Genomic DNA, 105,000 nt, shown 5'->3' with positions numbered 1-105,000 from the left:
TTAGACAGAATTAATGTTTTATTGTTTTCGGATATAGACATATATATTACTAGTAAATATTGCCACTAATGAAAACTACTATAATCACACCCAAAAAGGATTAAACTCTATAATAAAAGTTCATGCTGTGACATTCAATGCATTCAACCACTCTAAAACCTGTCAATGCACTTCAGTGTTGCTTGTTTAATGTTACTCAGATTAATACTGCTGCTTTACAGCAATAATAACCCAGAGATATGGTCAGATTTGAACATTTATGCATTTTACAGACACTTTTATCCAGAGTGACTCGTTCTGATCTGAAATATCCTTATCCAGCCAGAGGAAATGGGATATATTTAATATCAACTCCACTTTTTATCTACTCTTTCACCAGGACTGCAATGTAATCCAGTTAGAGGACAAATGGAGATATTTGCCTTCTCTGATTAAAAAAAGATCACAGTAATTCCCCGTGTTCGTCTTCTAGAGTTTCATAAAAGATCTAAATGTGATTTTAGAATATATAACAGCCTCAAATCCACTGAAGCGTTTCCATTAAAAGCGTCATCGTGCAGCCTCTGTGGGAGTTTTTGTCAACTGTAAGACTCTATTCCAGATGTTGGGAAACTCCTACCTTGGTTTTGTCGCTTGGATTAGCCCCGAGCTCCAGTAACCTGTCGAGGACTGACAGACGGCTCTCCCGCACCGCCAGCATCAGCAGACTCAGACCCGACTCCTGAGAGAAAACAGCAGCATTACTCACTGCAGACATGTGTGGTTTACTACAGTACTCACAGCAGGAGCGCAACACTTCTGCATTACACATGAGGACAGTCACAATGTCCAGCAGATGCAGATGCAAAGAAACAACTAAAAGCTTAAGTGCATATTTTTAATTAATTAATTTCCCTGGTGAAAAATCCATCTTAAACCAGCCTAAGCTGGTTGGCTGGTTTTAGCTGGTTGACCAGGCTGGTTTTAGAGGGGTTTTGGCCACTTCCAGGCTGGTTTCCAGCCATTTTCAGCCTGGTCTTAGCTGTTCAGGCTGGGAGATGACCAGCTAAAACCAGCTTGACCAGCCTAGCCAAGCTGGAAGTCCAGCCAAAACCAGCTATATCCAGCTTAAACCAGGCTGGTTAAGCTGGTTTTAGCTTTATTTGGCTGGTCATTTTCCAGCCTGACCAGCTAAGACCAGGCTGGAAATGGCTGAAAACCAGCCTGGAAGTGGGCAAAACCCCTCTAAAACCAGCCTGGTCGACCAGCTAAAACCAGCCAACCAGCCTAGGCTGGTTTAAGCTGGATTTTTCAGCAGGGTTATTTTATTTTCAGCTTAGTGCCTTTAATAATGTGCGGTTGCCACAGCGGAATGAACTGCCAACTTATCCAGCACATGTTTTTACGCAGCAGATGCCCTACCAGCCGCAAATCATCACTGGAAAACATCCATACACGCTTATTCACACACATACACTACATTAATTTTAACATAATCAATTCACCTGTAACACATGGGTTTGGACTTATGGGGGCAACCAGAACACCCTGAGGAAACCCAAACGAACAACGTGCTACCCACTGCGCCACCACGTCGCCAGTTTTTAATTTAGATAAAGCATTTTAAACATTGCAAAAGCCTAATTATACCGCATTCAATAACAAATATGTCAATATTTTTAATTTTAAATACTAATTTCTACTAAGATCCATTATGATGGTGACAAGTTTACGATCAGAAGTGTTGCACAACCACAGCACAAGTCAGACACTTTATCTTTATTAGCCTAATACTATAAACAATAAATATTAATTCATAATTATGAAGAACAAAAACCCAGACTTATTCTGAATTAATTAGTATTTAATTAATGCATTTTTAAATACATTAATCCAGATCCAATATGTTGATTATAAGTTCATTAAAAATGCATTTTATCCTTTACTAAATTATTTATAATTGGGGCATTTTGATGCATTAGCGCTCCATTTTATAATAATAAACACCAATAATCATCAACATACAGATGTTTTACATTAGATTAATAAATAAAATTAAATTAAATAGTAAAAAGTAGGGGGGGGGGCACTAGCATAGATCGAAGTGCACCAAATAATACACTAAAATCTCATCTAATCTAAAATTACAACATGAAAATGCATTAATGCATTAGGTAACTTATATTAAAATGCAGTAATAAGTTGCTATAACAAATATGCCTCCTGTACAAATACATTATAAAATGTTTATAGTTGATTACTTCATTTATATTCATGATAGTGATGTTTATTTACATTTTAAAAAATATATTTATGTACAATTCATTTGTAATGTTCGTTCATCAAACTACACTCAATATACACTTAAAATACTGGGTGGTTTTAATCCAGTGTCCTTTCAAATATGCACAAACCCAAGGTTGGGTTATTTTTTATTAGGTTTAAATAAAAAATGTTGTACTCAGCTGTTGAGTTTGTCCATATCTGACCCACATTATCAGCATTTGACCCAGCCTTGGATTCAATCAAACAACTCTATATTTGCCAGTGTTTGACCCTGCATTGGATTAAGACAACTCTATATATGGCAGTATTTGACCCAGAGTTAGATTAAAACAAACAACATTTGCCAGTGTTTGAACCAGAGTTGAATTAAAACAGCCCTACATTTGCCAGTATTTGACTCAGAGATGAATTAAAACAAACAACACTATATTTGCCAGTTTTTGACCCAGAGATGAATTAAAACAACCCTATATATGGCAGTATTTGACACAGTGTTTAATTATAACAACCCTATTTTTGCCAGTATTTGATCCAGCATTGAATTAAAACAAAAAACCCTATATTTGCCAGCATTTAACCTAGCGTAGAATTAAAACAACCCTATATTTGCCAGTACTTGAGCCAGTGTTAAATTAAAACAAACAACCCTATATTTGCCAGTATTTGACCCAACATTAAATTAAATCAACCCTATTTTTGCCAGCATTTAACCTAGCGTAGAATTAAAACAACCCTATATTTGCTAGTACTTGAGCCAGTGTTAAATTAAAACAAACAACCCTTTATTTGCCAGCATTTGACCCAGCATTAAATTAAAACAACCCTATATTTGCCAGCATTTGACCCAGCATTAAATTAAAACAACCCTATATTTGCCATGACCCAGCATTAAATTAAAACAACCCTATATTTGCCAGCATTTGACCCAGCATTAAATTAAAACAACCCTATATTTGCCATGACCCAGCATTAAATTAAAACAACCCTATATTTGCCAGCATTTGACCCAGCATTAAATTAAAACAACCCTATATTTGCCATGACCCAGCATTAAATTAAAACAACCCTATATTTGCCAGCATTTGACCCAGCATTAAATTAAAACAACCCTATATTTGCCAGCATTTGACCCAGCATTAAATTAAAACAACCCTATATTTGCCATGACCCAGCATTAAATTAAAACAACCCTATATTTGCCAGCATTTGACCCAGCATTAAATTAAAACAACCCTATATTTGCCATGACCCAGCATTAAATTAAAACAACCCTATATTTGCCAGCATTTGACCCAGCATTAAATTAAAACAACCCTATATTTGCCATGACCCAGCATTAAATTAAAACAACCCTATATTTGCCAGCATTTGACCCAGCATTAAATTAAAACAACCCTATATTTGCCATGACCCAGCATTAAATTAAAACAACCCTATATTTGCCAGCATTTGACCCAGCATTAAATTAAAACAACCCTATATTTGCCATGACCCAGCATTAAATTAAAACAACCCTATATTTGCCAGCATTTGACCCAGCATTAAATTAAAACAACCCTATATTTGCCAGCATTTGACCCAGCATTAAATTAAAACAACCCTATATTTGCCATGACCCAGCATTAAATTAAAACAACCCTATATTTGCCAGCATTTGACCCAGCATTAAATTAAAACAACCCTATATTTGCCATGACCCAGCATTAAATTAAAACAACCCTATATTTGCCAGCATTTGACCCAGCATTAAATTAAAACAACCCTATATTTGCCAGCATTTGACCCAGCATTAAATTAAAACAACCCTATATTTGCCAGCATTTGACCCAACATTAAATTAAAACAACCCTATATTTGCCATGACCCAGCATTAAATTAAAACAACCCTATATTTGCCAGCATTTGACCCAGCATTAAATTAAAACAACCCTATATTTGCCAGCATTTGACCCAACATTAAATTAAAACAACCCTATATTTGCCATGACCCAGCATTAAATTAAAACAACCCTATATTTGCCATGACCCAGCATTAAATTAAAACAACCCTATATTTGCCAGCATTTGACCCAGCATTAAATTAAAACAACCCTATTATTGCCATGACCCAGCATTAAATTAAAACAACCCTATATTTGCCAGCATTTGACCCAGCATTAAATTAAAACAACCCTATTATTGCCATGACCCAGCATTAAATTAAAACAACCCTATATTTGCCAGCATTTGACCCAGCATTAAATTAAAACAACCCTATTATTGCCATGACCCAGCATTAAATTAAAACAACCCTATATTTGCCAGCATTTGACCCAGCATTAAATTAAAACAACCCTATATTTGCCAGCATTTGACCCAGCATTAAATTAAAACAACCCTATATTTGCCAGCATTTGACCCAGCATTAAATTAAAACAACCCTATATTTGCCAGCATTTGACCCAGCATTAAATTAAAACAACCCTATATTTGCCAGCATTTGACCCAGCATTAAATTAAAACAACCCTATTATTGCCAGCATTTGACCCAGCATTAAATTAAAACAACCCTATATTTGCCAGCATTTGACCCAGCATTAAATTAAAACAACCCTATTATTGCCAGTATTTGACCCAGCGTTGGCTTGCAACAGCCCTGTGTCTTTCGCGCATCTCTCACCTCATCGCACTGAAGTATGTCCGGATCTCCTCTCTCTAAAGTCTTGATCTTCTGCTCCAGCGCCATCCACTCTCCGCGGAGCGCCAGAGGCACCAGGCGCTGCGGGGCCCCGGAGACACACGAGCTCTCAGACATCACCGCGGAAAGACTAAACACAAACTAAACACACGCGGATCTGCGAGCACAGGGACATAAGCGCGTGCATGTGAAGTGGAGATGAGTGTCTGCTGCAGGTGCTGCTCCGCGGGTCCTCCCCAGACTATGGTCCTCCCTCCTGCTGGTAGGAGGTACAGGATAACAAATAAAGCGGACATTCCTGCAACTCTGCGGTGGGTTAAAGTTTGCAGACTCCGCCTTCAGTTCCTCCTGTTTTCCTGGATTGTACCAAAAGACTAGACACGAGTGCACGGCGAAAAAGTCCGAGTAGGAGGAAAGTAATACAGCACTGTGTAAAAAGTGTGTTTTTAAGTTAAATCAAAGTTTGTTTGGACCTAAAAGCAGAAGTAAATGACACATCATCCCTTCCATCATTATTCTTTTGCTCATGCAATACAATAACTTAAATGTAGAAACTGTGTACAATTACACATTAAAGTTGTAATGATTTGATTTGCCTGATACTGAATATAAGCACAGTTCTCTTTTGCTTTAACAATCATCACACACACACACACATATATATATATATATAGTTGCAAAATGTTTACAAGTCCATTAACAACTTTTCAGACTGGAGTCCCCGCCTGTTTTGCATTTAACTAGAGGAGACCTGGGGCCTGTTTCAGTAAGGAGGTTCAAACAACTCAGAGTTTAGCGCGCGCACCGTGACTATAAAAAGGCATTATCAATAGAGCGTAGACATTACGAGTGACTATGGCAACATCTTATAAAAGAGATCAGCATTTCTTTCTCCAGCTGAACTTGATGTTCTCATGCAACGTTATAGCAAATATGAGTGTATATATTTGAAAAGAAGCAGCCATCAACCAGTTAGCGTGGGAAAACAGCTGCTCAAGATAATGCCTAATTTAACTTTTTAAGTAGGCCTATTTAAATATTTAAGTATAATAAAATAAGTAATGTAATTTGTGACGTTAATATATTTTTTTTCTAAACTTTCTTTTATACATTTATTAGTTTTAAATGATTTAACGGTGCACTTGTGTGTCTGCCTTTTTTATTGATCAAGTGATAGAGGTTAATATAACATTTAAAAGGTAAGCAGTACTAAAAATAATTTTTAGAAAGAATAATAATCCCATTAATCTAGTTACATGCATGTCGAAGGTGAATTTAATTTAATTATTTATTAAAAAAGCATAAGCCATTCTAGTACAGTTCTTCTGTGTGTGACTAAAATGTAGGCAATAGCTATGTTTCCATCCAAATATATTACATAAATTTATGTGCAAAACTGGAATATTGCATAAAAGATGCGAATAAAATTCCATCCAACGAGTGAAAGAGAAAAAAATTGTCACTTCCTGATTTAACTGGCACCAAATATCAACAGTAAAAACAGAATTTACTGTGGTAGAAGAAGCTGCGTCAATTAATTCTTTATTTAGCCTAATTAATGTACTTGCGCCTCGATGTCAGAAGACTGAAACACAATGAACACGTGGGGGCGTCTGAAGCCATGAGACGCGGAGACTCTTGACACGCACCAGAGGCTCGGAGGTAATTAATAATATACACTAATACTGAAACAGTTAAGGCACTTTAGAATGACTAAAACAATATTTAAGACGTGTTACAGTGTGTTCAGCCTCCATTTACACACATTTTCATTATCATATGATCATGATCTTTTTTTAATGTACTGTAATTTGTTCAGTAAAAGTGTTTCCATCGTAGTTTATGCGCACATTTTCTATCGAATAAAAGTTTATCCTACTCAGTTATGCGCGTTTTTTATGCATATTTTAAAACGTTATGTGCATCATGACGTTTCTATCAATCGTTTTTATGCACGTATCCAAAATGAGCATTAAAATAGGTGTGTGGAAACGTAAGGCTAAGGCGAGAAATACCGCTTCATCTTAAAAAAGGGGAGGAGACCGACAGAAACTCTGAGTTTAGAGAATAAAACCTGCTTCTGACCAGGTTAGATTCACAGAGTAAGTTACCACAGTAACTGACTCTGAGTTAAAGTTACCTCTCTTTCAGAAACAGGCTTGACTTACCCTGATTTCTGGAGTTTAACAAACCTGCCATTTTGAAACGGAAAACCCAGAGTTTCTCTCATTTCAGGGTTAAAATACTCTGAGTTTTCACTTAACCTCCTTTCTGAAACAGGCCCCAGGTTTTTAGATATTGTTGCTTGTCTTAATGCTTGTTTATCCTTTTTACGTGGTGTCTATCTATCCGTATGCATTTGTTACTTTCTTTCCTTACATCTTTATTTGTTCTTTTGCATTTTTAATGTATTAGCTTGTATTTGCTTTTAAGCCTAGACTCATTGAAAATCAAGCTCAGTGAATCGGAGCATCAGTTTTACTTGTTGAGCCATTATGACACAAACATGAGGACCACTTTCAAAAATGTCTTTATAGAAACTGTCTTTATTTCAGCGCTTTATTTACAAGTGTTTTTGTGTATTTACTACACATGCATTCAGTTTTCGTTTCAGATGAGAACAGTGTAAAATTACCTCAATATGTCTAAAACCAGTGCTGAATTTGACACTGTGTGGCATCCACCTGTATGGATCCCAGCGCTTTCCAGAAAGCCACATAGTTACAGTAGTCATCTCAACTGTGTTATTTACACTGACTGTTTTACAAAGCTTAATTTAATAAAAGATGAAGACAGACAGGCTATGTGGCTTATCACAGTCTCAACATGGAGCATCTCCCCTTAAAACAAAGGTCTCAAACTCAATTCCTGGAGGATCGCAGTTCTGCACAGCTTTGCTTCAACCCTATTCTAACACAGCTGATCCAAATAATCAAGGCGTTTAAAGCTGTGGTCACATTGGACTTTTCTCCCCATAGACTTCCATAAATACGCATGTGAATGCGGCAAATTGGAAACTCGTGCGACAAGTTTTCGCAGTTCGCTGCATTGCAAATTTCAAGCTTGGTGAACTCTGACCTGCGAAATCGCATCACATGATTGCGTGAGACTAATCGAGGATTAAAACATGGGCTGTTTTTTTAAATCCAAAAAAAGCAGAGAATAGACTTGCATTCTTGTGGAGATCGGTTTTGCCAGGTCACCTCAGAAGAACAAACTCAGGAGACCATGAGAACAATCTCTATGAGTGCAACAAGTGATGTTTGTGTAAATATGCAGGGTATTAATATTAGACAATTTCTATCCAAAGTTAATGACTTAAATTATTTGCGCTCCATAGTAAATTGGGTATACGCACAGCTAGTGTTTCTTCCCATACTGATAACCTTCTGGTAAACGGTTAATGTGACTTTTTTCAATTTCACAAGGTTGTTTTTACAGCATGGATGTTGTAAAGTAGTTAAAATACAATCAGTTAAATAAACTTCCAGGTTCATTTAGTTGTTCAAGCGTAAAACGAGACAAAAAGATGTTTACTTGCACATGCCCACCAGGATCGGCAGGCTAGTGCAGAAGCTCCAATGTCATTTAATGCAGAAAATGTCATTTAATGCAGTGCTTTTTGTACAAACTGAGATCCACTTTATATTGGATATCAATCAGGCAGTGAAGATCGCTGATTATTAAAGAAACAGATCTTAAACGTGCTCATTTTGCAATGGCATACAGTTTACCAGTGAAAAAATGTTTTAAAGTCCTTCCACATACTTCCACACATACCCAATAGGTTAAGTATAATGCCAGCTATCCTAAAATGCATGTGAATACCAGTGGATGTTAAACACAGTAACATTAGTGATGGTCGACCTCCATACCACCAAGGTTGATCATTTTTGACCACTTCATATGTTTTTGTTGGAAATATCCCTTTATTTGAAATGAATTACATTAGTCATAACTTATATCTTAATGTTTATGTATTTTTGTTGCTCAGTTATCTTTAAAATAAATTAAAAAAACAAACATTTGAGGTGACATGCGTGAGTGCATTCAAGAAAAAGCCATGCTTCCGCGGCCAAATCAAAAACCAGAACACAAAACCGTTTTGTTAAATAAAAGTGAAATGTTCACAGTTTGTCATATTCTGTGTGACCAAAAATAAATAAGTATTGTAAACTAGTTTATCACGCAATGTACTGGTATGTTGTAGTTTCACTTTGATTCATTTATTTTGACCAAAATGAGGCAAAACATTATGGACATTTTTAAAGGTGAAAGCTTCTTTCACAAGCCCTAAAGAGACCCTATTAGGGTTTTTGAAAATGAGCTTCCATGCAGTGTGTAACAAAGTGTGTAAAAGTGCACCATGATTAAAACGATTGATTCTTAAATGAAAGAGTCGACTTGTCGTCCGTTTGCTATTAGAGGAGCAGCAGAGACTATTATGTATTAGACTTTGACCTGGACTTTGTAACTGTTACAGTTCATATGGACCAGTTTCTTCTTCCTTCGGATCAGAACATATAAGTGTCATTAAAAGTGTTGCCTCATTTTGTGTAGTTTGCAAAATATGTGTTTATTTGTGTGTTTTAAGTTGTAATCCCCCCGCGAGGCTTGTAATCCTGTATTTATTATAGCTCAGTGCTTGCACTGTATCTCTCAGACGCCCAAAACCAAAGTATGACCTTTTATAATGCAAAATAGGGGCTCTTTAAATGTTAAGCTTCGCTACATTCTCATTTGTAAAAAAAAAACTTCATTCCCGACTCAGGCCTAATTTGGGGGTTTGAGTTCAATGACTAATCAACAGGTGTGATAATCAACGGAGCTGAATTTTTACCACATGGATTAGGGCCTGGACTAAAAAACGGATAGAGGGTGTCATGAAAAGACTCACCAGTAAAAGAATAAATATGACAGCTGGTCTCCACTTCATAAAAGCACACCAAACCTTCCTCATGATCCACAAACACACCGACCCGCTGCGGAGTCACTCTCAGAGACAGAGAGACTGGAGGATCATTGCAGGCACGATAATCATTTCCATTAATCAGAGCCACAGTCCAGCATCCAGTTCGGGGACTCACTGTAATCTCTTTATTCCTGTCAGTGGATTCTCTGGCCACTCCTAAAGTCCAGTCCGTCTTTTCCTTCACCAGCACCTCAAAATAAAATCTCCCCGAGGAGAATCCCTCCCTTCCCAAAACAAATAAATTTCTGTCAAATCTCTGTGGTTTGGATGAATAATTCGGCAAAATGTCTCTAAATCGTACTTGTTTTCCATCATCAGAAAGTTTGAGGTCACTATGACCTTTATCAGGATCCAGAGTCACATCCACTGAGAAAACACACAACATGAAACATTACTTCAACATACTGAGATATTGTGATGATTATGTTTAAAGCTTAAATCCTGGTTTTAATCATATATTTTATACAGCAGTAATGAGAATATATGAATGTAAACACTGTACCTGCATACTGCTGCATCCACTTCAGCTCTTCAGAGGCTAATAATGACAAGAAAACATGCCTTAAAGTTTTAATCAAAAATATAACTTGTTACTTGATTTCACTTAGATCCAGCAACCTTCTTGCAATAAGGCAATAGTGCTAACTAGGGTTGTAACGGTATGAATTTTTTACGGTATGATAATCGTCTAAAACAATACCACGGTTTAACGGTTTCGCGGTATACGGTATGTTACAAATGTTACAAAATAATAGAACAGTGAAGCAAATTTGACTTTTTCCAAATAATATATTTTCAGTTACTATAAACAACACCACTTACAATGAACAAATAAAAAAATAAGAAAATAATAAATAATGTGTCAAAGTCCAAATAAAGTCCAAATAAACATGGTGCAAATCCTCAGTAAAAAAATAGATATAAATATTTACTATACTATAAATAGTTACATAACGAAACTAGATTCAATATGGAACATCCTTAGGTTTTATGTGCCAGCATGGATATGGTTGTCTGCAATGCAGACAAACAGCTGCATCTTCATTTGCGTCTTTTGAAAACAGCAAGAGCAGCAGTTCGTCTTTGCTGTGTCACTGTTTTGTCATGTTTCTGTGCTGCTGTGCATGCAAAAGTACTTAGTATGAGAATTATTTCATGCAAAACTTTTTTTTTTGCGTTTTATTTAGCCACGCATAAATGTATGCCTATCTCTCATTCTGTGTTGTTCAAAAAGCTCATGTTGGTCCACAAACAAAAGTGAAACCTATGCTTATTGGTTGTGATATAGCGAGTTTGAACCAATCTGGGCATGGAGGAGGGACAATGCATCAATGTATCATGTCTGGTTTGTCCGGAGACACAGTGACGAGCGTTTCTTTGTCAAATCAGCGTTGTCAAATTTTGATGACGTAACCGCACTGATTCCGGAGCCGCGAATGTTATGTGATACAGCACTAGAAAGCTGAGATTCTCTTCTTTATGCCAATCTTTGAATTGTATGAATCGGATCAGCGGATCAAAAGTTATTAAACATTTAAAAGCAATACTTATTTTTAGCCGCGGGCGGCTGTCTCGGTCTTTAAGGGTTAAAACCGTTGATATGCAATTGTTCATGGTATGATAATCGTGCACGTTCAAATCGTGGTAGACCGTCATACCGGTATATTGTTACAACCCTAGTGCTAACCACTGCCAATTCATAGCCAATCTAATAAATGTTGAAGACATACTCAATACATAAATGCAGTAAATCACACTTCAGCAGTGTTTATTTGAGAGCGCACAAGAATATCTGTGCTTGAGCAGCGTATATTTGAAGGCGTGCAAGAGGTTTTGTGCACGTACAGAGGAAATCGGTGCGATAGCAAAGAGACTTGCATGCTTGTATTCAGGGACGTGCACACATAGGGCTCAACCTGTGCCCTTTTTAGTCTTGGATAGAAAGTGCCCTTCCAAAATGATCAAAAGTGCCCCCGTGATCCAACACAACCACCTCCCCCCCACTCTTCAAATATTTCATCCTGCACGTGCCCCTTGAACAGTCTCTGCACGGGCATGCTTGTATTACATAAATGCGATCTCGACATGTAAAACTGTGCTCACAACACTTGTCAATGAAATAATAGCATAGGTCGGGGGTGGCCAACCCTGTTCCTGGAGAGCCACCTTCCTGCAGATTTCAGTTGCAACCCATATCAAACACACCTGCCTGTAATTATCACACAGTGTTCAGGTCCTAATTAATTGGTTCAGGTGTGTTTGATATGGGTAGCAACTGAAATCTGCAGAAAGGTGGCTCTCCATGAACAGGGTTGGCCATCCCTGGCATAGATAGTTGGTAGATCTGTGTAAAAGGCCCAACAGAATCTGCAGCCACAGCTGGAAAAAATCCTGGAGGAAACACTGAAGAATCATGCAATCATGTAGTGATGATGAGACACAAACACATGATCACGTTTCAGATTAATCACTCTTTACTTCATCACTAGTGTTAAAAGATGACATTTGATATTGACGCACCAGTTTGCTCGAGTTTCTCATCTATGGACTCCTTCAGTTTAATCAGAGCTCTCTTTAGAGTCTCGTGAGTCTTCCAGCTGATCTCAGACCTGCTCCTGGTGTTTCTGAAGCTGCTGAGTGAAGAGTGAATCTGCAGAGAGAGGATAGATGTGTGTTATAGTGTGATTGCGCATGATCGTGATGCTCAGAGATGTGTGGAGTGACCTGTATGAGGTGTAGATGATCTTCAGTGTGTGAGAGCTGCTCCAGCTCAGTGTTTCTGCTCTCCAGCTCAGAGATCTCCTGCTCCAGCGCTGACATCCGCTCTGAATCCTGTTCCTCCATCAACTCCAGCACTTCAGTGGAAGCTCTCTGAGAAAAGAATCAGCATTACTGCTGGCTATACATCCATAGTTTACAGGGTTTTCAAACATATTAAACGTCTTCCTGGAACATTTGTGCTGAACGATTCCTCAAATCAAGTGTCTTGTTTTGAAAAGCAGTGCTTTTACTTCACAAAGGGATGAAGAAAGTGACATGGTTCGCCTCAATCATGTCCATAGCTCCCAAGTAGGGTTGTAACGGTATGAATTTTTTACGGTATGATAATCGTCTAAAACAATACCACGGTTTGACGGTTTCGCGGTATACGGTATGTTACAAATGTTACAAAATAATAGAACAGTGAAGCAAATTTGACTTTTTCCAAAAAATATATTTTTAGTTACTATAAACAACACCACTTACAATGAACAAATAAAAATAAGAAAATAATAAATAATGTGTCAAAGTCCAAATAAAGTCCAAATAAACATGGTGCAAATCCTCAGTAAAAAAATAGATATAAATATTTACTATACTATAAATAGTTACATAACGAAGCTAGATTCAATATGGAACATCCTTAGGTTTTATGTGCCAGCATGGATATGGTTGTCTGTGGATATGGATTTGGATGTGGTTGTCTGCAATGCAGACAAACAGCTGAACCTTCATTTGTGTCTTTTGAAAACAGCAAGAGCAGCAGTTCGTCTTTGCTGTGTCACTGTTTTGTCATGTTTCTGTGCTGCTGTGCATGCAAAAGTACTTAGTATGAGAATTATTTCATGCAAAACTTTTTTTTTGCGTTTTATTTAGCCACGCATAAATGTATGCCTATCTCTCATTCTGTGTTGTTCAAAAAGCTCATGTTGGTCCACAAACAAAAGTGAAACCTATGCTTATTGGTTGTGATATAGCGAGTTTGAACCAATCTGGGCATGGAGGAGGGACAATGCATCAATGTATCATGTCTGGTTTGTCCGGAGACACAGTGACGAGTGTTTCTTTGTCAAATCAGCGTTGTCAAATTTTGATGACGTAACCGCACTGATTCCGGAGCCTCTGAAAGTCCGCGAATGGCCTCTCGTAAATTTTGGAATGATGTTAGTGACGTGTTATTTGGGCAAAGAAATGTTAATTACAGGCTATCTTTAAAGGATGTGATTTGCACTTTTTCACACACAAAAAGAACATTCGAGTATGTTGTTAACGTCTACATTTTACAAGGTAAATATTTTATACATAAACAGAAATTTGCGAAATGTGTACCAAAATGTAATATTTCTTTATTAGAAATGGAAAATCTGAAAAAGTCTCTAATGCAAATTAAGAACAAAAAGAATGATTTAATGTTAGTTTTCGTGAAAGAATTTTTTTCTAGTTCTGATCCCCCGCTGTAGTCGCTGAGTGTATCCTAAGTTATTATTTTAGTTTATATGTATAGAAGTATTTTGTAATATTTTTTTTTATCTTATTTATTAATTTTTTATTTATTTATTTTTTCTTTTGCAACTTTTTATACATTTTTTTTTCTCCTGTTATATATTACTTCATTACTTTTGATTCTTGTAACTATAGTAATGTTTATGGATATAATATATATCTCAATTGTTGTGTTTTTACTTTATGTAATGTTTCAAAATTATAATAAAAAAAAAAAGAAAGTCCGCGAATGTTATGTGATACAGCACTGGAAAGCTGAGATTCTCTTCATTATGCCAATCTTTGAATTGTATGAATCGGATCAGCGGATCAAAAGTTATTAAACATTTAAGAGCAATACTTATTTTTAGCCGCGGGCGGCTGTCTCGGTCTTTAAGGGTTAAAACCGTTGATATGCAATTGTTCATGGTATGATAATCGTGCACGTTCAAATCGTGGTAGACCCTCATACCGGTATATTGTTTCAACCCTACTCCCAAGGTTGGGAATCAGTAAATCCTTTATATGAATTTGGACGTTAAGGAGAGTACACTACACACTGAGCATGGCATGAAAATATTCTAATCGTACAACATTAAAATCAGAATTTATGACAGCAGAACTGATATTATTCACATGTTAATTTTATAAAATCTTTTGTCACCACCTATTGGCATAACAATGTAATGCACAGACCAACTGTAAAAGACTGCAAATAATTGATGAATAATAAACATGTTAACTCACTCTTCTGGCTTCTGCTGAGTGTTTGATGTCCTCAATCTCTTTGTTTATATCTTGGATCATCTTCTGCATGTCTCTCTGTGTCTTCATCAGCTGAGCCTATAGATAAAGAACAACAGACTTACCATGTGACCTCTTTTATTTTTACTCTACTCAACAAAACATATAAAATAAATAATAAAAGTTTATGATACAGTTTATTAGTATATTATAGTTTATAATAAACTATAAAAGACTATTTTGATTACTTTCTTTTCTTTGCTCTCCATTTCTAGAGGAACAGTGTTGTGTGTTTTATGGTCTGTCACAACACACTCTAGACACACACACGTCTGATCATCTCTGCAGAAGAGCTCCAGCGGTCTCTGGTGTGTCTGACAGATATAGTCCTCCAGATTACTCACAGGATCCATCAGCATGTGCTTCTTCAAAGCTGCTTCTTTTAAATGAGGCTGCAGGTGAGTTTCACAGTAAGAGCTCTGACACACCAGACATGACTTCACTGCTGTTCTGTCCTCACACAGATCACACGCCACTACAGCTCCTCCATCAGGACTCTTCTGTTTATAGCGATCTGAGATCTCTCTCAGTGTGGTGTTGATCTTCAGATCAGGTCTTTGGTTGAGTGTTTCTTTACAGTATGGACAGCTGCAGGTCTCGCTGTCATTCCAGCATTTATTCAGGCAGGTTTTGCAGAAGTTGTGTCCACATGGAGTGGTGACCGGATCAGTGAACACCTCCAGACAAACAGAACACTGGAGCTCCTCACTAAGTGGACCCCCAGAGGAAGACATATCTGAAAAGAGAAATAATGAACAAAAATCACTTACTGTAAACTATTTTTAAAAATGTTCAGACACAATAGCTCCCATTTAAATGATCAAAGTTATTTTATTATATTAGTATATGGTAACAGTCAGCTGGTCATTTTGTAAAGTGAACTAATTCAAGGTGAGCAATATAAGTTTACAAAAATAGAGGAGTGTTGTCAAATCTACCGTGGTGCAACGTGTATTAAATCTAGCACTAGTTTGGGTTACACAGAATCAAAATCTTTGCATTTTTATGTTATTACTGATTCTTCATTTAATTTACTAACCTATTAAAAAATCTATTATTACTTCCAAAAAAAATCATTAAGGCACAATTTGTTTTTTTTCCTGAGTAATTGGCATACCTGGAGGAAAGTCCAAACTCTTTCTCCTGATTTGTCTTCCTTTCTGTGATGATTCTGCCATTATTCTTCCCCTCCTCAAGCCTCTGCATGGACAAAAAAACAATATCAATTATAGGCAATCAACTCTGTAGTTGCAATAGTATAGTCTAAATTAGTGAGAGAGTAACATGAATGTTTTTAAAAATCAAAATTAAATTGACTTATTAGGGCAAATCACATGATGTGAGGGGAGCATAAACAATTACAATTTAACACATTGATGCAGTGTACTGTATGTAATATGCAGAGGTGGATTTAGTGATTTGGGGGCCCTAAGCAACTCTAGGCAAAGGGCCCAGGTCCTGAAATGCACTCTTTCAACTTTTATTTAATTTTATTTATTTTGTTGTTTTTTTATGTCACACAATCTTCTTTTCTATGTTTTATCTTAATGCATAATACATTATAAATGCTATACATTTATACAATACGATACATTTATACAATATACAAAACAAATGCTATACATTTTAAATTATTAGTTTTCTTAAAACGAATTTACTATATATATATATATATATATATATATATATATATATATATATATATATATATATTTATATATATATATATATTTTTTTTTGATTGCTGGACTCCTCCAGTGGTGGATGTATTATTTTAATTATAATTCATTTATATTATAATTACATAACATTACATTATTATAATATTGTTTTATTGTATAATAAATAATACTTGATGTAAAAATTGCACTTGTTAGACTTTCATATACAAAATATGATAGAAAACGATGTTATATTTATTTTGTAGGTATAATTCAAACTTCTAGATATTTACTGGGGATGTCCTGGGGAAATCAGATGTCCTGGGGCCCTAAGCGGTCACTTACTTAATGGTTGAATTCACCCCTGGTAATATGCTTGAGTGCTACTTTCCTGCAGCTTTAGAATTACTGAGACTCTGCAGGACCTCTTTGATAATTTAATTTAATAACTTTGTCATATGCAAGTGTGATATGTGGATTTACCTAATAATGATTTATTCGTAGTACCCAAATTTGAGAAGATGTGAACAACTGGATGTACCATAAGAATATGCCTCACTTAACTCGATTTCAGCTACGCCTCCTAAACCCTACGAAATAAGACTATATTTAAGCATTTAGTAACCACTTTTATCCAAAGCGATTCACACACACACACACACAAACACAGGGCCGGAGTGGGACTCTTTTTCAGCCCTGGAATTTCAAGCCTCAGACCGGCCCACCGCAGTTCACCACTGACTAAGTTATATTAAAATAAGGTCATTTCCAATTCAGTTTCAAATTACACTATCATGTCTTTCTTTGAGAAAACAGCTGCTTTAGAACTTCAAATATTCATGAACCCTTACAATATTATATGTCTTAACAATAAAAATGAAAAAAATGACACTCAGACGAGGACCGAACGCGGGTTAGCGGCGTCATAACTTTACGTTCTAACCACTGGACCACAACAGCTGTCCTTTGAATGGTGACTTATCTAGTTATATCATCATTAACCTGCAGGCTGCATCTTGCTTACGAGGCTACGAGAAAATAGATAAAAAGAGCAGAGCTGCGGCAAAATAATGAATAAGAAGACTGTGGTCATATAAATAAATAAATTATTTTTAAAAAGTGTGACTGCTGAGAGCGACAGATTCTGGAGCTAGGGACACCGGCCCTCGCCGCCAAAAGACGGACCGGCCCACCGGGAATTCTCCCGGTCCTCCCGATTAGCCAATCCGGGCCTGCACACACACACACACACACACACACACACACACACACACACACACACACACACACACACACACACACACACACACACACACACACACAAACAAAAGAACAGATCTGGGTTTCCATTGGGACTCAACGGACTCACCTTAGTTATATTGACCATGGAGGCGTCAAGTAATTCGGCGGGACATGAAACTGCATTTAACGTTCAAATGCTATGGCCGCGGCATTTCATTAATGATGGTAATTTTCTATAACCTAACGTTTTCTGTCTGCATAAGAACGGTTTAAATGTTATGTTGTTAAATAGAATGATCACTGGCATCCATGTTGAACAGATGTTTCACTTTCTTTGAACAAGGTGTAGAGCTCCGCCCAGAACCGCCGCTCAGATTACGCGGGCTGCGTAGGGCCTCACAAGTAGGTTGGGTTTAAGTGGTGTAGGTGGAGTCGTAGACATTAAACACATCAGGTTACCTTGAGGTTGGGTTTAGGGTTGGGTTTAGGTGTACACGTTAATAAAACACAACAGGTTACTGTGAGGTTGGGTTTAGGGTTAGGTGTAGACATTCTTAAAACACAATATTGAACTCTAAATACGACTAAAGAAAAGAAAATAAATAAAAACTCACAGACCACATGGAGCTCGAAGGCCCACCCACTTGGAGCTTAAGTCCCACCCACTTGGAGCCAAGTAAACCCGTCTGCAGCCCGCATTAATCATATGTAGTACAGTACATAGATTATGTAAATTTAGATATGTATGCCTATATAATTTATAGTGAACTGGATTACAGAATTATTCCAAACATCCAAAATTAAAGGAATGAACAAAGGAACAAAAAAGAAAAATATAGAAATAAGACTACATACCTAAAAAAACAAAAAAAAATTTATATATATATATATATATATATATATATATATATATACATATTTACAGTTAAAGTCAGAATTATTCGCCCCCCTGTTATTTTGTTCTCCAATTTCTGTTTCTCAACACATTTCTAATCATAATAGTGTTAATAACTCATCTCTAATAACTGATTTACTTTATCTCTGCCATGATGACAGTAAATAACATTAGACTAGATATTCTTTAAGACACTTCTATACAGCTTAAAGTGACATTTAAAGGCTTAACTAGGTTAATTAGGGGTTAATTAGGTGAACTAGGCAGGTTAGGGTAATTAGGTAAGTTATTGTATAATGATGGTTTGTTCTGTAGACTATTGAAAAAAAATCTAGCTTAAAGAGGATGATCATTTTGTTCTTAAAATGGTGTTTAAAAAATTTAATTTTATTCTGTTCAACACAAATAAGGTATTTTAAAGAAAGCTGGTAAGCGCTGATTCTGTCAGATTTAAGATAGCACAGGCAAGATAATGCATATACAGTTAAAAAGTGTTTATTATATCCAGCAAAACAGAGCATAGCAGACAAGGGGAGAAACTAGCGAAACAACTGAAGCACACATTCATCAATCAACAATAACTGAAACAAGGGAATTAGATACACTATAAGTATCAGGGTAGGCGGAGAACGTCACTGGAACAATCAACAAGGACAAAATGGGGACAAACTAAATATGCATGTAGCATGAGTAAAACACATGCACAAATGGCAACCCAAAACCCTTACAAATATGACACATTATTTTTGTTTTATGCATTGTTATTTTAAATTAAGAAGAAATGTCATCAGTAGTTGAATAAAATCAAGAATAATTCAAATAAAAAAGATAAAATATTCATTATTTTACTAAAACAAAAAAAAACTATATTGTCATTTAGAGCTTTTCTGGAGAAAAATGACAATGTTTTTTTATTTGAAATGTTTAAAGAAATGTAACCAGACCAATATAGAATAAAACAAAGGAACTTTTTGGTTAATCTGTGAATATTCAAGTGTATTAATAATTATTATTTAATTAAACCCTAATCGCCCAACACAACCATCTTTATTGAGATGTTGCAATTACTGTAAACAGAGCAGACATTATTCAGATTCAGTGAAAGTTACCCAATAAATGCCTGAAACAAATACCTGAACATTCAAAAACAGGGCTTATATTCAGTGATTGTAACTGAGATGAGTGATGATCAGTGGGGTTGAGTTTTTACCTTCAAAATTAAACCCTGGACTAAAACATGGATGGAGTTTTTCACTGAAACACTGATCAGTGTAGGAGTAGATATGAGAGCTGGACTCCACATCATAAAAGCAGACCAAACCTTCCTCATAATCCACAAACACACCGACCCGCTGCGGACTCACTCTCAGAGACAGAAGGACTGGAGGATCAGCACGAGCGCTCAGTTCATTCCCATTAATCAGAGCCACAGTCCAGCTTCCAGTTTCAGGACTCACTCTGATGTCTCCTTTTCTGTCAACCGATTCTCTGGCCACCCCTAAAGTCCAGTCCGTCTTTCCTTTCACCAGCACCTCAAAATAAAACCTCCCCGAGGAGAATCCCTCCCTTCCCAGAACAGATAGATATCTATTGAATCTCTCTAGTTTGTTGGGTAGTTTCTGCCAGATATCTCCACAGCTCACTTGCTTTCCATCATCAGACAGGATGAGTTCAGGATGAGCTGTATGAGGATCCAGAGTCACGTCCACTGGGAAAACACATCGATTTTTAAGTCTGTGTTTAATCAGTAGTAATGAGACTATATGAATGTTAACTAGAGACACGCTGTACCTGCATACTGCTGCATCCACTTCAGATCGGCAGAGACTAATAATGACAAGAAAACATCAGGAAATGTGTGGATATATAGCTTATTTTTATTAAACAGCGCACAATTAATTCAGTTTCCACTGTCTGAAGTTGTGAGTGGTACCAAAATCAACCATGAACTAACCATACCATGTTTTTTGGGACCCTAAGCATTCTCAGCACAATAGCACAGTTAGCAAAACTTGGCTGAGGACTTTTGATATTGAACTTTAGTTGATATTGACGCACCAGTTTGCTCCAGTTTCTCATCTATGGACTCCTTCAGTTTAATCAGAGCTCTCTTCAGAGTCTCGCGAGTCTTCCTGCTGATCTCAGACCTGCTCCTGGTGTTTCTGAAGCTGCTGAGTGAAGAGTGAATCTGCAGAGAGAGGATAGATGTGTGTTATAGTGTGATTGTGCATGATGGTGATGCTCAGAGATGTGTGGAGTGACCTGTATGAGGTGTAGATGATCTTCAGTGTGTGAGAGCTGCTCCAGCTCAGTGTTTCTGCTCTCCAGCTCAGAGATCTCCTGCTCCAGCGCTGACATCCGCTCTGAATCCTGTTCCTCTGCTGCTCTCTGCTGATCCTCCATCAGTTTCAGCAGGTCAGTGTAAACTCTCTGAGATGAGAATCAGTGTAACTATAACTCATCCAGCACTGTTTTAGAGAGCTTTGCACTTAATGAATCCACAAATCATGTGTCTTACTGATTGAAATATCGTTTTTTACTGTGATTGTTAATTAATTATAGCTGATATTTAATATTTAGACTAACCGTGCTGTAGAAACTGCAATAATCACTTTCATACAGCAATTCCTGTAATTTAACAATCATCACAGCACTCCCTACTGAAAAAATCAGCTTAAACCAGCCTAGGCTGGTTGGCTGGTTTTGACTGGTCGACCAGGCTGGTTTAAAAGGGGTTTTAGCCATTTCCAGCCTGGTTTAGCTGGTCAGGCTGGGAGATGACCAGCTAAATCCAGCTTGACCAGCCAAGCCAGGCTGGGAGCCCAGCCAAAACCAGCTATGTCCAGCTTAAACCAGGCTGGTCAAGCTGGTTTTAGCTGGATTTAGCTAGTCATTTTCCAGCCTGACCAGCTAAGACCAGGCTGGAAATGGCTGGAAACCAGCCTGGAAGTGGCCAAAACCCCTCTAAAACCAGCCTGGTCGACCAGCTAAAACCAGCCAACCAGCCTAAGCTGGTTTAAGCGGGATTTTTCAGCAGGAACTAACATAACAAACATATGGAGAATCGTTCCAGAATTAATCAATGGGTCATTTAAAGGGATTGTTCACCTAAATTAAAATTATGTGATCATTTATTCATCCTTTACTCTTTTAAAAAGAAAACTTTTAGAAAACATGATGAAAACCTGTAACCATTGACTTCCATAGCATTTGTTTTTCCTACCATGGAAGTCAGTGGTTACAGGTTTTCAGCATTCTTCAAAATATCTTCTTTTGTGTTCAACTGAACAAAGACTCTCATAAAGGTCTGAAAATACTTAAAGGAGAGTAAATAATGAGTAAAAGGTATTTTTTTGGCTGAATAATCCTTTAAGCCAGTGGTGTCCTGGAGGGTCGGTGTCCTGGAGAGTTTAGCTCCAACCCTAATTAAACACACTTGAACCAGCTAATCAAGCTCTTACTAGGTACTAGAAACTTATAGGCAGGTGTGTTGAAGCAAGTTGGAGCTGAACTCAGCAGGACACGCATTTGGACCCCCCTGCTTTAAACTTTATGGGCTCTATTTTGACGGTCCATGCGCAGAGCACAAAATGCAGGGCGCAAACGCTTTCAGGGCGTGTCAGGACTCATTTTTGCTAATTTAAGGTTATAGGTGTGTTTTGAGAATAAACCTATTAGAGTCTCATCTCCCATTCCCTTTAAGAGTCACTTGCGTCGCGCCATAAGCGTATTCGCTATTTAAAGGACGCAAAGTAAGACTAAGTGGAAAAAATTAGCATTTCACTAGCAAACAGTTAACAGTTGACAGTTTTTTAACAGAGAACTGTTAAACAGAGCATCTACTGCGTGACAATGAGAGATAATGGATCACTTTCACTTTCACTCTTGGATAGGGAAACCTTTACGCACAGACATCAATTAGCCTATAAATAATTAATTTCGTTTGTTAAGCCCAAATATTCGTTTCAAAACTATTTCTAAATTCAGTTCTAATTTCCAGCAAACGAATAAATGAACAATAATAACAAAGTGTGGTCAAAGTACTGAGTTATATCCTTAAACACATGCTGTGCCCTATATGCTCTAAAACCTGCAGGTGGACAAATCTAAGCTTGTTTTTAATAAAACAAATATAAATATGGATATAATAAATAATACAGCTAATAGTAATAATTATACAATTATACAAAAGCAAGTTGTTATGAATGAACTGAAAAAGCCTCCCGAGATGAAGAAGACATAACAGCAGTGATTTTTCATATTTATGTAGGCTAGAAAATAATATGTTTTGTAATATTTTAATCCTTTATATTTATATCCTATATCTATTCTTATTATATCCTATATATATATCCTTAATATTTACATTTTTTCATATGTAAAGATATTTGCCTGTTGCTCTCTTGTGTGTATTAAGCAGTGTGCTGGAGTTTAGACCGGGTTAGTTTTGGTCTAATGAAAAATCTATTATAGTTTCTTAAAATAGCAACGCGCCAGCGGTCCGCCTCAGAACGCCTTCCTTTATAGACCAGAACGCCTATGGGCGCACATATGAGCGCTAATGCATTTGCTATTTAAACAGCGACTCTTGCGCCAAGCTGAAACTACCAAACAAGTATTGCGCCTTGCGCCACATTGCGCCGGGTGCATGATAGGGCCCTAAGAGTGACTCGCCACCTACTGGTAATACAATGTAATGCACAGGTCAACTCTACAATACACTGTAAAAAATATCCATAAATCAGTAGTTTTCCATATTTGTTCCCCATTTATTCATGCTTTTGAGTTGCATTGTGAAACCTTGACCTTTTCCCCAAAGTTTCCTTTTAAAAAAGAGACTTTTATAGACATTTGTAATAGTTTGAAGTGATAAACTGTTTGTACTGGTGTTGTAAATTACAGTGCAAAATGCTGTATTGTAATAAGCTGCCAGTGCTTTCTCAATTGTTGATTTTACTGACTCATTTTATAGGTCTACATATTATTTCTTATATCATATATTGATTCACAGTGGCTCAGTGGTTAGCACTGTGGCCTCACAGTAAGAAAGTCTCTGGTTCAAGTCCCGGCTGGGTCAGTTGGCATTTCTGTGTGGAGTTTGCATGTTCTCTCCAAGTTGGTGCGGGGTTCCTCAGTGTGCTCCGGTTTCCCTCACAGAAACACATGCGCTATAGGGGAATCGATGAACTGAATTGGCCGTAGTGTATAGGTGTGTGTGAATGAGTGTGTATGGGTGTTTCCCAGTACAGGGTTGCAGCTGGGAGTGCATCAGGGCGGCAACCAAATGAAAAACAAACATGTTAAACTCACTCTTCTGGCTTCTGCTGATTGTTCGATATCCTGAATCTCCTTAAATCTGTCTTGGATCCTCTTCTGCAGATCTCTCTGTGTCTCCATCAGCTGAGCCTATAGACAGAGAACAGCAGACTTGTTATGCGAGCTCTTTTATTTCACACTGTCATGGACAACTGATTCCACTTTATATGAACTATTTAAAAGCAGATATGATTACCTTCATCTTTTGATTCTCATCCTCCAGGAGAACAGTGTTGTGGGTTTTATGGTCTGTCACAGCACAATGGAGACACACAGACATGTGATCATCTCTGCAGAAGAGCTCCAGCGGTCTCTGGTGTGTCTGGCAGATGTAGTCCTCCAGATTACTCACAGGATGCATCAGCTTGTGTTTCTTTAATCCCGTCACCTTTAAATGAGGCTGCAGGTGAGTTTCACAGTAAGAGCTCTGACACACCAGACATGACTTCACTGCTGTTCTGTCCTCACACAGATCACACACAACTACAGCTCCCTCATCAGGACTCTTCAGTTTATAGTGATCTGAGATCTCTCTCAGTGTGGTGTTGATCTTCAGATCAGGTCTTTGGTTGAGTGTTTCTTTAGTGTATTGACAGATCTGGCTGTTTTTGGAAAGGTTGTGTCCACATGGAGTGCTGACCGGATCAGTGAACACATCCAGACACACTGAGAGCTCCACTGAGAGCGGACCACCGGAGGAAGACATATCTGTTAAGAGAAATCAAAATATATGCATAAATGGAGTGACATGGTGGTTAGCACTGTGCCCTCACAGCAAGAAGGTCGCTGGTTCGAATCAGTTGGCATTTCTGTGTGGAGTTTGCATGTTCTCCCCGTGTTGGTGTGGGTTTCCTCGGGGTGCTCTGGATTCCACCACATTCCAAACACATGCGCTATAGAAAGAATTCAGTGTGAATGAGTGTTTATGGGTGTTTCCCAGTACTGGGTTGCAGCTGGAAGGGCATCCGCTGTGTAAAACGTATGTTGGAATAGTTGGTGGTTCATTCCGCTGTGGCAACCCCTGACGAATAAAGGGAGTAAGCCGAAGGAAAATGATTTAAATAAATGAACGCATGCATAAATACATTAGTGCTGCACAATATATTGTTTTAGCATTGTGTGATCATTCGCAATAGACACATCACAGGATTTGCAACGTTGAATCTGGATTATAGTTTATTATTTGCATGTGTTTTCGAGGTTACTTTGGTTTCATGAGGATTTTTATCAGACATTATACAGTTTTTAACTTTAATAGAATGTTATTTTATTGAATTATTATTACAGCAAAGACTCTTCAGTGTTATTTTACATTTAATTATTTAATTACTGCATACCTGAATGCTGTTAGATTCCTCGAAGGACCATAAAACACTGTTTATTTCATTTGTATTTTTGCTTTAATGCATTTAGCTGTGCTTGTAAACTGTTTATTGCATTTTATACAGATGCATCACCCTACAGAATCACCCAATATATTTAAAATTATTTATTATTTCCAGACTCTATTCCACATATTTCAGATGTTTAAGTCATCTGGCGAAATTGTATTGATATCGCAAAATATTAAATTTTCTTTCGGCAGAAATAAATAAATTAATTAAATGATGCACACACCATAAAAATAAACAAATAAATAAATAAACAACAGAAGAATTTCAAGAAAAACAGGGGAAATGTTTAAAGAAAAAGATTTACTATAAACTGGACGTTGTTTGACAGAAAACTGCTTCGATTAAATAAGTTCTGTAAGATTAATTAAACAGATTAAAATGCAACATTTTCGAATACTTTCATATTGTTAACAAATAAATTATGATTAATAATAATTATATTATTATTACTATTATTATTAGGCTATTACATTTAAATGTTCACTCATTCATTCATTCATTTTCCTTCGGCTTAGTCCTTTTATTCATCAGGGCTCACCACAGTGGAATGAACCATCAACTTATCCAGCATATGCTTTACACAGCGGATGCCCTTCCAGCCGCAACAAAGTACTGGGAAACACCCATACACACATTTACTCACACACACATACACTACGGCCTTTGTTTGGACTGTGGAAAATGCAAACTCCACAAAGAAATGCCAACTGACACATCCGGACTCGAACCAGCAACCTTTTTCCTGTGAGGCCACAATGCTAACCACTGAGCCACCGCGTTGCCCCAATATTGCATTATATATATATATATATATATATATATATATATATATATATATATATATATATATATATATATATATATATATATATATATATATATATATACACACACACACATACATACATAAACACACATAAAAACATATATTCACGCATACATGCACACATTAATACATACACACATGAATGAATAAATCACATTCTGTTACATATTGTACTGTCACTTACCTGTCAGTATCAGGTGTGTGTTTAAACGGCTATTTTTGTACAGATCGATCGTTTTAGACGTGTTTTGTCCTGCTCATCATGTTAGTTTCACTTCCTCTGAACTGATGTCAGTAAAGGTTATTGCCGTAAACTAAAACTGAAACTAAAACTACAAGAACATCACATTCAGCAAAAATTAAAATTACTAAATTAACTAAAATTCACTGTGTATAAAATTTGAAAGTGTTAATTAAAAAACTAACCGAACAAAATAACAATTTGCCCCAAATAAATAAATGAATTAAAATAAGCACATGTAGCGGAAGATCTGGGAAATACCACAGAGTGATGGAGCTTATTTGACAGTCTGAAAATACACCGCCGCCAATCAGCAGTAAGGGGTGTGTCTAGAGGAGATTTCAAAAAGAGGCGAGGTTGTAGTGTTGGGTTATTATTGGTTATTAAAAATAATAGGGCAACTTTAACTAACATTGAGCAAGCATTAAACTTTGCTTTGGTTTACGCCAAAAATGATATGCTACGTCTGAGAAATTGACTTAAACTTCAACTAAATATTTAAAAACTACATAAAAATGCTCGTAAATTAAAAACCAAACTAAAAGTTACAAAATCATCACTACAACAAGATAAAAACTAAATAATTAAAAAGCATGTCAGAGCTTGTGTTGGTCATTTTCGCTTCAGTTTGTGTTTGAGGGCATTTGCGATAAGTATAAATCTTAACATAAGATCGGAAACGTTTTCTGGTGGTTATTTTAGCTTGGAAAAATAAAACCTAAACTTAGTTTGTTTTAGACACTTTTAGCACGAAGTGTAGAGACTTTTATTATAGAAACTACCATAAACCGGAAGTTAGTCTGTCTCTCTTCTGTGTATCTGACTGGTTGGTCTGTTTACTTTAGCCACTGCTGGAGCCATGAATAACAGTACGTATTTTGATGACCTGTTGTAAATGAAGCATGTGGACTTGTTAAGTAGATATAACGTTACGTTAACTATTATAACTATTATTACGTTAACTGTTATATTCAGCGCACAGTAGCGTTACTAATCAAATTGAGCTTAATAATGTGAAATCATTGAAGGTTATTATTAATTTTATTTAAAGTTTGTTGTAAAATAAAATATTAGAATAATATATATATATATATATATATATATATATATATATATATATATATATATATATATATTTCAGTATAATATAAGTTATAGTTTTTTGTAATATATGTGGGTAGTTGACATTTTTAGTGACAATGTGAGACAACAGACAATGTGTGACATGCTTACAGCATAATATTCATATTAAATTCATTTAAAAAGCATCTACTCATAACTTATTTATTCATTTAGATTGATGTAAAGTTGGTTTTATATTCACAAACTTGTTAAAATTTATTTTTAATTATTTTTCTTGTGACACTGTCTCTATACCCTGTTGAAAAATCCAGCTTAAACCAGCCTAGGCTGGTTGGCTGGTTTTAGCTTGTCGACCAGGCTGGTTTTAGAGGGGTTTTGGCCACTTCCAGGCTGGTTTCCAGCCATTTCCAGCCTGGTCTTAGCTGGTCAGGCTGGGAGATTACCAGCTAAAACCAGCTTGGCCAGCCTAGCCAATCTGGGAATCCAGCCAAAACCAGCTATATCCAGCTTAAACCAGGCTGATCAAGCTGGATTTGGCTGGTCATTTTTTAGCCTGACCAGCTAAGACCAGGGTGGAAATGGCCAAAACCCCTCTAAAACCAGGCTGGTCGACCAGCTAAAACCAGCCAACCAGCCTAAGCTGGTTAAAGCGGGATTTTTCAGCAGGGTATTGTTTAGTGTTTCCCACGCTACTTTGAATATTGCCTCTAAATGTAAAAACAGCAATGTGAAGTGAACAATGTTGTACTTTGATAGTCATTGGGTGATAATATGATTTTCCTACTTTGCAAATGAGACTTTTCTGAAATTATAATGTTAAGGATAAAGTCAGATTTGATGTGTTAATATAAAACCAACTTTACCTCAATGGGTATAAGTGTGACCACATAGAATGTCCCCTCAGAAATCTGCAGACTTCCACAGATTTTAAGCACATCACTAAATATATTGATGCAATTGTGTCTCGATATATATTGAATCAGTTTAATTTTTATTTTTCAGTAATATTATTGAACTTTAGTTGTCTATTATATGAGGGTACTGCTTTAGCTTTGTTTATTAAACAAGAGATTCATTCATTCATTCATTCATTTTCCTTCGGCTGAGTCCTTTTATTTATCAGGAGTCGCCACAGTGCAATGAACTGCCAATTGTTCTAGCATATGTTTTACGCAGCGGATGCCCTTCCAGCAGCAACCCATCTCTGGGAAACATCCACACACACAACGGACAATTTAGCCTACCCAATTCACCTGTACCGCATGTCTTTGGACTGTGGGGGAAACCGGAGCACTGGAGGAAACCCACGCGAAGGCAGGGAGAACATGCAAACTCCACACAAACGCCAACTGAGCCGAGGTTCGAAGTAGTGACTCAGCGACCTTCTTGCTGTGAGGTGACAACACTACCTACTGCGCCACTGCCTCGCCATTTTTCAGTAATATTATTGAATTTTCTGCATTTTAGTTGTCTAATTTATTATATGAGGGTACTGCTTTAGCTTTGTTTATTAAACAAGAGATTCATTCATTCATTTTCCTTTGGCTGAGTCCTTTTATTTATCAGGAGTTGCCACAGTGGAATGAACTGCCAACTGTTCTAGCATATGTTTTACACAGTAGATGCCCTTCCAGCCGCAACCCAGTACTCGCAAACACTCATACACACTCAATCACACACACACACACACACACACACACACACACACACACACACACACACACACACACACACACATTCATTCATTCATTTTCTTTTCGGCTTAGTCCCTTTATTAATCTGGGGTCGCCACAGCGGAATGAACCGCCAACTTATCCTGTGGGGGACACCTCCACACTGAAATGCCAACTGGCCCAGCTGAGGCTCGAACCAGTGACCTTCTTACTTTGAGGTGACAGTGCTACCCACTGAGCCACTGTGTTGCCCCCAAACATGTATGTATCAGGTTTTCTCCAAGACTCCCACAATCATTCTAAATAAATCCACAGATTAAAAAAAAGTCTTAAAAGTCTGCAGATTCTGTCTGGCCCTGGATATAAGCAAGATCAAATTGGGGTTTAAATCGACAAATTATCATGCAACTTTATTAATATGACGCATTAATTTGATCTTCTTGTTCTTGCAGTGAATATCTGATGTAGCCTCAGCATTCGTTCCTCACGATGTCTCTGAGATGCTTTCAGAAGAGCCATTTTCTATCCCTCTCCTCCATATCTCAATCCAACATCATCAAGGTCTGCTCAGCAAGAAAACACTCCAGTCCCAGACGTGTGGTGATCACCGGCATCGGCCTCGTGTGTCCCCTCGGGACAGGAAGTGCTCTTCCATGGCAGCGTCTGATCGGTGGAGAAAGCGGACTGGTTGCTTTAAACGGCGAGGAGTATAAAAGCGTCCCGTGTAAAGTAGCAGCTCGCGTCCCGAGAGGAGAAAAGCCTGGAGATTTCACCCAAGAATCATTTGCATCCAAAGCGGAAATCAACAGCATGTCCCAGGCTACAGTGATGGCTATCGGAGCTGCTAATCTGGCTCTAAATGACTGCGGGTGGTATCCCAGAAGCCCTGAGGAGCAAGAAAGCACCGGGGTTGCAGTCGGGATGGGTATGGTCCCCCTGGAGGAGATTTATAACACCGCCTCCGCTTTTCAGACTCGCGGATACAGCAAAGTCAGCCCGTTTTTTGTGCCGCGCATACTGGTGAACATGGCAGCAGGACACATCAGCATCAAACACAAACTGAAGGGGCCCAATCATGCCGTGTCCACCGCCTGCACCACAGGAGCTCATGCTGTCGGTGATGCTGCACGGTTTATTTCTCACGGTGATGCTGAGGTGATGCTCGCCGGCGGGACGGAGGCCTGTATTGGTCCACTCTCCATCGCTGGGTTTGCTCGTGCTCGGGCTTTAAGCACTAGGCAAGTATAATTAGGGGTGCAACGATACTGATTTAGGTCATGATTTTGGTATGTTCAGTAAAAAAGCACTGTCTAGTAGTGTTGTCACCATACTGGAATTTTGGTCATTTAAAAAACGTAATTTCTGCATAAATAAAACAATAAATAAATAAACAAATACGCAAATAAATAAATGAGTAAATAAATCTATAAATTTCTACATAAATATAACAATAAATAAATAAATACGCAAATAAACAAATAAATGAGTAAATGAATGCACAAGTTTCTGCATATATATAATAATAAATAAATACATAAATGAATAAATAAATGCATAATTTCATTAATTTCTTCATAAATTTAACAAACAAATAAATAAACAAATATGCAAATGAATAAATGAGTAAATAAATGCATAAGTTCCAGCATAAATATAATGATAAATAAATAAATAGGCAAATAAATGAGTAAATAAATGCATACATTTCTGCATGAATGCAACAATAAATGAATAAATAAATACGCAAATAAATAAATAAATGAGTAAATAAATGAATAAGTTCCTGCATAAATATAACAATAAATAAATAAATACGCAAATAAATAAATGCATAAATTCATGCAAAAATATAACAATAAATAAATAAATAAATAAATGCATAAATTCATGCAAAAATGTAACAATAAATAAATAAATGTACAAATAAATAAATGTGTAAATCGATGCATACATTCCTGCATAAATATAACTAGAAATAAATTAATATGCAAATAAATAAATGAGTAAATAAATAAATAATATTTTGCATAAAATTAACAATAAATAAATACGCAAATAAATAAACAACTATTTTTATGTGTTATTTTAAAATTTTTGTGTGTCAGGTTTTTAGCTCCTACACTATCAAAATCATTCCACATAATATCTTTGTTTTATTTTTTTGTTTTATTTTTTTTACAAAATTCTATGCAGAAATAGCAAAAGAAAAAAAGTCTGCAGATTGTGTCTGGCCCTGGGCATATGTTCGTCACCTCATACTCAAATCTTTTGACCAATCAAATGCTTTCTAGTGTCTGACAAGCCCCGCCCGCTTCAAGTTGCTTCAGCTCAACCACTCCTAAAACAAAACGCTGGACCTTTGCAAAAATTCTTGCATAAATATAACAATAAATAAATACATCAATATTTAAATAAGTAAATAAATGCATACATTTCTGCATAAATGAAACAATAAATAAATAGATAAATAAATATAAAAAATAAATAAATGAGTAACTAAATTAATTTCTGCAGAAATATAACAATAAATAAATAAACAAATACGCAAATAAATAAATGAGTAAATAAATGTATACATTTATACATAAATATAACTATAGACAAATAAATACGCAAATAAACAAATAAATGAGTAAATGAATGCACAAGTTTCTGCATAAATATAATAATAAATACATAAATGAATAAATGAATAAATAAATGCGTAATTTCCTTCATTAATTTAACAATAAATAAATAAACAAATACGCAATTGAATAAATGAGTAAATAAATGCATAAATTCCTGCATAATTATAATGATAAATAAATAAATAGGCAAATAAATAAACAAATGAGTAAATAAATGCATAAATTCCTGCATAAATATAACAATAAATAAATAAATACGCAAATAAATAAATGCATAAATTCATGCATAAATGTAACAATAAATGAAGAAATGCGCAAATAAATAAATGTGTAAATCAATGCATAAATTCCTGCATAAATATAACTACTAATAAATAAATATGCAAATAAATAAATGAGTAAATAAATAAATAATATTTAGCATAAAAATAACAATAAATAAATAAATATGCAAATAAATAAACTATTTTTATGTGTTATTTTAAAATTTTTGTGTGTTAGGTTTTTAGGTTTTTAGCTGATCATAATCATTCTGCATCATATCTTTGTTTTATTTTTTGTTTTTTTTAAACAAAATTCTATGCAGAAATAGCAAAAGAAAAAAAGTCTGCAGATTGTGTCTGGCCCTGGGCAGATGTTCGACACCTCATACTCAAATCTTTTGACCAATCAAATGCTTTCTAGTTTCTGACAAGCCCCGCCCCCTACAAGACGCTTTTCGTTTGATGTGCTTCAGCTCAACCACTCCTAAAACAAAACGCTATTGGCTGTTTTTTTTTTAAAGAATAGGAGCTACACTATAACCCACCCTCTCTTCATGTTTCAGTTTGGATTACGTCGAATAAACATCGAATAAAAATGCACATTTCAAAGCACTACACTGGACCTTTACTTACTAAAATGTTTGCGGGAAATTTACGTTTTTAAAACTTAGTTCCGATTGGTTCTTAAATTCTAGTAGCATGACAAAACTACTGTCTAATGAAAAAAAAAAAAGTGGCACATCCAGATGTTAATTTGATGAATGCATTGGCTCTAGCTGGAACCATGAGCCCAGGCTGTCCTCGAGACCGTTTCACCCGGACAGAGAAGGGTTTGTGATGGGAGAAGGAGCAGCGGTGCTGGTTCTGGAGGAGTTCAGTCGTGCGCAGCGGAGAGGAGCGCGGGTCTACGCTGAGATCATGGGTTACGGTCTCTCTGGAGATGCCAGCCACATTACTGCACCCACTGCGGATGGAGACGGTGCATTTCGGTAACCGCTTTAACAAATTAAAATATTATTTGTAGCGTCTAGTTTTCTACGGCCACAACAGTTTCCTCCAGTGTTGATGTTAAATCCTGCTGATCATCTTCTGTGTTTTCAGGTGTATGTCTGCCGCTCTCCGCAACGCAGGATTAAGCCCTTCAGACGTGTCGTACATCAACGCTCACGCCACTTCCACACCACTAGGAGACGCTGCAGAGAACGCCGCCATCAAGAGGCTGTTTGAGCCCAGTGTGCTTTCTCTGGCTGTGTCGTCCACTAAAGGAGCAACTGGTCATCTGCTGGGGGCGGCAGGCGCGCTGGAGACTGCATTCACCGCCCTCGCCTGCCATCATGCCATTCTGCCGCCGACGCTCAATCTGGACCGCACAGAACCAGAGTTTAACCTCAATTACGTGCCCTGTGCGGCGCAGGAGTGGAGAACCAGCGGACGGAGAATCGCCCTCACAAACTCATTCGGCTTCGGTGGAACTAATGCTTCTCTCTGTCTTGCAAGTGTGTGATTCCATTTACATATTAAAACTCCGCATGAAATAAAAGTTGTGATTATTATTGTGGGCGGAGCTTGATTTTGTCTGTTGATTGGATGGTTGCTATTGGTGGCTCCTCCCCTTTAAAAAACAGCCAATAGCATTTTTTATCGCAGCTCTGCCAGTGAGGGGTTTAGATCAAGCACATCAAAAGAAAAGCAAACAAGATGAAGGGGGCGGGGCATATCAGACACCAGAGAGCATTTGATTGGTCAGTAGATTTGATAAGAAACTAAAGAATGAAGCGACAAGAAAAAAATTGTTGATCCATTTAGTTGGGAAGTGACAAACTGCAATCTTTGAATGTTTGTATTATAAGTTGCGATGTTTTTTTTTTTTTACTGTGGGCGGGGCTTGATTTTGTCTATGTGGACTTTGCTATTGTTGGATCACGTGATTGACAGGTTGATTCCGCCCTCATGCTAGTAAGCACCAATCAGAATCTGATGGTTAATGACTTTGAAAGGCTCCTTTTTTATTCGATGTTTGACGTAATCTCAACTGAAACATGAAGAGAGGGCGGGACATAGTGTAGCTCCTCCACTTTAAAAAACAGCCAATAGCATTTGTATTACAGCTCTGCCAATGAGAGTGGTTTAGATCAAGCACTTCAAATGAAAAGAAAATGAGAAGAAGGGGGCGTGGCATGTTAGATGCTAGAGAGCATTTGATTGGTCTGTACATTTGATGAGAAACTGAAGTATGAAAAAAATTGTTGATCCATTTAGGCGGGAAGTGACCAACTGCAGTCTTTGAATGTTTGTGTTATTAGTATTATATACACTGATACTAACATTTAAAATCTTTATTTTAATGTCATGGGCCCTTTTAAACTTTTTTTCTGATGTGGGCGGGGCTTGATTTTGTCTGTGTAGTTGATTCGATGGTTGATCTCTTAATTGACAAACTGCAATCTTTGAATGTTTGTATTATAAGTTGCGATGTTTTTTTGTTTTTTTTTACTGTGGGCGGGGCTTGATTTTGTCTATGTGGACTTGATTGGATGCTTTGCTATTGTTGGATCACATGATTGACAGGTTGATTCCGCCCTCATACTAATAAGCACCAATCAGAGAAGAGATGTGTTGCGTCTTGGTAATATGAAAATTTCATGGTCATCTTCGTTATATATAGTCAGAAAGGTTATTTTAAATAAAATAAAATGCATTTTAAAGTATATTTAAGTTTGTGGTTGTATTATAATGAACCTTTTCCATGCAACATTGTATTATTTAATATCATTATTATTAGTAGTAGTAGTAGTAGTAATGACTATTTTATAAAAAAAAAAATATGTTTCTCTGATCTTTTATAATAAATAAATGGTATTTTTAGAGCAATTTGTGCATAAAATAACACAAAAAGGTGCTATGCTTTTAAACCCATCCAATATACAGTATATTATAACTACAAATTCAATATTTGATTGAATAATTCAGAATTTCAATCACAATAAATGAAAATATTTCTGATTCTGACCTAATGTACATTTCTGGGGTGGAAAAATGTTCTAAATGACAATGTTTTACTGAACTTTATAGAATAAGGACGTTAACATTTTAATTAAACCCGTACCTAATAAATCCGGTCTGAATAAACACTAACGTAAGTAATACATAGGTGATATCAATATTTAATCAGTGGATATCAGTATCTAATAATAGGAGCATCTAGTATCCAATGAATAAGTACCAATGTATTTTAAACTTGTACTAAGGTTAATCCCTAAATAATAAGCACTTAATAGCATAAATATACGACTTTTACATTTTAATAAGACGACTTGCCATGCTAACGGGGTCACTGTTTCTATAGCAACAGACGTGTCAACATTAAAGGGTCCGACGTGACAACCAGCCGACGTCACGTCTCTTAGCAACTCCCAAATAAACTCGGAAAATCCTGCTCGGTGTCGCCGCTGAGGATCCATCACATCAGACGACACATTTAACTCAATATCACGCACTTTAGTCTAACACACGACGACTGTCTGATGTGTGGATTTGTTTAGCGTTCGTCAGGCGGAACCCGAGATCTGCAGGCGAGCGATCCAGCCGGACGCGTTCAGAGCCGAGTAAACAGTACATGGTGTGATTTGATGTTAAAGCAGACGCAGGATTATGTTCAAAAATACATTCCAGAGCGGATTTCTGTCCATCCTCTACAGTATCGGCAGCAAACCCCTGCAGATATGGGACAAGAAGGTGAGCTGATGATGATGCTAGGCTGACTGAAGCAGCTCAGGTGCTGCTAATAAACAGCGAACCTGCACTAATGACAGATTTGGGTTAACGTTAACTGTATAGTCATTGTTTACCTCAGGTCTACAGTATGTCTGTCAGTGAAGTCTCAATGGCATTATAACATCACTGCTAAAAGTATTGTGGTATTACCATGGTAACTTAAGGTATTTTTGGACATTACTATATGACACTATTATGGTAAGCATGTTAATTCATAAATGTGTACCGTATTATATGAGTGCTATAATCATTCGGTGATCTAATATTAATACCTGAGGCCGTGTAGTGCTTGATATACGTCACTGTTAATGTTACATAATTAAATAATGAATTAATTAGTTAATGTTGGCTAATGAAACGTTTATGTGAAGTTTTACTGAGACCATTTTACTGCTTTATTAGTTAAAATTAAATTAGTTTATATATTTATGGTGGCTTGAAAAGCCAACATACTGTTATCTCACGTAAACTTATTATTATTAGGCTGGCTTGTGTAGCAAGCCAGACTACTGTTATCCTATTAAACTTATTATTATTAATATTATTATTCTTCTTCTGAGACTAAAAATTAAACTCTATCTCGTCCTAGGCCTTTCAAGCTATGACCATCAAACTCGGGTCAGACCTCCGAACTATTCTGACTCGAGTTGCTATATCCTTTCCGACTGATCCGACTTTCGGTTTTCCGAAAAACGTCCCGGGACCGTCGGAAAAATCCCATAGACGTAACATTGGATCAAACTTTGTGACCTCATAACTCCGCATCAGAATGTCACACAGACTTCTAACTGGGCTCATTTAACTCAGACTATCAAACTGCCAATGACTGACCACCTTTAAACTTTCTGGCCACGCCCTAGCAACCACTTTTGGACCCTAGAAACCGTCCCATAGACTTCCATTGCAAAATACTCTCATTGACTTTACATGGGATCAAACTTTGTGAGCTCATAACTCTGCATCAGACTGTCCTACAGACTAATGGCTGAGCTCATTTAACTCAGTCTAGCCAGCAGCCAATCACTGATGGCCTTTTAACTTTCTAGCCACACCCTAACAACCAGATACTGCACCCTAGCAACTGTCCCATAGACTGCCATTAAAGAGGTTCAGACTGATATTGTCATGCTGCAGTGTGATAGAGACATGGGGGTTGTTTTTAACTGTTCATACTGGCAAGAAGCTTTGATACATCATCAGTCTAAGCTGTCAATCAACTCCATAGCAACAAAACAGACTAACCTAGCAACGATATAATAGCAGCTATATCTCAGCATCAGAACAACGTAGAGAGGCGGGGGTTGGCTTGTTTGAATCAGGCTCGCACACCATCTATCTATCTATCTATCTATCTATCTATCTATCTATCTATCTATCTATCTATCTATCTATCTATCTATCTATCTATCTATCTATCTATCTACGTACCTCTATCTATCTACCTATCTATCTATCTATCTATCTATCTATCTATCTATCTATCTATCTATCTATCTATCTATCTATCTATCTATCTATCTATCTATCATCTTTCTACGTACCTCTATCTATCTACCTACCTACCTCTATCTATCTATCTATCTATCTATCTATCTATCTATCTATCTATCTATCTATCTATCTATCTATCTATCTATCTATCTATCTATCTATCTATCTATCTATCTATCTATCTATCTATCTATCTATCTACGTACCTCTATCTATCTACCTACCTACCTCTATCTATCTATCTATCTATCTATCTATCTATCTATCTATCTATCTATCTATCTATCTATCTATCTATCTATCTATCTATCTATCTATCTATCTATCTATCTATCATCTATCTACCTCTATCTATCTATCTATCTATCTATCTATCTATCTATCTATCTATCTATCTATCTATCTATCTATCTACCTCTATCTATCTATCTATCTATCTATCTATCTATCTATCTATCTATCTATCATCTATCCGTCCATCTATCCATCATGCTAACAATTTGCTAATTCATGCTAGAAACATGCTAGTTACATGCTAATTCATGCTAGAATCATGCTAGTCACATGCTAATTCATGCCAGAATCATGCTAGTCACATGCTAATTTATACTAGAATCATGCTAACAACATGCTAATTCATGCTAGAATCTTGCTAGTCACATGCTAATTCATGCTAGAATCATGCTAACAACATGCTAATTCATGCTAGAATCATGCTAGTAACATGCTAATTCATGTTAGAATCATGCTAACAACATGCTAATTCATGCTAGAATCATGCTAGTAACATGCCAATTCATGCTAAAATCATGCTAACAACATGCTAATTCATGCTAGAATCATGCTAGTAACATGCTAATTCATGCTAGAATCATGCTAGTAACATGCTAATTTATGCTAGAATCATGCTAGTAACATGCTAATTCATGCTAGAATCATGCTAACAACATGCTAATTTATGCTAGAATCATGCTAGTAACATGCTAATTCATGCTAGAATCATGCTAGTAACATGCTAATTCATGCTAGAATCATGCTAGTAACATGCTAATTCATGCTAGAATCGTGCTAGTAACATACTAATTCATGCTAGTATCCTGCTAACAACATGCTAATTCATGCTAGAATCATGCTAACAACATGCTAATTCATGCTAGAATCGTGCTATTAACATGCTAATTCATGCTAGAATCGTGCTAGTAACATGCTAATTTATGCTAGAATCGTGCTAACAACATGCTAATTCATGCTAGAAACATGCTAGTAACATGCTAATTCATGCTAGAATCATGCTAACAACATGCTAATTTATGCTAGAATCATGCTAGTAACATGCTAAATCATGCTAGAATCTTGCTAGTAACATGCTAATTCATGCTAGAATCATGCTAGTAACATGCTAATTCATGCTAGAATCGTGCTAACAACATGCTAATTCATGCTAGAATCGTGCTAACAACATGCTAATTCATGCTAGAATTGTGCTAGTAACATGCTAATTCATGCTAGAATCATGCTAGTAACATGCTAATTCATGCTAGAATTGTACTAGTAACATGCTAATTCATGCTAGAATCATGCTAGTAACATGCTAATTCATGCTAGAATCGTGCTAGTAACATGCTAATTCATGCTAGAATCGTGCTAACAACATGCTAATTCATGCTAGAATCATGCTAACAACATGCTAATTCATGCTAGAATCGTGCTATTAACATGCTAATTCATGCTAGAATCGTGCTAGTAACATGCTAATTCATGCTAGAATCGTGCTAACAACATGCTAATTCATGCTAGAAACATGCTAGAAACATGCTAATTCATGCTAGAATCATGCTAACAACATGCTAATTTATGCTAGAATCATGCTAGTAACATGCTAATTCATGCTAGAATCGTGTTAACAACATGCTAATTTATGCTAGAATCGTGCTAGTAACATGCTAATTCATGCTAGAATCGTGCTAACAACATGCTAATTCATACTAGGATCATGCTAACAACATGCTAATTCATGCTAAAATCATGCTAACAACATGCTATTTCACGTTAAAATCATGCTAATAACATGCTAATCTATCTATCTATCTATCTATCTATCTATCTATCTATCTATCTATCTATCTATCTATCTATCTATCTAGCTTTTCATACTTTTTAAAACTGTTTAAATAAACTATCACCCTCAGGCTTTCACAAGCCAGCCTCAAAGTTTGTTCTCAAACTTTCAGAATCTAGTTCTTCTTCTTCTTCTTCTTCTTCTTCTTATTCTTCTGAGACTAATTTTAAAGTGTATCTCCTCCTAAACTTTTCAAGCTTCATACTTCAAACTTTCGTCAAACCTTCAAACTGGTCTGACTCGGGTTGCTATATCTGTTCCAACTGATCCGACTTTCGGTTTTCCGAAAAACGACCCGGAAAATTCCCAAAATTCCCATTGACTTAACATTGGGTCAAACTTTGTGACCTCATAACTCTGCATCAGACTGTCCTACAGACTTCTAACTGGGCTCATTTAACTCAGTCTAGCCAGCAGCCAATAACTGATGACCTTTAAACTTACTAGCCACTCCCTAGCAACCACTTTTGGCACCCTAGCAACTGTCCCATAGACTTCCATTGTAAAAGACTGCCATTGACTTAACATTGGGTCAACCTTTGTGAGCTCATAACTCTGCATCAGACTGTCCTACAGACTAGAGTCAGGCCCCATTCAACTCAGTCTAGTCAGCAGCCAATCACTGATGACCTTTAGACTTACTAGCCACTCCCTAGCAACCACTTATGGCACCCTAGCAACTGTCCCGTAGACTTCCATTCGAAAGACTCTCATTGACTTAACATGGGATCAAACTTTGTGAGCTCATAACTCTGCATCAGACTGTCATACAGACTAATGGCTGAGCTCATTTAACTCAGACAACCAAACTGCCAATAACTGATGAGCTTTTAACTTTCTAGCCACACCCCTAACTACCACATACTGCACCCTAGCAACTGTCCCGTACACTTCCATTACAAAAGACTCTCATTGACTTAACATGGGATCAAACTTTGTGAGCTCATAACTCTGCATCAGACTGTCATACAGACTAATGGCTGAGCTCATTTAACTCAGTCTAGCCAGCAGCCAATCACTGATGGCCTTTTAACTTTCTAGCCACACCCCTAACTACCACATACTGCACCCTAGCAACTGTTCTATAGAATGTAATTAGCTGTGCTATCAAATGCTTATAATTCTAACATGCTAATGACATGCCAATCATGCTAGCAACATGCTACTCATATGCTAATCATGCTAATGACATGCTAACTCATACTGGAAACATGCTAATGACATGCTAATTTGTACTTGAATCATGCTAGTAACATGCTAATTCATACTAGACCCATGTTAATAACTGGCCTACATGCATATCTTTGCATAGCAGTGTCCTATTGACTTGGGGGATGGCTCATCTGACTCAGACAACCAATGAGCATATCAATATGATAATAAAGCTCACAAGCCACGCCCCCAAATTGATTCCATAGACTTCCATTAAAATAAGCCAAGATGCATATCTTTGCAAAGCAGAGTCATAGAGACATGGGGGTTGGTTCATTTGACTAAGACAACCAACCACATTCAAGTTCACTCTGTAACCTCGCCCATAGCAACAAAACAGAGTACCCTAGCAACCATTCATCAACAGCTATATCTCAGCATCAGAACATCGTAGAGACTTGGAGATTGGCTCGTTTGACTCATGCTAGCAAACGGAACTTCCTATATGCTACACATGCTAGCAGTGACTAGCTACATGCTAATATTGACTAGCCAAGTACTGTAACTTGCTAGAAATGCTTACCAAGTATAAATGTTTTATCAAGCATGTATGTGAGGCTTGCCTAGTAACCAACCAGGGTACCCTAGCAACTGCCTAGCAACCACCCAAATTACCCTAGCAACCGCCTAGCAACCACCTAGCAACGGCCTAGTAATGCCTTAGTAAGGGCCTAGCGACCACTCAGGACACCCTAGCAACCGCCTAGCAACGCCTTAGCAACCACTCAGAATACCTTAGCAACCACCTAGCAACACCTTAGCAACCACCTAGCAACCACTTGGGACACCTTAGCAACCGCCTAGTAACACCTTAGCAACCACCTAGCAACCACTCAGAACACCCTAGCAACGCCTTAGCAACCACCTAGCAACCACTCAGGACACCCTAGCAACCACCTAGCAACACCTTAGCAACCACCTAGCAACCACTCAGGACACCCTAGCAACCACCTAGCAACACCTTAGCAACCACCTAGCAACCACTCAGGACACCCTAGCAACCACCTAGCAACGCCTTAGGACACCTTAGCAACCACCTAGCAACACCTTAGCAACCACCTAGCAACCACTCAGAACACCCTAGCAACCACCTAGCAACACCTTAGCAACCACCTAGCAACCGCTTAGGACACCCTAGCAACCGCCTAGCAACACCTTAGCAACCACCTAGCAACACCTTAGCAACCACCTAGCAACCACTTAGGACACCTTAGTAACCACCTAGCAACACCTTAGCAACCACCTAGCAACCACTCAGAACACCCTAGCAACCGCCTAGCAACACCTTAGCAACCACTCAGAACACCCTAGCAACCACCTAGCAACACCTTAGCAACCACCTAGCAACCACTCAGGACACCCTAGCAACCACCTAGTAAGGCCTTAGCAACCAATCAGAATACCCTAGCAACCACCTAGCAACCACTTAGGACACCTTAGCAACCACCTAGCAACACCTTAGCAACCACTCAGAACACCCTAGCAACCGCCTAGCAACACCTTAGCAACCACCTAGCAACCACTCAGAATACCCTAGCCACCACCTTGCAACACCTTAGTAACCACTTAGCAACTAGTCAGAACACCTTAGCAACTGCCTAGCACCACCCTAGCAACCACCTAGCAACCACTCAAAACACCCTAGCAACCATCTAGCAACACCTTAGCAACCACCTAGCAACTAGTCAGACCACCTTAGCAACTGCCTTGCACCACCTTAGCAACCACCTAGCAACCACTTTAAACACCCTAACAACCGCCTAGTAAAATGCTAATTCATGGTAGAATCACGCTAACAACATGCTAATTCATGCTAGAATCATGCTAGTAACATGCTAATTCATGCTAGAATCATGCTAACAGCATGCTAATTCATGTAAGAATCATGCTACTAACATGCTAATTCATGCTAGTAATATGTTAACTCAAGCTAAAATCATACTAACATGCTATTTACACTTTAAAACCACTTCAAACTTTCAGATTCGGCTTTTCAAGCCACCATAAAGTTTGTCCTCAAACTTTAATATCTAGTTATATGTAATATATATATATAATGTTACACAGTTAAAGTCAGAATTATTAACTTATCCCCCCTGAATAATTTTTTCCCCAAATTTCTGTTTAACGGAGAGCAAGTTTTTTTTCAACACATTTCTAATCATAATAGTGTTAATAACTCATCTCTAATAACTGATTTATTTTATCCTTGTCATGATGACAGTAAATAATATTAGACTAGATATTCTTCAAGACACTTCTGTACAGCTTAAAGTGACATTTAAAGGCTTCACTGGGTTAATTAAGTTAATTAGGCAAGTTATTGTATAATGATGGTTTGTTCTGTGGACTATCGAAAAAAATTATAGCTTAAAGAGGCTAATAATTGTGATCTTAAATCGGTTTTAAAAAAATTAAAAACTGCTTTTAGTTTAGCCGAAATAAAACAAATAAGACTTTTTCCAGAAGAAAAAATATTATCAGCCATAGTGTGAAAATTTCCTTCCTCTGTTAAACATTATTTGGGAAATATTTAAAAAGAAAAAAATCAAAGGGTACAAGTAAAAAAAAAAAGAAATATTTCTATAACAATTTGTTTAAAATGCTATAATTTCTGTTAGAAATATAGTGCTACAGTATGTCCATTTTTTTGTGATAAGTGATATTAAATAATCATATTAAAATAAAATTCAAATAGCATATTACAAAGGAAGTGTTTACTGACTTTTATAAAAAATAAAATGTGTTTTATACTCAGTTAAACATTTATCTAAAAATGAAAACACACTTATTCTGACATACTAATTAGAATATATCAGAACATACACATTCTGACTGAATTAGATATATAAGAATAAAAGTGATCATACTAAATTTGGTTATGTTTAAACGATTGAAATATTTCAGATTATAATGAATGAGGATTTCGGAGCCAAACTGTGATCATTCAGTATTTAAATCAGATTTTTGCTATTATAAATATTGTTGCACGAAATTACATTTTTACGTTAGTGGGAGTCTTCTGATTATGAATTAAATCACTTTTTACCTTTGATTCATGCATGGATTATACAATTTTGTATAGATTTTAATTTAATTTATTCAAACAAAAATCTAAAATTGAGATGCTCATGTTCCTGCAGGTCAGAAACGGACACATAAAGCGCATCACAGACAATGACATCCAGTCTCTGGTGCTGGAGGTGGAGGGAACCAACGTAAGGTGAGTGTGTGTCTGTCTGATCTGAACACATAGATCAAGTATCTTTATGGGGACGTCCCATAGGCATAATACTGTTTCTACTGAACAGACTTTACATTCGCTCTTTTTACCTCTAAACCAAACCCTCACAGGAAACAATCTGCATTTTTACACTTTCAAAATACTTAATTCTGTCTGATTTATGCGCCCGTTTCCTCATGCGGTCACAAAAATGTCCCCAAAAGGTCAAAAATTACTGGTATTGCTATACTTGTGGGACATGTGATCAAAAGCATAGCAACTAACCATAATGAGAACAAGGTATACACACTCAAACACACACACACACACACACACACACACACACACACACACACACACACACACACACAGAGCCTTGCTGGTGCTGACCTGTGTATCTGATCTGAACACACACACACACACACACACACAAACACACTGCCTGGCTGATGCTGACCTGTGTATCTGATCTGAACACACACACACACACACACACACACACACACACACACACACACAAACACACTGCCTGGCTGATGCTGACCTGTGTATCTGATCTGAACACACACACACACACACAAACACACACACACACACACACACTGCCTGGCTGATGCTGACCTGTGTATCTGATCTGAACACACACACACACACACATACTGACCTGTGTGTCTGATCTGAACACACACACACATACTGACCTGTGTGTCTGATCGTCCTCACAGCACCACATACATCACGTGTCCGGCAGACCCCAAGAAAACCCTCGGCATCAAGCTTCCTTTCCTCGTCATGATCATCAAAAACCTCAAGAAGTATTTCACATTCGAAGTTCAGGTGGGCAGATGTTTATGTGTGTTTCTCTTGGAGCTTTTCTAGTTTATTTTTGTCAGAACAGAAGTTGCGATGCTCTTTTCTTCACTGTTGTGATGCAAATATAAAAACTGATGTTGGGGCGGGGCTTGATCGTGTTTAGGTGGTCGTATTTTGCCATTGGTGGATTTTATATGATTGACAGGTTGATCCCGCCCTCACACCACTTAACATCAATCAAAGAGTTGACCTGATTTTGGTATAACAGTTTTATAATGCACCTGTACATTTAGAAGTGTTGGTTGTTGTTTTGTTTTTTTTTGTTTAATATATAAAATTAAATATTATAATAATATTGACCTTAAAATAGGTTTAAAAAAATTAAATCTGCTTTTATTCTAGCTGAAATAAAACAAATCAGACTTTCTCCAGAAGAAAAAATATTATAGCAAATACTGTGAAAAATTCCTGAATCTGTTCAACATCATTCGGGAAAAACAAAATTCACCGGAGGGCGAGTAATTTTGACTTCAGCTTACAGTACATGACAAACTTTTAGGACACGTCCATCGGGTCACAGTAGAAACATTACTGCTCTTCTCAGTGTGATGGATGAGCTGGTGAAGGCTTGTTTTGTGTGCTCAGGTTCTGGATGATAAGAACGTGCGGCGGCGCTTCCGAGCGAGTAACTATCAGAGCACCACGCGTGTGAAGCCCTTCATCTGCACCATGCCCATGAGGCTGGACGACGGCTGGAACCAGATCCAGTTCAACCTGTCCGACTTCACCAGGAGAGCGTACGGCACCAACTACATCGAGACGCTGCGAGTGCAGGTAAACCACAAACAGCCACAGTCCTGCGTCAGCGAATGAGGAGATTTTGATACTCTGAATTAAATAACATGTTTCAACGTATTCCCCTCATTCATTTAGACGCACTTTGATCTAGGATGAACTTTCCTGTTATTGCTGCCCTGGCATCAGAATTATAACTTGATTGCTAGTAAATACAAACTTCCCAGGACTCAACTAGCCGTACACGTGTGTGTATGTACACACTACCTTACAAAAGTCTTGTGGTCTATCCAATATTTTAGGAACAGCAAATAATAAGTTGACTTCTAGTTGATGATTTGCTATCAGAAGTGTCTTATATGAAAGGCGAAAGCCTCTAGATGAGGCTCATTTTACCTAAATTAAATCTGATCATGCCTTGATTATTAATGATTTGATGAGGACAGTGCGGTCTGACTCTGCTCAGACTAAAGTGTCATCACTGAACAGAAATAATGTCCAGTATAGAATATAAAGTCCTGCTGCAGTGGAGACGGAATGAATATTGTGTCTGACTCCATCATGAGTGGAGGACTGCATCCATACATCTCTGACATGACTCACTGATTAATAAAATCATCTGGAATGGCGAAGAAAGCTTTCTTGCAGAGCTCATCAAGAGTCTTTGTGTTCATCTTCAACGCCTCCTCCTTCATCTTACCCCAGACATGCTCAATAATGTTCATGTCTGGTGACTGGGCTGGCCAGTCCTAGAGAACCTTGACCTTTGCTTTCAGGAACTTTGATGTGAAGGCTAGCAATTTAATATAAATATTGTAAATTTTGATTTCAAGTATAGTTTAAATGTGCTTTTTGAGAGTTTTTTGTTTTTAGATTTGTATTTTAAAAATGCATATTTTTTATTTGTAAATAAATTTAAGTTAAAGAGTTGTATGTGAGTGTGTACATGTGCACAGACCTGTCATGTGGTTGCATGATAGTGAAAATACATAAAAATATGTTGAAAGTTAGCCCTCTTGTGAAATGTTTACATTTAAAAATGAAAAAAAAAAAAGATTGTCTTCAGCACATTTCTAATCATAATAGTTTTAATAACTGATTTATTTTCTTTTTGCCATGATCACAGCACATAAAATTAGACTTGATGTTCTTCAAGACACTAGTATTCAGATTAAAGTGACATTTAAAGGCTTCACTAGGGTAATTAGGGTAAAGTTAGGGTAATTAGGCAAGTGGTTTGTTCTGGAGCTGAGTTCAGCTGTTACTGCATTATAAACACTGCTATTAAGAACAGAAGTGACTCAGATTATTAACAGTGTCATGATGTTCATCTTGATGTTTGTCAGATTCACGCAAACTGTCGCATCAGGAGGGTTTATTTCTCAGACCGGCTGTACTCTGAGGACGAGCTGCCTGCTGAATTTAAACTCTATTTACCAGTACAGAACAAAGCAAAGGTGAGCATTAACATGCTTTAAAGGAGACCTATTATGAAGAAATCACTTTAGGTTTAAACACAGGTGTGTGTCAGCAGTGTGTGAAAATATCCAGCTTCTAATAGTAAACATGTATTAATTCCATTGTTTATAATCAGACTTGATTAAACAGTCTGCAGAAACACTTTGATTGACATTCTCCCTTTGTATGATGTCATCAGAGGGGGAAAGCCCCGCCCACTAGTGACCATCTCTCCCTCATTTGCATATGATGTTTTGTCTTATGTCTTGTTTTTGAATCTGCCACTATGCTGACACACAGGCATTTATAGCCCCGCCCTATTTTGAAAAATCTCATTTGAATTTTAAGTGAAAGTCGCCAAAACACCACAATTAGGAACAAAGCCTAAAAGGGTCAGTTTCAGAAAGTTAGAAAACATTATTACGCCCCATTCACACAGGGCGTCTACGTCAACGCTTCCCATTTACTTTGAATGGGTGACGTCAGGCGTTGACGAACTGTATTGTGGATCCGTCGGCGCCGCTTCAGAGGCGTTGCTCGGTGCAGAAGTTGGGACTAGCTCAACTTTTCAAGCTCCGACGGAAGCGTCAGCCAATCAGATCGCTGTATGCAAATACACCAGCTAGACAGTGGCCTATTGCTGACTGAATTTCATTGGCTGATGCTGCTATGACGATCGCGGTAGGCCCAACTTCAGACACGCCTTCAGTCAAGCGTTGACGCTGAAGCCCCGTGTGAATGGGGCGTTAGTGTGGTATTTTGAGCTGAAACTACACACACACTAGGGACATCATAGGCTTATATTACATCTTGAAAAAGCCATAGTAGGTCTCCATTAATGTTAATGTTTCCATTATATCACAGTGTATTAACCTTCTATATTCTCTCCACAGCAGTGACGGCAGGGTTTCTCCACGCTTCTCGATCTTTCTGTTGTTTTTTTCAAGTGTTGTTTCGCATCTGTGTGACTGCTTTCCTTCTGATGATTAAATATTTTATATGCACAAAGTGAACTCGGAGGGCTGTCTGATTATTATGAACATCACATTTCATACACAAGCTGTTTTAAAAAGTTTATTCGACATGAGCGGGTACAAACTGGAATAGATTCTGCTGGTTGTTTAGTTTAATCTGGTTTTGTAGAAACGCATTTAAAAATGGCATTTTCTTATTGCATTTGCAATGAAATCAAGCGAGTTTACCTCCCGCTGCTGTGATAAACATCAATCTAGACATGTTATCCAGATCCAATACAGTGAAAAGACTGATATAAAGGCTTAAAAACGTACAAATAAACAGCTGTAATGATGAACACTCACCGGCCACTTTATTAGGTACACCTTACTAGTGCCCGGTTGGACGTCTTTGTGCCTTCAGAACTGTCTGAATCCTTCATGGCAGAGATTCAACAAGCTACTGGAAATATTCCCCAGAGATTTTGCTCCATATTGACATGATAGCATCACGCAGTTGCTGCAGTCGGAGAATTCTCTGTAAACCCTAGAGATGCTTGTGTGTGAAAATCCCAGTAGATCAGCAGTTTCTGAAATACTCAGAGCAGCCCGTCTGGCACCAACAACCATGCCAAGTTCAAAGTCACTTAAATCCCCTTTCTTCCTCATTCTGATGCTCACATTGAGATCGTCTTGACCTTGTCTACATGCCTAAATACATTGAGTTGCTGCCATGTGATTGGCTGATTAACGAGCAGTTAGACAGGTGTACCTAATAAAGTGGCCGGTGAGTGTATATACACCATAAAATCACATTTAAATAATATTGCAAGTAATTAATCTTTTTGGCTTTATCATTTTCACAGATATATAAATGTTTATAAGTCTCATTTGTACATTTTCCTAATCAAAATGAACAGCAAATACTAAAATCGAGTAAAAAAAGCATGTTACATTCTTCTAGAGGCTGACAAATGTCATGCAGTCTTCAATAAAGTGCCAGAAACTCACAGATTGAATCAAACACACCACCAAAAGCACAAATCTGAAGTAAAAACATCACATGAATATAAATGACACGCACGGATGATTCAGTGTTCGCGATGACGTGCTGCTTTGGCTCGGCAGTGTTTGCGTGGGATTTAAAAACACGTCTGCTCACCTTCCAAGTGCCTTTATCAATAATAATCAGTCATTTAGATAAAAATCTGAAATCTCCCTCCTGAAAATAGACGCATTGTTTCTTTACATTCAACATTATTGCGGAAGCGGCTGCGTCACGGCGCTGCGGCCTCAGACGCGCTGCCATAATGCAACACGTAGTAGTCGTGGACGTACATGAGCACTGCGATTGGCTGGCCGATGATCAGAGACATCCACACGGCGGCGTTGCCATAGTTACCCCTCAGGTATCGGCCAACCAAAATGGCCAGCGGGACCTGGAAGAGATTTTCAGATATGCAAAAAATACACGATTATCACAACTTTTATTCGGGACAGTTTTAAGTTTTTGTCTGTGCAAATTTTAGTTTTTGCCTCAGAATATTTCAAATAGAATAAAAAATACACAAAACTACTAAAATTGTGAGACAAAAAGGTGAACTAAAAATATCTGCATTGCAATATAAAGACTGTCTTACAATTTTGACTTTATTTCTAGTCATTCTCCATTAAATTTAGTTAATTTTGAATATTTCAGCATTTAAATTGCAGCTGCTTGTGTTGTACATCAAGTACAAAATCACAATTCCTTTTTAGCTTAGTCCCTTTATTAATCTGGGGTCGCCACAGCGGAATGAACTGCCAACTTATCCAGCACATGTTTTACGCAGCGGATGCCCTTCCAGCTGCAACCCATCAATGGGAAACACCCATACCTTGTCATTCACAATCATGCACTACGGACAATTTAGCTAACCCAATTCCCTTATAGTGCATGTGTTTGGACTGTGGGGGAAACCGGAGCACCCAAAGGAAAACCCACACCAACATGGGGAGAACATGCAAACTCCACACAGAAATGCCAACTGACCCAGCCGGGGCTTGATCTAGTGACCTTCTTGCTTTGAGGTGACAGTGCTAACCACTGCGCCACCTCGTCAGGCAAAAACACAATTGTAATTGCAAAATTATAATATATATATGTGTGTGATAGCAACTTATTATTTTACAGTTTTAATTTCCTTAGTTTGTAAGTCAGATTTTTAAGCTTGTTTTTTTTTAGTTTTGCAACAAAGAAACTTACAATTGAAATGGAATTGTGAGAAATTTTTTTTTTAGCTTACTATCGCAATATTTTAAATTTCTATAGCAAATCTGATATTTAAGTTTGCAATTTGGCTAATAAATTTAAATGATTAAAATGTAATTTAAATAGTTATATTTTATGTTATACATCAAATACAAAGTCAAAAAAAAATATATATATATAGTAGCATATATATATATATATATATATATATATATATATATATATATATATATATATAAATATATATATATATATATATATATATATATAGCGCTCAGCATAAGTACACCCCTCACAACTTCATCTTTTAAGTTCATATTTTTAATATAAAGCTCTACAATAATATATGTGTGCATATAGATTATATTAGTCAGTACTTTAGCCAAATCTGGAGCTTATCTAAGAAAATAACTAATGATAACGCTTCAAAAACTAGTACAGCCACATTTATATGTTATAGCAAAATATATAAAAACAAATTTACAAAAGAGGAAAAATGAAGAGAAGCAAAAAAAATGAACAACTTAGTTGAATTTCTATAAGTTGTACTTAATTTTTGCAATATTAAGCTTGAATTTAATTGTATTTTCTTTCAATTTCTAAATAAGTTTGGAGACAAAAATATTATTTTAATAAATATATCTGTTTAATAAATCTGTTTTGTTCAAATGCACCAAAATTCACTGCCTATATTCACTGAGAAATTTTCAATTTTCAAAAGTCATTTGTAATAATTATTATATAAAATATTCATTATATATAATGTTTTTATTTATGTTCTTTCTTTATATAGTAGTAAAATTCTGACATACAAACTTAGAAATTTGAACATAAAAAGTTGAAATCTCTTAATTCAGGTTGATTTTTTTCAGAACTGTAACTTTATTTTTCCATAATCTGAATTTCAATCTCACAATTTCATTCTTTTGCACCGATAAGCTGTAACTGAAATAATTATAAATAGAAAATTGTGAATATTAAAATACAGAAAAATACTATGAAATGAACAAGATAATTGTGAGATGTCAAATCACAGCTGCAAAAAAAGTAAGTCGGAAGTGAAAAGGTCAGCAATACCTTATTATTTATTCTTTTTCCATGTAAATGTGAAATGATGTCATTTCTATCTGATGTTTATTAGCAATTATTGATGATTAAAATGACTGACCTGCAGCATCATACCCAGAAACGCCCAGAGCCGAAACATCTTGAGAGGAACACTCACTAAATACTGAACAGAACAACATCAAACCCCATCAGCACTATTAAACACGGGAAAATAATCATAAAGTGTAATGATGAAGTAGATGAGAGAAGTGAAACCTCGTGGAAAAAAGCGGAGAGGAAGAAGACGGCGATCTGAGCTGCTAATCGATTTGCTCCTCGCATCAACATGGGCTTATAAAAGTGTCTGAAAAACATCAGAAATCAGTCAAGCTTTCCATTTCAGTCAGAATAACAGGTGTTTTAGGATGACCGTCTCACCGTAGGCACCACTTGTGAACAGGAATGTTCCAGTTTGACCAGAAATAAGGAATCGTTTCAGAGTTCCTGCAAAATTAATGAATATTAATTTATTAAACACACAAAATGACACATTAGTCATCATGGTTTGCTTGTTTGAAAGCTCTGAATGATGGTAAACTCACCACCAGTCGCGGTAAAACTCGCGGTCCCCGAACTGCATGATCTCTGCTACGAAGTTCATAGAGGAGTGGAAATACCAATAGAAAAAGATGAGCCAGATAAAGTGATTGGGCACCTGCAGAGGGACAGGGAGAAAGGGGCGGGGCTTGTGCCATTAGACATTCAGAGGAGGAGGGGCCACAGACATGACGTGACCATAGCAACGACAGCCGTCAGCGTGCAAAGCTCAAGCTGCTTCATTCTGATTGGTCAATCGTGGCATTCTGCGTTCATATTTTTGTATGGAGTGCGTTAGACCCCGCCCACTTTTTGAGCAGATTGTTTTTTTATTCATGTTTTATTCAGTCAGTCAATCGATCAATCAGTCAGTGAATTAATTAATCAGTTAGTCAATCAATCAGTTAGTCAATCAGTCAAGCATTCAATCAGACGATCGATCAATCAATCAGTCAATCAATCGATCAATCAATCAGTTAGTGAATCAATCAATCAATAAATTGATTTGTCAATCAATCAGTCATTTAACCAATTAATTAATCAATCAGTCAATCACCTAATTAATCAAATCTGTCAACTAATCAGTCAGCAAATAAATTGATCAGTCAATCAATCAATTAATTAGTGCATCAAGCTGTCAATCAATCAATCAAACAGTCATTCAGTCAGTCAATCAATCATTCAATCAGTCAATTAATCAATCAATCACTTAATCAATTTGGCAACCAATCAGTCTGTCAATAAATCGATTAGTCAATCAGTCAATCAATCAATCAATCAATTAGTTAGTTAGTGAATCAATCAGTAAATCAATCAACCAATCAGTCAATCAATCAGTCAGTCAGCCAGTCATTAAATCAGTCAATTAATTAATCAATCACTTACTTAATCTGTCAACCAATCAGTCTGTCAATAAATCGATTAGTCAATCAGTCAATCAATCAATCAATCAATTAGTTAGTTAGTGAATCAATCAGTAAATCAATCAACCAATCAGTCAATCAATCAGTCAGTCAGCCAGTCATTAAATCAGTCAATTAATCAATCAATCACTTACTTAATCTGTCAACCAATCAGTCTGTCAATAAATCGATCAGTTAATCAATCAGTTAGTCAATCAATCAATCAGTTAGTGAATCGATAAGTAAATCAATCAATCTACCAATTAGTCAGTCAATCAATCAACCAATCAATCAATCAATCAATCAATCAATCAATCAATCAATCAATCAATCCATCAGTCAATCAATCAATCAATCAATCCATCAGTCAATCAATCAATTAATCAATCAGTCGGTCATTCAATCAGTCAATCAATCAATTAGTCAATCTCATTTGCAATTTTATTTGAAATACTTCAAAAGAGTGGGCGGGGCTAAATATTTGCCGCACTTTGCTCACTGCAACTCTGATTGGTGGAATGTTCGGTGGAGCATCATGGGTAATGTAGTTTTCTGCATGATTTCCGCTATTAAACATGGTTGTTTTTAAAACGTTAGTTGAATTGACGTCAACAGATGGGTTGAGAAAAACCGTTTAAAAAATGTCCGAACACATAAATAAGCAGTTTGAAAGAACAGCAAGTCATTTTGGAGAGAGAGGTTATGTTAAAAAACATAATTAATTTGCATATAGAGAAAATAAATAAATTAGTTTTTATTCATCGCACACTATAATGTTTCTAAACGACATAATTCAGCTGTAATATTAGTGAGAGTATTTTTGTGTGTGATGTTTTCACCTGATTGGCTAAAAACAACAAAGCCGTTTACAATCAGACTTCAAACAAATGTTGACAACAGCCTGAATTTCACACAGGTGCCAGAGTGAAAGCAGCAACCGTAAGCATAGCAACAGCACCTGCAAAAGCCCTAGCAACAGCATCCATGACAACCGCAGCATCTCTTCGTGACACTTACAGCGAGTTTCAGCATCCGCTCCACCATTCTGGAGAAATCCATGTCCTGTTCAGAGACAAATACATGCAAATGAAGCATTTCTGCATATCAAAACATTAAATCCATACATTTAAACACATTATAGACACAAAAACATCTGTCAGGTTTATTTCCAGAACTTTTACTTTCTCTGGTCCTCAGCGGTGGACTGATCTTCATTTAGTTCTTACATGTTTTTGCTCATTTTAGGTCAGTTTTTATCTTAAATATTTTCGTTATATTATAGAATCACATTATAAAGTATGAATCATAAAATATATTAAATGAAAATAATGAATAAATATATGAATAAAAAATACATCAAACACACATGCAAACTCTTTTTGTCTTTTATATTTGTTTTTGTCTTTTTATATTTTATTTTTAAGTTTCTATAAACTGTTACACATCAAGTAAATGTATTATTAAATAAATAATAATATGGTGTAAATAATGATTATTTTTTAGCATTGTAACTTTATTCAGGGTAAAAACATCAAACTGAAATCATACCTGAAAGGGTTTCATAGAGTTCTGAATCGTCGGAACCATCCACTAACAAAGAGAAAAATAAAGTCTTATTAAAACCTCATGCTTTATATATAAACACATCATATTTTTAAACTAATTTAAACTATTAAAGCTGAAAAACAAACTATTGATGAAATTGTGAAAATTATTTTTAATTAATGGAACATTTTCCGAAGGCAGTACGGTGGCGCAGTGGGTAGCACAATCGCCTCACAGCAAGAAGGTCGCTGGTTTGAGCCCTGGCTGGGTCAGTTGGCATTTCTGTGTGGAGTTTACATGTTCTCCCCGTGTTCATGTGGGTTTCCTTCAGGTGCTCCAAACTGTTCATTTTAAACATTATTTCTAAATAATATTGATCATGCTGTTTATTATAAAGAAATAACGCTTTTTACAGAAAGATATATATATATTTAATGTAGGAAATACTCTGTTTAACAGTACTTGAAAAAAAAAATAATAATACAAATTTCATAAGAGGACTAATAATGTTTTCTGCAGCACAGGCTCATTGTGAAAACGTACCCCTGTATACATTTCTGAAGAGCGCGAATTATGTAGCCAGAGGTATGGCTGCATTTTGTCTTTGAAACGTACGCTGCGGGACGGTATAACACCGACGACGGCTTCAGTTTCTTTTCGTGCTACCAGCTGACCGCTTACCTCCGTATTGACGGCTTTTCTACTGTTACCTGTTTGTCCAGTGGCTCACCATGTACGTTGGCAGACTTGAGACGTAGAGAGGAGTTGACCGCAATGATTGGGTTCAAGTCCAGAGAAGAACAGTTTCAGAGAGCAGGGAAGACAACAACAAAATTAAAAAAATAAAATAAGCGAGTAAATAACAGGGTGAAAACGTGGTAAGACCTGAAAATGTGGTAAAAATCAGGCGGCTGAGAGGGCTTTTCTTGTTCTGGATGGCTTTTGAAAACACTATTGATTGGGTTTGAGAAAGTGGGTGGGTTGGGGGATCAGTCAGTCAGTCAGTTGATAGCGGCCTCTGGTGGATTTATGTGAGAACAGCAGGCGTGAATGGCACTCGCGAGAGAAATTTGAAATCTGAAAAAGCGTACACAGCGGCCTCTGGTGGACTCACAAAAACAAAAACTGCAAAAAAAAAAAAATAAACGCACCTCCTGTGACTTATTTCACGCTCTCCAGAAATGTATACAGGGGTACGTATCAATAATGAGCCTGGGTTCGTTTTCTTGCATACCTGCTGTATTAATCCGACCATCAGTTGCATTAGAAACAGCTGCAGGAAACAAATACAGATTAGACTTTGTATGAAAATCAAAGAAAGGGCAAACATTAATCTCAGGTTTGATTCTGCGGATTTCTCACCATCTCCAGCAGTCGCCGCAGTAGGAAACGTTTGCGTATTCGTGGTGAGCGCGGAAAATTCAGCTCGTAACACAGAGTCGGTGCAAAAGCAAAATAATAAATGTCTGCAAAAAATGATGAAGTAAATTAAACAAATAATAATTAAACTTGTTATTAATGCAATTTTTATGAAGAAAACGAATATATATATATATATATATATATATATATATATATATATATATATATATATATATATATATATATATATATATATATATATATCAGATTTTAAAGGGCACCTATTATGCCGATTTTTACAAGATGTAAAATGCGGCTCTGATACCACACAAGTAATAGCACACAGATAACGTTTTCTAACTCTCTGAAACTGACCCTTTTAGACTTTGATCCTAATTCTGTCGTTTTGGTGACTGTCGCTTTAAATGCAAATGAGATTGTGCTCTTTTGAAAAGAAGGCGGAGCTACAAGTGCTTGCGTCTTAGCATAGTGGCAGATTCAAAAACAAGACTAACTTCATATGCTAATGAGGGAGAGATGGTCACTAGTGGGCGGGGCTTTCCCCCTCTGATGACATCATACAAAGGGAGAATGTCAATCAAAGTGTTTCTGCACACTGTTTAATCAAGTCTGATTATAAACAATGGAATTAATACATGTTTACCATTAGAAGCTGGCGATATTGACACACTGCTGACACAAACCTGTGTTTAAACCCCTTATTAAAGTGATTTCTGCATAATAGGTCCCCTTTAATGCATAAATATCTTACATATTATGTCTAATGACTGACCTCTGTGTGTGAGGTTTCCCGGATACGTCACGTGTGTGTATCCCGCTGTGCCATTTGCTTTGTGCACGGACGGACCTGCAGGAGAAAGTTACACATTAACACACTCACAATATTCATTTATTTTCCTTCGGCTTTCTTCATCAGGGGTCGCCACAGTGGAATGAACCGCCAACTATTCCAGCATATGTTTTACACAGTGGATGCCCTTCCAGCTGCAACCCAGCACTGGGAAACACCCATATACACATTCACACTTATGCACTACAGACAATTTAGCTCATCAATTCCCCTATAACCCATGCCAACACGGGGAGAACATGCAAACTCTACAATTGACCCAGCCGGGACTCGCACCAGCGACCTTCCTGCTGTGAGGTGACAGTGGTAACCACTGAGCCACCGTGTCCATAAATATACTATAAATAAATAATCTACATAGCGTTTTTTATTGTATAGTACTCTTTTACACAGTAAATTTTCAGGGGAATATTATTATGATGTGAAGTTTGTACTCACAGGAGTGAGAGCGAGACAGGGTTCGAGCTTTGGCTTGTCTCTGTTCTCGGCACCACTTATTAACATCTGTGTACGAGTAAAGCTTGAGGAAGAGAACAGTGCAGATACTCAGTGCCATCACACCGCCCACTGAAACACACACACACACACACACACACACACACACAGCAAAACTTCACAATTTACACAAGATTTAGCTATGGAATACTATAGAATCACCACAACAGATGAATTTCTATAGGGGTTGTGTTACCATAGCAACAATAGAATCATCACAACAGATCATTTACTATAGATGTTACCATAGCAACTATAGAATTACCCTCAACAGATTAATTACTATAGTTGTTGAGTTACCATAGAAACAATATAATCACCACAACAGATTAATTACTATAGTTGTTGTGTTACCATAGCAACAATATAATCACCACAACAGATTAATTACTATAGTTGTTGTGTTACCATAGCAACAATATAATCACCACAACAGATTAATTACTATAGTTGTTGTGTTACCGTAGGAATTATAGAATTACCACAACAGATTGGCTGTGTGTGACATTGCATACTTCCCTTCTATTTAGTACATTTAAAACAAGATGTGATGTTTTCTGAAAAGGTGAAAGTGCACTCTGGGTAAAGGTGTTATTTTCACCTGGTGTGACGGAGCTCAGGCTTAGCACCGTTCCTGCCGGCACAAACAACAGTGCAGACAGATTGATGCAGTGAAGGAAAGATCCGGTTCTCTCAGAGATGGTGCCCTGAAATGAGAAAAGGCCATACAAATGAATCAGCACTAAATAATACAAAAAAAAAAAAAAATTTTATTTAAATAAGTAAAAATAAAATAAACGATAAATTAATTAATTAATTAATTTATTAAATAAATAAAAGACAAAAAATAAGTAAGTTAAATTAAATTAAAATTTTATATAAAATAATAACATAAAATAATAATTAAAAATAAAATAAAATATAAAAATGAAAATAGAATTTAATAAAATAAAATAATAATAAAATAAAACATAAAATAAAAATAAAGAATAAAATAAAAGTAAAAATAGAATAAAATAGATCAAATAAAATACAAATTAAAATAAAATACAATTAAAAATAAAATTAAATAAAAAATTTAATAAAATAGAATTGAAATAAAACTAAGTTGAATAAAATAATAAAAATATGTAAAAAGATAAAAAATACATATATAAACAAAATAAAATTAAATAAATAAAAATAAAAGAAACAATTAAAAAATTAATTAATTAACTAAATAAAAAAAGAAAAAAACTAAGTTAAATTAAATTAAAATATTATATAAAATATAAAATAAAATAATAAAAAAATATAAATTAAAATAAAATAAAATATAAAAATGAAAATTAAATTAAATTAAAAAATATAAAAAATAAAGAATAAAATAAATAAATATAAGTAAAAAATAAAATAAATAAATAAAATAAAAAAGAAATAAAAAAGAATTGAAATAAAACTAAATTACATAAAATAATCAAAATCTCTAAAAAATACATTTATTATTATTATAATTTTTATTATTATTTATAAATAAAAAAAATTAAAATAACGAAAAAATATAATAATAATAATGGGAAGAAGAATTATTATTATTATGCTTTAATGTGTTGTGATTGAACATTAGGGGTTTTCCTCCAAATATTGATAACTTGTCTAAAACATGGCACCTTTATGTTATTTCATGCAAAAAAAAAAAACAAAACTTTAAATCATACATTATTGTTTTAATATAAGAAGAAATGTCATCAATAGTTTACACAAAAAAATAAATAAAAATATATGTGATTATTATTCATAACTGGGGAGACACTGAAAACTTTAAAGTGGTCTCTTTATTTGAATTCCAATTATGTACCTCAATATATGGATAGTTTCCTTTCTGAATTATTAATTAAATTATTAAAGTTTTATTGTGTTATTTTAGTGCTTCAATTAAATATGATCTGCATAACAGACATGATTATGATTGATTCAGATGTTAAATGTGCTTAATTGTTATATAAAAAAAGAAAAAAAATATGTATATATAATTTTCTCTGTTAATTCTGTTTGTGAGATGTAATAATGTTCAGTATTAATGGTAATTCAGTAATATCTGCAATCTCAAGGTTCAATCCCAGCATGCAACTCACCACAGACAGCTTTCTCTCGGTGTACAGAGCCGCCATTATGAAGACGTTAGTGACTGGAAAGCAAACAGATCAGACACGCTTTACTGAACAGAGCGTGTGCGGAATATGAAAATGTGATTGTATGATTATCATGATGTTATGAATATTAATCGCACCGATGATCAGGCACAGAGCCGGCCAGCTGCAGGGGTCCTTCACGAACAGAGAGATGATCTGGATGGGGTCCACCAAAACGCCATATCTGAAAACACAACCATAAACCAGGAAAAACACATTCATAAATGACAGAAAACACTATTGTTATCACATATATTCCATGTTTTACTGTCATTAAAAATTGCAGCCTGATTTCTAATGTTGCTAATGAGAGTATATTGAATAATTGTTTGTATTGTGTCCAATGTTTGTCCTGTATTCTGCAAATCAAGGCACAATTATGTATTTTTATCTTTTAAAATGAATGCAATATTTTTATAACCCACAATATATATTTCTAACACAAATTATAAAAATATTAAAGGTATTAAAAACAAAAAATATATATATATTTCAATAATTAAAGTAATATTTCTAAATATATAATTTAAAATGGATAATTTGTTGAAAAAATATGTTCAATAAATCATGTATTATATATTTGTACAAATATTTATTATTTATAAAAATTTATTTATTATTTTTTATAAACCTCAATGTATATTTTAACACAAATTATAAAAGTATCAAATTTATTACAAATAAATAAACATTTATTTAAATATTTTAAGAAATATTTCTCTCTTCTATGATCTATCTATCTATCTATCTATCTATCTATCTATCTATCTATCTATCTATCTATCTATCTATCTATCTATCTATCTATCTATCTATCTATCTATCTATCTATCTATCTATCTATCTATCTATCTATCTATCTATATATATATATCATATATATATATATATATATATATATATATATATATATATATATGTGTGTGTGTGTGTGTGTGTGTGTGTGTGTGTGTATAAATGTGAAATTTATTGAAAAAATATTTTTAAATTATTTTTTATATTTTTAATAAATTGTGTATTATTTATTTGTAAAAAATATTTAATATTTATAATAAATAAATGTTATTTTTTCATAATCATCTCTATATGTTTTTAACACAAATTATTAAAATATATTATATAATTATAAAATATATATTGTAAAATTTTTGGTCAACATTATAAAATTGTACAATAAATAAAATAGTTTAATGAATAATTGTAAATAAAAATAGTTTTCAATAAATTTTATATTACATATTTATAAAAATATTTAATAAATATAAAAAATACATTTAAAATTTGTATAATTCCATATATATTTTAACCCAAGTTATAAAAGTTTAAAATCTATTAAAAATAAATAAATATTTTTGATAAATCTTAGATATTTGTACAAATATATAAAATACAGTTTATTGAAAAATATATATGTATTTTCAATAAATTGTATATTGTATTTGTATAAATATTTTATATTTATAAAACATAAATGTAATATTTTTATAATCCTCTATATATATTTTAACACAAATTATAAAAATATAAAATCTATTAAAAATAAATAAACATTTATTCAAATATTTAAAGAAATATGTACAAGTATATCATATAAAATTTATTGAAAAAAATTTATATAAAAAAAAAAATATTAAATAATTAATAAAAACTTTTTAAAATAATTTTTATATCATATATTTATAAAAATATATATATAATTTTTTCATTTTATTTTATTTTTAATAACACAAATTATAAAAATATAAAATGTATTAAAATATTTATTTTTATTAATTAAATAAATATTTATAAATATATAATGTAATGATGACGCTGCAGGAGTTTGAGCATCAGTGTTTGTTGATCATTATATTCTCAGGATAAAAGTGTGTGTTAATATGTAAATGTAAATGTCATGAAATCATTTGAGAAGATTATAATAAAAGAATTGCGCAAGGAAGTTGAGCCGTACTTAGACCAGTATCAATTTGCATACAAAAGTAACCGTGGCACTACTGATGCAATTTCCACATTAACACATCTTGTTTTAAAACATCTAGAGAGCCCAGTTGCTTATGCTAGGTTACTTTTTATCGATTTTAGTTCAGCATTTAATTCAATTCAACCACATAAACTTTTGGAAAAGCTGGTAAAAATGCAAGTGAACCCTTTTGTTATTAAATGGTTTTATTCTTTTTTAACAGACAGGACCCAGCAGGTAAAATTTAATTCAGGGTTATCTGATGTAGCAACAAGTAGTACAGGGGCGCCACAAGGGTGCGTAAGTTCACCCTTTCTGTTCACCCTCTATACAAACGACTGCGTTAGGCAGCAGACAAACCAATATATTCTTAAATTTTCCGATGACACTGTACTATTGCACCTTTTCACAAAAGATGCCAGCATCATGGAATACAGAGCGGCTGTAGAATGGTTTGTCTGCTGGTGTGATGACCACAATTTGGAAATTAATGTTAAGAAAACGGAGGAGGTCATCATAGACCCCAGGTCAGTAAGTGATAGGAGCTCTATTGTGGTTTATGATAAAGACATTAAGCAGGTTGATTCATATAAATATTTAGGAGTGAACATTGATAGTGAACTTAATTGGCACTCTCAGGTGTCAAGTCTTTGTGCAAGAATTCATCAGCGATTACACTTTTTACGCAGACTAAGATTATTTGGAGTGAGTAGCAGCATAATGATGACTTTTTATAAAGCAACAATAGAGTCTATTTTAAGATATGGGATTATTGTTTGGTTTGGGAATCTGACAGTAAAAATGAAAACCCAAGTAAATAACCTGATGAGAGTGGCAGGAAAAATCATGGGAATTAAGACACTTGGTTCACTAAAAGACATCTTTGAGTTGTGCACAATCCAACAAGCCAACAAGATTTTATCTGATTCTTCACATGTGCTGTCTGTGGAATATGAGCTGATGAATTCTGGCAGAAGATATAGGGTCCCGTTGTGCAAGCATAATAGATTTAAACATTCTTTTGTTCCTTTTTCAATTAAGTTGATTAACGAGCAAGCAAGGAAGGATGGTCAAAGACTAAGATAACAGGATTGGTTTGCACAACAGAGGGCAGTGGGGCATATGGTACTTTAATTATTTTATTTTATTTTATTTTTTTTTATAAAAATTTTATTAAAATTACTGATTTTATGGAATCATATTTATATTAGGAGGTATTTTAGGATTAGATTTTAATGTGTATGTATGTTACATGTTGTCTTGTTGGTGTCGATGTACAGCAGAACCTTTTTTTCTAAAACAAATTTCTCCTACGGGAGACAATAAATTTTACCTTGACCTTGACCTTGACCTTAATAAGAGAAGCAGCTTTGATCTACTGCATTGCTGTCATTATCAGCTTCTGCTCAGAGCAGGAGAATCACAGCAACACACACAAACACGTACGCATACACGCACGCACACACACACACAACAGCTTTTGTTGATCAGATACTGACTTTATAAGGTTCTCCAGCACGAGCCGTGCGTTAGACAAAACCTGCAAACACACAAATAAAACACTTTCATCCATACGTTCAAAAATAATACATATATTTATAAATAATCAGTAATATATTAATAAATATAATGAACATAGTATTAATAAATATTAAATATGTAATTAATAATAATACAAATCACAGCATATGAACAAACTTGTAAATACAGCCAAGACTTGAACCAGCGACCTTCTTGCTGTGAGGTCACAGTGCTAACCATTGAGCCACTATGTCGCCCCAGAATTCAACGGCCAGAGCTCTCTGCAGTGATTGTGTGTGTGTGTGTGTGTGTGTGCGCGTGTGTGTGTGTGATAAAGGTGTTTTTGTTGTTGTGTGTCTACTAGAGCTCAAAGTCTACAGCAGAACCTTATAAACATGCCGAGATACAGAGTGATCATAAGCACAGCTGACCTTTGACCTGGAGACACACACACACACACACACACACAAACACATGTTGGAGACCTCAGGGACTTACATCTAGTGTAAAAGGGAGTATAATAGGACCCTTTTTAACACAAGTACTGCACTTGACTCAGTTTAAGTTGAGTCAACTTAAAAACCTCTGCAGCAAGTTGCCTTACGATTATCTCTGTAGTTTCTGATTTCTGTTTCATATTTCCTCCAGCCGAAATCTCTCAAAAACAGCCGCTTTTCTGCTTGACTTTAATAATTCTCATTAATAGATTCAAAGCACTTTCGGACACTCAGTGGGAATACGGTCGGAGAAAGCGAGGTACTGTTAAAAGCCAAATCCACAGAGAGCGAGGATACGGAAAGCGGATTAATGCTGATTTCTCATTTGCTTTCCAGGCTTTGAAGACGCGGCTGGTTTTCTCTCAGGCTGAAATACATGTTTATTTTTAGAGGACGTCTGACATTTCCAAAGCAAATCCCTGCCAGTGTTTGACTGTCGATTATACTGCTGAAGGACAGTTTGTGTTCTGACTGACACTGCATCACTTCTGTTGATCGTCCTCGGTTTAATAACAGTGTATTTGTAGAGACGCAGACGCTGTTAGTGGGTCAAAGGTCACTTCAGGACACACTCCAGTTCGCTTGAGGACAAAGATCAATCACACACTTCATAAACTACAGTCGGTTTTATACAGTTTGTGGCTACAGCTTTGGGATAAAAAATAAATAAAATAAAATAAATAAATGAAATGAAAATAAATGTAAAAATAAATAAATAAATAAATAAAATAAAATAATGTAAAAATAAAATAAAATAAAATAAAATAAAATAAAATAAAATAAAATAAAATAAAATAAAATAAAATAAAATAAAATAAAATAAGGCGCAGGCACTGTTAGTGGGTCAAAGGTCACTCAGGGACACACTCCAGTTTGCTTGAGGACAAAGATTAACCACACACTTCATTAACTTCTGTCAGTTTTATACAGTTTGTAACAGCGGCTTTGGGATAAAATAAAATAAAATAAAATAAAATAAAATAAAATAAAATAAAATAAAATAAAATAAAATAAAATAAAATAAAATAAAATAAAATAAAATAAAATAAAATAAAATAAAATAAATAAAATAAAATAAAATAAAATAAATTAAATAAAAAAATAAAGTAAAATTAAATAAAATTAAATAAAAAATAAATAAAAAATAAAATAAAATATTAAAAAATAAAATAAAATAAAATAAAATAATATAATATAAAATAAAATAAAACTATTAAAAGTCACTTTGGATTTTAAAAAAATATATTAAAATGAAAAAAATTGAACATTAATGTTTAAGCTTAAATGATAAAATAGTTGTTTTTCAGCAATTAAAATAAGGCTGACATTCAATATTAATATGACAAAAACATATAAAATATGACATAATGTAATGATAATAAAATATAATATCAACATCTAAAGCTTGTAATTGGTCGTCTCTGCGTAAATGGATCAAATATTTTATTTACATCTCCTCCTTTAGGTTCTCATCAAATCTTCTGACTAATCAAATGCTCTCTACTAACATGCCCTGCCGCCTTCAAGATTCTTCACATTTAATATGCTTCAGTTCAATCAAAACTCACTGGTAAAACGGTGATAAAACAAAATGCTATTGGCTGTTTTTTTTTTTAAAGGGGAGGAGCTCTATGTCCCTCTCTTTATGATATCGAATAAAAAGGCACATTTCCAATCCCTGCACAGGACCTTTAAAGTTAGATTTTTCAGTGCTGCTTATTCCAGCTTTCCTTCTAGACTTCAGAAGCTCATCTGAGGACAAACAGGTGGAGAGACTCAAGCAGACGGAAATAAACTGGTGGAGGCTGCAGGACAGCAGTGTGTCAGAGTTTATGATGTTCAGGTATACACACAAACACACACACACAGAATCTAAATATAGACTGATCTCACAATACACTGAGTCCAGGACAAAACTGCACTCACAGCCATTCTGCAAACTAGGTGAGGGTGATGCTGACGAAAAGCATGCAGTAGACATTTTTGTGATATCAATAGTTCAATATTTTCTGAGTGTGTTTTTGTGCTGTTTTAGGACTGTCATTGGTAAATAAACATAATACAAGTGTCATATTAATGAGTGATTCATCAGTTCATTCATTCATTCAAAGGATTCTTTCTAAATGCCTGATTCAGGGATTAGGGATTAAAAAATCTATTTCTCATTTCTTTCATTACGGTTCTAACTATTCGAATTGATTCCATAAAGTTTAAATACATTTTTAATACAAATATAACACTGTACTCTATGATAAATGTATAATCTAATATTGCTTCCCTATTACTGCAAACCCTAAAAAAAAACTAAAACTATAAAAATAAAACTGCAAGCTAATATAACGCTGACATGAAACATTGATATGACATAAACATACAAAATATGTTGGATACAATTTTTTAAAAATGAAACAAATGAAACAAATTTTTTTAATAAAATAAAATTATTAAATAAAATTAAATTAAATAAAATTTAAGTATAATACTTTTTTTAAATAAAATGTATTTCTCATTTCTCTTTCGATTCCAAAGTTAATGTTTTGGATAATAAATAATACATTTTTGTGGATAAATAAATATAACATTGAAATCGCCAGTAGGTGGAGACTAGTGCCTGTGTTAACTATTGAATCATCGAATCGAATCATCCATTCAAATGAAATGATTCATTTAGAAAACTAAAAAAACAAACAAAAACAATTAAATAAAACTGCAAGCTAAAATAAAGCTGACAAGAAATATTAATATGACATAAACATATAAAATATGTTGGATAAAAAAATTAAACAAATAAAATGAATTTTAATTTAATTTAATTTAATTTAATTTAATTTAATTTAATTTAATTTAATTTAATTTAATTTAATTTAATTTAAGCACATCGCATTTTTGCCGCCATATTTTACTGTAAAAATAACATTATTTTAATCTCTAAATTATGGACATGTATTAGCTAAAGTTGCTTCTCTATTACTGCTAACCCTAAAAAAGAGCCTGTTAAATTCTATATTCGCGTATTGACTCCAGAAGACATAGAATGAAATGCACAACTTGCATGACCTACGATTATGGTGCAGTTTTGTGAACATGAATTTGCATACGCACTCACCAGCATGACCACACACCAGTTGAGGATTCCTCTGTAGTTGCTAAAACCACTGGCCGAACTGAGCAGTGACTCCTGCAGCTTGTGACAGCTAAAAACACACACAAAAATCTGTGAAACTGATGAAAAGTGAACATATAGACACAGAAGCCCACAAGAAACCAGATCCTATAGTAATTTATAGTAAATAGAGTTTTTAAACAATTTAATTATTAACGGTTTAATTTTATAGTTGCTATGGTAACACAACAACTATAGGAAAGTATTTAAATTAATCTTTTGTTAGTGATTATACAGTTGCTATGGTAACAACACCTGTAGTAAAGTAATTGAATTAATCTGTTGTAGTAATTCTAAAGTTGCTATGGTAACAATAACTATAGTAAAGTATTTTAATTAATTCGTCATCGTGATTCTATAAAAGCTATGGTAACACAACAACTATAGTGAAGTATTTTATTTAATTGGTCGTCATGATTCTATAGTTGCTATAGTAACACAACAACCTTAGTAAAGTATTTTAATTAATTGATCGTCATGATTCTATAGTAGCTATGGTAACACAACAACTATAGTAAAGTATTTTAATTAATTGATCGTCATGATTCTATAGTAGCTATGGTAACACAACAACTATAGTAAAGTATTTTAATTAATTGATCATCATGATTCTATAGTTGCTATGCTAACACAACAACTATAGTAAAGTAATTGAATTAATCTGTTGTAGTGATTCCACAGTTACTATGGTAACATTAACTATAGTAAAGTATTTTAATTAATTGGTCATCGTGATTCTATAAAAGCTATGGTAACACAACAACTATAGTAAAGTATTTTAATTAATTGATCATCATGATTCTATAGTTGCTATGCTAACACAACAACTATAGTAAAGTAATTGAATTAATCTGTTGTAGTGATTCCACAGTTACTATGGTAACATTAACTATAGTAAAGTATTTTAATTAATTGGTCATCGTGATTCTATAGTAGCTATGGTAACACAACAACTATAGTAAAGTATTTTAATTAATCGGTTGTCATGATTCTATAGTTTCTAATGTAACATAACAATAGTAAAGTATTTTACTTAATCGGTCGTTGTGATTCTATAGTTGCTATGGCAAAACAAAAACTATAGTAAAGTGTTTGAATTAACCTGTTGTGGTGATTCTGTAGTTGCTATGGTAACACAACGACAATAATAAAGCATCTGAATTAATCTGTTGTGGTGATTCTATAGTTGCTATGGTAACACAACAACTATAGTAAATTAGTTTAATTAATCTGTTGAGGTGATTCTATAGTTGCCATGGTAACAACAACAACTATATCAATATAATAAAATGCCCAAATACTGTAGTTTGCTACACCTACTACAATACACCACAGTTTACTGCAGTAAAAACATAAAGTAAACTACAGTATTTATTACAGTTTATCTAACAGTTACAACTACAGTATATGCTGGACTGCTCATTAACAATGGGTTGTAATTAGGCTACAATAATGTACTATAATACAATTATTACTATGATGATTTAAAATCACTGCAGCATTTACTATAGTATTTTTACATAACTGCTAATAAAGGCTTCAAACTAAAATGCCTAAAATGTATTAAGACGCTGCGAATGCACTGACTACAAAGCATAACATATCAATCAAGAGTAATTTACTTTAAAGAGAAAGCATTATGAGAAAAGATGCTGCATTCCAGTGCATTTACACTAGATTTGAATGTTGCAATCTGACGCAATGACATTCAGACATTCACAAGTGAGTTTCTAAAACTCTGAGGACTGGCCGATGTTGAAATGGGTGATGAAATGGGTTTGAGCAACCGTTTGTGTCTTCAGAAAAAGAGCTGAAGGAGTGGCTGATAACGGTTATTACAGAATGATTCTGATCTTATCATTAATCAGTGATTTCTGACAGCAGCTCACTATGAGGAGAGGCTCGACCTTCACACCTTCACCTCAGAAGATCTGCTTCAACTCAAATCTGGAGCATTTAGGCTAAAAGTCAACATCCAATAAACTCCATTCTCTAAACTCTAATCTCAGTCTGTTATCAATTAAGCATTCATCATAAGGTTTAACATCTATTAACAACCTTAATTTTGACATTTATTAATAACTAATATATTTTTCCTTTTTTTAATATTTAATTAAAAAATGTAAATAAACATTTTGGAAACACTTTAGTTTAAATACCAATTGTCACTGTTAAATAGTGGCTTATTACCTGCCTATTATTAAAATATTATCTGTTAATTCTGCATCCCTAGTCATAACCAATACCTAAACCTTACTACAATCTTAACAAATACTATTAAACACAAATTAGGAGTTTGAGCTAAAAGTCAGTTAATAGCTTGCTAAAAGCGAGAATTGCACCATAAAATAAAGTGAGCAAATATTTTCTACTAACAAAAGTGAACAAAGAAAAACTGTTCATGTTATTTACTGCACTACATGAGTCTATAGTAACCCGACTGACTTTGTTTGCTCTTTTTCTTTGCAATAAATTAAAGGGATAGTTCCCACAAAATTTAAAATGCCCTTGTTTATTCTCCTGTTTTAAACCATTATGAGTTTTTTTCTTCTGCTTAACACAAAAGAAGATATTTTGAAGAATGTTGCTATACCTCTAATGCACAACGTGTGTCTAAACTGACCCCATATTAATTTCCTAATGCTATTTCCAACATGGCAGAGAGTTTGAAAGAAATTCCATTCATTTTCCTTTGGCTTAGTCCCTTTATTCATCGAGGGTCGCCACAGCGGAATGAACCGCCAACTTATCCAACATATGTTTTAAACAGCGGATGCCCTTCCAGCTGCAGCTGCAACCCAATACTGGGAAACACCCATACACACTTATTTACACACTCATACACTACGGCCAATGTAGTCATCAATTCCCATACACCGCATAGGTTTAGACTGCTGGGGTAACCGGAGGAAACCCACGCCAACATGGGGAGAACATGCAAACTCCACACAGAAATGCTAACTGACCCAGCCGGGAATTAATTAATTTATTTATATATTAATAAATAAATAAATAAATAAAATTTATAAATAAATAAATTAATTAATTATTTTAATTATTTCTTTAATTAATTAATTAATTAATTTAAATACCTATAAATATAAATTAATTTATTTATGCAGCTATCAGCTCTCATGAAAAAAAAGATTATAGTAATTTATATTACTAATTACTATGTTTTTTTAACAACACTATAGTAAAATACTTGAATTAATTTGTTGTGGTGATTCTATAGTGGTGCTATGGTAGCACAACAACCACAATAATTTAAACAAATGATACTGTAGTATTCTACAACATATATTACATCACAGTTTTCTGCAGTAAAAACGAAAGTATACTACAGTATTTATCACAGTATGCTGAAGCATTCGTTAATAATGTAAATATTATCATATATACCTAATACACTTTGTAATATAGCCTAGCGTAATATAGCCTAATACACTTTACTATAGTATGATTAAAAAAACACTAAATTAAAAAAACGTATTAACTAAAAAACACTATAGTATTTTTTTTTTTACATGGGAGTAATTTAATACAGATTCCAAATTAATTACATAATGAAAAATATCTAAACAGCAAAACAGAATTAAACCATAATATAAAGATAATATATTGTAATATAATATAATCTAATATAATACAATACAATACAATATAATATAATATAATAAATTATAATATAATATAATATAATATAATATAATATAATATAATATAATACAATATATAATATTAAAAATATAATATAATAAAATATAATATAATATAATATAATATAATACAATATAATATAATAAATATAATATATAATATTAAAAATATAATATAATATAATATAATATAATGTAATACAATACAATATAATATAATACAATATAATATAATAAATATAATATAATATAACACAATATATAATATTAAAAATATAATATAATGTAATACAATATAATATAATAAATATAATATAATATAATATGATATAATATAATATAATATAATATAATATAATATAATATAATATAATACAATATAATGTAATACAACATAATATAATAAAATATAATATAATATAATGTAATATAATATAATATAATATAATATAATATAATATAATATAATGTAATACAACATAATATAATAAAATATTATATAATATAATGTAATACAATATAATATAATATAATATAATATAATATAATATAATAAATATAATATAATATATTATAATATAATATAATATAATATAATATAATATAATATATTATAATATAATATAATATAATATAATATAATATATTATAATATAATATAATATAATATAATATAATATATTATAATATAATATAATATAATATAATATAATATAATATAATTTACAACTTTTCTGTCAACATTTTTGTATTTATGCATGTCTTTTAAACCAAATGCACTTTGAGATTTATGACATTCAGACATTTTAAATTGTGAATAAGCTGTAAATATTTAAACAGTTTCTGTAAATCCTTATATGAGGACAAAAATGAATGTACTCTGCATGCACAGGCCTTCAGCTATTCATATTCACATTGCCTAACACCATGTGTCTTATATTGTACAAGCATCTCTGTTGCCATCTATAGATTGACAGACAGATATGTGTGCTAGGACTTGATAAAGACATTGGCTGTACCTGAATGTGTCCTCTCCAGCATCGCTGTGGTTCTTCTGTCTACCGGCTGCATTCTCGTGTTTCTGCGGCTCTTTCTCCTTCACCTGCCCGCTCAGCGTCTCTGCTGCGCCGCCGCGTTTGGCTTGAGTCACCGCCGCCTCTCCGGAGATCGTAGTCCTCCGCCGGTGCTTCGCCGAGCCCTTCTCGTTTCTGTCGCCCATGTTTGCGATTATAATGACACAAAAGGACACATGTTTTCTCTCATGCTGTTTCCATATAGCCGGTATTCGCTATCATGGAAAAGGACGCCGCGCTTCAAGCCCTCCGCGCTGCGCAGACGTTGCGCAATGACACCCTGATGCACCATGACACAATTTACTCAATCATAAAAAGCTCTGATTGCACTGTGTTTACAGCCACATACAGTATTTGTCAGTACTTGCAGTATAATGGATGTCGTAAAACGTATTCTCCCTCATGGGATAATAATGTACTGTATGATCCACTGGTGACACAGTGTGAAGATATCTTCAAAATGTTTTAGTTAAACAAAGATTATCAAACATTTATTCTGGCTTTCATTGTCATTCTCTAGATAATGAAGGGAAAATGTCAAACGCATTAACAAAATTGACTCAAATGTTGTACCAACTACTTATTTAAAATGAGCTGAAACATCACAATTCTTGAGTTAAACTTAAAACTTAATAGTTCTTCTACACTGTAAAAAATTTGACCTTAAATTCACAGTAAATTACTGGCTAATAATTGCATTACTTTCACAGTAAATTACTGTATGTAAATTCACAGTAAATTATTGTGAGGTAGTTCACAGTAATTTACTGTGGTTTTGTCACATTAAATTATTGTGAAATTCCAACCATATATTGTAACTTTACAGTAGATAATAAAGCCTGTTACTGTGATTTCACAGTATTATCTTGTAGAATTAACTATATTTTACTGTGAATTTGCAAAACGATTACTGTGATTTAGCAGTAGGTTGCGGTTTAAATACCTGATTTAACTGTGAAGTTAAAGTTATATCCCGGATTACTGTAATTTAACAGTTTGGTGCTGTAAAATTTCAAAGCAATTTTAGGTCACACAAAAATGAAAATTCTATCTTGATTTACTCACCCTCAGGTTGTTCCAGCTCTGTTAAAAATGATTTTTTTTGTTAAACACAGGAATAAAAATATCAAATATTCCTCTTTGTGTCCAAACAACCTGAGGATGCGTAAATGACGACAGAATCTTCATTTTTGGGTGATCTGAGAAGACTCTAAAATCAAAATAAAAACAAACACATACATTTTACAGATTTATTTAACAGCTTAATGACATCTGTGTAAACATTTCAGAAAACTTTCAAAAGGTGAAGGTGAAGCCTCAAAAAATACTATAAGAACATATTAATAAAAAAATCTGACATCATATGTAGCATACATATAAAAAGCAGTGCTTCAGAGTGCGCGCTCTCTCTCTCTCTCATTATATATATATATATATATATATATATATATATATATATATATATATATATATATATATATATATATAAACACACATGAGAGAGAGAGAGAGAGAGAGAGAGAGAGACAAAACTTCTTGCTAAATTAGGCAGTCGTCTATTCAAGGTCAATCATTTTCCTGATAATTTTACACACTTGCTGGTTGATGTGTCTTCTCTGCTTCTTTGACTTCGTCTGTCTTCCATCTCCAAACTGGTGCCCAAAAAGCACCTATAAGCAAAAGGGCAGACAAACAGTTAGCTTCATACAACACTACTGGGACACTACTGCTGCACTACAGAGCAAAATTACTGTTAGCTCAGTTTGAACATGCAGACAATACTGTAACTCAGTCAAACTGCAATTATTTAAACAAAAACATCTGAAAAGCATTTCCATCACAAACACACAATCAAGAACAGTCCAACAACAAATAGTGATTTGAATGACCTAGGCAGAGCATTTTAAAACAGTTGATTTGATTTACATCTTCTGTTTACAGACTATAATCTAATGCTGGGTTCACACTTATTGCAAAGTAAACACATGCATCACAGTACTTGCTCTTGACTACTAGCAGGATGTTTCTTGCATCAAGCTAATTTTTCAAGATTTAAATATTAGGAAAATTTTGCAAAAAAAACTTGATTGAAGTGATATAGCACTTGTGTTGTATTCATTTCAATCAAGTTTTTTGCAAATATTCCAAATATTCTTCCACATGTTTTGAGTTTCACTTCATTTGTGCTGCCCAGTAAAAATGTCCCACTATTTATGCATTTGCAATGACTTGCATGTAATCCACTCACCTGAATAGGTAACTTCACATATGGTATAAGAGCCCCATCCTTTTAAAGACAGCTTCCCCTCTGGTCTCCAGCACAGACAAACAAATTGTGTCTGCAACACGGCCCTTTATAACAAGGGGACAAGGGGAGTCATGACTTGTGCTCCTTTACATTCCTTGTTTAACCCCCCAAAACAAGCCCTCAGTTACAATATTTATTGTAGACATTACCTTAAATTCCAGAGTGCAAAAGGCATCTTCAGCATACTTCAGTTTCAGACCAGATCCAAAGTCAGTTGTGAAATCCAGGTGAGGTCCCATGACCACTCGACCCTCCAAAGAATAAGACTAAAAGGGGGAAAGAAGGACTAAATTAGAGGTGTTTGTGAATAATTAAATTTGTTTGTAGAAACAAAGTTGACATTCCATGCTCTGCCTATTAAAAACCAAGCAAACAAACACACATGCCCAGTAAAATTGCTAATAAAAATAAAAACTATAGTTTAAAAAAAATCTTTGTCTAATATTTACTACTACTGGAGGTACTGGTGGAACTTCTGGAAGAAGAAAAAGAGTTTGTACAAGAAACTGCTCACAACAAATCTGTGAAAAACCTGACATTTAAAAATCTAATAAAAATGAGGAAGGCATCAACATTACCTTTAATAATCAAGCAAGGGTTGATTGGTAGCATCAGTGTTTCAACATCAATGGCTGCGGCTGCAAAAAAATATGAATATAAGAGTAGAATAAGACTCAACCTAACACACGCACACACATACTCTCTCTCTCTCTCTCTCTCTATATATATATATATATAGGTTTAGATCGTGATAATGAATTTAGGCTATATTTGTGTGCTCAGAATTTACACTCACCTCACACTTCAGCTATTATCAGGTACACCTGAACACCAAAAAACAAAATCTAACGTACAGTTAGTGACAATATACAATTAGTTCTCATTAGTAAATGTTAGCACTGCATTAACACCAGTGAGAAATATACAATATGTACTGTGTTAGTGTTAGTTTAAAAGAATACAACTGAATTGTATTATAAGCTTCATTTAATAAAACAGTTAAGACTTGTTTCATAATGAGTTTAGTTTATTTAAATAACTTAACGTTAACGTTACAGTGAACAAAATTAACGTACATGATGGTGTCTACCCGTAACGTTAACTTAAGTGAAGGTCAGAGCTTACCTTAACTTTAGTCATTTCACCTTTACTTCAGTCTTGTACTGAAACAGAAAAAGCAGTTAACAAGAAGTTAATTAAAGAAAATTCCCTTTCTTTTATCAGGAACTAACGTTAACGTTATGCTAATACCTCAGAAAACACTGCAATCACCATCTGGCGTCGTTAATTTCTTGTTTTAAAAAAGGCGCGCTTAAACCCTGTACGTGCGAGTACAACTAAAGTACTCGGTAAATTCCTGTTAAATGACATGCACTATACAGAAATACACATACAACACTCATTTAACGGACAAAAGTCATATTTTAACACTTACCGAGGATGAATTCGTTTGGTGAAGAGACGAGGCAGGCGTTGTCTGTGGTGATGGCGCTTGTTTGCGGTCGAGTCGAGTCAGTTCTGTTAAATGAATCGGCTCCTTTAAGTGAACAGTAAAGAGTCGAATTCGGCTCCTTTAAGTGAACAGTAAAGAGTCGAATTCGCCTGAAAACGATTCCATTTTGTATAATATTGTAAGACGCAACCATATAATTCATTAATATTTCATCATATTGCTTGGTTCGTGTACTGCTTGTACACGAATTGCTTGTTGATGACTATGAGCTCATGAACACGTCTGATAAAATATCTGAATCTGATTCAATGTCACACGAGTCCTGAATCGAAGCAGTGCAAAAGTAATATATTGATTGAAATATAAAGTTAATTATTTTCTTCGCCATTCAAAATAGTATATATCTCTGACTTTAACAATAAGAATAAAGTTCGTTTGGAGTGTATTGAGAATTATTATTTTTTCCTCCCAGGATTCAATTCGCACCAAGCTGCATCAAGCTGTAATGGTGGATGAGAAGGCACATAATATTATAAATATTGCTTTTAATATGTAATGAAATAAAGTTTTAATACTTTTTCATGCGAGAATGTAGTTCTTCAAAACTCAAATCTGTGGATTGTTAGTAAAGATTGTGTGTAATTTTAAGTGTGTTTTGCCGGTAGCGGAGATCTATGACCTCCAGGCGGTAACGGCGCTCATTACTCATGTATCCGCCGAGAGGCGCCTGTCTTCGGGCTAGACATTGGGACAATTGCCCCGTCTTCGATGGCTCTATATGCATCCGAAAATTAAGTTTTAACTGTTTTTCATGCTAGAATGTAGTTGTTTAAAACTCTAATCTGTGGTTTATTTATATAGATTAAAAAAAATAATTTATATATATATATATATATATATATATATATATATATATATATATATATATATATATATATATATATATATATATATATATATATATATATAATTCTGAGATTAGTGACCTCCAGGCGATGAAAGGTGCCCCAAACTCATGAAACCGTCTAAAGCAGACATTTACCCTGACATTGAAATAATTGTTGGCTGTTTAACAGTCTTTGGTTTCATTAATTAATTACTTTTTATTCAAGTTTATTATGTTTTGGCTAAGCACACAGTTATGTTCATTAAATATTATTTCCTATTCTATGTTAACTGTATAAAATTAAATAAAGGTGCAGTACAACCAAAAAGATGTTGGTAACCAAATCGTTTTGGGAGCTATAACATTCTGTTATTATCTGTTAAAAGTTCATTTGTATTAATTTCTACGTTGAGTTAAAAAAGGTTTGAATTTCTATAACTAACGTGCAAAAGATATAGCCCTTTTCACAGTAATTTGCTGTAATCATGCTACCTGCCGTAATTTCACAATAAAATTATGAATACAACATATTACTGTGAATTTTTCAGTTAAATACTGTGAAGAGATACTAATGTAATTTACTGTGAAAAATTACAGTAACTTGTTGTGAAAACCTGGAAATTTTTTACAGTGTACTTAAATCTGTAAAACAATTGAGCTAACTTAATTAGTGTGTGTTGAGATAACATGAATGAACATGAATGTGGAACCCAACATTTTATGACAGTGAGGGAACGTCATGCTTTATTAAGGTAGATATTAAATATTGTAACTCATTGGTTTAATAAAACACAGAGTTATTTAAATGTTCACATAAACATTAATATTTAATGTTAATTATATCTATAAAGCACATGTTAATGCAACAAATGTTGTCAATGTTTTCCATTTGACAATACAAAATAACAATGCAATTATTTATATAAAGTTATTTCAAGATATCATTAATTCATTCATTCATTCATTCATTTTCTTGTCGGCTTAGTCCCTTTTATTAATCCGGGGTCGCCACAGCGGAATGAACCACCAACTTATCCAGCACGTTTTTACGCAGCGGATGCCCTTCCAGCCGCAACCAATCTCTGGGAAACTCTTTCATTCATTTAATTATTATTTATTAAGTAATTTGTTTATTAGTCATGTTGATTAATTGTAATAAACTTCAATTTAATCAACAATAAACAATTAGTGACTGCAATTAATTTACATAATTAATTATGTATTTTTTTGTTAATTGCAGCTGGAAGGGCATCTGCTGCGTAAAACGTATGCTGAATAAGTTGCCGGTTCATTCCGCTGTGGTGACCCCTGATGAATAAAGGGACTATGCCGAGAAAAAAATGAATGAATGAATGAATATATATATATATACACACACACACACACACACACACACACACACACACACACACACACACACACATGTTTGTTTTTGTGAAAAGTGGGGACATTACATAGGTTTCCATTCATTTTATACTGTCCAAACTGTATATTGTATTGCCCTCACCCCACCCCACCCCTAAACCCAACCATCACAGGAGACTGTGTGCAGCTTTACTCTCTGATTAAACTCATTCAGTGTGATTTATAACCATTTTGAGAAATGAGGACATCACCAATGTCCTCATATTTCACCTCCTTTTTGTAATACCTGTGTCATACCCATGTCATTATACAGATTTGTGTCCTGATATGTCACAAAAACACGTACACACACACACACACACACACACACACACACACACACACACACACAATTTTGTCATATTTATTTAAGAAATGCATTTAAATGTAATAACCTTATAATAATAATAATAATAATAATAATAATAATAATAATAATAATAGTAATGATAATAATAATAATAAATAATAAATAATAATATAATAATTATTATTAGTATTGATATTATTATTATTATTATTATTGTTATTATTATTTTTATTGATATTATTATTATTATTTATATTATTATTAATATTATTAATAATTAATAATTATTTTTTTAACAATATTAAAGTTTTTTAAAAATATTATTTTAATTTGTTCAATTTATCTTACAGAACTTATTTAATCAAAGCAGTTTTCTGTCAAAAAACGTACAGTTTTATATTTTTCGTTTAATATTTCCTGTTTTTCTTGTTACTTATTCATTTTTGGTGTGTAAATCATTTAATTTGCTTTATTTTTCTTGGGAAAGTCATTAGATTATCTGTTTTATCTTTCAGTGATTACAACAGCAGAATTTCACCTTTTATAAGTGAAATACCAACTATTATGATATACAGCAGTGAAATATAGGCTATTTCAGCTGCATTCATTCAGCAGGGATTCATTACATAACTCATGTAAATACAAACACGCCGCATGTGTGTTATTATAGGCGGGTGCAGAAACACTTTTAAAAATGAGCCAATAGCGTTGAGCCTGTTGAATTTTTAAACCAATCAGGTGCGACATTGACAGCAGGCAAGGTTGAGTGACTCACCGGCGTTTCAGCCAGTGACAGTAAAGCTTGGGTGGCCAGCGCTCCTCCTCCACGTCGCGACGCTGTACTGAGGAGAATCAGATAATGCCACTTTCCTTTCGTTTTCACTGTCCGTTTTGAATTAAAACTATGTTGTTATTGTAATACAAGTATGTATTTGATATCCTCATGACTGTGAGTCGCAGTAAGAGATGAAAAAAGCGAAGAAGCGACTGCCAGCGAGCGGGTCGCGAGCGTCTGTCGGGAGACATGAAGGTAACCGGTTCCGCACATTATAAACTTAATAAATGGACGAAAGTCATCTATTATGATCTCACGGACTGTGTTAGACGTGCTTTATGATGTCACCGAGTGTGTGTGATATCCATTTAATGTGTGTATGAGAGTTTATACCACTGAACTCCATACTGACTGACTGTTGATCCATATGGAGTGATTGACAGGTTCATTGTGACGTCATAATTTAAGGTTTGACAGATTTGGTGGGTTAAAGCATCTCTGTCATCGGGCTGAATACTTCACACCTTCACACTTTCTCCTTGATATCATTTTAGAAAAGTGTAGTTTGATAATTTTAAATGAGAAAATAATATTAGCAGCCAATGACTGTTAAAGTACATTGTTTACAGTCATTTATAAAGGCCTTTTTTGGTTTTAAAGTCATAATAAAGTGAGCTTTCAGACCCAATATTCAAAGTAGCATGGTAAACAATATAGGCAGTGTGTCACAAATTGCCTCTTTGTTAAAAAAAGAAAGAATGAATGAGTATAAACAAACTATACCTCAATATCTCTGTATAGCAACACACATACATGGATATCACATAAACTATGACCATCTATGTGAAGCTGCTTTGACACAAGCTACATTGTAAAAGCGCTATACAAATAAAGCTGAATTGAATTGAATATATACATTCTTTTTTCATCAAAAAAGAAGGGAAAACAGGTCAATGAATCATCTTGGAACTGCTCTCTCTTTCAAAAAAACAAAAAACAAAAAAACATGTTTTTTAAGACAAAGTTGTGTCTGTTTCTGTATAGTAAGTGTTGACTAAAATGAGTACAATACAATATTAGTGTTTAAAAGATGTAATAAGACTCTTTGTGGTTTGTTTTGCCAATGTATGGCAAAACAAGCCACAACTGTGTCCAATAAAACAGGATGTTCGTTCTTTCACTGATTTTAGTCAGGCATTTTTCATTTGATGCCTGTTATTTGTAACCAATTGGCTGTCCATAGAGTTGGGTTTTCCAAGTAAATAAACTACCATATATTTCTTTGTCAATTAAAATTTGTGTTAAAGGCAGAATATTATGGGAATATATCAATTTTCCCCCTTAGTAAAGCTTATAGTTCTGCATCTTTGTCTTTTTGTCTGTTTTTCATTGAGGTAAAGTTTGTTTTAGGCATTTTTGCTTCAAATCAAAGTGTGCAATGTTGTGATTCTCCTCATAGTTCATGGACTAATATTCCTTAACCAAAACTTTATAATATCTTTATAATAATAATAAAACATTCTTCCATAGAGCTGCTGAAAAAGCGTCCAGGCACTAATGCACTCTATTGAATGTTATTTTGAGTGAATGTTGAGTGTTTATGATCCCATCTCACATGTTTCTTTTTTATCATATGCAGAAAATCTGCCATGGAAGAAAAAGAAGCTTCTGGACATCCATCAGGCACTAAACAGTGACCCCGTGGACATCGAGACTCTTCGGCAGGCGGCTGTGAGCGAAGGCGGTTTGCTGACAGATGATATCAGGAGAAAAGTGTGGCCCAAACTTCTCAACATCAATGTGTACAGTCTGCCTGCCAAACCATGTACGTGTGTTTGTGTGTTATTTACCACAAAATACTCATTATTTACTCACCCCTTACTTGTTTCAAACCGTTATGAGATTCTTTCTTCTATTGAACACAAAAGAAGATATTTCGAAAAATGTTGGAAACCTGTAACTATTGTAACTAGTATTTGTTTTTCCTGCTATAGAAGTCAGTGGTGACTGGTTTTCAGCATTCTTCAAAATATCTTCTTTTATGTTCCACAGAAGAAAGAAACTCATATGTGTGGAACCACTCGAGGCTGAGTAAATAGTAAATAAAGTAACATTTTTGGGTGAACTGTCCCTTTATATGATGTTTCTCATTTTTATCTTTTAAAGCTAAAGATGTTCGAGAAGACCACAAAGACTACAGACAGGTGGTGCTCGATGTCAGGAGATCAATGCGGCGCTTTCCGAAAGGTCAGTGTATGAGTGTCACTGTTGGTGTAAGATCATAACACACATTTATATGACTTTACTAAGGAGAGATTGGAGACGTGCTCCCAATCTGTGTTTATTAGTGATAAACCAGCTAAGATGATACTTTCTGGTGTCTCGTGGGCCATAGAAGTTAGTAAACTAAGTGAGAAAATATGATTTATGAACATAAGTATATAAATAAACTAAATAAGTGTCTTATATTGCATAGAAATTGATTAAAAAAATGTTATTTCACAAAAACTTTCAAAAAAATTGAATAATATGATATAATAAATAAATAAATAAATGCTTTAAATGTTAAAATCATATTTTAATGTTAAATTGCAAGGGAATAATCAGATCTATTTTTATTGTTTTATAATAAATTTAAATATGATCTGTACATCTTTATATCTATATATTTGTATAATACAACAATTTGAATGTTGATTTTTTTTTGTATTTTTGTAAAGTACATTTTGCATATAATTTAAATTTTATAAGACCCTTTATTATTTTTAAGTTACTTGCAGATCATATATTTTTACATATTACAAGTTGACTAAATATGTGTAGATTACTGAATTACTTTAATATTCACTGTATACAGTTCATTTGCATTTATTTATTTACCATCTGCTATAATCCAAAGCAAGTTAAAAATAACTAAAGTGAGAAAAATATGATTTATGAATATAAGTATGTAAATAAACAAAATACGTGTCTTATATGCTATAGAAGTTAATGAAAAAAATTGTTTTACAAAATATTCACATTATTTTATTTTTAAATATTTATTATAATATAATATAATATAATATAATATAATATAATATAATATAATATAATATAAAATTGTTTTAAAAATTAAAACAATATTTTAATATTAAGTTGCAAGGGAATAATAAGATCCATTTTGTATTATTATTTTAAATTAATTTAAATATTATCTGTGTATCTATATATTTGTATAATACAACAATTTTTGAATATAGATTTTTTTCTTGTATTTTTGGCAAGTACATTTTGCATTCAATTTTAATTCAGTGAGAGCTTTTATTATTTTTCCAAAAGTTTTTGAATGCATGCAAATCATATTTTTAATATCTCAAGTTAATTAAATATGTGTAGATTACTGAATTACTTTAATATTCACTGCATACAGTTCATTTGCATTTATTTATTTACCATCTGCCATAATCTAAGCAAGTTAAAAATAAGTAAATCAACAAACAGATTTATTTCCAAGAGGTAATAACACAAGATATTACAAACCTGGTCTATTAAAACACAGTTAGGGAAATAATTTTTTTTTTTTTTTTATGCCTTTTTAGTTTGACATGTGTTTATGAAAATAATTTAATAGATATTAAATCTATTGAAATAAATCTTTGTTTTATATAACCACCCCCTACTTCAGTGGCTTTATTAATGTTCATGTGAAATAATGCACTGATTGTGTGTTTCGCCTCTGAACAAAAAACTCAACTGTCCTGAAATCACATGAGAAGTCACAAGATTAAAAGTGACTTTAACATTCCCCATCATATCTTTAGGGAGCGTCTGATCCTGTAATAATAATGGGATAATTCATTTTCCCTTCCGTCATGCTTGTTTAAAATGTAACACGCCTGATTGGTCGTTCTGTGGTGATGATATGTTTTTCAGGCATGCGTGTGGATGAGCGAGAAGTTCTTCAGGAGCAGCTGATCGACATCATTCTGGATGTTCTGAGGAGAAATCCTCAGCTGCATTATTATCAGGGTTATCATGATATCGTGGTGACCTTCCTGCTGGTGCTGGGAGAGAGGATGACCATCGCCATCATGGAGAAACTGTCCAATCATCATCTCAGGTTATAATAATGATAACCCGGTCCCACGTTAATAATACAGTGTTATGCACCGAGTCTTTATTGAGTCTATATACTCACTCTGTTTAAAAAAACGTATACATTTATAAAAAAACATCTTTATTATATACGAATTATTAGCCCTCCTGTGTTTTCTTTTAAAATGGGTTTAAAAACAATTAAAGACTGCTTTTATTCTAGCCAAAATAAAACAAATAAAACTTTATCCAGAAGAAAAAATATTATAGGAAATACTGTGAAAAATTCCTGAATCTGTTCAACATCGTTTGGGAAATATTTGGAAAAGAAAAACTTCACAGGAGGGCGAATCATTTTAACTTCAACTGTAAAAGGTTATTATATAGTGTAAAGTTATTATATAAGTGTTGTTAACCTGCAGTTGTATAGTAAATAGGTGATGTCTATGTGTACAAGTGTATTAAGTCCCCACATGGTTGGCATCATCTCTTTAAACAAGCATTTTATTTATTAATTAATTTATTTTTTACTTTATTTATAGAATTGTTTATGAAAATATAACATTCACTAGTGTACATTATGTATATACGTTAATGAAATGTCAAGAGCATTTAGGCGTACATGGTCATTTTTCATAAATGTATATTTTAGGAATATATGAGTAGACACTAATAATCTAATAATCAAGATGCTTTAAAATGTTTTTAAAAAAAGTCTTGTTTGCTTCACAAAACAGAATTTCTTAATGAAAAGTAAATTAAAGCAGAACTATTGTTAAATATTATTTCCGTGAAAAGAATTCAGTGTAAATATATTTAAGAAATATATATATATATTTAAACTAAATAATTAGATTATACATTTAAACAGTTTCTTTATGAATCGGAATATCAATGAACAGCATTTACGTGAAATAAATAATTATTTTAATAATAATATGAAATAAATAATATTAGAAGTATTATAAATGTCTTTTGCATTTGATCAGTTTAAAGAGTCCTTGAAAAATACAATTATTAAGTCTTTATATATTTATGGATTAGTAGTTTGTCATATTTTTTGTCATATCAATGTTAAAAACAGCTCAGCTGCTTCATATTTGTAAGTATCACAAATGTCTCTTGAGCACCAAATCAGCATATTAACATGATTTCTGACGGATCATGTGAAGATTGGAGTAACAATGATAAAAATTCAGCTTTAAATCTCAGGAATAAATGACATTTTAAAAATTATTAAAAAAATTTTATTAACGTAAAATGTCACAGCAGTCCTGCTTTTATTTTTTTATGTTGAGCAAAATAGGTTTCTTTTGAAAAAAAAAAAAAAGATATATATATATATATATATTCCCAAGCATTGCAACATCAAAATGTCTCCTTTTCATAGCGATCATGTAGATTTTCTGGTTTCTTCTGTTGGGATGTTTAGGGATTTCATGGACCCCACCATGGACAGCACAAAACACATCCTGAACTACCTGATGCCTCTTCTGGAGCGAGTGGACCGAGAGCTACACGACTTCATGATAAGGTATATACATGATTTAGATTTAAGGGACCGTTCACTCAAGAATGTACTCATCATTTACTTCCACTTCAGTGATTCTAAATCTATGTAAGTTTGTGGCAATGCGAGGTTTAACAACCATATTACTGCCCGCCTTCTGAGTCCTTATAGGGAAATCCCTCAATTAAAAAAAATATATATTTAAAAATGGATCAATAGTGAAAATTTCTTTTCCTGAAAATAAAAGCAGAGAAAAAAAGCAGCCATTGACATCCATAATAACAAAAAAAAATAATATGGAAGTCAATGGCTGTTTTTCTTCTTATTATTATTATTCAGTATATCTTCATTTGTGTTCAACAGAAGAAAGAAACTCAAAGACAAGTGGATGACAAGTTAAAGATGACAGAATTAAATTTTTTGGGTGAACTACCCCATTGGTTGCTCCACACTCTTATGTGCATATTCTACATTTATACAGTTATTAATGACTAGAGATTCTGGTTATTTAAATCACCTTTAATGTAAGTAAACATTTAGGTTAAAGCTTTATTATAGGTTTATTACATTTAGGTTAAAGGTTTAATTATATATTCATCACATATGCAATTTCTTCCACAACAGTTTACATTCACAGACATGACAAATATTACTTAAACCAGTGGTTCTCAAACTGTGGTACGTGTACCACCAGTGGTACGCAGGCTTCCTTCTAGTGGTACGCGGAGGAATGAAATATGTCATGTACATGCTACACACATTTCAAAATTGATCAAAAATTATGCATTTAATATGCCATTTATGAATATAGCCTATATTTCTGAGGTAATCTGCCACGTTGTTTTAACTGTGCAGAGTTGTAGCTGCTTTACTGAGCCTACTGTATTTCAATACTGCTCATTTTTGGTGGTACTTGGAGAGACAATTTTTTTTCTGAGGTGGTACTTGATGAAAAAAGTTTGAGAACCACTGACATAAACTTTTGTGCTTTTTACAAAAACCTGTGTGTATTTGATGCAGAAAGAGCAGTGGTTTAATGCCTAAAAAGTGTACATAAGTGGTGACCTACTACTTAAATTTTAAGAAACACACACTTTTGATTAATTATATTCATTTTTTATGTTTTATTGCGGATGCTTCTCATGTCTTGCACTCAGAATGTGAGTTTACTTTATAGGTTACCAATTAAAACAGGAAAAAATAGGGTAAGAAATAGGAATCTTTCATCCCCTTACCAGTGTATCTCCTGAATTTAGCATATAATGTGGTGCTGAAAGAGTTTTAGTATTTTGTATACAGTTTTGTATTTTGTATGTGTCAGCCGTTGCACATTAGACGAATTTTCACGGAAAAATGACAAAATAAACAATCCTAATCTTAAGATTTGACATAAACAGATGATCAATGCCTGAACTCAAGGCTTCAGAATCAAGAGCAATTGCTGATAATGTGAAATACAAGCTAAGCCGCGAGATTAAATACATTCCTGTGGTATTTAGGCATGGGCCGGTATAAGATTCTGACCAGAACCTTGCATAAAAATTCACAAAATCCCGGTATTGTGATTACTGCTGTAACATATGTTCTGTTTTTAATATGTCTGGGTAAAAAACAGCAACGTTTGTCCCCATTAAACACAATATATTTTATTCTAAGAAGCATTTAAAATATTTCGGAGCAGTAAAACTAAATAATACAAACAAATCACTGACATCTGCTGTATTTATTAGTTTCAAGAATACAGATTTCTCTACATCTTGAATAGACATCATTGGAGATCTGTCTTTTCTGTGGATTTACAGTATACCCACTGCACTGCTCATACTTGGATGTTGGTATATAAGCGATATGTTTTTCAGATGCCCTGTGGTAATCAGCTTGTTTTGATCCCAGATACTTTTTCTTTGACCCACTGAGATTAATATAGAGTGTTGTCCTGAAGAGGGCAGCAGAGGGCATTTGTACAGGTCTCTGCAGACTCGTGTGAGAGAGTATCACCCCGCTAACAGGTTTATCTCTGACTATTAGACACTGTCTGAGACTATAAAAGCTACTGAAATCTGTGACACGGATCTGGGATGTCTGTGCTTTTGCTGCCGGCAGATAGCAGCAGCTCTTTACATTGAATCAGGAGAGAAACAGTGTGTACCGAGGCACAGTGGATGTACAGTTCACTTTGTCTCTGTCAGTTCAAAACTGATTTCCTTGCAAGGACACACACACACACACACACACATACACACACACACACACACACAAGCACGCTCACAAGGTTTATGAAATATCCTCATGGGAAGCTGTTTTGTGTGCAGTCCTTCATCAAAGTCACTGTCACAGAGCTCAACAGTAAGGATTTGTTCCAGTTGGAGCTACATAATCATTTTTAAAGGTATATTTAATATTTTTTTTAAGTGTCGCATTTTTTTAAAGGCTGAAATTATATTATTTATTTTACAAATCTTTTCGATTATATAATTACCAGATTAAAAACTAATTAAGTAAGTTCAATAACAGAAGATTTATTTTTAACATTTATAAATGGACCAAATATGAGGGTTTTAAACGTTATTTAGAGCTTAAATTTAGAAATTAAACATTATTCATAGAGGTTTTCGGTCACACTTTATTTTAAAGTTTCTTTGTTTACAGTATTACTATAAGGTAGTGGTAGTGAACCTATGGCTCTCGAGCCACATGTGGCTCTCCAGCTGTCTTCATATAATAACTCATTCATTTATTTTCTTGTCAGCTTAGTCCCTTTATTAATCCAAGGTCGCCACAGCGGAATGAACCGCCAACTTATCCAGAACGTTTTTATACAGCGGATGCCCTTCCATCTCTGGGAAACTTCCACACACACACACACACACACTCATACACTATGGACAATTTAGCTCACCCAATTCACCTGTACCGCATGTGTTTGAACTGTGGAGGAAACCGGAGCACCCGGAGGAAACCCACGCGAACGCAGGAAGAACATGCAAACTCCACACAGAAACGCCAACTGAGCCAAGGCTCGAATCAGCGACCTTGTTGCTGTGAGGTGACAGCACTACCTACTGCGCCACTGCTTCGCCTAATATAATAATATTTTACCGTTTAAACTAGACACTAGAAATCCTATCGATTCCTATCAAAAATACAATTACAATTCCCTCTTTATTGTAAATTTTTTACAGCAAAATGAATAAGAACTGTTAATAAAAGGACGTTCTTTCTACATTCATGCACTTGCTCAACATGTGATGCTTCATATTTATTTATTTTTTAGTTGTGCATGGACATAAATTAAGGTTTTATTTAAACCTGTATTATTTATAGTAGTAAAACAGTAGCAAATGCATTTTTAAAAGAGGCATTTTGAGATAAATATACATCCAAATGGCTCTTTAAAAAAAGGGATCTGCTAAAAAAAAATCAGAAATGGCTCTTTGTTGAAAAAAGGTTCCCGACCCCTGCTACAAGGCGGCACGGTGGCACAGTGGGCAGCACGATCACCTCACAGCGTAAAACAAATGCTGGATAAGTTGGCGGTTCATTCCGCTGTGATGACCCCTGATTAATAAAACAATAAAACACTGCTCATTTCATTTATGTCTTTTTCTTTATTGTATTTATCTATGCTTTTATTAAATATTATTTAATAATATTTTATTAAATATTAAATGCGGATGCACCCAATCTAAAACCCAAAATTTCTTTAGCAGTAGTAGTAGTAGTAAAACTTTATTGTCCTTGATAGGAGATTTGTTATGGGCGTCGCCATATTGCTGCAGACATTCACTAAAACAAGCAATAAAAAACTATACAAAATACAACAATTACAAAATTTATAATGCTAATTAAGATTGACTCTTATTAAATAAACCCACTGAAACGGGTACAAAGGATTTCTTATAGCAGTTTAACCTACACTTTGAGACTTTATACCTGCGTCCGAAAACGCATATTTCCATACTATATAGTACGGCAAAATCAGTATGTGAGCCGAGTAGTATGTCCGAATTCATAGAATTCAAAAATCAGTAGGCGAGAAGTACCCGGATGACCCGGATGAGATTCCGGAGTGCGCATCCCATGCATGCTGCGCTATCCCATGATGCCCTGCGAGCGAATTCATGAATGAAAGTAAAGCGACGCAACTGACGCAGGTAAATAAAAAAATAAAAAATAAAATAAATAAATAAAAGGTAAAATAAACAACCCGGAGGGGGAAAAACACTAATAAAACAAATAGACAAACAAACTTGACTGGGTTGGCAAGACAAGGCAGGGCTGGACACAGCAGGACAGGGAAAAATCGACGACGAACTGGTACAGGACGGCAGACATGAGGGGTTTATATGAAGGACTAAATTAACACACAAACAGATGAACATAATTAACTAATAATGGGGTAACAAGGAGGGTGGGACTAGACAATAGACGGGAGAGCGCATGACACAGAGAGACAACACAAGCCGTGCACTCTCATAAAACGAGACTAGAACACGCAGCCAGTGAGAGAACTCATTAACCGCGTGTTCTTATGACAAGACAAACAACACCGAAGCACACGACAAAAGCACGCGACCACAATGTAAACACCGAGCCACGTGCTTTTGACAGACGCAAGACACGAGCACACGATAGATAAACACCTTACCGTGCGCTCACACATATGCAACGCGCATGCTTCATCTCAGCGCCAACCAAAACTGAAACCAACTAGACGGAGGCGCCGAGAATGAAGCAGCGCGATGCCGACAGAACAAACACAAACACTAGTACAAAAGCCCGCGCGTCCGAGGAAGGCAGAGCCCGCGCGGCTGCATCAAGTGAGAGCGAGCATGCTTTGCGCACACCCACGAAGGCGCGCGCACACACATAGACACACAAAGACAGAAACAGGACAAGACAGCTAGTGCCCGGGCTCTGCCACCAAAACAACAATTTACAAGATCAGAGTGGCAGAACCCTGACACACAGAATGTCAAAATAGCACAATCAGTGCTGCATCATTGCAGCTATTTTGCCGACCCTCACCATACAAATCATGATAGAAAACTGATAGATATAAGTTATAGAAACTTCAAGTTATTTTTATGGGGACCTCCAATCGGCCGTTACCTCGCTTATTGGTTAAATCTGCCCCTGATCACAATGTTTTCAATAGCCCTACTGAAAAACCCGCTCTGTAAACAGTCATCCTTCAATCTCACAAGCTCAAATACATCCCTGTATGCCTGTGCACGAACAGGAAGCGATGTTTTATTTTAGGGCTTTTTAAAAGTTCTGCCGCTTTATTAACTTGTTTGGAAAGATTCATAAAAGCAAAAGCAACAGCACCTGAGTGAGCAACACCATTAAACCTGTGGACCAGCGCTGCGGCGAGACACGCGCATGCAATATTTATGAACAACCTCTTATTCTCTACATTTTAGATGAGCTGCCATTAAAAATAACCTGCTTTTACAAACGAGAGCCCGGAAAACCCTGCACGCAACGCCGAGCTACAGGTTTTATGTGAAGACTCGCGCGCGCACGCACTTTGGGGCATCATAAATGAATCACGTATCAACAATTTTGTTGGCAAAACGCTTCTCACATAAACATCAGGAATGCAACTTTAAGCATCAGGTTGCGAAGGACAAACAACACGAGGCTGTTAAAATCTAAGATGACACTGGGAGCGTGTGAGGAATACGCAACACTTTCATAAATAAAAATGGTCAGCCCTGGGTTTACACTTATACAGACTCATATCTGATGATCATGCGCATGCATATTTATGCAAACTTAAATATGTGGCTTTCTGAGCGGTTCAGCCATTTCTGCGCATGTAAATATGTATGATATTAAGCCTGCTGACACTAGAAGAGGATTTAGAAAAGAACTCCTTGAATGACTTTAGTCTTGGGAAACTTCAGCTGAAATGGGATGAAGCGGTCGTGTTTTGAATGAAAATAGATAGCATATTTTAAATAAGCATTAATCTTTTAATTTTATAGAATTGAATTATTAGCCCCCCTGAATGTATTTTTTCCCAATTTCTGTTTAACGGAGAAAAAAAAATGTAGTTTTAAAATATAATAGTTTTAATAGCTCATTTATAATAACTGATTTATTTTATCTTTGCCATGAAGACAGTAAATAATATTAGACTAGATATTCTTCAAGACACTAGGATTCAGCTTAAAGTGACATGTAAAGGCTTCACTAGGGTAATTAGGGTAAAGTTAGGGTAATTAGGCAAGTCATTGAATAACAGTGGTTTGTTCTGGAGACAATCCAATACTAATATTGATTAAGGGGGTTAATAATATTGACCTTAAAATGGCTTTAACACAAATAAGAACTGCTTTTATTCTAGCCGAAATAAAACAAATCTATATGGCCTAGCTCCTTCCTACCTGTCAGACCTGTTGACTGAATATCAGCCTGGTCGGTCTCTTCGGTCATCTAACCGGAGACTATTATACATTCCGAAGTCGAGGCTGAAATGCAGGGGTGACCGAGCTTTCGCAGTAGCTGGTCCTACTTTGTGGAATGCCCCTCTGCATTAGGTCTATTTCATCTCTGTCTGTTTTTAAATCTAGGTTGAAAACTTACCTTTGTGATTTGGCATTTTATCAGTGAAAATTGTTTGTTTTTAGCTGTAATAACTATTGTAGGAATTTATTGTAGGAACAAAGTTATTTATTTTTATTACTTTTGTGTCTTTATTTTTTATTAGAAAAATGGTTAGACTAACAACATATTAATCTTTTTCTGTTGTATAATAGCACATTTGACCTGACACACTTTTTTTTTTTTTTTACTGTGCTGCATACTTTTTAGAAGAACTGCTGACTAGTGGAAAAAGCAGAATAAGAACAAATTTAGGTTTGTTCCAGACTGCTGTCTGGACATGTCACAAGTCGTCATGTAGATCTTTGTAGAAGTTGTGAAATATATTAAAAATGCACGTAATTGTTCAATTCTGTATGCAGAGAAGGGTTGCAGAAAGAGGAAGTATGTCTAGGGGTTAAAAAGAGCCAAAGGAGTGCAGAATGACTGATAAATGATGTTAAACCAAAACTCCACCTGTTAAGATCAGTTGTGTATATATGCTGGAGTCAGGAAATGTATGTTAGTTGCGAACCTCTTGAATGTAATTCTTGTATTGCATTGGGGTAACGTAACACAGAGCTCTGTCATCGAATTATTCATTTGTTATAAAGTTTTATTTAATTTATTTAATAAAGTAATTTATAATAAATTACTAATATTTTTGGCATTGAAGAAAACCCTCTCCAGACCTTTTCTTATTGAACACGCATGGAATTGGCTTGATATTCCAACACTATCTGTGATATGTTTGTTTTTAGCTATATTAACTATTAGTGAGAATTGTTTGTTTTAGCTATAGTTTTATACTTGTTCTTTGTGTTTTGTATTGTTCAGCGCATTGGTCAACCTTTGGTTGTGTTTAATAGTACTATATAAATAAAATTGACATTGGCATTTTTTACTTTTAAAGAACAGTACCCTACCATTTTTAACTTTTAAAAGCACAATTTAATTTAAATGTTGATGTTTGTTTGTTTTTTTACATATAAGCACAGTACAGTCTTAACGTTTACCATTTAAAATGTTTAAAGTGGCTGACAATAATAAATATTCTTAATTATAGTAATTAATCTGCCCTGTTTTTGAACTGTGCAGAGCTGTAGTTGCTTAAATTGGTCTACTACGCTACGTATTTCAATACATGGTGGTACTTGGAGAGACAATTTTAGTTCTGAGGTGGTACTTGATAAAAAAAAGTTTGAGAACCACTGATGTAACCCATTAAAAAGTGGCTGCAATCTGATCACGATTATTAGGAAAAAGTAGTTTATACTCAAATCACAAGCACTTGCTTTATATAGTGTAATCTAGACTACATATCACCCAGCTCTGCTAGTGTTTCACCATTTCAGCATAGCAATGTTGCACATGCAAAGAGTTTTATTCTCAACTAACGTCTACTGTAACCTTGCAGCATATTTTTATCAGTCTGAGAAAAGGCCTACAGCAGTGTTAAATTGCTCGCATGGAATATGGGTGACATCGGTGTCTGTGATTAATGAATGTGTCAAGCATGTTTTGCGTGTGCTAAATGCTTCAGCGGGTTTTAAGACGAGTTTCGGTAGGATGCATGAGAAAACGGCATGTTTGAACAGCCATTTCACAGATTATAGGCTGTTTGAAAGGTCATGTTTCCATTGAGTGTGTTTACTTATGCTGGATGCACACTCTGCATGATGCTCAGTAACAATGTTTAATGCATTTCTTTTGTTCGTTGTCACAAATATTGATAGGCAGTGACGGACGAAGAACAGATAGCCTAATAAAATGTGGCAGTGTGTAGTAATAAGCTTTGCAAAGATGCTGATTTTACATCATTTTACACTGATATGTTTTATGGGGAGGATGCATTCAGTGAAAAGAACACCAAATATGGATCTGTTTACATTTAAGCTTTTCTACTGCTGGACATTTCCAACATCTTACTCCTTTACTGCAGTAATCCTAATCTAAATATAATTTTCAGTTCATGCAAATCCTTAGAGACTTTATTTTTGTGTCATTAGTTGGCTGTTTTGGACATGTGAATTCATTGAATCGTTAGCTGGACACTCAGTCTGAGTAACTCATTTGAATCAGTGAATTGTTTATTGGAGACTCACTTTTAATGGATCGTTTGAATCAATGAATTATTAACTGGAAATTTGCTCTGACAACATAATTTGAATCAAAGAATCTTTAACTGAAGACTTGCTCTGACTGGGTCAGTTGAATCAGTGAATCGTTAATTGGAGACTCACTCTGCATGGGTCATTGAAAGCATTGAATCAATTTTTAATTTGGCATTAGAGACTTTATTTTTGTGCCATAAGTTGCATGAAGTTCAGAAAAACTCCAGTTTTTGATGAATTTGTGTTTGACTTGTAAATTCATTGAGTCAGCAAATCAAGAACTAAAGATCCTCTTTGAATGGATCAGATGAATCATTGAGTCATTGATTAGAATTTGCTCTGGCTGGATCAGTTGAGCCAGTGAATCTTTTATTGGAGACTTGCTCTTACAGGATCAGTTAATTCAGTGAATTCTGCATGGATCATTTAAGTAATTAAATCATTAGCTGGAAATTTTTTGACAACATCATGTGAGTCAGTAATTCGTTAACTGAAAACTTGCATTGACTGGATGAGTTGAATCGGTGAATCTTTTATTGGAGACTTTGACTTAATCAGTTGAATGAGTAAATTGTTAATTGGAGACTCACTCTTACTGTATCAGATGAATCAGTGAATCGTTAATTAGAGACTCACTCTATATGGATCATTTAAATCAGTGTATCGTTAACTGGAAATTTGCTCTGATCAATTATATCAGTGAATAATTAACTGAACACTTGCTCAGACTGGATCAGTAAGGTTTTTTCAGAGACTCACTCTAACTGTTTTAGCAGAATCAGTGAATTATTGATTGGAAACTCACTCTGACTGAATCTACTGAATGAGTGAATCAGTAATTGGAGACTCACTCTGAATAGATTGTTTTACTCAATGAATCATTAACTGGAAATGTAATTATTTAAATGAATAAATCTTTAATTGGGACTCGTTCCGAATGGATCAGTTGAAACAATTATTGGGACTCACTCTGACTGGATTAGTTAAATCATTGAATCATTAATTGGGACTCACTCTGACTGGATCAGTTGAATCATTGATTCATTAATTTGGATTCGCTATGACTTGATCAGTTGAATCATAAATTGGGACTTGCTCTAACTGGATCAGTTGAATCTTTGAATAGTTAATTGGGTTTCGCTCTGAATGGATCAGTTGAATTAGTGAATCATTAATTAGAGACTTGCTCTGTCTGGATCAGTTGAATCATTGAATTGTTAATTAGACCTTACTTTGACTGGATCAGTTGAATCAGTGAACCATTAATTAGAGACTCACTCTGACTGTTTCAGTGGAATCATTAATTGATTCATTTGGATTCGCTATGACTTGATCAGTTGAATCATTAATTGGGTTTCGCTCTGACTGGATCAGTTAAATCATTGAATCATTAATTTGGACTCACTCTCATTGGATCAGTTGAATCTTTAAATCATTAGTAGGGTTTCGTCTGAATGGATCAGTTGAATCAGTGAATCATTATTTGGGACTCACTCTGACTGGATCAGTTGAATTAGTAATTCATTAATTGGAGACTCACTCTGACTGGATCATTTGAATCAGTGAATCATTAATTAGAGACTCGCTCTGAAAGGATCAGTTGAATCAGAGAATCATTAATTGGGACACACTCTGACTGGATCAGTTGAATCAGAGAATCATTAATTGGCACTCACTCTGACTGGATCATTTGAATCAGTGAATCATTAATTAGAGACTCACTCTGAAAGGATCAGTTGAATCAGTGCATCATTAATTGGGACTCACTCTGAATGGATCAGTTGAATCAGTGAATCATTAATTGGGACTCACTCTGACTGGATCAGTTGAATCAGTGAATCATTAATTGGAGACTCACTCTGAAAGGATCAGTTGAATCAGTGAATCATTAATTGGGACTCACTCTGACTGGATCATTTGAATCAGTGAATCATTAATTGGAGACTCACTCTGAAAGGATCAGTTGAATCAGTGAATCATTAACTGAAGACTTGCTCTGACTGGATTGCATAATAAAGAGCTGGTAATTTTTAGTGTTTGTTTTGCTTTAGTTTTTTTGTGTGCCTGATTTGTTTGCATAAAAGTCTGTGCTGATAATTGCTCATCTCTGTGCTGCAGGTCTGAGGTGGGCACGATCTTCGCTCTCAGCTGGCTGATCACATGGTACGGCTACGTCCTGTCAGATTTCCGGCATGTTCTGCGGCTCTATGATTTCTTCCTGGCGTCTCACCCACTCATGGCCATCTACTTCGCCGCTGTGGTAAGAGCGAGCGTCTCTCTACAGTCTGTACTTTCCTCTCTACATCTCCTGCTTTTCAAGGACACGGAGGCAGAGCTGCGGTTTGACCTTTTCAGTGTTCGGGAGCTGAAGAAACGCATCTTTAAAACTATTTTTAACTTGACTGGGCGTCCTAAAAATTCGCCGCTCATTTCACAAGATGCTGAAAAAGCCGCTTTCACGCATTAAATTGATCTTTGTTCACACAAGAAATGACGTTGGGATTGCATTCACAGATGCTGGGAGACTTTATGATGTCAGTCACGGGAAATGACCTTTAAACGCTGCACGATCTGCCTGAATAAGAAGTGCTGTAGTTCAATGTGACTTTCTTTTCAAAATGTGAGACTCACAAAAATGCCGTCCCGCTGCAGAATATCGCATTTTTAGAGATGCTGAAAAAGGGGCAGAGAGCAACACAGTAGTTTGCAACATCTAGAGCAGGGGTCATCAATCTCGTTCCTAGAGGTCCGGTGCCCTGCAGGGTTTAGCTCCAACTTGCTTCAGCACACCTGCCTGGGTGTTTCAAGTATACCTAGTAAGAGCTTGATTAGCTTGTTCAGGTGTGTTTGATTAGGGTTGGAGCTAAAATAAAACAAGTTTGGTGCTCCCTGATCTATCATATACAGTCATGCCAGAAATTATTCATACCCCTGGGCAATACTGATTTAAAGTCACTTTTATTTAAACAACAAGCTTTTTTTGCACACAACAGGCTTCTGCCAAAAGATAATAAGACGATGTACTAGAGGCATCATTTTGCAAAAAGAAAATTCCCAGCTTTTGATTACACCTAAATAAAAACTTTAGGTCCCACTTTATTTTGATGGTCCGTTTGTTGAAGTTATTTTACATTGGCATCCACATGCATAATAGATTATAAGTAGACTGTTTGGTTGGGGTTAGTGTAAGTTGACATGCACTTGTAAAGTTTTTTTATATTCAGTTAAATGTCTGTTGAAGGAGCAGTATCAGCAGATATTAAGCAGACAGTCTACTACTCAAATGGACCATCAGAATAAAATGTTACCAAACTTTAAATCAGACTGTGCCTGGGTTGTGAATTTGGGGCTTGACTGTATATGCATTATTATTATTATTATTATTATTATTATTATTATTATTAATAATAATAATAATAATAATAATAATAATAATAATAATAATAATATTATTATTATTATTAATATTATTATTATTATTATTAAATGTTATTATTATAACAATTTATTATAAAATTTTACTATTATTTTCAGCTTTTTTATTATTATCATTATTATTATTATTATTAAATGTTATTCTTATTATTACAATTTATTATAAAATTTTATAATTTTTTTCAGCTTTTATTATTGTTGTTGTTGTTATTGTTGTTATTATTATTAAATGTTATTATTATTACAATTTATTATTAAATATCATTATTATTTGCAGCTTTTATTATTATTATTATTATTATTATTATTAAATGTTGTTATTATTATTATTACAATTTATTATGAAATTGTATTATTATTTTCAGCTTTTATTATTATTATTATTATTAAATCTTATTATTATTACAATTTATTATGAAATAGTATTATTTTTAGCTTTAATTATTATTATTAATATTTTATTTTTTTATTAAACTCAATATTGTCTTAAATACTCAAAACACCAACACTGAATTAATAATATTCATTCATTCATTCTTTTTTTTTTTTGTCGGTTTAATCCCTTTATTTATCCAGCATATGTTTTACACAGCGGATGCCCTTCCAGCTGCAACCCATCACTGGGACACACCCATACACCCCCATTCACACACACTCTACGGACAACTTTAGCCGACCCAATTCACCTATAGCGCATTTTGAGGGATGTAAACAAAAACAATGGTCCCAACACATTTCCTGTTTTACATTTTTAATTTCTATAGGCACCAAGAATCCAAAAGAGCCACAAATTTATAAATAATGTTAATAACAAGCAGGGAACATTTATGGACCAATGACCACATTGAAATGGCGTATGTCTTTAAACATGTGGGGGAGACCGAAGTTATAAAATAAATGAAAGCTAATAAACAGAAATGTTTTTGGAGTTCTGGTTAAAAGTAAAATATTGCTCTTCACTAAATATATTGCAGCTTCTCATTTGGGGAAATTGTCAGATTTGATTTGCCAGTTTTTCTTTAGAAGTTCCTGTTTACACACAATCTCTGCCTGCATCCCCGGTAATGGTGCTGTTTTGCTAATAATAGAGCTAATACTCTTCCTATCATTAAAATCCAGGCGCTCTTGCGTGTCATTTCACCCCTCACAATACAACACAACGCTTTTGTAATCCAAAAAGAGGATGTTGTTTACCATGTTTTGGCTAATTCACTTATTTAGGCGATGGCTAATTCATCAGCACAATAACAACAGCAACAAACATCGAGGCAAAGAATCTCATCTTTTTTTTCCCACTCCTTCCTCATCTAATACGAGAATTGAGGACACTTTGTTGTAGCGGATCCGTTAATTAAACAACTCTAATGAATTCACCAGAGGTTTTGTGTGTGTGTTTGTGCTGGAAAGCTTTAAACGCGGCTCTTTCTTCTGCCTCCACGAGACGCTCCCCTGCTGGAGACAACGAGAAGCTAACGGGGCCAGGGGCCGTTTGAAGTCGGGATGAGGAAGCCAGCAGGAAATGTAGTTCATCCTGCTGCTTAGGTAGTGTGTGTGTGCTGTGATTTGACACACTCTCGACGCTCTGAACTGCAGAATCCAGGGCCCGGTTGCATGAAAGTCCTTAAAGGGGTAGTTCACACACATTTTCTGTTAGTTTGCTCACCATCCAGGTGACTCTCTTTCTTCAGCTCAAGGGAGTCAGTCAGATGAAGTGGTCATGTTTGCGTGCAGGTTGTGTGTGTATAACTCTCTGTCCTTCTGTCCTCAGATTGTGCTGTACAGACAGAAGGAGGTGAAGAGCAGTGAGTGTGATATGGCCAGTGTTCATCACCTGCTGTCTCGCATGCCTCAGGACCTGCCGTACGAGGATCTGATTGGTCGAGCTCAGAGTCTCTTCAGCAGCTGCCCGCCCTCTCAGATGAGCCGGTCTGCAGCGCTGCAGTCACGCAACATGTGAGAATCACACACATACATGTAAACACACACATACAAACATGCACACACACATGCATATGCACACAAATGCACGCACGCACACACTCACACGCAGATACGCACACACATGCACAAACACATACACATGCATATACACACATTCGTGCACATGCATATGCACACACACTTGCATGCACATACAAACATACACACACACACACACATACACACAGATGCATGCACGCATATACACACATGCACAAACACACACATGCACACACACACATGCATGCACATACAAACATACACACACATGCATATACACGCATATGCATACACACAAATGAAAACACACATATGCCCACAAACACACACATGCATATACACACATGCATGAGCATACAAACATGAACACTCACACACACATGCACATACACCCACACCCATGTAAACACACATGCACATACAAACATACACACATTCATATACACACATGCATGCACATACAAATGTACACACTCCCATACACATATACACAGACATGCACACACACATGCATCCACATACCCATTTAAACACTTATGCATACACACACACATGCACGCACACATGCACATACATCCACATACCCATTTAAACACTCATGCATACACACACACATGCACATACATCTACATACGCATGTAAACACACATGCATAGACACATATGCATATGCACACACACACACGCACACACATGTATATACACACACATGAATACACACACATGCATATGCACACACATGCATATGCACAAACACACACACACACACATGCATATACACACATCCATGCACATACAAACATACACACTCACATGCACATACACCCACGCACATACACCCACATACGCATGTAAACACACACATGCACAAAAACACATGCATACACGCACATGCATAAACATACAAACATACACACGCACATCCATATACACGCACGCATACAAGCATATACACATATACATATACACACACTCAAATGCATACACGCATGCACAAACAAACATACACTCCTGCATACACACACACACACACATGCCTACACATACATACACACACATGCACATACAGATGCACACACATGCATATACACACACACACTCACATGCATACACACACATGCACATACAGATGCACACACATGCATATACACACACACACTCACATGCGTGCATAAACTTACATGCATACACACACACACACACACACACATACATACAGATGCACACTCGCACACAGAGAGACACAGGCACACACACACACACACACACTTACAAATGAACTTACACCCACACACACAGCATTAAGCACTTTACTAATCATACTATTATTAGGCCAAACCGACTCTCCAGAATAAAACTGACTCCTGTGAGCACAGTGAGTTTGGGGCACTTATGACCTGCGTTTGGTATAATAATGCGCTCAAACTGTTTATAATGGGAAGTTAGAAACCTGTTGCCATAAACAAAACGCTTTAAGACTGCCAGCTTATTGTTTATTACATTTAATAAACGTAAGTACATTAAACCGGAAGATGTATTCAATATAATCACAATGTTTATCAGAATAATCACTATTTTTAAGTCATATTAATGTTAAACTGTATTGATTCAGAGTATACACGCACACACACACACATCTTTACCCCCGAGGGGTGTTTGTTTCCCCTTGTGTCCATCAGGTGGCGATATTGAGTATGATATCATTCCCTATGCACGCAGTGAGGCTGTTGCGCCCTGTTGTGACGTGAAGGACGCTCAGCCGGAGCTGTCTGCGTTTTTGCCCCCGTGTGTCTAAACACTCGCTGTCAGGCTGCAGATTGCATTTGCAGATGCAGGTGAAGCCACTTTAATGATTTATCTCTGACGGCAGCGGGAAACGATTCCTCCGGCATTCAGCGGGAACCGAATTCAAGTCCCTCAGCGCTGAAAAAGCCATCAGAGGAGAGATCTGTCTTGTTTAAGATCTCCCCGCGTCTGCTGTCGCCTATGAAGATTAAGAGAGAGCAGGAGACAGGAATGAGAAAGAGGAAGTGACAGAAATGAGAGCGAGAGATGAAAATGTGAGCGGAACAACGGGCGAGAGAGGTGCACTGACACTGGAGTGAGAGAAGGAGAACATGCAACAGCACTGATCTGTTATTGTGAGTGCAGCTTTAAAGCTTACAGTATGAGCTTTATATACAGCTCAAGTCAAAGCTATGTGAGTTTTCTGTTACGGAAATTCCCCAAATGATGTTGAACAGACTCAGGAATTTTTCACAGTATTTCCTCTGATATTTTTTCCTCTGAAGAAAGTCTTATTTGGGTTATTTTGCTAGATTAATAGCAGTTTTTAATTTTTTAAAACTCATTTGAAGGTCAATATTATTAGCCCCTTTAAGCAATATTGTCTAAGAGTTAATCTGGGTTATTGCCGTGCCATGTGTCCACTATGAAGGTTAACAGAGACGAGGGATAGAAATGGGTAGACAAACACTACAATGGGTCAAGAAGTGCACCGAAAATGCACAAAAATCAGCAAGAAAGACGTGTGTTATCCTCTGCCTCATGCAAATCAGTCAACAAGGAAGCTCCGCCTCTGTAGGTTATTAAGGCTCTACCCTGATTTGCATAACCCCTCCCCCAGCAGCATCTGTGTCCTCTGAAAAGCGAAGAACGTGTGTCTGTGTGTGTGTGTCAGTGAAATGAGCAGCTCCTCTTGAGGCCGTGACCCTTGACCTTGATCTCCATTGTTCTCTTTGACCCCGTGGAGTGCTGTAATGAGGAGTGGCACGTCCTCCCTAATGGCTTTGACCCCCAAATGTTCTTCGTTAATACCCCCTGCACACACACACACACACCCACCCACCCTCAGGCTCACACCCTGCCCTCGGCTCACATCTGACTTCATCAACTCGGTACAATTACATTAAATCGCTCTGAACGCATTGTTCGGTGTTAGTTAGCGATGCCTGTTGCCGGTTGTATTAGATCAGTGTTTCTCAACTGGTGGGTCGCGGGAACATTTTCAGTGGGTCGCGGAGTGTGTGATCAAAAAAAAAACTACAAAAGTTTAATATTTAACTTATTTTGCTTATATTGGACTTTTATTTTGAAATGCGCGTGCCGAAGCATGCTAATGGGGCTTTTAATTTGCCAGGAACCTGGGTTAAGCGCTTTTAGCGAACTGCAATGCAAAAACCGGCGCGTTTAAGGTTTGTTTTCTTTAAAAGTCAGCGATCTCCACTGGCTGAGTGATATCCGATATAAAGTGGGTCCCAGATTGTACAAGAAGCACTGCATTAAATTACATTTCCCCCTGCCATGTCTTTATAATATGAGCATTTATTTTACCCCAGTATATTTAATGGAGCTTCTGCGCTAGCCTGCTGACGGGCACGTGCGAGTAAACGGCTTTTTTTTTCTAGTTTTACGCTTGAGCAACTAAATGAATGTATTTTAATGACATTACAACATCGATGCTGTAAAAGGAAGCGTATAAAATGGGAAAAAAAAGTTCACAACAGGTCACCGGAAGTTTATCAGTATGGGAACAACACTAATGTTAGCTCGGCGTATACCCTTTTGACATGTGAAATTCCAGTGCAAGTACGACCCCGAATATGTAAAGTGTGGATTTACATGTTTTGACGACAAAAAGGCTTAAAACCTCAGTGTGTCATATCTAGTGAAATGAAACCTAAATTAGAACAACATTTAGAAACCAAACATCCCAGTTCCAAGGAAAAACCTGTGGACTATTTTCAAAGACGTCTCTAATAGCTGAGGGCATCACAAAAGTGCCTTACATATTCATGTACAAATAAAGTACAAGTACATCTTACTGTGCTCACCGTGTAGCAAAGGCCAAGAAAGCCCACACAAAAGCAGAACAGCAAATAACTGCTGATTATTATAAAATGGTTATAATTGTTTTAATAATTTTACTTCAGTTTGCTGGTTTCTGTTCAGTTCAACCAGATCAGTGTTAATGTTTTATTACAGTTCAGTTTAGTTAATAGTAACTTAACTTTTCCTTACCCTAACCACTGTTTACAGTATTTGACATTTTTACTCTGTAATATTTCCATAATTTGATACATTTTGTTAAATGACAGCAGTAAAATATTGTTTATTTGTAAGTCTTGGTGATTTTCTCATAATTTATCTGTCACTAGTTGTGTATGTTAACAGTTAAATACAAATGAATTATAATTCCTAAAAATTTGGGCCGCAGCTTGATGACCATATAAAAATGTGGGTCCCATGACCAAACCAGTTGAGAACGCCTGCATTAGATCACTTGTGTTCGGGAAACAAAACACTTACAAGTGTGTGTAATTATAGGGATGCAACGATTGTAGGTTTTGGTTGTACGAATACAGTCGAAGGAATATCATGATTATCATGATTAGGAGACTTTATCCTATTTATTATTTATAGAAATCTTTTTTTTTCCTGCCGAACTTCACAACCTGCACATGTTGAATGATATAGCACACCTAAATCAAATCACGGAGCACTTGAGGAGCTAATGAGCTAATCAGAAGACGCAGGTACGGTAAATAAGGGAGGTCTGAAATCTGCATTGATTAGGCTTGAGGAATGCAGCATCACATTTGCATTAGAGGTAGCTGTGATCCGCGCTGCTTCTGTACGCAATATATTGTATATCAGACACTCTATAGCAGGGGTCACCAATCCCGGTCCTGGAGGGCCGGTGACCCTGCAGTGTTTAGCTCCAACTGGCCTCAACACACCTGCCTGTTTGTTTCAAGTATACCTAGTAAGACCTTGATTAGCTTGTTCAGGTGTGTTTGATTAGGGTTGGAGCTAAAATTTGCAGGACACCGTCCCTTCAGGAACAAGTTTGATGACCCCTGCTCTATAATCTTTATTGTCTGGGTTTTAATCAGTCTGCTGACAACTGAGGTCATTTACAAGTTGACCTGTTGCAGTGATCAATATATCGACTTATTGGGCAATACTTGGATATATGACCTCTCCATCAGCTGTTTTAGTTTCTGTCGGCTTGGTGTTTATGACTGTTTGGCGCCATCTAGTGTCTGAATAATGCGCAGGTTAGTGTATACTCCATCAGCTGTTTGTGTTTTTGACTGTTTGGCGCCATCTAGTGTCTGAATAGTGCGCAGGTTAGTGTATACTCCATCAGCTGTTTGTGTTTTTGACTGTTTGGCACCATCTAGTGTCTGAATAATGCGCAGGTTAGTGTATACTCCAGCTGTTTGTGTTTTTGATTGTTTGGCGCCATCTAGTGTCTGAATAATGCGCAGGTTAGTGTATACTCCATCAGCTGTTTGTGTTTTTGACTGTTTGGCGCCATCTAGTGTCTGAATAATGCGCAGGTGAGTGTATACTCCATCTGCTGTTTGTGTTTTTGACTGTTTGGCGCCATCTAGTGTCTGAATAATGCGCAGGTTAGTGTATACTCCATCAGCTGTTTGTGTTTTTGACTGTTAGGCGCCATCTAGTGTCTGAATAGTGCGCAGGTTAGTGTATACTCCATCAGCTGTTTGTGTTTTTGACTGTTTGGCACCATCTAGTGTCTGAATAATGCACATTTTAGTGTATACTCCATCAGCTGTTTGTGTTTATGACTGTTTGGCTCCATCTAGTGTCTGAATAATGCGCAGGTGAGTGTATATTCCAACAGCTGTTTGTGTTTATGACTGTTTGGCACCATCTAGTGTCTGAATAATGCGCAGGTTAGTGTATGCTCCATCAGCTGTTTGTGTTTTTGACTGTTTGGCACCATCTAGTGTCTGAATAATGCGCAGGTTAGTGTATACTCCAGCTGTTTGTGTTTTTGATTGTTTGGCGCCATCTAGTGTCTGAATAATGCGCAGGTTAGTGTATACTCCATCAGCTGTTTGTGTTTTTGACTGTTTGGCGCCATCTAGTGTCTGAATAATGCGCAGGTGAGTGTATACTCCATCTGCTGTTTGTGTTTTTGACTGTTTGGCGCCATCTAGTGTCTGAATAATGCGCAGGTTAGTGTATACTCCATCAGCTGTTTGTGTTTTTGACTGTTAGGCGCCATCTAGTGTCTGAATAGTGCGCAGGTTAGTGTATACTCCATCAGCTGTTTGTGTTTTTGACTGTTTGGCACCATCTAGTGTCTGAATAATGCACATTTTAGTGTATACTCCATCAGCTGTTTGTGTTTATGACTGTTTGGCTCCATCTAGTGTCTGAATAATGCGCAGGTGAGTGTATATTCCAACAGCTGTTTGTGTTTATGACTGTTTGGCACCATCTAGTGTCTGAATAATGCGCAGGTTAGTGTATGCTCCATCAGCTGTTTGTGTTTTTGACTGTTTGGCGCTATCTAGTGTCTGAGTAATGCGCAGGTTAGTGTATACTCCATCTGCTGTTTGTGTTTTTGACTGTTTGGCGCCATCTAGTGTCTGAATAGTGCGCAAGTTAGTGTATACTCCATCAGCTGTTTGTGTTTTTGACTGTTTGGCGCCATCTAGTGTCTGAATAATGCGCAGGTTAGTGTATACTCCATCAGCTGTTTGTGTTTTTGACTGTTTGGCGCCATCTAGTGTCTGAATAATGTGCAGGTTAGTGTATACTCCATCAGCTGTTTGTGTTTTTGATTGTTTGGCGCCATCTAGTGTCTGAATAATGCGCAGGTTAGTGTATACTCCATCAGCTGTTTGTGTTTTTGACTGTTTGGCGCCATCTAGTGTCTGAATAATGCGCAGGTTAGTGTATACTCCATCAGCTGTTTGTGTTTATGACTGTTTGGCACCATCTAGTGTCTGAATAATGCACAGGTTGGTGTATACTCCATCAGCTGTTTGTGTTTTTGATTGTTTGGCGCCATCTAGTGTCTGAATAATGCGCAGGTTAGTGTATACTCCATCAGCTGTTTGTGTTTTTGACTGTTTGGCGCCATCTAGTGTCTGAATAATGCGCAGGTGAGTGTATACTCCATCTGCTGTTTGTGTTTTTGACTGTTTGGCGCCATCTAGTGTCTGAATAATGCGCAGGTTAGTGTATACTCCATCAGCTGT

General features: G+C 35.2%; 7 protein-coding genes and 1 long non-coding RNA gene across 25 annotated transcripts in view; 3 read left to right on the top strand and 5 right to left on the bottom strand.

Annotated features, from left to right (window-relative positions):
- Positions 1–5,233, bottom strand: part of trpn1 (transient receptor potential cation channel, subfamily N, member 1) — a 49,708-nt gene extending 44,475 nt beyond the window's left edge. The window contains exons 1-2 of one of the 2 annotated variants that reach the window (XR_012394486.1): positions 4,925–5,233; positions 620–721 (exon numbers count right to left, since the gene is read on the bottom strand). Coding sequence is in view for 1 of the 2 variants with exons in the window: in NM_183349.1 (NP_899192.1) it covers positions 620–721; positions 4,925–5,059 (237 nt within the window). In the remaining variant the exon portion in view is untranslated. 2 annotated transcript variants of the gene reach the window in all.
- A 2,235-nt stretch (positions 5,234–7,468) lies between these two features.
- Positions 7,469–18,199, bottom strand: LOC100149991 (E3 ubiquitin-protein ligase TRIM39). Of its 2 annotated transcripts, XM_073931348.1 has the most exons (9): positions 17,991–18,199; positions 16,078–16,160; positions 15,149–15,696; positions 14,904–14,999; positions 12,639–12,785; positions 12,435–12,564; positions 10,417–10,452; positions 10,216–10,280; positions 7,469–10,138 (listed from the first exon to the last, which is right to left on the bottom strand). In XM_073931348.1, the coding sequence occupies exons 2-9, from the start codon at positions 16,136–16,138 to the stop codon at positions 10,106–10,108; spliced, it is 1,116 nt and encodes a 371-aa protein (XP_073787449.1). In that variant the 5' UTR covers positions 16,139–16,160; positions 17,991–18,199; the 3' UTR covers positions 7,469–10,105. The 2 variants fall into 2 exon arrangements, with proteins under 2 accessions (XP_073787449.1, XP_003200554.1); XM_003200506.7 differs by having other exon boundaries at positions 7,469–10,280.
- A 1,038-nt stretch (positions 18,200–19,237) lies between these two features.
- On the bottom strand, positions 19,238–26,547 carry btr29 (bloodthirsty-related gene family, member 29). The gene is made up of 7 exons (NM_001166134.1): positions 26,479–26,547; positions 24,271–24,782; positions 24,069–24,164; positions 21,021–21,188; positions 20,817–20,946; positions 20,550–20,585; positions 19,238–20,466 (listed from the first exon to the last, which is right to left on the bottom strand). Exons 2-7 carry the CDS (start codon positions 24,778–24,780, stop codon positions 19,919–19,921), a joined length of 1,488 nt encoding a protein of 495 aa, NP_001159606.1. The 5' UTR covers positions 24,781–24,782; positions 26,479–26,547; the 3' UTR covers positions 19,238–19,918.
- A 785-nt stretch (positions 26,548–27,332) lies between these two features.
- On the top strand, positions 27,333–34,894 carry oxsm (3-oxoacyl-ACP synthase, mitochondrial). 3 transcript variants are annotated; one of them, XM_068215219.1, is made up of 5 exons: positions 27,333–27,404; positions 28,795–29,014; positions 29,744–30,529; positions 32,961–33,173; positions 33,286–34,894. In XM_068215219.1, the coding sequence occupies exons 3-5, from the start codon at positions 29,781–29,783 to the stop codon at positions 33,686–33,688; spliced, it is 1,365 nt and encodes a 454-aa protein (XP_068071320.1). In that variant the 5' UTR covers positions 27,333–27,404; positions 28,795–29,014; positions 29,744–29,780; the 3' UTR covers positions 33,689–34,894. The 3 variants fall into 3 exon arrangements, with proteins under 3 accessions (XP_068071320.1, XP_073787451.1, XP_693069.5); XM_073931350.1 differs by having other exon boundaries at positions 28,795–29,056; XM_687977.11 differs by lacking the exon at positions 28,795–29,014.
- Positions 34,895–35,781: 887 nt separating this feature from the next.
- Positions 35,782–48,082, top strand: cfap20 (cilia and flagella associated protein 20). 4 transcript variants are annotated; one of them, XR_012394501.1, is made up of 6 exons: positions 35,782–35,919; positions 43,924–44,003; positions 44,729–44,840; positions 45,462–45,650; positions 46,958–47,493; positions 47,820–48,082. XR_012394501.1 is itself a non-coding variant. In XM_005173723.5 (6 exons), the coding sequence occupies exons 1-6, from the start codon at positions 35,836–35,838 to the stop codon at positions 47,966–47,968; spliced, it is 582 nt and encodes a 193-aa protein (XP_005173780.1). In that variant the 5' UTR covers positions 35,782–35,835; the 3' UTR covers positions 47,969–48,082.
- Positions 48,083–48,129: 47 nt separating this feature from the next.
- dgat1a (diacylglycerol O-acyltransferase 1a) lies at positions 48,130–71,410 on the bottom strand. 10 transcript variants are annotated; one of them, XR_012394477.1, is made up of 18 exons: positions 71,083–71,410; positions 66,348–66,435; positions 62,723–62,763; positions 59,362–59,447; positions 59,207–59,259; positions 57,694–57,799; positions 57,036–57,164; positions 56,520–56,594; positions 55,727–55,830; positions 55,599–55,637; positions 54,368–54,409; positions 53,837–53,881; positions 51,923–52,035; positions 51,759–51,824; positions 51,597–51,684; positions 51,442–51,504; positions 48,826–49,461; positions 48,130–48,409 (listed from the first exon to the last, which is right to left on the bottom strand). XR_012394477.1 is itself a non-coding variant. In NM_199730.1 (17 exons), the coding sequence occupies exons 1-17, from the start codon at positions 71,280–71,282 to the stop codon at positions 49,300–49,302; spliced, it is 1,500 nt and encodes a 499-aa protein (NP_956024.1). In that variant the 5' UTR covers positions 71,283–71,344; the 3' UTR covers positions 48,130–49,299. The 10 variants fall into 10 exon arrangements, 2 of the variants coding, with proteins under 2 accessions (NP_956024.1, XP_073786679.1); XR_012394478.1 differs by having other exon boundaries at positions 48,130–48,394; XR_012394480.1 differs by having other exon boundaries at positions 48,130–48,383.
- A 1,258-nt stretch (positions 71,411–72,668) lies between these two features.
- LOC137488457 (uncharacterized) lies at positions 72,669–74,958 on the bottom strand. Of its 2 annotated transcripts, none has more exons than XR_012394782.1 (7): positions 74,880–74,958; positions 74,570–74,607; positions 74,241–74,268; positions 74,023–74,082; positions 73,594–73,710; positions 73,385–73,488; positions 72,669–72,806 (listed from the first exon to the last, which is right to left on the bottom strand). It is a non-coding gene; the product is annotated as an uncharacterized lncRNA (long non-coding RNA). The 2 variants fall into 2 exon arrangements; XR_011007491.2 differs by having other exon boundaries at positions 74,023–74,076.
- Positions 74,959–78,301: 3,343 nt separating this feature from the next.
- Positions 78,302–105,000, top strand: part of zgc:63863 — a 34,814-nt gene continuing 8,115 nt past the window's right edge. Inside the window, exons 1-7 of the mRNA NM_200401.2 lie at positions 78,302–78,527; positions 79,912–80,097; positions 80,439–80,519; positions 82,188–82,374; positions 83,782–83,883; positions 94,683–94,824; positions 97,768–97,952. Coding sequence (NP_956695.2) covers positions 78,464–78,527; positions 79,912–80,097; positions 80,439–80,519; positions 82,188–82,374; positions 83,782–83,883; positions 94,683–94,824; positions 97,768–97,952 — 947 coding nt within the window. The 5' untranslated portion in view covers positions 78,302–78,463. The remainder of the gene's footprint in view (positions 78,528–79,911; positions 80,098–80,438; positions 80,520–82,187; positions 82,375–83,781; positions 83,884–94,682; positions 94,825–97,767; positions 97,953–105,000) is intronic.

The sequence above is a fragment of the Danio rerio genome, chromosome 19, assembly GCF_049306965.1.
Source record: "Danio rerio strain Tuebingen ecotype United States chromosome 19, GRCz12tu, whole genome shotgun sequence".
Classification (NCBI taxonomy): Eukaryota; Metazoa; Chordata; class Actinopteri; order Cypriniformes; family Danionidae; genus Danio; species Danio rerio.
The sequence above is the reverse complement of the archived record's forward strand: the minus strand, read 5'-3'. Positions and strand labels throughout refer to the sequence as shown.

Coding starts and splice junctions, on each gene's coding strand:
- LOC100149991 (XM_003200506.7), bottom strand. CDS start 16,138: ATGGCAGAATCATCACAGAAAGGAAGACAAATCAGGAGAAAGAGTTTG. Junction 15,000..15,148: donor TGGAGAGCAAAGAAAAGAAA/GTAATCAAAATA, acceptor CTTTATCTATAG/GCTCAGCTGATGAAGACACA. Junction 10,453..12,434: donor TGAGAAACTCGAGCAAACTG/GTGCGTCAATAT, acceptor TGTCATTATTAG/CCTCTGAAGAGCTGAAGTGG.
- btr29 (NM_001166134.1), bottom strand. CDS start 24,780: ATGTCTTCCTCCGGTGGTCCGCTCTCAGTGGAGCTCTCAGTGTGTCTG. Junction 20,586..20,816: donor TGAGAAACTGGAGCAAACTG/GTGCGTCAATAT, acceptor TGTCATTATTAG/TCTCTGCCGATCTGAAGTGG. Junction 20,467..20,549: donor GTGGATGCAGCAGTATGCAG/GTACAGCGTGTC, acceptor GTGTTTTCCCAG/TGGACGTGACTCTGGATCCT.
- oxsm (XM_687977.11), top strand. CDS start 29,781: ATGTCTCTGAGATGCTTTCAGAAGAGCCATTTTCTATCCCTCTCCTCC. Junction 30,530..32,960: donor GCTCGGGCTTTAAGCACTAG/GCAAGTATAATT, acceptor CATTGGCTCTAG/CTGGAACCATGAGCCCAGGC. Junction 33,174..33,285: donor GATGGAGACGGTGCATTTCG/GTAACCGCTTTA, acceptor CTGTGTTTTCAG/GTGTATGTCTGCCGCTCTCC.
- cfap20 (XM_073930649.1), top strand. CDS start 35,836: ATGTTCAAAAATACATTCCAGAGCGGATTTCTGTCCATCCTCTACAGT. Junction 35,920..43,923: donor TGCAGATATGGGACAAGAAG/GTGAGCTGATGA, acceptor ATGTTCCTGCAG/GTCAGAAACGGACACATAAA. Junction 45,651..46,957: donor TCGAGACGCTGCGAGTGCAG/GTAAACCACAAA, acceptor GATGTTTGTCAG/ATTCACGCAAACTGTCGCAT.
- dgat1a (NM_199730.1), bottom strand. CDS start 71,282: ATGGGCGACAGAAACGAGAAGGGCTCGGCGAAGCACCGGCGGAGGACT. Junction 57,165..57,693: donor CCTGAGCTCCGTCACACCAG/GTGAAAATAACA, acceptor TGTGTGTTTCAG/TGGGCGGTGTGATGGCACTG. Junction 54,410..55,598: donor TGGTCGGATTAATACAGCAG/GTATGCAAGAAA, acceptor TCTCTTTGTTAG/TGGATGGTTCCGACGATTCA.